General features: G+C 41.9%; 2 protein-coding genes across 7 annotated transcripts in view; one reads left to right on the forward strand and one right to left on the reverse strand.

Moving 5' to 3' along the window:
- The first annotated feature begins 1,906 nt into the window (after window positions 1–1,906).
- neurl1aa (neuralized E3 ubiquitin protein ligase 1Aa) lies at window positions 1,907–66,535 on the forward strand. 2 transcript variants are annotated; one of them, XM_061678798.1, is made up of 6 exons: window positions 1,907–2,100; window positions 14,765–15,015; window positions 18,985–19,306; window positions 42,951–43,673; window positions 55,718–55,867; window positions 61,882–66,535. In XM_061678798.1, the coding sequence occupies exons 1-6, from the start codon at window positions 2,067–2,069 to the stop codon at window positions 62,121–62,123; spliced, it is 1,722 nt and encodes a 573-aa protein (XP_061534782.1). In that variant the 5' UTR covers window positions 1,907–2,066; the 3' UTR covers window positions 62,124–66,535. The 2 variants fall into 2 exon arrangements, with proteins under 2 accessions (XP_061534782.1, XP_061534783.1); XM_061678799.1 differs by lacking the exon at window positions 1,907–2,100 and adding an exon at window positions 2,917–3,031.
- Window positions 66,536–73,040: 6,505 nt separating this feature from the next.
- Window positions 73,041–140,691, reverse strand: part of sh3pxd2aa (SH3 and PX domains 2Aa) — a 152,517-nt gene continuing 84,866 nt past the window's right edge. For 3 of the 5 annotated variants that reach the window (XM_061679037.1, XM_061679036.1, XM_061679040.1), the window contains 8 exons: window positions 127,466–127,594; window positions 99,929–100,042; window positions 96,378–96,461; window positions 86,094–86,211; window positions 83,172–83,578; window positions 82,802–82,851; window positions 82,126–82,245; window positions 73,041–81,140 (listed from right to left, as the gene is read on the reverse strand). In XM_061679037.1, coding sequence (XP_061535021.1) covers window positions 79,122–81,140; window positions 82,126–82,245; window positions 82,802–82,851; window positions 83,172–83,578; window positions 86,094–86,211; window positions 96,378–96,461; window positions 99,929–100,042; window positions 127,466–127,594 — 3,041 coding nt within the window. In that variant the 3' untranslated portion in view covers window positions 73,041–79,121. Of the gene's footprint in view, window positions 81,141–82,125; window positions 82,246–82,801; window positions 82,852–83,171; window positions 83,579–86,093; window positions 86,212–96,377; window positions 96,462–99,928; window positions 100,043–127,465; window positions 127,595–131,275; window positions 131,342–134,492; window positions 134,714–140,691 lie in introns of those variants that run through there. The other 2 variants (XM_061679038.1, XM_061679039.1) reach the window with 2 other exon arrangements.

Here is a 140,691-nt window from a genome sequence, read left to right on the forward strand (position 1 = left end):
GTGTGGAGAAAACCAGGCACTGCTCATCACCTGTCCAATACAGTCCCAACAGTGAAGCATGGTGGTGGCAGCATCATGCTTTGGGGGTGTTTTTCAGCTGCAGGGACAGGACGACTGGTTGCAATCGGAGAAAAGAAGAATGCGGCCAAGTACAGGGATATCCTGGACGAAAACCTCCAGAGTGCTCAGGACCTCAGACTGGGCCTTGAAAAAAGACAATGACTCGAAGTACACAGCTAAAATACCAAAGGAGTGGCTTCAGAACAACTCCGTGACTGTTTCTGAATGGCCCAGTCTGAGTCCTGACTTAAACCCAATTGAGCATCTCTGGAAAGACCTTAAAATGGCTGCCCACCAACGTTCACCATCCAACTTGACAGAACTGGAGAGGATCTGCAAGGAGGAATTGCAGGTCCCCAAATCCAGGTGTGAAAAACTTGTTGCATCATTCCCAAAAAGACTCATGGCTGTATTAGCTCAAAAGGCTGCTTCTACTAAATACTGAGCAAAGGGTCTGAATACTTAGGGCTGTGTGATATTTCAGTTTTTCTTTTTTAATAAAGCTGCAAATATTTCAAAATTGTTTTTCCTGTCAATATGGGGTGCTGTGTGTACATTAATGAGGAAAAAATGAACTTAAATCATTTTAACAAATGGCTGCAATATAAAAGAGTGAAAAATGTAAGGGGGTCTGAACTGTATATATATATATATATATATATATATATATATATATATATATATATATATATATATATATATATATATATATATATATATTCCTATTTACTATAGTTTAAAGTGCAATTAAATGTTTAGTCAGCACATCAAATAGTAAATTATTGAAACATTCACTGATGCATTCAATTGCTTTTATTTCCTTCGCTGCTGCAGCATTGTTACTTTTTTTTTTTTTTACTTTTATGAAATATACTTACATATCACGAACAATATAGCCATATTAACGCATGATTTTTCGCCCCCCCCCATGGTGACTCAATACATCAGGAATCCACTGATGTCTTTTGGTTGTGGTCGTGCACACATTAGCGCAAGGTGAACATACTCAGACTTGATTGGATTTTAGTACAGGGGAAGTCTACACGGCACGGTGGGCGACTGGTTAGAGCGTCTGCCTCACAGTTTTGAGAACCGGGGTTCAATCCCCTGGACTATGGAAATCAGAAAGTCTTCCCATTTGAGAATTTGGAATTTGAGTTTTAAAAATATTAATTAACACTGTGGTCCAAAAATCTTTTCATAGGTTTGCTGGCAAGAATATTTTCCTGAATTTGTTTTCTGCGACGCCATTGCTTATTTAATCATTTGGCTTTTTTATGCTCGACTATTATTGTGTTTTCACTCAACCAGAGTTTGATAGTTGGGTTATTCAATGTAGTGATGTGGACACTGCAGAGAGAGAGAGATAGAGAGAGAGAGAGAGAGAGAGAGAGAGAGAGAGAAAGAGAGAGAGAGAGAGAAAGAGAGAGAGAGACAGCTGAATGCGAGAAGATGATAATTTGTTCTGGAAGACTGTTCCAAGTGTGTTCTCCCACAGACTTCTGAAATGACGCCCCCGCTTAGAGGAGTGGCTGGAGAACACTCGTGTCATTAAGACTACTAAAAAAAAAAAAAAACAATAATAATAAAACACATTTGATGATGCACAATAACAGAAACAAACCACTTGACACGTAATCGTATTCGCGAGCCCGAATTCGCGTCACGGTCGCGGCAATGAGAGCGTTAAAAGCCGGAGTCTCCACCTTTTTTATGTAAATCCGTGTGACAGAGTGCGACTCGAGGTCTCACTGAATGAGGGGAGTGGGGGGCGGGGGCGTATCGGGGGGGGGGGGGGGGGGGGGGGGGTTGTCGTTATGGACGTGTAGCTACGCTCAGGAGGAGGAGGAGGTGGTGTGGGTCGCCCTCCGCCGTGTTTGCATCTGGTCGAGTGAGGGAGGCGACAAGGCTACCTTTGGATGGAATCATGTCACGGGCGGCCGGCCTTGCGACCACAGCATCAGTGTAACACACGGTGGCCATAGGCGGTTCCAAGGCACACAGAAATGGGTGGGCAGATAACGCGAAATGCTTTGTACGGTAAGGAATCATTGTTTAATGCCGGTTTTAGGATAACGTGCTATATTTGAAGCGGTATTACAATGGTGTTGTCCTGTACATTGTCACGATAATGCTAAAAATGGCACTCCCGCAGTTGAGATTCATGTCTACCTTTCGTGGCTACATTGGAGGTGATTTGAACTGTAAACTGTTTACCTCGTGGGGCCACAAGGAAGATGTGGTGTTTCCCCTTGCCTTGTGATGGCTTGTGTGTTTCCCCTCATGAATAAACAAAGGGCAGCTATGCTTTGCGACGTCAATATATGGAGTTGGTATACAGTATGTGACATTATCCATGGCTAACAGCGAGGTGGGAACATCCATCTTTACCATAAAACTGTGAAGTGATCTATTTGCCTTTGCTATTGCAAAACACTAGGTGGGTGTAAAAGCAGAAGTATCCCCCCCCCCCCCCCACCCCCCACGCACACACACACAGAATAATGTATCTTGTGTTATATAGTGTCGTTTTTTTTCTCCAGGGATCACTTCCCCAAAAGTATATTTGTGACTCCACTGTCAATGTAGAAGTCATCAAAGTAGCCCTGTGTCTAAAACAAGAACGTTTAATATTTGTTTTGCAATAAACATGGAAGCTCCCGGCCATCACCTCCCCCTTATCATTTGACCATAAGCCTATCAGTAGAAGCAATGGGATAAGAAAGGCCACATGCTATTCTAATCATGCTCCATATTTTTCAATAATTACAGTGACAATAAACAACTCTATTTTAGCGAGCCTTGATAAAGCCTCTTGCACCTTGAATACGTTTATACCACCTGATCATTCTAATTAAAGCGCCAACATTAATCCAATTAGTAAAAGAAGGACAGACTAAGACAGAGGAGGATATCGCTCCTTCTAACCGAGATCAAGGTCGAGCACCTGAGTGAAATGCTGTCTTAGTATGTGAGTGCTGACTTACTTGTTTATATTGTAAACAGTTTTTCCGTTTGTTTCAGGGCAGAATGTAACTTCAGTCATGTGTTTAAAATGAGTGAAAGTGGGTTCTTTCTAAATTACTCTGATGATATTTGTATTCAGCTATATCAGCGGTGTCAAACTCGTAGCCCGGTGGCAAGTTCCGGCCTGCCACATTCATGTGCGTCTATAACTATGTTTCTTGCTAAAATCTGTACCAAATTGGCAAATTGTCTTCACTTTAAACAACGCTGAGATGTTGCAAGCAGACTCTAAATTGCCCATAGGTGTGACTGTGAGTGCGAATGGTTGTTTGTTTGTATGTGCTCTGTGATTGGCTGGCAACCAGTTCAGGGTGTACCCCGCCTCCTGCCCGATGATAGCTGGGTAGGCTCCAGCACGCCCGCGACCCTAGTGAGGAGAAGCGGTTCAGAAAATGGATGGATGGATGGATGTTGCAAGAATTTTGTATGCTACCAGTAATTGAGTAAATAATTTTCCTTGATTTAAAAAAAAGTAGTTATCAATCAATTGTAATAATAATTTAATAATACTAATAATTATTCATTTTTATGGTTTCATAGTCAGAACGGCCCTCTGCCTTCAACAACAATGAGGCCCGCCACAAAGCTGAATTTGACACTCGTGTACTTTAAAAGCCCTTAACCAGAATCGGAATCAGACATTGACAAAAAACAGTCACTGAGCAATAAAGGGTTAATAGTTATCTGGTAATGCTGGTAAATTATGATTTTTTTTTTTTGACAATTGTGCAAAAGATGCAGAGTCCTCTAGCACTTAGAGCAGTTCGAATGATTAATATTGCAATAGTCCGGTGCAATGACCATTGTGCAAAGGGCACCGAGACTTCAAGGAGTGTGTGCAGTTTAAAGTGACGAGGAGCGCGATAATCTGGGACAATGTTGATTGTGCAAATGTTGCAGATACTCCTCATTCAGTTAACATTGTTGATTCAATTCAATTTCTTTTCATTATATAAAGACTTTCTTCATCTAATTAATTTAAAGACTAATAATGGTCTAGTCACACACAAAAAAAAATCACATGACTATATAAAATAATAGCAGTACAATAAGCCCCCATTTATGGAAGATAGGTTCCAGACCCATTTGCATTAGGTGAAAATCCACGAAATGGAGACTATATCAGAAACCTTTTATAAATAGTTTTAACCATCCCACATACTGTAAACGCATTGAAACTTATTAAAACACACTTTTTAAACACATTGTAAAACTACTTGAACGCAGAGTTTGCAAGCATACAATGTATACAAAATACTGTTCTTGATAAGGTTGCCAGTAATGCCTAAGGTATGTTGCTTCAGTGAGTCGACACTGACATTCTTGTCTCGCATTCTCAATACAACGGCAGCGTCACTCCGTCCTTCCCGAAGCATATCCAGGATTTTTATCTTCTCCTGAATAGTCAGGATCTTCCTCTGGCACTTAGGCAAAGGCTCATCTTCGAAGCACTTAGGCTTCGAAGATGCAGGACACTTGGGGGCCGTCGTAGGGCTTAAAACACAACTAAAAGTGTTCTGTATGAGAATGTATGATGTTACCAGCAACCAATCAAAGCCCAAGCGAATGAAAATTCCTACAAGACAGCTTCAACGTTCATTATATGTATACATATGGACTTTTTACTGCATTTACACTTTGACATTTTCACACTGGTCTCCATTGGGCGGAACAGTAGAGCTGGGATTCACTTGGGGGGGACAGAACTCAGACGCAGGATATTACTTTGCCCAAAGTGTACATTCACACAGCTGATGTAGCCTGGTGCGTTGAGATAAATTCAGTGTATGGCAACGGTGAACAATTTCTTTCAACATAAAAGGGTGAGGCCAGTGAGTTTCGGGTGTTTAAACCTTATGATGCCTTCCACACTGATGGTGCTACATCTCTGATACTACTTGAGTAGAGGCCAAATTTGAAATTTTAGGTTAAAATTGACAACGGCAGAGAATGGATGGATAGATTATAATTGCTCAAGGGAAAATTTTATTTTTCCATTTACACTGTTTTAGGTGGTGTTTCAAAGCATGGCTTCCCTCTGATAGCATCCCAATCTCAAAGTTAGTTTGACCTATTCACCTCACCCTATGCTCACATTGTTGCTATTTTTTGACTGAACTCTTTCCAGAAGAAGACAAAAACATTTTCACAAATTAAAACAGTCCCCAGGTATCTTAAAAAATGATATTCGTCTGTCGTAATACACCAGGTATCAGGGATCCATCCATCCAGCCATTTTCTGAGCCGCTTCTCCTCACTAGGGTCGCAGGCGTGCTGGAGCCTATCCCAGCTGTCATCGGGCAGGAGGCGGGGTACACCCTGAACTGGTTGCCAGCCAATCGCAGGGCACATACAAACAAACAACCATTCGCACTCACAGTCACACCTACGGGTAATTTAGAGTCTCCAATTAATGCATGTTTTTGGGATGTGGGAGGAAACCGGAGTGCCCGGAGAAAACCCACACAGGCACGGGGAGAACATGCAAACTCCACCCAGGCGGGACCGGGGATTGAACCCGGGTCCTCAGAACTGTGAGGCTTACGCTCTAACCAGTCGGCCACCGTATCAGGGATCATTTTTTAATAAAAGAAATTCCTGTTAAATGCAAATGAATTTATTTCTAAATAATCATAAAGACAATCAAAGAAACGACTATTTTCACCAAGTCTCCAACTTACACTTGTCAATTTGTGTGCAGATACAGAACAATCAACTGAGTGCCAGTTATTAGAAGGTACCGCTGATAACGGTGGTAGCTCACACTAACCTGTGCAGGAGCATTTCAACTCTTAACTTTTTGCTTTGACATAGTCTTTCCGTTTACTTCGGCTGGTGTTTACAAATAGGGGGTCTTTGCTCAGCCCATCTGTCAAGTTACGTTTGGAGAAACTATGTGTGGTCGGTATAATTTAAAGTAGCCTGTCTGTGATGATTTTTGGAACTAGGCTGTTCTTAATAATAACATGAAAAAAAAAATACACTTAATATGTGGATATGCGCTACAGAAACCCAACTTTTTGTGTACAAGCAAGAAGCAAAAATGTCAGTTTTACATAATAATTCCCCTTTTGAGATATGTTTAGCACTCTCACTGGTTTTGCTTGGTAAATGTAATAGCAACAGTGTATTGACCAGATATTTGTGAACAAATGACTTGGATTCAGATTTTGTGACAGATCTTAAGAATTTTAGTCCCATCTGTTTGTCCACTTTGACAAGACGTGAGTCCTATATTAGCTAGCTGCCTACAGGCTTGGTGCCATATGCTCGTCTCTGGTGATAAAAATAATGTAATCCAAACCTGTTGTGAATGTCATGTTTTTTTTTGCCTGTAAGAATATTGTATTTTTGTCTTTTGCTGCCTTACTTGGCCAGAGCGCTCTTGTAAAAGAGGTTTTAATCTCAATAATGTTCAAGTGGTTAAATCAAGGATTTGATTGATTCATTGATTGATTTAAAAAGGTATGCCATGGATTTTGGAAAGGGAGGGGTCACGGTTGTTTGAGAGATGCAAAGTCTGCTTCTTGACTGCCCAGGTGCCCTTGAGCAAGGCACCAAAAACCACCCACCCCCTAGACTCAGTTTATGGGTCATCGTTTTCACACCAGATTTCTCCTTGCATGGCTGTATTTGTATGTGTGTGGTGAGTCCAAAAAATAAACAGCAGAGTGGATTTCCCTTAAAGGATTATATGTTTAATACATTATATTAGTTCAACAGCTTTTATTCCAAATTTATCTCAATGCTACTGCAAATTTGGCCTTGAAATGCAAACAAACTACATAGCGAGTAATAACAGAATAGCAGAAAAACAAATTATACAAGTACATTGTAGATTAAGAAGAGTTGCGGGGAAGAATATAAATTTAATTTATTGCTATGGCGGCTTGACTCAATTGAAAGAAAATATCCAAAGTCATGTCTATTGCTGGTGGCACGGTAACCGACTGGTTAGCACATCTGCCTCACAGTTCTGAGGACCGGGGTTCAAATCCCGGTCCCGCCTGTGTGGAGTTAGCATGTTCTCCCGTGCCTGCGTGGGTCCTCCCACATCCCAAAAGATGTATGGTAGGTTAATTGACAACTCTAAATTGCCCTTAGTGTGAATGTGCGCGCGAATGGTTGTTTGTTTATATGTGCCCCGCGATTGGCTGCCGGCCAGTTCAGGGTGTACCTCGTCTCTTGCCCGAAGATTGCTGGGACAGGCTCCAGCATGCCCGCGACCCTAGTGAGGATGAGCGTAACGGAAAATGAATGAATGAATGTATATTGCTGTTGGGTGATTAAAAGAGCAATAAAAAATAGGATGTATAATTTTGATTAACTTCACTGGACAAAGGTAGCAACAACCCTTCCTTGCGTCTGTTAATTATGTACAGTACTTCCTGGTGTGTATAGGACTGGTTTTGATTCCCAAAGTTGCACCCCTTCAGGTGGTTCTCAGGTGTGAGGTACCAGAACATAATCAAACCATGTTTGTTGAATCGGTTACATAATCATGTCTGCTAGGGTGTGTTGGCTAGCGTCTGAGGCTGCTGAGAGTGTCTGAGTTCTATTCAAAATCAACAACATTCAATATGTTCTGTAAATACCTAGTAAAATCACAAAGTCATGGGATGCATCTTAACTTAGTGCTAAATGCATTTTTCACCCCCATCCATTTCCTTGCATATATGTGAGCAAGAGTAAGGAATACAGAACTTCATACAGCAGTTGCTAGGGTGTGACAGAAACATATGTCTCAAGGTCAGATGACACTGGGAAAAGCATGTGTCACTGTCATACAAATGTGACTTCTGGCTTAGAGCAGCATGTCAACTTTATCAATGTGTAAATGGAGGATCCCCTCACAGGACATGCATACAGTAAAGTATTTATTGATGCACAATCAAAAATAGCACAGACACTTGCATGTTACTCTTGTTTGTTAGACATCTGTGCAAAGTTGTCTTTCATTCTGAACCTCAGGTCACATTTATGGCAACACCCACATTATCTCTCGCCAGCATGTTAGTGGCACTCAGTCAATACACACCACACATACACACCTCTCCACCAGCTTGTATTCTCGATTGCAAAAGAAACATCACTGGGTTACATTGAGATACACTGTTTAGCACAGAGAACGGATTACTTATTGATTACTGTTGCATAATCCAAGTGATGAGAATATTGGAACAGGAGAAGAGATATAGCATTGCACTTGGTACCATCAAGCAGGCTCTTCAACTCCGCTGACTCATCTGTCCCTGCCACATCATCATGGTGTGAATTATTTAAGTCACTTTCAAGTAGGATAATCACAAAGTAGTGCACAAAAGCAAATACCTATGCTAACAATAATGATTTATGTTCCGTATTGATAGTCCGCATTAGGGTTGCAGGTGAGCTGGATCCCGATCGCAGTTGACTTTGGGTGAGAGGCCAACACATCCAGGACTGTAACAGTCAATACGGTTTTCATGATTAATCAGTACCAAAATGTCTGACTAAAACTAAACCATACAAAAACGTAACGGTTTTTCGGTAGCATAATATAAATCCAACAAGTGGCAGGACCCTGCACGATAGGTCAGTGGTTCTTGCACAAATACCGTATACTGTATATTTGAGTGTACTGTAAATATTAGGTTGCTGTGAAATAGGAGACATTTTAAAGCCTTTTGCATCAGTGAATCCCATCTTTACCTTTGTGAACATGAGTTTACTGCATATATCGTGTTGAGTTAACTAGCCTTTGCCTGCCTTGTTTTGCTAAAGGTCTCAAAGCTACATCAAATTAGTTATGAAAGAAAATGTTTTTCAATTAAAATATTTTTACTTCGATATTTTCTCACATTCGAGACATCCTGAGACAGATGTTTGTAACACCAATTGATGTTTTTGGTTTATTCCTATGTCCCAGTAAGAAGAAAAAAATATTTTAACCAGTTTAGCACAAAAATATTCAGACAATGCATACAATCTGCCTTCCTCATAGTACCACCCTCTACATACCTACAGTACAATCAATCATAAAGATAATGAAAAACAATGTAAATGTCAGGCTTTACTACCAGAAGACAGGTGTGACTGTGCTTAGGCAAGGCCATATAATTTAACATTCTCAAATTGACAGCATTTCAAAGTTTTCCAGCTGTCACTATTAATTGCCCCAAATGAGCAGTATCATTTCTCATATCTAAGTTGGATACTGACAAAAATGTCTACCACGCTGTCAATGTGGCTTTAGACTGTGATGTTTTTTTTGAAATATTGAGCTGACTAATCTATTTAATGTGGTAGCTTTCATCTACAACCCCAGTACAACTAAAGGTACAGCCCCAATTCCAATGTAGTTGGGACGTTGTGTTAAACATAAATAAAAACAGAATACAATGATTTGCAAATCATGTTCAACCTATATTAAATCGAATACACTACAAAGACAAGATATTTAATGATGAAACTGATAAACTTTATTGTTTTTAGCAAATAATCATTAACTTAGAATTTAATGGCTGTTCCAAAAAAAGATGGGACAGGGTCATGTTTACCACTGTGTTACATCACCTTTTTTTTTTTTTAACAATATTCAATAAACGCTTGGGAAATGAAGACACTAATTGTAGAAGCTTTGTAGGTAGAATTCTTTCCCATTCTTGCTTGATTTGCCTCTTCAGCTGTTCAACAGTCCGGGTTTCTCCGTTGTCGTATTTTACGCTTCATAATGCGCCACACATTTCCAATGGGAGACAGGTCTAGACTGCAGCCAGGCCAGTCTTGTACCCGCACTCTTTTACTACGAAGCCACACTGTTGTAACACATGCAGAATGCGGTTTGGCATTGTCTTGCTGAAATAAGCAGGGTCCATGAAAAAGACGTTGCTTGGATGGCAGCATATGTTTTTCCAAAACCTGTATGTACCTTTCAGCATTAATGGTGCCTTCACAGATGTGTAAATTACCCATTGGCACTAACACAGCCCCATACCATCACAGATGCTGGGTTTTGAACTTTGCGTCCATAACAGTCCGGATGATTCGTTTTCTCTTTGGCCCGGAGGACACGACGTCCACAATTTTCAGAAACAATTTGAAATGTGGACTCGTCGGACCACAGATCACTTTTTCACTTTGCATCAGTCCATCTTGGATGACCTCGGTCCCAGAGACGCCGGCGGCGTTTCTGGGTGTTGTTGATAAATGGCTTTTGCTTTGCTTAGTAGAATTTCAAGCCGTGGCCCAACGGTTAATCAGAATCAGAATCAGAATCAGAATCATCTTTATTTGCCAAGTATGTCCAAAAAACACACAAGGAATTTGTCCCCGGTAGTTGGAGCCGCTCTAGTACGACAACAGACAGTCAATTGACAGAGAACACTTTTGAGACATAAAGACATTGACAAAAAAAAACAGTCACTGAGCAGTAAAGGGTTGCTAGTTATCTGGTAACTAGGTCCTAAGGGGACCTAGGTTCAAGACCCCGACTGGACCATCCGCCAACATCCCCCGGACTCACGGCTGTGGTGTCCTTGAGCAAGACACTGATACCCTGAAATGCTCCCCGAGCCCTTCAGCAGCCCCCTGCTCCAGTGTCTTCCACTAACACGTGTATGTGTTCACTGTGATGGGTTAAATGCAGAGAACAAATTTCGTGTGCATGCATGCGTGTTCATGACAATAAAAATGTGATTCTTCTTCTTCTTCAAGTTGCATTTACGGATGTAGCGCCGAACCGTATTTACTGACATTGGTTTTCTGAAGTGTTCCTGAGCCCATGTGGTGATATCCTTTACACATTGATGTCAGTTTTTGTTGCAGTGCCGCCTGAGGGATCGAAGATTCAATGTTGGTTTTCGGCCTCGCATGCAGTGATTTTTCCAGATTCTCTGAACCTTTTGATGATATTATGGACCGTAGATGATGAAATCCCTAAATTCCTTGCAATTGTACGTTGAGGAACATTGTCCTTAAACTGCTCGACTATTTTCTCACGCACTTGTTCACAAAGAGGTGAACCTCGCCCCATCTTTGCTTGTGAATGACTGAGCAATTTATGGAAGCTCCTTTTATACCCAATCATGGCACCCTCCTGTTCCCAATTAGCCTGTTCACCTGTGGGTTGTTCCAAACAGGTGTTTGATGAGCATTCCTCAACTTTCTCAGTCTATTTTGCCACCTGTCCCAGCTTTTTTGGAACGTGTTGCAGCCATAAAATTCTAAGTTCATGATTATTTGCTAAAAACAATAAAGTTTATCAGTTTGAACATTAAATATCTTGTCTTTGTAGTGTATTCAATTAAATATAGGTTGAACATGATTTGCAAATCATTGTATTCTGTTTTTATTTGTTTAACACAATGTCCCAACTTCATTGGAATTGGTGTTGTATATTTAAAAGAGTTGATATTCAATATGCAAGTATGTATGAAATGAGATGTGTAAATTAAGTTTCTGTGATGATAAAACAGCACCAAGATTTTAAAATTAAAAATTAATATTGTTTGTGTCTTGAAAACCAAAAGTCATGTTTTGACTGAATCTAATTGCTGTAGAATGCAGTGCAAGACCTCGAGATACAAGGGGTTGCTAAGGAACATGAATTCACACATAGCAGCTGCGCCTCTTTAGAACTCAGTAATGCATTCAGCTCAATTTGCCTTGGACCATGTGCCCCAAATTCAATTGCTCTCCTGTGGTTGTGCCTAAGACAAAAGGCTATGTCAGTGCTTTTAGTGGATAACCGTGCAGGATGAAATAGTGCAGTCATTACTTGATACATACAAATGGTAGGAGAAATTGGGACTCAAAGAAAGTGAACGAATGGCAAGCAATTTAATGGTGACCGGGCTACTACTAACAGACTTAGAAGAGGTAGTTAGAGTAAGCTTAACCCCTCCCCTCACTGATACACACACACGCACACAAACACAAACATACGCATGCCTCCCACTTTATGACACAATGATGCACTGCTAACTCTGGAAAAGGTTGGGGGTTCAAAATCAATAACTGACCTCTACCCACATTAAAATTGTAATCCTGCAAAATGATCCCAGTTTTTAATAAATGTACCTGTAACCTGATTACTTTTTTTTTTTTTTTTTTAATCTCTAACTGTAATGTAAAACAGTTAATTTTCTACCGTAACATGTATTCCGTTACTCCCTAAGCCTGGTTATCCATAAAACAGTGGGGGAACAAAATGATTTTGATGGCATGGGACCTTAAGCACAACATGATGCAGAGACCTTCAAATAAAGATTTGTAGGAAATAACCCACAGAACAGAGTTCTTTGTGAATTGGAATGCGGTTGCTACAGTTGCTTGTTGTATAAAGCGGTTATACAGTAGATGAAAGAGAAGGTGTGGTATCTCTCTTCACCAGTTGATCATAAATAAAAATAAAGATCACAGCAGGGGTGTCAAACTAATTTTAGTTCTCGGGCCACATTCATCCCATCTTGATCTCAAATGTATCCGTGGCTTTATATGCTATAAATAATGACAATTGAAAATTCTTTGGGTCCACATAATTAGAACTGCATTTGGGAAAATATTCACACTTATTGACTACTATCTTGTGGCAAATCTTGTTTCAAATCATGTGAGGTATTTCAAATGTCCTTTGTCCTGTGGGATGTTCCAAACAGGTGTTTGATGAGCATTCCTCAACTTTCTCAATCTTTTTTGCCACCTGTCCCAGCTTTTTTGGAACGTGTTGCAGCCATAAAATTCTAAGTTAATGATTATTTGCTAAAAACAATCAAGTGTATCAGTTTTAACATTAAATATCTTGTCTTTGTAGTGTATTCAATTAAATATAGGTTGAACATGATTTGCAAATCGTTGTATTCTGTCCCAAAAGTCTTGGGAATTACCGTAATTTCTTGTTTATAATGCGCACCCCCCCCCCCAAAAAATGTCAAAAACCAATGCTGCACATTATACATAGGTATAGGAGAACATGAAAGGAAAAAAAAACAACATTCCCATTTTATAAATGTAAGCCACCATCTAGAGGTTAAGCGTTACACGTTCAGCCAGCGCCACCTAGAGGCTAGGAAAAAGGTGTAGCCTACACTTTCATTCCAATATAACAGGGGTACGTATGGCTGCATATGTACAGTTGTGCTAAGTTTACATACCCTGGCAGAATTTGTGATTTTTTTTTTTTTTTTTTTTATAAATCCGACTGATTACTGAACAACAACCATCATTAATTTCTTTATGGTGAATTTTTTTGTTTGATGATAATGCTTTTCTGAACTGCTTGACAGTTTAATTTGAATCCTATTTACATAAAACAAAATGTGTTTCGCCTGGCCGTTCATGTTTTCTTTTAAAGAATTGGACCCATCTTACAAATTCTGCCCAGGTAATCAAACATATGAGCACACCTGTGTGTTTTCTCATTTACTAAATAAAAGTAGGGCTGTGAATTTCAAAATAAGAGCAAGTAAATAGTAGGTATATAACGCCAGTCAAGCCAGCCGCCCCAAATTTTGTTCATACTAGGCATTACGGTAATAGGTCACCAACTTGCGGCGAAAGCCACCTTCAAAATAAAAGCTTCCCCATAATACGGACGTCAGTGGTCTTCGGTTAAGGAATGCAACTAGCAAAGTTAATTTGAATCTTGAGATACATTAAAAAATGTAGTTTATTTGATATCTTAGGAAAAATAAATGGTAAATGGACTGCACTTATATTGCACATTATCTACATCGTCAACGGGTCCTCCGCTGATCGCTACTCTTACCCGGTCGCCGTCACTACACTTGCCACTGTACCCACCCGCACCTGCGGCCACTCCTTCCTCCTTTGCAGTCCCATCTCACTCACACATCGACGCACACGGCCACACACACTGAGCTTGCTGTCCCAATCACGTGGGACAGTACCCGTAACAGAAGTATTTCGCTGTAATTTTCGACTTTAACGGTGAAATCCGACTTACGCAGAAATTCGTGTTACGTCGCCAGCGTAGGAACGGAACTCGTTCGTTAATCGAGGACTTCCTGTATTAAACATTAAAGTGGGGAAACTGTGCAAAAAACAAAAATATGAATTTGAGAAGGGGGCAATCACTTTTTCACAGCATTGTAGCACCGCCTCACTCCTCAACTGGTCTGGGCCACTTTGCCGATGCTCCTCACTGTCTTGAGCCCGCCCACCATTGATCCAATCGTAGGGCCCCATCACAGGCAATCCTCCAGCTCTGACATTTCCGCGGCTGTTGCAAGTGTGCTGCCTATCAAGGGGCAAAATCAACAAGCGGCGACAATCGAACAGCGCTGACATTCCCCTCCTCAGAAACAGTGCTGCTGCAAGCCTGCTGCCGATAGGGCGCAACTGGGCGCAAGCACCGACATTCTCTTTCAATGAATGTCCCGCTGCCGGTGTAAACAGTCCATCACGGAGCCACATGAGGGACAATGAACACCAAATGACAAAAAATGACAAAATACAATGAACAAACAGAGCTCTTGAATCAAACTTAAATGCTTTAGTTCACAACATACTACACACTTTTTTTCCATCTGTATTTACTCAGTTGCTCACATTATGATATGAAAAGTGCCATAATATATATATATATATATATATATATATATATATATATATATGAATACATGCAATATAAATTATGTGAATTGATTTCTATGTTTGTTTTGTATTTTGCTTCTAGACTCCCTCGGTGGCCCCTTCCCATCCACATCCCACCGCTGTCATCACAAACACAAGAGATGCCTGCCTATCCAGTGTGCCAGTGTTGGTGGTCCCTTTCCAGTCAGCCCACTTCTCTTCCATCCTAATGCTAAGGGTTCCCAAATTGTCATGGACCTTTCCCAGAAGATAGTCAAGAGGCAGGGTAGTTTCTGCAATGCCATCACCTTCAGCAACAGGCCCATAGCCCTGTATGAGCAAGTCCGCCTCAAGGTTGTTCAATTCATTCAATACTTGGCGTGATGATAAGTCTGTTATACAAAGTTTGATTTCACTGTACTGTTGATTCTGCTACACTGTCTACACTACAATGTAATGTAAAACAAATTAATTGTGGAATTAATCATCATGGGAAGCTGGTTCCTGAGTTTATTATTTTACAGAAACTTAACATTACATGAACTCTGGGGGTGTGTTCACATTTAATATTTAGTCAAGTATAACATGGTACATGGTTTTCTTTGACAATGATGTTCATTTGAAGTTATTTGAACGAACAAGTCTTACCGTAATTTCTCGTTTATAATGTGCCCCCCCAAAAATTGTCAAAAGTCAATCGTGCACATTATACATAGGTATTGAGGCAAATTGGAAAAAAACCTACACATTTTATAAATGTATGCCGCCATCTCGTGGTTATGAAAAAGCTTTACACTTTCATTCCAAAATGTCACCGCCATTTATATAAAAAAAGTGTAGCCTGCACTTTGATTTCAATATGACAGGGGCTACGTATGACTGCATGTATGTACATTTGTGCTCATAAGTTTACATATGCTGGCAGAATTGGTGAAATATTGTTTTGTTTTGTTTTTTAATATAACTGATGACTGAAAAACAACCATCATTAATTTCTTTATGGTTATGTTTTAATGATAATGGTTTTTTGAAATGCTTGACCGTTTAATTTGAATCCCATTCAAATAAAATTAAATGTGTTTCGCCTGGTCCTTCATGTTTTCTTTAAAGAATTGTACCCATCTTACAAATTCTGCCTGGATAATCAAACATATGAGCACAACTGTGTGTTTTCTAATTTACTAAATAGATAAAAATAAAATAAAATACTAAAATAATACTAAGTAGGGCTGTGAATTAAAAAATAAGAGCAAGTAAATAATAAAAAAAAAGGATTAGGTATTCAAATAAAGTGCTTACCTTCAGAATAATTCTTTGAAAAAAAACAACAAAATACAGATAAAACTATGTTTTGATCATATGGGTAGAAGCAAAATCATGCATTATAAAATAGGTAGAAGGGTTTTCCAGAATTTTGACGTCAACTTTGGGGGTGCGTATTATACATGGTTGTACATTATACACGAGAAATGATGGTAATTAAAAGTGAGAACCAAACAGTGCTTGTAAATGTATATTCGGATCAGTATATCTGAATAAAATGAAAGCTGCTTGGCCCATATTAAAGTGACTGCAGGAAAAATAGTCAATTACAGTGCCTTACTAGAGTATTCACCCCCTGGCTTTTTACCTCATATGTATAAAATTAAAATAAAAATCAAAACTTAAAATTTGCATGTGTCTAACTATTGATGCCCTAAAGTCAGTACTTTTTGTCACCTTTTTCAATCATGGCGACAAGGTTCTCTATGAGCTTGCCAAATCTTGCCAACCCTGGGATTTTTCTCATCCCTTAAAGGAAAACTGCTCCAGCTTCTCCAAGTTTGATGGTCACTTACAGATGGTACATGTTTGGCTCAAGAATATCACTGTATTTATCACCAACCATCTTTCCCTCGACTCGGATCAGGTTCCCATTGACTGCTATTGAAAAACATACCATCCATCCATCCATTTTCTACCGCTTATCCGAGGTCGGGTCGCGGCGGCAGTAGCTTGAAGCCGGGACGCCCAGACTTCCCTCTCCCTAGCCACTTCATCCAGCTCTTCCGGGGGGATGCCGAGGCGTTCCCAGGCCAGCCGAAGGACGTAGTCTCTCCAGCGTGTCCTGGGTTGTCCCCGGGGTCTCCTCCTGGTGGGACGTGCCCGGAACACCTCACCAGGGAGGCGTTCGGGAGGCATCCGAATCAGATGCCCCAGCCACCTCATCTGGCTCCTCTCGATGTGGAGGAGCAGCGGCTCTACTGTGAGATCCTCCCGGATGACCGAGCTTCTCACCCTATTTCTAAGGGAGAGCCCGGACACCCTGCGGAGGAAACTAATTTCGGCCGCTTTTATCCGGGATCTCGTTCTTTCGGTCACGACCCACAGCTCGTGACCATAGGTGAGGGTAGGAACGTAGATCGACCAGTAAATTGAGAGCTTTGCCTTTTGGCTAAGCTCCTTCTTTACCACAACGGCCCGATACAAAGTCAGCATCCCTGCGGACGCTGCACCGATCCGCCTGTCAATCTCCCGTTCCATTCCTCCCTCACTCGTGAACAAGACCCCAAGATACTTGAACTCCTCCACTTGGGGCAGGATCTCATCCCCGACCCGGAGAGGGCACGCCACCCTTTTCCGATTGAGGACCATGGTCTAAGATTTGGAGGTTGAACGCCTTCTCCAAGTCCACAAAACACAAACACTGGTTGGGCGAACTCCCATGCACCCTCGAGGACCCTGCTGAGGGTGTAGAGCTGGTCCACTGTTCCACGGCCAGGACGAAAAACACATTGCTCCTCCTGGATCTGAGATCTGACTTCCCGACGGACCCTCCTCTCCAGCACCCCTGAGTAGACCTTACCAGTGAGGCTGAGGAGTGTGAACCCCCTGTTGTTGGAACACACCCATCCCCACTATACACAGTGTTGATGGTGCACTGCTTCCCCCTCCTGAGACGCCGGATGGTGGGCCAGAATTTCCTCTAAGCCGTCCGGAAGTCTTTCTCCATGGCCTCACCGAACTCCTCCCATACCCGAGTTTTTGCTTCAGCGACCACCAAAGTTGCATTCCGCTTGGCCAGCCGGTACCCATCAGCAGCCTCAGGCATCCCACAGACCAAAAAGGCCCGATAGGATTCCTTCTTCAGCTTGACGGCATCGGATTCCCCCCCGCCTCCCCCGGAACATGAGCAAAGTTCTGTCGGAGGACAGGGGATTCTGCCAGACGTTCCCAGCAGACCCTCACAATACATTTGGGCCTGCCACGTCCGACCGGCATCTTCCCCCACAATCGGAGCCAACTCACAAACAGGTGGTGATCAGTTGACACCCCTTCCAAGGACTCCAAAAAGGGTGGGTACTCTGAACTGCTGTTTGATGTATAGGCAACAACAACAATCAGGACCCGTCCCCCCCACCCGAAGGCGGAGGGAGGCTACCGTCTCGTCCACTGGGTTGAACCCCAACATACAGGCGCCGAGCTGGGGGGCAATAAGTACACCCACACCCGCTCGGCGCCTCTCACCGTGGGCAACTTCAGAGTGGTAGAGAGTCCTAACCCTCTCAAGAGGACTGATACCAGAGCCCAAGATGTGTGTGCAGGCGAGTCCGACTCTATCTAGTCGGCACTTCTCGAACTCACACACCAGCTTGGGCTCCTTCCCTGCCAGAAGGGTGATATTCCACATGCCTAGAGCCAGCTTCTGTAGCCGGGGATCGTGCGAGTGCGAATGGTTGTTTGTTTGTATGTGCCCTGCGATTGGCTGGGAACCAGTTCAGGGTGTACCCCGCCTCCTGCCCGATGATAGGTGGGATAGGCTCCAGCACGCCCGCGACCCTAGTGAGGAGAAGCGGCTCAGAAAATGGATGGATGGATGGATGGATGGAGTAAATTCGCAGAATACGTAACACAAAAACTGTGTCAAATCAGTTAGCTACTCAATCAGGCAAACAAGACGTTTCGATTCATTGTTATTCGTTATTTATCGTGATCCCATTTTTAACTTGGACCACGTGTGATGCAACATGCACAATATTCAGGACAAAGTCATAATAATAATAATAATAATAATACATACATATAGTAGGATGGAGTGATTAGTTGGTGTCTTTTTTTCTTTTTTTTAACACACCAGTTTAACTCAGACCCCTCTGAAGCAAACTGTACCAAGATCACCCCAGGATATGGTCTCAGCTCTATTTTCTTCATGGACAAAGTCATCCCAAACTGTTAATGTTCAATTTTTCTTGTATCATCCTCAGTACGTACTGACTGAATCTGTTGGTTCACTTTTTGGTCCACTGAGAAATCATTGACTTCAAAACACATTTCTCCCCCCAGATTACAAAAAAGCAGTGTTGTTGGAGTGGAGCGCTGCGTCTGGGGTTCACCTCCAAAGATCCCTGCAGGATAAACCCAGACAACTTGCCAAAGTATGCCTGCCCAGACTTGGTGTCCCAGAGTGGCTTCTGGGCAAAGGCTCTACCTGAAGAGTTTGCTAACGAGGGGAATGTTATTGCCTTCTGGGTTGACAAGAAGGGCCGTGTTTTCTACCGCATAAACGAGTCCAGCCCCATGCTGTTTTTCAGCGGAGTCCGAACCACCGAGCCCCTCTGGGCTCTAATTGATGTTTATGGTCTGACCCGTGGAGTGCAGCTGCTAGGTAAGATTGTTGACGGCTCAACTAAGACAAATCTAGCCTCCAAAAGGCCACATTTTAACCGTTTATTTTTACCAGTCAAAACCTTGTATTGTATGTTACTCATCCTTGGTGTATTTTGATGGATCTACAATTTTTAATTATCAATTTTGTGCTTTTTTTCTGCATAGATTCAAATTGGAAGATAGTAAAACACTCCCGACAACTTTTAAGTGATACTAACAAATTTAAAAAAAATACTGTACATCGATTTTATTGTAGAAATTAGTCTTTAAAGCGGCACGGTGGACGACTGGTTAGAGCGTCTGTCTCCCAGTTTTGCGGACCGGGGCTCAATCCCCGGCCCCGCCTGTGTGGAGTTTGCATGTTCTCCCCGTGCCTGCGTGGGTTTTCTCCGGGCACTCCGGTTTCCTCCCACATCCCAAAAACATGCATGGTAGGTTAATTGACAACTCTAAATTGCCCGTAGGTGTGAATGTGAGTGCAAATGGTTGTTTGTTTCTATGTGCCCTGCGATTGGCTGGCAACCAGTTCAGGGTGTACCCCGCTTCCTGCCCGACCCTAGTGAGGAGAAGCGGCTCCGAAAATGAATGGATGGATGGATGAAATTAGTCATTAATATTTGTCAATATCAAGGACCTGTCACTTTTACACACAAACATGAGTGATGTTCATATGCTTGAGTTATGCACTTCTGTTGTCTCATGTGAGGAATGGAGGTGGGGAGGAGGTGTGTTAAGTGATGTGTGTGCTGCACCTCCCCTGTCTTCATATACAGATTTGTGCAGTTAGGGGCATATTCTCCCATTGGCGCGTAATGTGGCTTTCACACTGCACTTGTTTTGCGTGGCATTTACTGCGGGTAGGCCGCAGGGATAACGGTGACCCTGGTGTTACTGGTTGCTGAGCGACCAAAACAGGAAGTGGCCCGATACCTTTGTCCCCTTGTATGGACGAGAAGTAAGCTGCAGTTCAGCTGTATGGTTTTGTCACCTTTACAACAAAAAGCCTTCGCTTTACTTTTACTGGAGAGGACGACGAGATTAAGAGCGGCAAGCAAGAAAGAGAGTTCAGGCTCCTCTGTAAGTTACAGCTATTTTAAGACAATTTTTAGGTGTACCTTGGGCTACTTTAAGTTTCTCTGTGCTTTTTTCACATATATTTAATGTCTGCAGTGTGTGGGGAGCCTTTAATCAATGATGTGGCATACGGTAGTGTAGTCGCCATAGTTCACTGTAATGTTTATTAGGATAACCACCTTCAGATGAATCATCTCACTTTCAAGGGGTTAACAGCATCTTAATTATTAAAGGAGGTTGAAAACAAGGAGTACCTCATCAGATAATGAGTTCCAGTACAGTACAGTAAAAGTATTTCACCAACTCAAGGTTTTGTCTGACAGAAATCTATCGAGTGCGTCTGTGGAAGGAAGACACAGTTGTAAGAACTACTTCCATCCAAGCAAACATTGGGTTACTCTTTAGCACAACAGAAGTCTCTTCTTCTGCTGTCTATTTTACATTTGGGTCATATGCGGGGCAGCCTTGAAAGCACAGTCTCATGTTTCATTGGGGACTGACTGACATCACTTCCTACAAACAGGGGTCTGTTTTGTGTGGTTGTGACACTGCTGATTGCTGATAGAAATACATCACTACAGGACTTGTTTTTATTTTTTTGACATTGTGGTCATTTTTTCTTCAGTTCTGTGGATCCCTTTTCTATCTTCAATCTTCTAAAAGCCCTCCCCATCTGCTGATAAGCCCTTGGGCTTTAATCTAAAGTGCTTTCACATCTGAGACCTTTTCTTTTTGGAATTCTTTTTTTTTTCTTTTTTCTTGTATTCTGTCTAGCATGAGAAGTGGTTGTGTGTCCTTTGTTACATTGTCAGATTGCAACAGATAAACCAGTAGCTTCTTTACCACACTTGATAGGGATAATTTACATTTTTTTGGCTACCTTTTTATGATTGTGCTGACCAAATATTCTTGCACGATTATTACTTATATTCATCCATCCATCAATTTTCAATACCGCTTATCCTCACGCTGTGCTGGAGCCTATCCCAACTGACCCTGGGCGAGAGGCGGCGTGTATCCTGAACTGGTTGCCAGCCAATCGCGGGGCACATAGAAACAAACAACCATTCGCACTCACATTCACACCTACGGGCAATTTAGAGTCTTCAATTAACCCACCATGCATGTTTTTGGGATGTGGGAGGAAACCGGAGTACCCGGAGAAAACATGCAAACTCCACACAGGCGAGGCTGGATTTGAACCCCGGTCCCCAGAACTGTGAAGCAGATGTGCTAACCAGTCGTCCACCGTGCCACCCATTACTTAAATCCTTTTTTTTTTTTTTTATTCTTAAATCCTTTTTTAAAAAAAAAATTATACTTTATTTATTTAACCTTTATTTATCCAGGTAAGGCAATTGAGAACAGATTCTCATTTTCAATGTCCGCCTTCCAGGCATTATTACGACTCTAAAAACTATAATCCTAAATGCATAGACTAAATTAACATCCTTTGTGATTACATTTTGGTCTCAGATCTAATTTGTCCAGCTCATAAAACAGCCCTATCATATTATAAATACTGTAATCAGAGGGCCTTGATAGTGGCTCCATTTAGTAAACATACTGCAGTCATACACATACAGTACACTCAAAGCTTTCAAATGTTTCTTTCACTACTTCTAAATCAGCATTTATTGACATTAACATTAATAAAGGCAGCACGGAGGGATTAGTGGTTAGCATGTCTGCCTCACAGTCAAGAGGCTCTGCGTTCAAATCTTGACTCAGGCCCTCATGTGTAGAGTTTGCGCGTTCTCATGCTAGCATGGGTTTTCTACGGCTTCCTTCCACTTTACAAAAACTCCATGAGGAATTGAAAGCTCTAATACAGTAAACTATTGTGTTTTTGAGGAGGGCTAAAAATAGCTCTTGGCCAGGCAAGATAAATTTCACCCTTTTGTAGATTTTAACGAAATTGCATTCCCACATCCATCCATCCATTTTCGGTATCGCTTATCCTCACTAGGGTCGCGGGTGTGGTGGAGCCTATCCCATCTATCTTTGGACGAGAGGTGGTGTATACCCTGAACTGGTCACCAGCCAATCACAGGGCACATATAAAAAAACAACTATTTGCACTCACATTCATACCTACAGGTAATTTAGAGTCTTCAGTAAACCTACCATGCTTGTTTTTGGGATGTGGGAGGAAACTGGACTACATGGAGAAAACCTGCAAACTACACACAGGCAAGGCTGGATTTGAACTCCAGTCCCCAGAACTGTGAGGCAGATGTGCTAACCAGTCCTCCATCGTACCTCCCATTCCCACATCCATACCAACAAAAAATTTTAATCTGTTGTTAAAATATTACATTTCAACCAAGTACTGTATGGTAATGCACTTTTCTAGCTTGTTTAAAAAGGACATAAAGTAAGAAAAAGTTATAATCTCTCAAATTTTAAGGTTGCTTGAGCACCCCAAAAATGGGATAGAAATGCCTATACATTGAGCCTTTGTAAACTGATTTATTTGCTCTCTGAGAGCAGGGGTGTCAACTCATTTTTGCTGTGAGCTGCATTGTTGTTGTGGCTTCCCTTGTTGGGCTGTTGTGTCTATGAGACCATACAAATGCATAAACGCCTCATCATATTACATGCACCACAAAATGATGTATGACTAGTTTTGAAATCCGAAGTGAAGGAAAACTATTTTTTAAACGATTCAATTTATTTAAAAAAGTGGTATGGTAAAAAAAAATGCTTGTAATCTCATTGTTATAAAAAGTAAATACAGTTTACAATTCAAAACAGATAAAAGAAGTAAAACCACACAATTTGCTTTCGCCAGCCACACAAAATGATGTGGCGGACCAGATCTGGTCTCCGGGCCTTGAGTTTGACACCTGTGTTTTAGCTGAAAAAAACTTTAGCAGTGCTGACAGACTTGTAAGCAAGTGGTTGCCTATTCATTTGGTGTCTTATTTGTGTCCACCTGATAATTGATAGCCCACTTTAATAATTGCTTTTGTTTAGTTTTTTTAACCACCACTATCTCCTTGAGAAAACGTTCAGCTCTTGAGATGATCAATGCTTCACAATGTTCACTTGCTCAATACAGGTAAAGTTTCTTATAATTGTGTGTTGCTGCTGATGAGTTGAAATCTCATCAATCTCATTGTTTTTTTTTGTTCCCCATAATGCTTTATCACCACTTTCCTGAGGATTGTGTTTGTGTTTGATAAAACTTGGTTGAAGAATTGAATGGATGAGTGTTCACGCTCAAGCTTTTATGAATGAATGACAAATTGGACTAGATTTAGATTATTTCCCCCTGAATCTTGATTAGTTTACGTTATCTTACCAAGATCTTTTTGACTTTTTTATGCTTCAAACTTTGTGGAAACAGTTTGGGGAAGAACCTTTTCTGTTCCAGCATACACTGTACATGTAGAAGTTGAAAAGTGTTTTTATTGGACAACACTTAAAAATTCACACTGCAAGGTGGAAAAGTATGTGAACCCCTAGGGCAGCGATTGGTAATTACTTCTTCCAAGGGTCCAAGTGACAAACTGGAAGGCTTGTTGGGGGCCACGTCACACCAAAATGCTAAAATGTGCTCAATTTAAATTTAAAGGGGATTTTTTATCAATTTTTTTCACAATTCAAAACAGTTCCCTTCATGTCTTAAAACAAGTCTGTGGTGTGCTTTAGTCAAAATACCCCTAAGATTAAGGATAACAGTACACTTTACAGTCAATATTTAAAAGCCTCCCAGAACTCTGTTTTAAGGGGGTAGGCCTGTAGAATGAAAATGAGTGATCTCTAACTACTGCAGGACAAATGGCGAGTATGACTTTTGTTCTCATGACAACCAGGGCTACAGTTAGCAACTCTGCTTAGCCTTTGGCTTTGACACTTTTGATAGTGTCAGTTTTAGTTCCTTGGGGGAAAAGGACTGAGAAACTCGGTCTGAGGGCACTTGCTCATGCTCGCTTGAACTACCTAGACACGTGCATGCACATGAACATATAAAGCAACCTTTGCATTAATTCCTATAGTGACACACGGTGAGACACCTTCAAAATAAAAGCAATGTGATGAAGTTGGAGGTATTAGGCCAGGGGTGTCCAAACCTTTTGCAAAGAGGGCCAGATTTGGTCAGATGAAAATGTATGGGGGCCTGACATTCTTCGAACCATTACCATTGTAAATTGACATGTAAATATGTAACTATATCACTTTGCTGTCTGCAGCAATTGCATTACCAGGATAGTTAAAGGTGAAATTAATAATAAATGAAATACAAATGAACTATTTTATGAAAGTTGACAGAATTTTTTTAGAAACATGTATTTATTGATTTTGTTTTAACAAATCACATCCCAGTGCATTTTGACAAAGAATAGTATTGTGATTATACTATAGTCAAATCATCCATCCATGCATTTTCTGAGCCGCTTTTCCTCACTAGGGTCGCAGGCGTGCTGGAGCCTATCCCAGCTGTCATCGGGCAGGAGGCGGGGTACACCCTGAACTGGTTGCCAGCCAATCGCAGGGCACATAGAAACAAACAACCATTCACACTCACAGTCATGCCTACGGGCAATTTAGAGTCTCCAATTTATGCATGTTTTGGGGATGTGGGAGGAAACCGGAGTGCCCGGAGAAAACCCACGCAGGCACGGGGAGAACATGCAAACTCCAGACAGGCGGGGCCCGGGATTGAACCCGGGTCCTCAGAACTGTGAGGCTGACGCTCTAACCAGTCGGCCACCGTGCCGCCCTAGTCAAATCAGAAATTTGAAAAAAACTGTGGGTTGATCATCACAAAAAATCAATAATTTGAGTCACAGGTTCTTGTGAAAAAGCGCTGCTGTGCTATCAAAAGAGCTTCCAGTGGCTTCAGTTTTTCTCCGCGTTTGTTCGCTGTTAGCTTGTCGTAGTTAGCATGTTTCGTCTGTGCCTCAACATTAAATTATTTGAAAACAGTCACAGTCTCTTGGCAAATTAGGCAGACACAGTTGTTCCATATGTCAGTGAAAAAATCCACTTGTCCTGGACACGGCGGCCCTCGTTGTCAACTTTCCTCTTTTTAGTTTCAGTTGCCATTTTAGAAATGGGCTAAAAACATACCACAGGGGTAAAAGTTCACACAGGGGTCATGCGACGAGAGTAAGGCCACAGGTCTACTGCCACCCTCTGGTGAAATATAAAATGGCATTTTTTTTTGCATCTGTGTATTATTTACTGTGGTAAACTGTGCTGGCGGGCCACATATTATTGATTTTATGACATGATGCTTCGGGCCGGAGGAAATTTGGACACGGGCCGGATTTGGCCCGCGGGCCGGACTTTGGGCATGTCTGTATTAGGCAAAGCTCCCCTACTCTAAAAAAATACCCACCTGTTTTGAGTTTTCTGTTCTCTAGAAGCATTGCCTGATGTGAACCATGCCTTGCACAAGTGAGCTCTCGGAACACCTACAACTAAGAATTGGTAACTTGCATGAAGCTTGAAAGGGTTACGAATGTATCTCTACAAGTCTTGACGTTCTCCATGGTGAGACGAATAAATGGAAAAAGCTAAGCACTGTTGCTACACTGCCTATAAGATGCTGTCCTTGAAAGACGACTGCAACAGCACAGCACAGAATGCTCAATGAGGTGATTAATTAATAAAACTCCTCACGTGTCGGCCAGGCGGCACAGTGGGCGACTGGTTAGCACATCTGCCTCACAGTTCTGAGGACCTGGGTATAAATCCAGCCTCGCCTGTGTGGAGTTTGCATTTTCTCCCTGTGCTTGTGTGGGTTTTCGCTGGGTACTCTGGTTTCCTCTCACATTCCAAAAATGACTCTAAATTGTCCTTACGTGTGAACGTTTGTTTGTCCATATGTGTCCTGCATTTGGCAGGGGGCCAGTGCAGGCTGTATCCCGCCTCTCGACCAAAGTCAGCTTTGATAGGTTCCAGCACACCCCGACCCTAATGAGCATAAGCGGCATAGAAAATGGATGGGTAAAAAAACATTGCAGACAGAAAACTGAGATTTTGGCTAAAGTTTGATATGGATGAACTTGACTGGCCTGTACAATCCTGACCTCAACTCTATAGAACACTTTTGGATGAATTAGAGCGTATACTGAGAGCCATACCTTCTCGTCCAACATCAGTGTGTTACCTCACAAATGCACTTCTGGAATTATTATTATTTTTTTTTTTTAATAAATTCCCATAAACACACTCCTAAACCCTGTGGAAAGCCTTTCCAGAAGAGTTTAAGATGTTCAATTTGCAGAGGGTGGACCAATGTCATGTTGAAGCCAATGGATAAACAATGGGATGATTCAAGGCAGGTGAGCGAATCCTTTTGGCAAGATAGTGTCTGTTCCTTTTTTTATTTTTTTATATCTACCATCCTTGAAAAGGATTGCTTGCAACGATACCTTGTAACAAACAGCATGAGTATCTCAAAGGCTTTCTACCATTTGATGACGCCGAAGGGCTGAGAGCATTGTTGTTCTGAAGAGTTGTCACGAATCATACGAGTTGGGTGAGTGGAACCCCCACAGCCCCCCCACACAGTGTGTGTTTCTTGACCTGTGCTGAACCCCTAAGACTGACTCACCTAACCCCTGGGGTTTGATCAAACCCAGGTTAAGAGCCACTGCCCTGGTGGAAAAAACAACAAAACAAAACTGACATTGCTGAGCAAGGATGAAATCACAGTCCGGCCAGGAGACAAGGGAATATACACAGTAATTCCAAGGCTCGAAAATAAGCGGATTCACATCGCTACTTCGCTACGAGTCAAAACTCACATTTTGCGCCTCATATAAACACATTGAAAAGGAAAACTGAAAATCACAGATTTTTAACTTTTTCTGCTGAGTGCTAGCAGGGCGCAGTGGAGCAGGAGCAGGCTCGAGGAACTTGTTGCTCGCCAGGCCGAAGCTGGGCTTGTCTCAACCGTGTACTTCATTACCGGCTGTATCCACAAGATACCACCCCTGGCATTTATGGTCTTCCAAAAATACAGAAAGAAGTGGCTCCTCGCAGACTCATTGTCAGTAGCATAAACTATGTGACTTACAATATTGCTAAATTTGTGGCCAATATTTTAGCGCCTTTGGTTGTCAAAAAAACACATCACGTTCAAAATTCAATTGACTTTGTTGATAAGGTCAAAATAGGGCTGTGAAAAAATTTTGGTTAACTCGGCGAAGTCGACCACAAAAATTGGTCGACACAAAGATTTCTGCCTCAAGGCAATACAAAATATTAATAAATGTGTATTTGCGCCGTCCCGAAACAATTTGCGTCCACCGGAACCTTTTGACCATTGTCCATGTTTACCACTTGGACTTTTGTTGCAGATTGACACTCAGTTGGACAAGTGAAGGCGGCACGGTGGCCGACTGGTTAGAGCTTCAGCCTCACAGTTCAAACCTCGGCCCCGCCTGTGTGGAGTTTGCATGTTCTCCCCGTGCCTGCGTGGGTTTTCTCCGGGCACTCCAGTTTCCTCCCACATTCCTAAAAAACATGCATGAATTGGAGACTCTAAATTGCCCGTAGGTGTGAATGTGAGTGCAAATGGTTGTTTGTTTGTATGTGCCCTGCAATTGGCTGGCAACCAGTTCAGGGTGTACCCCACCTCCTGCCGGTTGATAGCTGGGATAGGTTCCAGCACCCCCGCGACCCTAGTGAGGAGAAGCGGCTCAGAAAATGGATGGATGGATGGATGGACAAGTGAAAAACTTTCCCAAAAACAACAGAGGAGCGTCTGTAAGTAATTTTTAAGACACTATTAGATGTGTAAAATACATAAAATATGAGTGAGCTGAATTGTAGTTAATGTTTTTTTTAAACTAAAACGGTAATTGCTAGCACACAAATGAGAATAAAATGCATTTTAGTCGTAAAAAAAAAAAAAAAAGGTGGTGTGGGGTGATGACTCAACGAAATATCTATAGGTTAACCAATTTAAAAAAAAAAATAAAAAAAAAATTTATAGTGACAGTCCTCGTCAGAAACCTAAAACTGGAAATTTAAAAACATACTTGGCTTTCAGGTGCCACCATGATCATTGTTACAGTTGCAACTGAGTGGAATACTGTATCTTAATGTCTGTCGTTTCTCATCCCAAAAGAGTGAAACTATTCTTGGTTGGGAAGTGCCTGTCCCTTAGTGGATAAATACTTGGGTCCTACACAATCCCCTCAGACTATCCAGTCATCCATCCATTTTCTGAGACACTTATCCTCACAAGGGTCGTGGGAGTGCAGGAGCCTATCCAAGCTATCTTCGGGCAGGAGGCGGGGTACACCCTGAACTGGTTGCCAGCCAATCGCAGGACACATTTAAACAAACAACCATTCGCACTCACATTCACACCTACGGGCAATTGAGAGTCTTCAATTAACCTACCATGCATGTTTTTGGGATGTGGAAGGAAACCGGAGTATCTGGAGAAAACCCACGCAGGCACGGGGAGCACAAAAACTTTCAGTCAATGATGATTTGGATATTATGAACATTGATATTGATGTTTAACTTGGCTGGACACTGCCTTCCAGATGATAACACTTGGGGGATCCTTTATTTATTTATTTATTTTTCAATCTCAGACATTTATGTTCATCCATCCATTTTCCGTACCGCTTATCCTCACGAGGGTCGCGGGCGTGTTGGAGCCGATCCCAGCTATCTTCGGGTGAGAAGTCACCAACCACTCGCAAGGCACATATAAACAAAAACCCATTCGCACTCACGTTCACACCTACGGGCAATTTTAGAGTCTTCAATTAACCTACCATGCATGTTTTGGGGATGTGGGAGGAAACCGGAGTACAGTATACACGAGAAATTACGGTATCTATTTTTTATCATTCTTGCTCAGCCCTCAGATGAGTCTGTTGGGTTCATGCATTGCCTGGGTTTCTCAATCTCTTGTTGTTGTTGCTGGTTTTATACAATATTAGCACGACGATTAGTATCTTACTGTGTTTTATGCACTTTGTAAACATGTTTTTAATGGCGTTATACAAAATAGTTTTTGTTATATTTTTGACATGTATGTAAATGTGATGCTCCAGCCTATATCACAGTCAGTCAGACAAATGTCTGACACAAAGAGCTGAACTTGACGAATCAGACAGAAAGAACAGTCGAACACAACCTTTATCACTGGGATAATACTGTTCACTTATCCCCCACCACGTCCTTGGAGGTCTTCTTTTGCCCAGGCCACAAGACTGTAACAATAATTCTTCTGACTGATGTAGCAGTGGAAGCCCGCAGACATTTAATACATTTCAGTATCTGATGCGATCACAGAAAGAAACAAATTATGGTATGATATAAAGATTTTAATATTGAAATGGTGCTTGAACATCTGGTCTTGTAGTTTTGGCCATTGCCTGTGCATGGGCTTTTGAGCTACAGTATGCTCTGGCTTTAATCCAAAATGGCTCGAGTAGCATGAAATTATCTGGCATCACAGAAGTGTTTTCATTGTGTAATTTAGCTCTTAGAGGCTTCTGGGAAAAACTTTCAGTCAATGATGATTTGGATATTATGAACATTGATATTGATGTTTAACTTGGCTGGACACTGCCTTCCAGATGATAACACTTGGGGGATCCTTTATTTATTTATTTATTTTTCAATCTCAGGCAAGTATGTTCATCCATCCATCCATTTTCCGTACCGCTTATCCTCACTAGGGTTGCGGACGTGTTGGAGCCTATCCCAGCTATCTTCGGGCGAGAGGTCACCAACCACTCGCAGGGCACATATAAACAAAAACTCATTCGCACTCACGTTCACACCTACGGGCAATTTAGAGTCTTCAATTAACCTACCATGCATGTTTTTGGGATGTGGGAGGAAACCGGAGTACCTGGAGAAAACCCACGCAGGCAGTGGGAAAACATGCAAACTCCACACAGGTGAGGCCGGATTTGAACCCAGGTCCTCAGCACTGTGAGGCAGATGTGCTAACCAGTCAACCACTGTTCCACTAATGTTAGAATGTTATGAATGTTGGAATGTTAGGTTCCAAATTAAAAACTTAAATTGTTCTTTGGCGTTAATGCGAGTATAAATTGCTGTTTCTCAATATATGCCCTGTGATTGGCTGGTGACTTGTCCAGGCTGTATCCCGCTTCTCGCCCAAAGTCAGCTAGAATAGGTACACTTGCGAGAGTGCCTATTCCAGCTAATGAAGGTAAGTGGTATGGATTGATGTCCTCACTCAAATCAGTGATCGTTTAATGGGGAGTATACATTGTATAATAGAATACGGATTTTTGGGGCTGATACCATTATTGGTAGTTAAAGAATCTCCATCCAGAAAAAAAGGTTAATACATCGGTGACATATTGACCAATGTCAATTTATTGGTGATTCACTACAATAGCCCCGATAAATCGGTCGGGCTCTTAAATAATACTCATAGTATCTGATGCTTTAATGGTCATGTTCAAAAAACATTTTATAAGCATGAAATATTGTTTGAATTAAAATGCATTTTAGTATTTTTGAAGGATCACGATTGTATCAGTCATGTGCCTGTTTCTTGAGCTTAATCAGAAGTAAAATGCAGAGAGTATGACCCGAGGCATAATTTCCAGCTTCTTTGGTGTCATTGATGAGATAAGATTGAAATCAGAGACGTGAAAATCCACCCCACACGAATTGTACATTGTATCTCACATGGATATATGATCTGCGATTGATTTACTTACTCCATACTTCTGTAGGTATGATTGATGTGGAAAATAATAATGTAGCATGTAGAGTAAATTATTTTATTTTATTATAGCCTCGCAGCACAGTGGACTACTGGTTAGAGCGTCTGCCTCACAGTTCTGAGGACTGGGGTTCAATCCCGGTCCCGCCTGTGGGGAGTTTGCTTGTTCTCCCCGTGCCTGCGTGGGTTTTCTCCGGGCACTCCGGTTTCCAACCACATCCCAAAAACATGCATGGTAGGTTAATTGACAACTCTAAGCCATAGGTGTGAATGTGAGTGAAAATGGTTGTTTGTTTATATGTGCCCTGCGATTGGCTGGCAACCAGTTCAGGGTGTACCCCGCCTCCTGCCCGATGATAGCTGGGATAGGCTCCAGCACGCCCGTGACCTTAGTGAGGAGAAGTGGCTCAGAAAATGGATGAATGGATATTATAGCCTCTGTGTGTGGCAGGCCGGGGGGCTTTGGGGGAAGAGGAGCCAGCCCAGCCCAATGTGAAACCTACACCAGAACCTCATCCAAAATAAAAACAGTGCCACCGAATAGGGGGAGAAAAAATGAAGATACCCATTAATGAATTATGAAGTGTCCTAAATCCATATTATTCACACTATAGGTGACAGAGAAGAAACACAGACAGCCACTCATCATCAGAATTTGTCATTAATGCTGCTGCAAGACAGGCCACTGAGCAATACCCGATCATTAAAATAGCTTTTAAATGATCCCTCTGCTACAGAGAAAACATGGGATGACATTCTCGCTTCTGGGCCTCGGATAGCAGCTGTCTACACTGGGCTTTAAGCAGGCCCATTTCTGAAATTTGGCTGGAGAAAATCAGGGTGATGTGAAGCTGTCCAAACAAAATTTAAATGCAAGAAAAGTTAGACCCTTCTCCTGGATTCAAGGGTTAGCTGTTTTATATGGACTCACAACACATACCAGCGACATACATGGCAGGACTTGCCATTGGAAAAGTGGCTAAGTAACTGAGTATTCCCAGCTATTATCAAGCATCAGGACTCATGCAAAATCTATCCATCCATTCATCCATTTTCAGAGCCGCTTCTCCTCACTAGGGTCGTGGGCATGCTGGAGCCTATCCCAGCTATCATCACGCAGGGGGCGGGGTACACTCTGAACTGGTTGCCAGCCAATCGCAGGGCACATACAAACAAACAACCATCCGCACTCACATTCACACCTACGGGCAATTTAGAGTTGTCAATTAACCTACCATGCATGTTTTTGGAATGTGGGAGGAAACCGGAGTGCCCGGAGAAAACCCACGCCGGCACGGGGAGAACATGCAAACTCCACACAGGCAGGGCCGGGGATTGAACCCCTGTCCTTAGAACTGTGAGGCAGACACTCTAACCTGTCGTCCACCGTGCCGCTAGTTGAAACAGCATGAAACATTAATCACATGATATGCTTTAATAATAATGCTTTGCAGTGTTAGTTGAAACAGCACGAGAGAATATTTAATAAAATGAAGCGCAGCAGGTGGACGCCTCCGGGAAGGTGGTTCTCTTCAACATTATAACAATGCGTGAAGATTTGATGGATCAAGGTGCAGCTGTCCCTGACTGTTTGTTTATACTTGTCACAAAGGTGACAGAAGAGCAACCTTATCTCTGACAGCTTGCAAGCCAGGCAAAGGACAACGCTGCTTTCAAAGCAAATGGCATTTGTCTTGTTTTATTACGGTTCTTTCCTTGTTTCCATTTAAGAATGGGATCATTGACATTTGGACTAAACAAGTTGATCTGCTGCTGGCCTGTATGGAAATGTGATGCTCCAGCCTATATCACAGCCAGTCAGACAAATGTCTGACACAAAGAGCTGAACTTGACGAATCAGACAGAAAGAACAGTCGAACACAACCTTTATCACTGGGATAATACTGTTCACTTATCCCCCACCACGTCCTTGGAGGTCTTCTTTTGCCCAAGCCACAAGACTGTAACAATAATTCTTCTGACTGATGTAGCAGTGGAAGTCCGCAGACATTTAATACATTTCAGTATCTGATGCGATCGCAGAAAGAAACAAATTATGGTATGATATAAAGATTTTAATATTGAAATGGTGCTTGAACATCTGGTCTTGTAGTTTTGGCCATTGCCTGTGCATGGGCTTTTGAGCTACAGTATGCTCTGGCTTTAATCCAAAATGGCTCGAGTAGCATGAAATTATCTGGCATCACAGAAGTGTTTTCATTGTGTAATTTAGCTCTTAGAGGCTTCTGGGAAAAACTTTCAGTCAATGATGATTTGGATATTATGAATATTGATGTTTAACTTGGCTGGACACCGCCTTCCAGATAATAACACATAAGGGATCCTTTTTTTTTTTTTTTTTTTTTTTCTTCCCCCAATCTCAGACTAGTATGTTCATCCATCCATTTTCCGTACCGCTTATCCTCACTAGGGTCGCGGGCGGGTTGGAGACCTTGATATTGATGTTTAACTTGGCTTTCAGATACCAACACTTGGGGGATCCTTTATTTATTTATTTATTTTTCAATCTCAGACAAGTATGATCATCCATCCATTTTCCATACCGCTTATCCTCACTAGGGTCGCGGGCGTGTTGGAGCCTATCCCAGCTATCTTTGGGCGAGAGGTCACCAACCACTCGCAGGGCACATATAAACAAAAACCCATTCGCACTCACGTTCACACCTACGGGCAATTTAGAGTCTTCAATTAATCTACCATGCATGTTTTTGGAATTAGGAAGACAAAGGCAGAACAGAGAACCATCTGATGGAAGCTGAGACAGGACGAGTGTTGTTCAGCTTTTCTGGAAGAGGTGAGACAGGCGCTCGGTGGACAGGAGGAGCTTCCAGAAGACTGGACAACTGAAGCCAAGGTGATCCGAGAGGCAGGCAGGAGAGTACTTGGTGTATCTTCTGGCAGGAAAGGAGAGGAGGAGACTTGGTGGTGGAACCTCGCAGTACAGGAAATCATACAAGGAAAAAGGATAGCTCAGAAGAAGTGGGACACTGAGAGGACCGAGGAGAGGCGAAAGGAATATATTGAGATGCAACATACGGCAAAGGTCGAGGTGGCAAATGCCAAACAAGAGGCACATGATGACATGTATGGCAGGTTGGACACTAAAGAAGGAGAAAAGGATCTATCCAGGCTGGCCAGACAGAGGGACAGAGATGGGAAGGATGTGCAGCAGGTTAGGGCGATTAAGGATAGAGATGGAAATATGTTTACTGGTGCCAGTTGTGTGCTAGATAGATGGAAAGAATACTTCGAGGAGTTGATGAATGAGGAAAATGAGAGAGAGAAGAGAGAGTAGAAGAGGCAAGTGTGGTGGACCAGGAAGTGGCAATGATTAGTAAGGGGGAAATTAGAAAGGTATTAAAGAGGATGAAAAATGGAAAGGCAGTTGGTCCTGATGACATTCCTGTGGAGGTATGGAAGCATCTAGGAGAGGTGGCTGTGGAGCTTTTGACCAACTTGTTCAATAGAATTGTAACGCATTAGAAGATGCCTGAGGAATGGAGAAAAAGTGTGCTGTTGCCCATTTTTATGAACAACGGTGATGTGCAGAGCTGTGGGAACTATAGAGGAATAAAGTTGATGAGCCACACATTGAAGTTATGGGAAAGAGTAGTGGAGGCTACACTCAGGACAGAAGTGAGTATTTGCGAGCAACAGTATGGTTTCATGCCTAGAAAGAGTACCACAGATGCATTATTTGCCTTGAGGATGTTGATGGAAAAGTACAGAGAAGGTCAGAAGGAGCTACATTGTGTCTTTGTAGATCTAGAGAAAGCCTATGACAGAGTGGCCAGAGAGGAACTGTGGTACTGCATGCGGAAGTCTGGAGTGGCAGAGAAGTATGTTAGAATAATACAGGACATGTACGAGGGCAGCAGAACAGTGGTGAGGTGGACTGTAGGTGTGAGAGACGAATTTAAGATGGAGGTGGGACTGCATCAGGGATCACCCCTGACCCCCTTCCTGTTTGCAGTGGTGATGGATAGGACCATAATGTTTGCAGATGACATTGTGATCTTCAGTGAAAGCAGGGAGCAGGTGGAGGAACAGTTAGAAAGATGGAGGCATGCACCGGAAAGCAGAGGAATGTGGAATAGTGCGCAGTATACAGTATGACAGTTCTGGATCGGGTGATTCGAAAGTAAAATAATTGTTTTATGTGTTTTGGCATCTCAATTGAGTACACATTTCTGTATATTTTCCTGGATACTCCAGAATGCTAATTTCCTATTCAAATTAACATCTTCAATAAACATTTGCAAATGCCTCACACAGAGTCGCTGACTCTATGCATGATGGTGATTAGGGATGCACCAATACCAGTATTGGTATCAGTGCTGATACTATACTTCTGTACTCATACTTGGACTGGAAAAAATGGTCACATACTACACACAGAATAGTACCGACTGCAAATTATGCTTCACAAACTCGATAATGAACCACACTCGGGCGCATCAAGCACCAGGTTCCTCGAGTTCCGTCGCCTACGCAGCTCCTCGCTGCTCTGCTCCAGCCGAGCCCGCAGCATTCAACTCACGAAGCCAAGGCAGAGAAAGCCAGGCAGGCGACATGCTGCAGCGTGGCACGTAGAGTAAAGAGAAGAGAGAGTGTGATAAAGTATCACTTCAATCTGGTCTCACAGTTTAATGTAATAACTTGTGATATTCTCACGAGGCAGGCTTTAATTTCTTTTTACTCACATTGTAGTTAACACACAGAGGTAACATGGATTTGTACCATACTCTACAGGCCTCTTTGTAAAGTTAAATCCCTAATCTTTATATCACTTTAACCTTTGGAGAAAACATCTTTGGGTCAAGGCGAGAGGAAAAGGTGCTCCTTTTCTAACATAGCAAAAGAGCGTGGTTTCAAATAAATTCAACCTCACTTTCCCGAACAGACACCGCTACAGTATCACCGGTGGCCTTTTGCTTTAAATATCACTGCCATTTAGGATAATAGACATATCTATTTTCTCTGTCTTCCTTTTCTAAAGGTTGGTCAGGAGGAACCTATGCTAAAAAGCTGGGTTCAAGGTTGCATTGAGGCACCTTTCCTAAGCATTTTTAGATTTCAAACAATGTTTCCTCCAAGCACTTCCGCGTCATCTCGCTTGCATAGGAAAGGAAATTTCCTGAGCAAAAAACAGAATCTGTAGAATTCTGTCTCTTATTTCTTCTATTTACTATTTGTATTCGTTATTTTTCTTGCAAACTGTAATACTGTAATAAAACTGAGACACCATATAACTGAAATACCTTGTGACAGGCAACATTTAAGAACCTTAAAAGAAACATGTTAAAATGTGAGTAATGGCAACTTGTTACTCTAGATTCTATTTGAGTGAAGTTTATGCCATAGTCAAGAAAAGCTTGTTTTGTGCTTTTGAACAATATTTGATTAAAATACATTTAATCAGTTACAACATGTAATGGCATTATAAAGACAGTATTGGTTCTTGGTTTCAGCGAGTGGCCTACTCAAATGTAGGGACTCTCTCTCTGAAAAAGTGGTATCGGCGCATCGTCTCTTTTTTGTTTTCTTTCTGTGCTTCCGCACAAAAATAAAACAAGGGGGCTTTCATCTAAGTACCCAATGATGGAGGTTATTTTTGCTAAGGTCTTAACATTAAATTGGCAAAGAAGTATGAGCATGCTCAATTCTGCTGATGACCAAAGGGACCGAGAATTTTGTCATGCGCTTCGTTATGCCCATGTGTCAGGAGCCTGATGCTCAAAAGCCTACGGTTCAAAGCCTTCTAGCCTGATGATGGAATGGGGACTTGGCCTTTGCCAAGAATAAAGAACATTGCAAGCATCGAGGACAAATCCCCCTCTGACTATATCCCTCTCTCTGAGTTCCTCTCCTCTGTCATTTTATATCACAGTCACTCATTTGTGGGTCATTACAGTATTTGGGAGCTTAATGCCTAGCCTGGTACATGGACTAAATGTACTTCTGTCACCTTCCCATGAAATACTGCGGAGAGCCAAAAACTTCATTCTGATCTATATTGCCCGTCGTCTCTTAGCTGAAAAAATCTGGGGCATTTCCTTCACATTTGCTCTCTGTTTTTGTATAACATGTCCTTACCTTTTTTAACATATCCCAATATCCCACTTTGCATTTTAACTTCTCCAGCTCATTCTTCACCTTTGCGGACATCAGATGATACCCTCCTGAGATTCTGGATAAAGATAACCCCATTGTCTATGTGTGCATATGTGCGTGCGCGCATGACCCAGTAAATCCTCTCTCCCACCCAGCTTCAATACTGGCTCACACTCCTGGCACGTTTCGTCTGCCCTGGCTCGCAGATCTACTAAGCCAACCTCCCTCTCTCCACCTCCCCATGCACTGCATTTGCTTGCCATTCCCTAATCAAAAACATTTACTGTGTGAGCCAAAATCAGTGTGGGCCAAAATAGACATGCTGCATTTCTCCTTCATCAACCACGGACGGCCCTTGTCTGTGTCGTGCTTACAATGGATTAGCCTGCCAGGTGGGTTATTATTCTAATCAAAAAGGCTCCGCTGAAAAAAATCACAAGCCAAATGGGTATTAATGTTTTTTCCAAAGACAGGGTTTACTTGTTGCTAAAAAAATCCCCTGCTTCAATCAATGAGTAATTCAGTTTAATTCATTCCATAGTGATGAATTAGGTGGTAGCGTTCCACTTTCACCCCAAATCCATCATGGTACTTACAAGTTGCACAATTCTGGCTTGAGTTCCAATCGGAACTCTGTGATTGGTGGATATAAAATGCGCCAATGGGACAAAGTGATTGTACCAGCTAAAAACGCAGGTGCACCACCATTGATGGGCAGCAGCTGGTGAACCCACAAAAGAACAAAACTAACACACATACAGTTGTGCTCACCATTATTGGCAAGTTCTAAGTACTAAATGTGGAATACCTCCTGAAGAAAATGAATCAAGTGAAATAACATTTTCTATAAATAACTTGCATTTGATACAAAAGAGCAAATGATAAATAACATTTTATGGACAATGGCATAGGCACGGTGGATGACTGGTTAGCACATCTGCCTCACAGTTCTGAGGACCGGGCTTCAAATCCCAGCCCCGCCTGTGTCTTACCCAGTACAAGACAACTTTGAGGCAAAGATTATGGGACCCGCAGCTAGACAAAGACCCAAAGCACACGTCTACAAGGACACAGGAATGGTAGTAAAGGGAAAAAATGCAGCAACGGCCAGCCATGAGTCCTGATCTTAATCCAAATGAAAATCTTTGGGGGAGCTGAAATCTTCCATTGGGGAAAAGAACCCTGCAAATATTCAATAACTTGAACAAATTGCAAGGGAAAAATGGGGGAAAATACCACCTGAGAAGTGCAAAAATCTTATGGATGGATACAAGAAACGTTTGGAGGCTGTAATCGCTGCCAAAGTGTGTGCAACCAAATATTAAGGAGGGCTGCCAATTTTGCTGCACAGGCTGTTTTCAGTTTTTTTTCCCCTTTGAAATTACAATATCTAAGTTGAAAATAATTTTCTTGGTTAAATTATTTTGGACCTCCAATTAAAAGACCGCTCCATCCATCCATGCATCCATCCATCTATCCATGTTCCGTACTGCTTATCTTCACTAGCGTCGTGGGCTTTGGAAGTGGAGGGTCACGTTCTGAGTACTGCTGTGGACTAATGTAAAATAGCAACTAAAAATGCTAGGCTGCTTCCTGACTACACTGTACTGTCGTGGTACCCTTGTGCAAGCCGCTGCCCCTAGCTCAAGAGGTGCAGCACACTTTATTGCACTCCTTTCACTCTGACATCTCTTCATGCCTTCCTGCATGTGTGTGATGTGGTTCCGTGTGTGGTGTGGAATACAAATATACAGCAGAGCGTGAGTTAAATTTCCCCTCGAGGGATCACAATCAGTATCATAAAATGACAATAAAATGAAAATGAAATGAACATAACCAAAATAGTTTCTTCCTTCAAGATGCTTTGCCAAGACTTTCACTGCAGCCACATTCAGTTGTGCTTGAATGTGGGTTTTTGTGCCTTCAGTTTGGTCTTAACTCAAAAGTGAGTTGAGTTCAGACTGTCTAAAGATGTCTTTGCCTTCAAAAACTCTTGAGTTGCTTTTCACAGTAAAATGAAGTGGATGTGGTAGCACCCTTTCCTTAAATATAGTAATCGTTAACAACATCTAAATATTAACAACAACTAGTCATAATAATTATCATTTAAGTACAGGAAAGCAAGATAAAACTAATCAGATTGAAGCCAAAGCCAACTTGTACCAAGATGATTGGATGAGATAAACGTGTGGGTAAAGGAACAGCTCATGCCACATCATGTATCAAATATGAAGACAGGGTTATGGGTATGTATAGCAATGGAACATTGGGGTTTATTGTTGTTTCCTATTGTCTACTATTCTCTACTGTGACTGCAGACAGAAATAACAATCTGCTCACATTCATCCAAATGGCATAAAACTAATCGAATGGAACGTCACAGTGCAGATGGATACTGATAACAATTGTGTGGAAACTCAAGATTTTCCGAAGGCAAATAAATTTAATATTCTTCAAGTGCCAAGTAAAAGCTGCTTCCTAATTTCAAATCAATTTAAAAAATGATCAGACAAAATACGGGCGTTGTCCAAATACTGCAATTGATAGAGACGGTTCTTTTTTAATGGGAATCAATTCGCTATGTGAGCGTGAGTTCACAGATGGTTATTTGAGTTTTGTCAGTGGTAGATGCACTCAAGAGTGAGATGATTTGCAGCTCTTCGGAAAGCTTTCTCTCAACAATTTTCAACATGAATCCACATGTAGACATCTTATTCTGCCTGGCTTTCACGCCTCTTTATGTTCTCTTTTCATCCACTACCTATCCTGGAAGAAAAGTGTGTAATCCAATTCAGAATGTGGTAATGGTCAACCAAGAAGTGTCAGCAGAAAATGTCTTGGAATTTAAATCCTCTACTTGTTTTGATGACATCCACTGACGTGCTGAAAATCTGGATTAAAGGGGGGTTTGCAGTGTTAAAACTGTGAGCAAGATTTGAATCTAGCCTCACTTCACTAACCGCCTGTCCCTCCCCCTTTAAACCGCTGTCCATACATACTCTGTAAACAAGCCAATGTTAGCCACGGCTGCTAGGTTGGTAGCATGACTTATACATAATGGAGCATTACTATAACACGAAATGCTAGCAGTTTGATGTTTTATTTTTTTGGAATATACAAGCAATTACAAATCAAAAAGTGGATAAACTTACCTGTCGAGCAGAAATGTTTCTAATTTCGCATTGCTTATGAATCCTCTCAGCTGCCTGAGTTCCCTCCTAAATGGCAACTCCCACGTCCAACCTTGATTTGTCTCAGGATCTCTCCAATTCGTTTTTCTTTTTTTTTTTTTTTTGCTGCTTCGTCACTGTGCTTCTGTATGCGAATATCATGCTCAGTTGTTGGTAAACGAGGAATGTGATTTTTTTCATTTTCCGGAGGTGGATATTCAACCATGGATTCAGCAAAGGTCCTATGGCCTAAGGTAACAGGTCAGCGCCAGGCTGTGGGGGTGTGCTCACGATGAGCGTGTCCGCGAGTGCACAGTAACGGAAAGCTGGTTGGTTACCCCTTCTGTCTGTGATTGGTTGTTTTTTTTCGCAGGTGCAGTGGTTTCTTAAAAATCAAATTAAAGGCACAAGATGGAGCCAGAGATTTTGTCAGATTATTTTACTAACGTACTACTGTCAGTTCATACTGACAGTAGTACATTAGTAAAATAGTGACAATGGAAAAAAAAGTTATTTTTATTTGAAAATTGCAAGTTTCCCTTTAAGTTGAAGTCGAAACCTTATTCTTTTACCTTTTAAAGAGCCTGATTGGCTTTGTGAATGCTGAAATGGAACATCTAAAACTGAGAGATTCAGCATTTCATTTTCATCTTGGTCGCCCTATGTTTTCTGGTTGTCTTAATTCATAGTTTGCGCTCTTTGTGACATATTTTGCAGATGCCGCCTACACCTATGGGGTGAAAAGGATAGCAGAAAACAATAAAACACTAGATAAAATGTGACCTGCCTGAGCAGTAGCGTGGTTGATTAATAGTCAACCAACCAAATCATAGTCCTCTAAAAGTCCTCTCTAAAAATTTAATGAACACTCTTGTAAGGTTTTTCTTTATTAAACATTAATCACAAGGGAGTGTGCATGGGATTAGGAGATGTTCTGCCAGAGCAATTGGAAGCAGCATCTGCAATCACTGGACCATTTATTAGGCACACCTAAGTCAAATGAGCTCCAATGCAAGAGTTGTATGAAGAACAAAACAGACTTCAGACAAATGTATTATTGTTCACATTTGGTATTGTCAATTCCCTTTGTTATACTGGCCTTTAATATTGGTGGTATTTAGTCCTGTCACGAGAACAATTTAAGACAATATATTTGTCCAAAAAATATCATGATAAACGATAATAGTTGTTTTTTTAATGCCTCTAAAATCATGAAAAATAAGGCCCACCCTTATTATTATTTATTTTCTTGCTTTTAAATCAGTGTTGTTGTTATTGTTATGATGATTTTCTTTCTTGTTCCTCTATTAAATTGTTCTTTTTTACTCTGTGATATGGGTCGCCCTGGGTCTGAAATAAAGAGCTGCAAGACTAGCCTGGTTTACATCGAGGTTTCTATTCCGATTATGAATCGGTTTAGAAGCCCAAACTGAATGAAAATGCTCCATGTGAAAACCTCAATCGGAATAAACAGGCTGAATCTGAATGGAGTGTCATTCGGTTTCACAGGGGTGCAATATTCCTTTTGCAAAACTGTTCAGAAGTAAATTTTTGCCATTCGGTATAGACCGGGAAAAGCTCTGTCTGCGCATGCTTCATCTCGACATAAGTGAGAGGTGAAGTCATTGTTTATGCGCGGTGTAAATAAACATGCCACTTGTATCTTTTCCAGCTAAAATATTTCCATTCAGCAATTACATTCCATATTATTTCAATGTCCCATACGGCTGTGGCATTATTGGGTTGGTGTGTTTTCCTGACTGCTGTGTACAGGCGAGTGGCGTGCCCCACAATTCTGGTAATTGAGGCCAAGAGCTTTATCTGGAGTCAGACTCTTAGGTTCGGGTCAGATAAAGGCACCCAGACCCGACCAGTACTGAGAGACTCTCCAGAGACAGACATAGGCCTTCTGCCTTCTTTTCTTCCCTCAATTGCTCTCAAAATCTTCTGCTTAGGGTGGAAGAAGAGCTCAGCCCTTTCGGCACATAAACCAGTCTTACTCTGTATAATAGGCTAATTTTAACTCCACCCCTGGGCAGGAGGTAGAGAAGGGCACATACAGAGTTGTTATTTTGAGCAATCATGTCACGTTATAGGATGAGCAACTTTATCAGTGCTGGAGTCGTGCTTGCGTGTGCCTATGTTCTTTGCCACACCATTTGATAAAGAATTGGGCTTTGTATTTTGACTAGTACACGCATGTATACCCACTCACAAGAATGGCATGGCTATATATTTTATATAACAGCAGAAGATATAATGAGTTAGCACTACTAAAGCTGAATCTTATTTATACAAGTGTCCATTTTCTATGCCGCTTGTAATCAGTAGGGTCGCTGGTGAGTTATCCCAGCTGACTGTGGGCAAGAGAAGGGGTACACCTTGAACTGGTTGCCTGTCAACCGCAGTGCACTTATTGACAAATTTTAACTATGTTCAAAGGTACTTGTGACACTAGTGTTGCACTCTTTATAATCTTGGATTTAGCTAACCATAAACTCAATTGCTGAACAAAAACATTACAAGACTGCAATTTTTATAATTTGCTTTTTCACATCTTTTTTCAGACAGTGAGATTGTTCCTCCTGACTGCCTGCGCCCACGCTCTTTCACAACAGTGCGCTCCTCCTCTCTCCGCCGTGAGGCAGATGACTCCCGTCTCTCTGTTAGCCTGTGTGACCTCAACCTTCAGCAGGAGGATGGAGGCAACTCCCACAATCACTCACACCATCAAACGCTCCACCTGGCCTCAGCCTCCTCTGTCTGTCCCATACCCCAGAACTCCCTCAACTCACAGCAATCATCTCTTCTGCCGTCAGTCCTGGAGAATGATCTCCACTTCCACCAGTTGCGTGGGGCCCATATTAAGACACTAGATGAACAGACTGTGGCGAGATCGGCGCATTCACGTGAGGAGCGCACTTTGGTTTTTACCAGCCGACCCTTACGAACTGGAGAGTGTGTGTTTATCAAAGTCACCAAGTCCAGTCCAGCCCGCTCTGGCTCCTTGTCCTATGGAGTGACATCATGTGACCCGGCTGTGCTGCGCCCCAGTGACCTGCCATATAATCCAGAGGCTCTAGTCGACAGAAAGGAGTTTTGGGCAGTGTGTCGAGTGCCCACGCCTCTACAATGCAGTGATATCCTAGGTTTCTTGGTCAACCAAGAAGGGGAGATCATCTTAAGCCACAATGGCACCAATGTTGGCATGCAAGTATGTGTGGACAACTCGCGCCCACTCTGGATGTTCTTTGGCCTGCATGGTGCTGTCACTCAGCTGAGAATTCTGGGTAAGCAGGAACCTCATGCAATCACATTCAACACAAACATGGGTAGACAGTGATTATAATGTTCTGCACAGTCGTAGTTCACGATTCACAAATTCACTGATTTACATTTTTTTCCCCTCCTGTTGAACCTATCAGCAATTATTGTCTGAATAACTCAGCTATTCATGTTTACTGTATTTATAAAGCCCAACCTAAGGGCTGGAGGGCATATGTGTTCTTTAGCTTCATGCTTTAACTTACGAAAAATGCTCCACTTAAATTAAGAGCGATCTGTGTTGGAGAAAACATTACCCTTTGTCCATGATGTGCCCGGGGATAGAATATTGATATTTATTTGGCCATGCTTTCCATTTGTTTGAGCTCCAAACTTATGCATCTTTTATTTACTCCCCTAAGTTTGCATTGATTTGGTCCTAAGTGTAACAGTGACAGTATACCAATACAGACAAACTTAATGACCAGCACCTATGGGGAAAATACTTTGTAATTTGGAAGAGAAGACAGAACTTCTCTGCACACATTTATGTATTTGGGGAGAAGGTATATGCTTTGTCAAGGCTCACAAAGATGTAAAACAGGAAGCAAGCGCGCAAAGGTGACAAGCAGCTGTTGAAGGGAGGGCTGTAACCTGCATACAGCCACGGAATGATGTCTCAACTTTGCCTGTGGAGACAACAAATTGATGGATAACTAGTTTTGAAATCAGAAATCAAGGATAATAATTTGTTCAACTATTGTTCAAATAACTGTAAAAGGGACTTTGAGGCAAAACATGCTTACAATAGTTAATTACTATTTATTACTTATGAATATTATACAAAAATTTGGAACAGATTTTAGCAAGAATCATGGAAGTTGAAACACATGATTTGCTTTTGCGGGCCACATAAAATGATGTGGCGGGCCGGATCTGGTCCCTGGGCCTTGAGTTTGACACAGGTGCCCTATAGTATTGGCTATCGTAAAAGCAAACAAATACAATGGACGGACATTGAGAAGTTCTGTTGTGGTGTAATGCTGACTATTGTGTCTTCTACTGTAAAGAAGCAATTAGTTAAAAATCAAGATAAATATCGCTGGACATTTAAAAGTATTTGTTTAAGTGTTTATCTCTTAAAAAAAAAGATATTGAATACATAGTGTGTAACAGCAGTGGAAAGGGGAGTTGACCAGTTATAACACCCGATAAGGATTTCAGAATAAATGAATAGTCGGCCGATTCATTCAAAAATATATATCTTCTTTTCCTTCCGGATTGTCCCATTAGGGGTTGCCACAGCGTGTCGTCCTTTTCCATGGAAGCCTATCACCTGCATCCTCTTCTCGAAAACCAACTTCCCTCATTACATCTACCAACCTTCTCTTTGTTCTTCCTCGAGTTCTCTTGCCCGGCAATTCCATCCTCATCATCCTTCTACCAATCTACTCACTATCTTGCCTCTGGATGTGTCCAAACCATTGAAGACTGCTCTCTCTAACTTTTGTATCCAAAACATCTAACCTTGGCCGTCCCTCTGATGAGCTCATTTCTAATCGTATGCAACCTGGTCACTCCTAGAGAGTACCTCAACATCTTTATTTCTGCCACCTCCAGCTCTGCTTACTGTTGTCTCTTCAGCGCCACTGTCTCTAATCCGTACATCATGGCTGGCATCACCACTGTCTGATAAACTGTGCCCTTCATCCTAGCAGAGACTCTTCTGTCACATAATACACCTGACACCTTCATCCACCTGTTTCAACCTGCTTGGACCTGTTTCTTCACTTCCTTACCACACTCACCATTGCTCTGGACTGTTGACCCCAAGTATTTAAAGTCCTCCACCCTTGATATTTCTTCTCCCTGTTGCCGCACTCTTCCCCCTCCACCTCTCATTCATGCACATATACAGTATTCTTACTTCCGCTAATCTTCATTCCCCTCCTTTCCAGTGCATGCCTCCACCTTTCTAACAGTTCCTCCACCAGCTCCATGGTCTCACTGCTGATCACAATGTTATCTGCGACCATCATGGTCCATGGGGATTCCAGCCTCACCTGTCAGCCTTTCCATCACCACTGCAAACAGGAAGGGGCTTTGGGCTCATCCCTGATGCAGTCCCACCTCCACTCTAAACTCCTCTGTCATACGTACAGCATACCTCACTGCTGTTCTCCTGCCCTCATACATGTCCTGGACTATTCTAACATATTTCTCTGCCCCTCCAGACTTCCACATGCAGTACCACAGTTCCTCTCTGGCTCCTCTGTCATAGGCTTTCGCTAGATCTACAAAGACACAATGTAGCTCCTTCTGACCTTCTCTGTACTTATCCAACAACCTCAAGGCAAATTATGTATGTGGTACTCTTTCTAGGAATGAAACCATATTGTTGATCACAAATACTCACTTCTGTCCTGAGTCTAGCTTCCACTACTCTTTGCCATAATTTTATTTTGTGACTCATTAACTTTATTCCTCTATAGTTCCCACAGCTCTGCACGTCACCCTTGTTAAACCCTTAAAAATGGGTACCAGTACACTTTTCCTCCATTCCTCAGGCATCTTCTCACCCGCAAGCATTCTGTTGAATAAACTGGTCAAAAATTCCATAGCCCTCTCCTCCTAGATGCTTCCATACGTATATCATCAGGACCAACTGCTTTTCCATTTTTCATCCTCTTTAGTGTCTAACCTTACGAATCATTGCTACTTCCTGTTCCACCACACTTGCCTCTTCTACTCTTCTTTCTCTCATATTACCTCATTCATCAACTCCTCAAAGTATTCTTTCCATCTACCCAGCACACTACTTGCACCAGTCAACACATTTCCATCTCTATCCTTAATCACCCTAAACCGCTGCACATGCTTCCCATCTTGACCCTCTGGCTGGCCGACCTGTATAGATCTTTTTCTCCTTCTTTAGTGTCCAACCTTGGATACATGCCATCATATGCCTATGTCACATCTCCATGTATTCCTTTCGCCTCTCTCTGTTAAATGCAGAGAACAAATTTCGTGTGCATGCATGCATGTTCATGACGATAAAAGGTGATTCTTCTTCTTCTTCTCTCCTCAGTCGTCTCAGTGTCCCACTTCTTCTTAGCTAAACTCTTGTATGATTTCCTCTCCTTTGAGGTTCCACCACCAAGTCTCCTTCTTCCCTTTCTACTCGAACATACACCAAGTACTCTCCTGCCTGTCTCTCTGATCACTTCGTCTGTAGTGGTCAGTCTTCTGGAAGCTCCTCCTGTCCACCGAGAACCTGTCTCAGCTCTTCTCGAAAAGCCACACAACACTGTTCCTTTCTCATTTTCCACCACGTCTCTCTGCTCGTCCTTTGTCTTCTTAATCTTCCTCTCCACCACCAGAGTCATTTTACACACCACCATCCTATGCTGTCTAGCCACTCTCTCCCCTACCACTACCGTAGAGCCAGTAACCTGCTTCAGATTACATCGTCTGCACAAGATGTAATCCACCCGTGTGCTTCTACCTCCGCTCTTGTTGGTCACCCTATGTTACTGCCTCTTCTGGAAGAAAGTGTACACTACAGACATTTCTATCCTTTTTGCAAAGTCTACCACCATCTGTCCCTCCAAGTTTCCTTCCTGGATGCCAAACTTATCCATCACTTCACATCACCCCTGTTTCCTTCACCATGTCCATTACAATCTGCACCAATCACGACTCTCTGTCTCTCTCTCTCTGTCTGGGATTCTCAGAACTACGTTGTCAAGCTCCTTCCAGAATTTCTCTTTCACCTCTCGGTCACATCCTACCTGTGGGCCACGAATCACATTGTACATAACAGCCTCAATTTCAAGTTTCAGCCTCATCACTCGATCTGATACTCTTTACACCTCCAAGACATTCTGAGCTAACGCTTCCTTTCAAATAATCCCTACTCCATTTCTCTTCCCATCTCCACCATGGTAAAATAATTTGAACCCTGCCCCTAAACCTCGAGCCTTACTGCCTTTCCACCTGCTCTCCTGGATGATCAACCTTAATCATAATCATCATGTCAACCAACTCCCAAGCTTTTCCTGTCATAGTTCCAACATTCAAAGTCCCCACATTCAGTTCTAAGCTCTGCTTCCCTCTTCTCATTCTGCCTCAGAACCCGCTTTCCATCTCTCCTTTGTCTTCGACCCACAGTAGCGGAATTTCCACCGCCGCCCTGTAGGTTAACGTTGCTGGTGGCGGACTTTGTGAATCAAATTACTTGTTTTTTGATCATTTAATGCTTACAACAATAAAGATATGAATTACAGGCACAACATTTGACTGTTTTTTAATACTTTGTTCATCAGTATTTAACAACGTCGAGAGAAATCGGAAATCAAAATTGTTTTGCTGATTTTATTCCAATTTCTATCTTTGTCTGATGTTGTAATGTGTTTATGTTTTAAAAAAAGAAAATAATCGGAAAAAAATCAGATGAGTTTTACCAATTTCAAGAGCTATGGGTCAGGCCCTAGTTATAACTTCCTCTTATAAAACATCTCATGATCTTTCACCAGTCCATCTAACTATCCACTGCATGATGTAAAATGATATTCACCCCAAGCTAATATTCTCCATAGTTGAGAAAGAAAAAATGTTGGCACAACACCAAATCAGAAACAGAAGAATAATAGAACAGGTCTCCTTACCAGCTTTCAAAATCAAGTCATGTACTGTAATCTTTCTACATTCTTTACATTCCAGCATGTAACTTATCTCATCTGATGCTGATTTATTGTCTTGTGTTGACAGGAGAGCAATCAAGATTTCAATTTGAATTTAAGTTAGAGTGAGGTCTGTCAAAACATGCAAGCTTGGGTCCCTCTTTGGGTTTCTGCAACATAAAATGTTTATTACAAAGACAAAGTAAAGTCATGTACCGTATTTTCACGACCATAAGGTGCACCATATTAAAAGGCGCAGTCTCAGTTACGGGGTCTATTTCTGTATTTAACACATACATAAGGCACACCGTATTATTGGGCGTAGGCATGGTAAAACATACGCTCGCTTAAAACATACGGTAGCATGCATGCACGCTAAAAAAATTTTTTTAAAAAGGCAGCGGGAGTAAAACTGAGTTCGGTTGTACTTTATTGAAATATTTAACAATGTACTCACGTTATTTTTTGATCAATCCTCATCCACAAATCCACCAAAGTCCTCATCTTCTGTATCCGAAATGAACAGCTGGGCAAGTTCTCCATCAAACACAGCAGGTTCGAGACAGTCTTGTTGCCGTGCGAAAGCTCGAACAACAGTGCAAGCAGACACGTAAGTCCCAGCATCCACAATGCATTCACAAATTGTGGCGTAACCCACCCGGCTTTGCCTCCTAGTCTTAGTAAAACTGTGTTCGCTGTCATCCATGGCTCCCACGCTTCTCACTTCACTTTGAACGCCCTGTGTACAAGGATGTCCAGCGGTTCGTCAAGCCTCCCGGAATGATAGCAAGCCCTGAGTTATTGCACTCAGTCGAATGGTGACTTGAGACGCTTCTCCCGGCTGTTCTTTGCGCATTAATCCATTGCTCGAGTTGGTTTTCCAACTGGGCCACCTCACCTTGTTTCCGCGTTTTTTGTTTCTTTTTTTTTTTTTTTTTTCCTCAGCTTCATCTTCTTGACTTGGCGAAGCTCATTTTCCTGCTTCCTCCACTTGCGAACCATGGAGTCATTGATCTTGAATTCTCTCGCGGCTGCTCGATTCCCATGTTCTTCTGCGTAACTGATAGCTTGCAGTTTAAATTGTTCTTCGTAAGCGTGTCACATCTTAGGTGACTTTTTTGGGGGTCCTTAGCCAAACCGATGTTGTTTTGCACAATGCACACCCTGGAAATGCTCCCAGTCAGTCAAGCGGTAAAAAATAAATAAATAATTAAAACACCCTGGCACTATAACCTACTGGGGGCGTGGCCTTCCCGTGTCCTCAGCCACGTCCGCTTTTCCTCTGTGTAAGCAGCGTGTCGGCAGGAAATGCAAAAAAAATTAAAATACTAAAAAAAAAAATTTAAAAAAAAGGCAACACTCTTCCATTTTGGAGAAAATTCAAGACTTTTAAGTGCGCCTTATGGTCGTGAATATACGGTACTCTGTTAAAGATGTGTCTGGCCACTGTGATGAAAACAAACTCATGAGACAGGCCTGAACAAAAAATATGCTACCCTTAATTTAATATTTTGTTGCACAACTTTTTGAGACAAATCACTGCAATCAAACATTTTTTATAACTTTTTTTTATAACTTTCAATGAGCGCTCTGTGTTTTGGTTCATTATCCTGTTGCAAGACCCATGACCTGCGACTGAGACCAAGCTTTCTGATACTGGGCAACACATTTCTCTTTGGAATACCTTTACAGTCTTGAGATTTTATTGTATCCTGGACCGATTCAAGACACCTTATGCCAGATGTAGCGAAGCAGCCCCAGAACATAATAGAGCCTCCTCCATGTTTCACGGGAGGGACAGTGTTCTTTTTTTGGTATGCTTCATTTTTGCTGTGAACATAAAGATGTTGTGCCTCGTCTGTCCATAGGATATTCTCCCAGAAGATTTGTGGCTTGTCAACATGCAGTTTGGTAAATTCCAATCTAAGTTTTTTATTATTTATTTTCAATCGTGGTGTCTTCCTTGGTCATCTCCCATGAAGTCCACTTTGGCTCAAACAATGACGGAGGGTGCAATATGACACTGATGTACCTTGATTTTGGAGTTCCCCTCTAATTTCTTTGGAAGTTGTTCTGGGCCCTTTTGTCACCATTCACAAGGTTCGTGCTGCCCAATTGAAACAGGATGTGGCGAAGTGAATATTGCCCATGTTAGCCATGCTGGCGATTCAAAAATGGATGCGTCAACAGCCTTTCCTGATAAAAGTTATAGGGAGTGTGCTCATTCTGCCATGTGTGAGCGGTGTAAGTGGTTTAGTGTTTCTGCTGCTTGGTAAAATGCTTCAATCTGCCGTCCAGCTGCTGCCGGCGATAAGCAGTCAGGCTCACGGGCTTTCCCGGTTGCGGGGAGCATCGCATAGGGAAGACAAGACGTGATGCCACTTGGCGCCAAATTGAAGCTTGCAAATGACCGCAACGTATGTTTGAAGTGTCGATGGTCAACGTGTCTTGCAATTCACCTTAGTTCTCAGGGCTACCGAGCTGCCTTCTTCATCAATTCACGAGCCGCTAATCACAGCTTGGTTGCCATGCCGAGCAGCGGCGACACTGGATCGAACCAGGGCCGCAGCTAGTTATTTTGGGGCCCAAGGCAAACATAGTGACTGTAGCGTATATTAGTTGAATAAAAATTTAATTCATTTAGGAGAAAAGAATAAGCCGGAAGTAACGAAGGCGTTCGTTACTTTCGCGTAATTGTAAGTTTAATTGTTCAAATCAAACTAATTTTATCGAGTAAAGGGGAACCACGTCACTTTTTATGTGGATAAAATTTAGGGAGTGACGAGAAACTTATCAGTCTCGTAATCTGAAGGTTGCGACATATGAAATTTTGAGTTCGAGATGACAGAGGTTTACTTAAACTCAGAACACACACAAAATATGACCAAGAGTGGAATTTTATCATATATATAATGACATCTACAAGGGATCTAGAGGGAAATACACAAGGGGTCTAACGAAATAAAGAAAATAACACTAATAAAGATAAAAAGAAGGAAAATAGGCGTACGAAAACGGAAATAGAACATCGTGTGCTGCACTAAAGTTGCTAACGTGTGCGTTTGTTGCATCCAGTGCGGATGCGAGAGAGTGAGGACAAAGTTGAGATTTTGTCTGAAGCTAGTAATTTCCCCGAAATTATTAGGCAATAATATTGTAACATCTGGCAAAAGTTTTGCTGTGTCTACTCACGACCGTACTAAGCTGGTCTCTGGGGGTGGTCCATCTCTCTCCCCGCCTCCTTTCCGGGATCCACTCGCAAGTTCGGAGGACTGACGGTTGGCTGGAAGCCGAACAGCAACTGTTCGGGAGGCTGAGCAGCGAGATTCCACGGAGGCTAGGGAGCCGAATCTCCATCTCCAAGGCCTGCGGTTACCGAGCCGTGTGCCCGAACAAAGAAAGGGCAAAAGGGGGAGGGGTGGCCCATTGCCAGCCCGGCTGGCGAGCTGCCAGCAAGAGGAGAGAAAAAACACTAGAGAGAGAAAACACACGAGCGCCAGGGTTAAGTACCCCAGGGGCGTGTCGAAGAGGGACGGAGAAGACCGCACCCATCACCTTGAATCTTGTCTACAAATTTGATAAAATGGGTTTAAAATCATATATTAATATAAAATAACCTCAACTTGGTACTCTCTTTACTCACAGGTCAAGCACATACAATGTTTATACATTAGTTTTGGCAAATCAACTGCTTATGATTCATATCACATTTCATGCTGCTTGAAGTCAAATCAAGACAAACAATTCACAAAATCTCACAGTTGCGTTTGTAAATTTGACACACTTTACAAACAGACACCACGGCATACATTTAGAATATTTCTGCAGAGTTCATCAAATATTAAGACAGACATTGATCCTTGGTGAAACATCAGATGAGAGTTCACGGGTTGCCGTCCTCTCAAACGCCAGTGTGTGGTACCTTGCGTGCACGTTTGGATATAAAGCAAATAGTTTGTTGCTGTATTTGCATCCCATCGTCGATCGGTCCCTTTTGGGCCGTTGCGAGTTCAAATGAAGACAGGACTCTTTGATGACTGTAAACCAACATTTCGAGGGTCCAAAGCATCTTGTTGTGGGAGTCTCACAGCAGGGCAGCTTTGGAGGATGCAGTTTATCAAACCGTGGGGAGTCACTGTGTCACCTCCGTTTGCGGGGAGCATGTCCGTTACAGTGAGAGTCCTCCCTGATCCCCCCCCCTTCCCCCCCAATGTAATTTTGAACACTTTGTCCTGCTTTTGAAATATGTTACACTTTTTTGACAGATAAAGTTAGCCTACTAATATTTACCATACAAAGTCACTGATGGTGTAGTGGTAGATTCGCCTGACTTCAGTGCAGGCAGCGTTGGTTCAGTTCACACTCAGGGACGGTGTGACACAGTGCTTGGGCTCTGGTACCATGCTTGGGCTCTGGTACCAGTCCTCTTGAGAGGGTTGGACTCTTTTCCACTCTGGAGTTGCCCATGGTGAGAAGCGCCGCGCTGGTGTGGGTATACTTATTGCACCCCGGCTCGGCGCCTGTACGTTGGGGTTCACCCCGGTGTACGAGAGGGTAGCCACCCTCCGCCTTCAGGTGGGGGGGACGGGTCCCGATTGTTGTTTGTGCCTATGCACCAAACAGCAGTTCAGAGTACCCACCCTTTTTGGAGTCCTTGGAGTGGGCGCTGGAGAGTGCTCCTGCTGGGAAGTCATCGTTCTGCTGGGAATCTCAATGCTCACGTGGGCAATGACAGTGAGACCTGGAAGGGCATGATTGGGAGGAGCAGCCCCCCTGATCAGAACCCGAGTGGTGTTCTGTTATTGGACTTCTGTGCTCACCATGGATTGTCCATAACGAACACCATGTTCAAGCATAAAGGTGTCCACACGTGCACTTGGCACCAGGACACCTTACATCGCCGTTCGATGATCGATTTTGTGGTCAGTTCATCGGACTTGCGGCCGCATGTCTTGGACACTCGCGTGAAAAGAGGGGCGGAGCTGTCAACTGATCACCACCTGGTGGTGAGTTGGCTCCGATTGTGGGGGAAGATGCCGGTCCAACCTGGCAGGCCCAAACGTATTGTGAGGGTCTGCTGGGAACGTCTGGCAGAATCCCCTGTCAGAAGGTGTTTCAACTCTCACCTCCGGTAGAACTTGCCGAGGTGTCAGCCGCCTCGGCCGCCTTACCGAGGCGGCTGGTTGGTTGCATCTCTCAGTGTGCAGTGGACCTAACATACATATCATAATGTTTAGGCCTGTAAGACTTGAAGTTCCACCCTCTGTCTTTGTAGACTGTGTGTACTTAAAAGCATGAGACAGCACCCCACCCATTTCACTTTGCAAACAATGCACACCAAGGGAACGTCTCACTCGGTCTTCCCCAAAACTAAAACTATGAACAATGAATTCAGCAGGACAAGTCATGACCCCAGGGTACTGCCTGCTGAGCCCTTGTGCTCTCATCCAATCTAAACTTGCTAATAGACAACAGTTGAACATTTTGTTTTTGTTGCCTGAGATAGTTTGCTGCAGTTATATTAAGAACTGCCCATTGTTAAGCAGAGCTATCATTTGAAAAATAAATGAAAATGTTATCCCCTCTTTTTTTCCTGTTACCAACAAAATTGAACAACAAAAAGTGAAGAAAGGCTATTGACGTCCTCAAGAGGTCTGCAAGCGGTATCCCTGAATGTGTGCACTTATTATTAAGTCCCAAACTGACCAAAGACCCGTCATGTCAAACTCCACCCTCCTAACTTGTTGGCTACTCTGCATGCTTCAGATGCTTTGAAGGAGGATGCTCTTCTTACCACACTGTATTTGTAGCACTAAAGATTGATAGTTGGATGGAATGAAGAATAGCTGTGGAGGAAGTCAGTGCTTTGGCCTCCAGTAAGCTTTTCTTTGTTGTTTACATAGGTCAGTTTAATCTTGTGCTTATCAGGCTGGATCACACACACCAGATCCTCGGAGCTCAGCCCAGGGGGATTTATAGGGGGATGGACAGAAGGTGTTACGGCCCAAATAGAGAATTCCGGACAAGGCTTGCATGTTACAAGGTCTTAAAATGTTGTTGTTGTTTATGTGAAAGTGTCTCGCAATTGGTGTACTAATCACCTGTGTCAAACTTTTTTATTTTTTTTTATTTTGGTCCGTTCGTCACATCGCACATGATGGAAAATGAGAGCCACCTTTTCTGTTATGATGGAGGTTAAAGCCAACTGTAACCTGCTGTGGTTTTGAACAAATCTCTTGGAAAAGAAGCCGCCTCTTAGCATCTGTCGGTACCAACAATGTTAAGTCCTAAGTTTAATATTTGTACATGCAATACGAGAATGGGGCTGTAGCAGTTTGGATTTTTTAACTCTTAACACTTTCAATTTGAAAAATGTAAGGGGCTAATGACATGTTGTGCCTCATGTTCACGTGGTGACGTAGATAATAGGGTTTCAGACAGCTGTTATTCAGATCCTCGCAGTGCACCACATGCTGCTACACCAGCTCATTTTCCTCTCCAGGTCCACCACGCCTTTCCCTTACAGTTGCTTCTGATTCTTCACTCTTTATCTCTTTTGTGACTCATAAAATGAACTTTATGTGTCCCATCTATGAATTTACCTTTTTTCAGCCAGTTCTGCAGCTACATGGTTCTTCCCATGATACCACAGCATCATGAGCAATGTTCATAATCTTGTTCAAGGATACTTTTAGGTGAAGGAATGTGAGACAACTACTCAATTTTGAGCCATTCCAACCTGGTTTGTCCTGGTCGAGTCTCACTGGGTAAATTAGGATCATATATTCCCTATTCCCATGTCTACTGACCATTTACCAGGAAAGAAAGAACATAGGGGCATTGTATATCCCCCAACTATTAAATCAGTCCTCCGTCATTTTAGCTAAGTGCAAATTTATTAAGCGCATGTGTTACGATAGCAACATAACTTGGATAATTGTTTTATTATCTGGGCAGTGTGTCTGGACTTGCAACTTCCTCCTTTTTCTAAACCAACTATTACAGTATTAAATGCTGGCATGCTTTTTGACGTAGTTTGTCTCTGGTTGCCTCACAATATTGTTTGTCATTCGTCTGTTGACACGTGTGGGAGTGCACTAATGATATGTCAGGGATTGACTCAGGGTTTCGTGTCATGCACAAGGACAATTTTGACACACTGGAGGAGGAGATGGAGATCAATTCTCCTGCCTAAGTCATCAAGGCTCTCCTTTGTATTGCATCATACATTTTGCCAACAGCAACATGTCAGTGCGTAGGCTGAAATGGAAGGAAGATAATACCTTTTCTAATTCTACCAGGAACTGGAAAGTTGGCTGACAGGTTTTGTGAGTGCAGTTCTTATAGAGATTGACACTGTCTAATCCTGTTACTTTTATCTTCTGTAGGCTCTACTTATGTTGGAGATAGACGGGCCGGGTCGAACCCCAGTTCGCCGTCCTCATCTCCGCACACTCCAATTGCCCTGGGCAGCGGCAGCTCAGATCCTGTCCTCAACGGAGGCTTGTGCTCGGCAGCTTACTGCAGCTCAGCAGGGGGTAGGTCCACCCATACGGCCACTACAGAAGCAGGGAATCAGTTAGTTAGAAACAAAGGCATGCACTTCACAGGCCCTCTGCTGCGTCATCTGCTGCCAGATGTAGCAATATGTTGGGTGTGTTGTAGGGCTGAGTGATTATGGAAAAAATAAGGATCACTAATTTTGATTACTATTGAAATCACGATTAATAAACATGATTATTCGTTGGTTTAAAAACAGTATTTATTCAAATACCAAAACTCAACTTTAAATATAAATTAAAAGATCATCCAGATTAGTAACAAGTAAAATAATAATTATTATCATCTTAAAATAATAGCAAAAGATAAAAATAAACATCTGCTTACTATGTGTGCCTTGGCCTTTTAGGCGCAGTGTGGTACATGCACGTGGTAACGCAGCCCTATGGGGGGCACAAGCCAGTGCAAACTGTGGGCCGGTCCCAAGAACGGATAAATGCAGAGGGTTGCGTCAGGAAAGGCATCCGACTTAAAACTTTGACAAACAAATATGAGCGTTCATCCAAAAAATTCCATACCGGATCGGTCGTGGACCGGGTTAAAAAGTCCGCCACCAGCGCCATCAACCTGCAGGGCGCCGGTGGAAATTCAGCTACTGTGGGTCGAAGTTGAAGAAGAAGAAGAAGAGGTGGAAAGCGGGTTCTTCGGCAGAAAGAGAAGAGGAAAGCACAACGCCTAGAACTGAATGTGGGGACTTTGAATGTTGGGACTATGACAGGAAAATCCCGGGAGTTGGTTGACTTGATGATTAGGAGAAAAGTGGACAGTGTGTATCCAGGAGACCAGGTGGAAAGGCAGTAAGGCTAGAAGTTTAGGGGCAGGGTTTAAATTATTTTACCATGGTGTAGAACAGAAGAGAAGTAGAATCGGGGTTATTTTAAAAGAAGAGTTGGCAAAGAATTTCTTGGAGGTGAAAAAAAGAATCAGTTCGAGTGATGAGGCTGAAACTTGAAATTGAGGGTGTTATGTACAACCCCAATTCCAGTGAAGTTGGGACGTTGTGTTAAACATAAATTAAAACAGAATAAAATGATTTGCAAATCAGGTTCGCCCTATATTTAATTGAATACACTACAAAGACAAAATATTTCATGTTCAAACTGATAAACTTTATTGTTTTTAGCAAATAATCATTAACTTAGAATTTTATGGCTGCAACACGTTCCAAAAAAGCTGGGACAGGTGGAAAAAAAGGCTGAGAAAGTTGAGGAATGCTCATCAAAAACCTGTTTGGAACATCCCACAGGTGAACAGGCTAATTGGGAACAGATGGTGCCATCTATTGGGTATAAAAAGGAGCTTCCCTCAATTGCTCAGTCATTCACAAGCAAAGATGGGGCGAAGTTCACCTCTTTGTGAACAAGTGCGTGAGAAAATAGTCGAACAGTTTAAGGACAATGTTCCTCAACGTACAATTACAAGGAATTTAGGGATTTCATCATCTACGGTCCATAATATCATCAAAAGGTTCAGAGAATCTGGAGAAATCACTGCATGTAAGCGGCAAGGCCGAAAACCAACATTGAATGCCCGTGACCTTCGATCCCTCAGGCGGCACTGCATCAAAAACCACATAAAGGATATCACCACATGGGCTTAGGAACACTTCAGAAAACCAATGTCAGTAAATACAGTTCGGTGCAACATCCGTAAGTGCAACTTGAAACTCTACTATGTAAAGTAAAAGCCATTTATCAACAACATTCAGAAACCCCGCCGGCTTCACTGGGCCCGAGCTCATCTAAGATGGACTGATGCAGAGTGGAAAAGTGTTCTGTGGTCCAACGAGTCCACATTTAAAATTGTTTTTGGAAATTGTGAACATCGTGTCCTCTGGGCCGAAGAGGAAAAGAACCATCCGGACTGTTATGGTCGCAAATTTCAAAAGCCACCATCTGTGATGGTATGGGGCTGTGTTAGTGCCAATGGCATGGCTAACTTACACATCTGTGAAGGCACCATTAATGCTGAAAGGTGTCAGGTGTGGGAAGTAGCTGAACCCAAGAGCAGGCGGAGGCTGATGTAAAATGATGAACAGTTTATTGAGCAAAGGTTATGGAAGTGGTCCTGGATGTGTTGACAGGCGGCGGCGTGGACAGGTGGCAGGCAGTGGACAGAACAGGCGGTTGGCAGGAATGACGTGGGTCAGGAACACTGGGAACAAGGAGTTGAGTAGCTTACGTGAGTAGGGTGGGCAGTGGTACCGCTAGGAGAGGCTGCAATACTTTGGCGAGGATTTCTGGGAACATGCAGGCTTAAATGTAGGTGGTGTTGAGGGTTGATTGGGGACAGGTGCGTAGCTTGAGGAGAAGCTGAAACAGAGAGGGGAGGGGAGAGAGAGGACGAGAGGGCGGAAAGCGCCATCCAGGCTCCAAAACGGTACTGCAGGGCAGTACATGACAGAAAGGTACATACAGGATTTGGAGAAACATATGCTGCCATCCAAGCGACGTCTTTTTCACGGACGCCCCTGCTTATTTCAGCAAGACAATGCCAAACCACATTCTGCACGTGTTACAACAGCGTGGCTTTGTAGTAAAAGACTGCGGGTAATAGACTGGCCTGCCTGCAGTGCAGACCTGTCTCCCATTGAAAATGTGTGGCGCATTGTGACGCGTAAAATACGACAACGGAGACCCCGGACTGTTGAACAGCTGATGCTGTACATCAAGCAAGAATGGAAAATAATTCCACCTACAAGGCTTCAGCAATTTATTAATTTATTTATTATTTATTTATTAATTTTAACGTTTATTGAATGCTGTTAAAAGAAAATGTGATGTGACACAGTGGTAAACATGACCCTGTCCCAGCTTTTTTGGAACGTGTTGCAGTCACAAAATTTTAAGTTCATGATTATTTGCTAAAACCAATCAAGTTTATCTGTTTGAACATTAAATATCTGGTCTTTGTAGTGTATTCAATTAAATATCGGCCATACATGATTTGCAAATCATTGTATTCTGTTTTTATTTATGTTTAACACAACGTCCCAACTTAATTGGAATTGGGGTTGTATAATGTGATTAGTGGCTATGCCCCACAGGTAGGATGTGACCTAGAGGTGAAAGACGAAGTTGTTCTGAGCATACCAGACAGAGAGAGAGTCGTGATTGGTGCAGATTGTAATGGACATGTTGGTGAAGGGAAAATAGGGGTGATGAAGAAGTGTTGGGTCAGTACGGCATCCAGGAAAGGAACTTGGAGGGACAGATGGGGGTAGACTTTGCAAAACGGATGAAAATGGCGGTAGTGAACACTTTTTTCCAGAAGAGGAAGGAACATAGGGTGACCTACAAGAGCAGAGGTAGAAGCACGCAGGTGGATTACATCTTCTGCAGATGGTGCAATCTGAAGGAGGTCACCGACTGTAAGGTAGTGGTAGGGGAGAGTCTGGCTAGACAGCATAGGATGGTGGTGTGTAAGATGACTCTGGTGGTGGGGAGGAAGATTAGGAAGACAAAGGCAGAGCAGAGAACCATGTGGTGGAAGCTGAGACAGGACGAGTGTTGTGCAGCTTTTTGGGAAGAGGTGAGACGGGCTCTCGGTGGACAGGAGGAGCTTCCAGAAGACTGGACCACACTTCAGCCTAGGTGATCAGAGAGACAGGCAGGAGAGTATTTGGCGTATCTTCTCGCATGAAAGGAAAGAAGGAGACTTGGTGGTGGAACCTCATAGTACAGGAAATCATACAAGGAAAAATATTAGCTAAGAAGTAGTGGGACACTGAGAGGACAGAGGAGAGGCGAAAGGAATACATTGAGATGCGACATAGGGCAAAGGTAGAGGTGGCAAAGGCCAAACAATAGACATATGATGACATGCATGCCAGGTTGGACACTAAAGAAAGAGAAATTGATCTATACAGGTTGGCCAGACAGAGGGGATAGAGATGGGAAGGATGTGCAGCAGGTTATGGTGATTAAGGATAGAGATGGAAATATGTTGACTGGTGCCAGTAGTGTGCTAGATAAATGGAAAGAATACTTCGATGAGTTGATGAATGAGGAAAATGAGAAAGAAGGGAGAGTAGAAGAGGCAAGTGTGGTGGACCAGGAAGTGGCAATAATTAGTAAGGGGGAAGTTAGAAAGGCATTAACGAGGATGAAAAATGGAAAGGCAGTTGGTCCTGATGACAAAGAGTAGTGGAGGCTACACTCAAGACAGAAGTGAGTATTTGCAACAGTATGGTTTCATGCCTAGAAAGAGTACCACAGATGAATTATTTGCCTTGAGGATGTTGATGGAAAAGTACAGAGAAGGTCAGAAGGAGCTACATTGTGTTGTTGTAGATCTAGAGAAAGCCTATGACAGAGTGGCCAGAGAGGAACTGTGGTACTGCATGCGGAAGTCTGGAGTGGCAGAGAAGTATGTTAGAATAATACAGGACATGTACGAGGGCAGCAGAACAGTGGTGAGGTGTCTTGAAGGTGTGACAGAGGAATTTAAGGTGGAGGTGGGACTGCATCAGGGATCAGCCCTGAGCCCCTTCCTGTTTGCAGTGGTGATGGATAGGCTGACAGATGTGGTTAGACTGGAATCCCCGTGGATGATGTTTGCAGATGACATTGTATTCTGCAGTGAAAGCAGGGAGCAGGGGGAGGAACAGTTAGAAAGATGGAGGCATGCACTGGAAAGAAGAGGAATGAAGATTAGCCGAAGTAAGACAGAATATATGTGCACGAATGAGAGGGGTGATGGGGGAAGAGTGAGGCTAGAGGGAGAAGAGATAGCAAGGGTGGAGCACTTTAAATATTTGGGTCAACCGTCCAGACCAATGGTGAGTGTGGTCAGGAAATGAAGAAACTGGTCCAAGCAGGTTGGAACTGGTGGAGGAAGGTGTCAGGTATATTATGTGACAAGAGAAGTCTCTGCTCGGATGAAGTTTATAAAGCAGGGGTAAGGCCAGCTATGATGTATGGATTAAAGACAGTGGCACTGAAGAGACAACAGGAAGCACAGCTGGAGGTGGTGGAAATGAAGATGTTGAGGTTCTCTCTAGAAGTGACTAGGTTGCATATGATTAGAAATGAGCTCATCAGAGGGACAGCCAAGGAAGGTCAGATGTTTTGGAGACAAAGTTAGAGAGAGCAGACTTCGATGGTTTGGACACGTCCAGAAGAGAAATGGTGAGTATATTGGTAGAAGGATGATGAGGATGGAGCTGCCAGGCAAGAGAGCTCGAGGAAGACCAAAGAGAAGGTTGATGGATGTCGTGAGGGAAGACATGAGGGCAGTTGGTGTTCGAGAGGAGGATGCAGGGGATAGGCTTTCATGGAAAAGGATGACACGCTGTGGAGACCCCTAAAGGGACAAGCCGAAAGGAAAAGAAGAAGTGGTACATGCATGGAGTTGCTATTGAGGAGAAGAAAGGTGCTATTGAACTTCAGTGATATAACTTGATTTTCACAGATTAGGAAGAATATGCATATGAGTATTGTTATATTATTTGACTGAATGTGTTACTACAGCGTTTTTGTGTGAATATTCATTATTTGAAGGTAAATACCTCCCGTCACTTCTCATGCTAATTTTAGCTAGCCCGACATTAATGTTTTCGATTGGGTATTAGCTTCGTGTAACCTACAGACTCCAGTCATATACCAAATACTTTTGACCCCCAAAAATGGAAATAACCTGTATAAAATGGCAGTGATGAATAAATGCTAAAATACATATTTTATTGTCAAACATCGTAAAACTGCAATTATACGCTTAAAATCCTTTTTTGTGTGTGTGTATAAACGTCGCTGTGGTAACCCCTGACGGGACACGCCGAAAGGAAAACAATAATAATAATATGATTATGTGTCATGTGTCATTGTCCAAATACTTCTGGATATGACTTCGTGTAACTGTAAATCGGTTAAATTTTTGAATCTCTAGTCACCTGCTGTTTGTTCTTTCACAGCATTTTGTGAGGATTATATCTACAACTATACTGGAATTGAGCCTGTTGTGCGTCTTAAAATCATATTTCTACTTTTTTCAGGAACAACCCCAAATTCTCCGGTCAACTTTCCTAAGTCGCCTACCTTCCCATCAGGCCGTGGGCCTCGGTCTGATGAGTGCTCCATCTGTTACGAGAACCCAGTGGACACAGTCATCTATGCCTGTGGACACATGTGTCTTTGCTATACCTGTGGCCTGAAGCTCAAGAAAATGTCCAACGCCTGCTGTCCCATCTGCAGAAGGCAGATTAAAGACATTATCAAAACTTACCGAAGTACATAAGAGCACATAATGGGACTGCCAACTCCCAGATATGAGGGGAATGTAAGGAAAAATCTTGATATTTTGATAATGTAATACAGTTTTTGCTGGTTGAGTCTGAATCTTAATCAATTCAGGTACAGTACTGCTCATACATGGTCTCATACAGAGGCAACACTTGAAGTGAAACAGATACAGTACATGCCACATGTGTTTCCTCCCCAATGAGCACTTCGAAGACTTTATAGTAGAGGAGAAGAGCTAAAACAATTTTCATCAAAGATCTTATTTGATGAGCCATGCTGCTACAATGCAGGGACTGTGCTGAAACACAGAGTCTCCTCTGGGCTGAATGTTTCAATAATTCTTTCAGGACTCAGTCAACCGGATGTGTGCAGTATGTCTGACTGGGCAAGTGAAAACAAGCACACTCACAGCACGTAAGTCATCTCAGTATCTCACAACGTGCGTCGATGTATTTCTGAGCTCTACTTGGAAATAGTTGAGTCAGGCTCGAAACACCATGACATGAGGAATCATTTGTCATCGTGGTGGTAATCAGTGACTGTTTAGAAACGATGCTGACTGTAAGTAGTATCTAACACCTTGTGTACTCATTTTATCTACTGTACCTTTATGTTAGTTCTACTTCAAATGTTGGTGGTAGGTATGTTGTGCTAGCTAGCTGCTTGGCCTACAATGTGATGTGTTGCACTGAAATCGGCATCTTCATGGAAATGCCCCATTACTGTGAGACAGTTGGAAAGATATTCATGGGTTTAAACGATCAGCAGACTCGCAGCTCACAATTCCAAAAAATATAACAGGGAGTGGATTCTCAGGGCCATTATTTTCTTTGGTTTTATTTTTGAAACATAAAGACTATTTTCCCAAACTCAAGTCATAACCACGGCCTGATACACTGTGAATAATCCTGACATTCACAGCTCCTCAAAAATAGCTCCGTAAGAATACGTGAAGTCAAGGGATTGTTGCCATGGTATCAGAAAGCAGTACAGTTATGACACAGCTTCCTGCCTTAACCCGCATTTGTAACAAGCAGATGTATCTACTAGAAGGAAACTCACCAAAAATGCCGTTGCGTGACACAAAGCGGTCAAATTTTTTTTCACTCAGTGGAGAACAAAAGTACACAAATGCTTAATTATTTTTGTACATCCACAGAACTTCCCATATTATATAAACATGTCTTCTAATCTTTGTGACAGGTTTTCAGCAGCAGCAAAGAGCCTTTATAGAAATTAAGTTTCCAGACAGGGCTATAAAAGCTCATTTGAAATATATGAACGATCGCTCTCCCACGCTTTTGATTCCAATTCATCCTTATCAAATCATCCATCCATCCATCATCCGTTTATTCTGTTCAGGGTCACGTGAGTTTGAGCAACCCCAGCTTTCTTTATGCCTGGATCAGACCACGAGATTTTATCCTCGTTCTTGGCCCCATTTGGTATCGCAGCCAATTGTCCAGATCGGGCGTGACATATTTTGTCAGGAACAACAAAATTCCTTGTCGTGTAACATAATCCACAAGAAGCGATTTGGCATCAGAGAATCCCTGCGATGCCGCAATGAAAAGTGTAGAATGTTTGATTTTGTTTGGGGGGTGGGGGGATATCCTCCATACAGTGTGACATAATGAGAACCCTGCGACATACCACATTGACATCTATAGCATTGCGTCTTACAATTACTTCTTTTTGATCTTTTTTTTTTCCCAACACAAATCTTTGCCACAATTAAAATTAGCACCTCTTCCTCCATGGTTGTCGTTTCCGCAATGGTAACGGTTATATCCGGTAGCATTGACACGTTTTCCGATCCCGCCTCCCCCGACAATTTGATTTGACGAGATTAGCCCAGTGAACGTAATACAGTAAACCCTCGTTTATTGCGGCGTTTACGTTCCAGAAAACCACCGCAATAAATCAAAACCGCTAAGTAGTGATTATTATCATGTGTGTATTTATAAGTTTCAAATGGCAGTTTGTGATATTCTGGGGGTGCGGGTATTTTATTTGTTCACTTGAGGTCACCAACCACAGACTCGACACAAGCGCATGCCGAATAAATGCGAGTGCTCTACTTGAATGACGTGAACGACAGCCCTTGCATGAGGCTAAGGTTGATATTTGTGAAGTTTTTTTTCATAAATCTCTTTTGACTGTGGCTTGTGTTTTAAACAGGCTTTCCGGTCATGTTCTTAATGAGTCATTAAGGTTACTTTTTCTGTTAAGAATAGGGGCCCAAATTGACCTCATGTGAGTCATTGCTGCCACATGAAACTCGTATAGCCAATAAAGCAAACTATCAAATGCGCAACTGAGTAACTGAACTACACTGAATTCACAATATGTAAACGGCAATCGAGGGCGGGATTACTCTGTTGTGTAGTGCTCCCAGTGTTTTGATCGAGACATGGCAGGATTTTATGGCAGTAGTCAGACATTGAGTCATTGTGAGAGACCAGATCTGTGCTCATCTAGTCTGATCCAGGCATTCGGAGAGGTGGACTGGGCCCGTCAAATCACATGTAGACAACCATTCACCCCGAGGGTACCGTCCTTGTCTTTATGATTCCCTGTACAGTAATTCCATCCCATTGTATCACGTGTAAATGATCCGTTCAACAATGAAACATAACCCAATCAAATACAGCAGCCCATATAATACGTTAAGGAGACGTTTTGTACGTTTGTACTTATTTTGTAGATAAACAAATGGGTCTCAAAGCTTTGCTGCTATTGTGTTTGCCAGCTGTCCTTTACGGTAAATGCTGACAATGGTTAGCATGGTCCACATATCCTGCCACAGGTTTTATTATGCTACTGCTTGAAGAGTTGAATCACATTTGAATGTTAATTTATGTGTTTACAAAAAAATATATATTATTTTTGATTGTTGTGCTTCAATTTAACATATACAACCCCAATTCCAATGAAGTTGAGACGTTGTGTTAAACATAAATAAAAACAGAATACAAGGATTTGCAAATCATGTTCAACCTATATTTACTTGAATACACTACAAAGACAAGATATTTCATGTTCAAACTGATAAACTTTATTGTTTTTAGCAAATAAGCATTAACTTAGAATTTTATGGCTGCAAGACGTTCCAAAAAAGCTGGGACAGGTGGCAAAAAAAAGACCGAGAAAGTTGAGGAATGCTCATCAAACTGTTTGGAACATCCCACAGGTGAACAGGCTAATTGGGAACAGGTGGGTGCCATGATTGGGTAGAAAAGCAAAAACAATAAAGTTCATCAGTTTGAACATTAAATATCTTGTCTTTGTTGTAGTGTAGTCAATTAAATATAGGTCGAACATGATTTGCAAATCATTGTATTCTGTTTTTGTTTAACACAACATCCCACTTTCCTTGGAATTCGGATTGTAAATAGTCTGCTTTTTCTAGGATTATTTGGTTTGAGGTTTTTTTTTTTTTTTTTTTCCTATCACTGTTTAATGGTCAAGTATGAGTATTATTATTATTTTTTTTAAATCTCAACATGAAAATCTAAACGTATTCTAGTTTTGTAATAGTGCAAATGTTTTATTGTACGTCGCAGCCTTGTAGTACACAATCTGAGTTGCAGGATATCTCTGAATTCCATGTGTTGTTTTTTTGCTGTGATATATATTGTGTGTAAACCCATGTTACATTAGAGAACTCTACATCCCCACATAGAGCTTTTATAATACTGTGTGAAAGCCATCACTGCATCACTCGTTTGGTGGTGATAAATGTCACTTTAATTAAGCAACTGATTGTAAATTTGGAAATGTTTAGGCCCGTGTTTGAGTCATGGCATGTTTTGTAATTTGCACTCTGACCAAATATACACTTTAACCCTTTTGAAGTTCATTTGCATTACATTCATTTTTAAAAATCAATGCATTGAAACAATTGAATATTTTTTGGTACCATTTTGACTCACTGTTCATTTGTTTCTCAATTTATACTCATTTGCTTTTGCATTCAAAATATTCAAATGGCTCCTTGAATGTGACTGACCCTGTAATGTGGTTATAATCCATCATTGATGGGAGGACTAAATCCTCTTAACTTACGTTTTTTCCATTCTGTTTTTGTGTGTTTGCCGTATTTTATATTGCTACTTTATGACACGCGTGTGTGTACTCATATATTACAACACAACAGTTAGATGGTCACGATAGATTTTTTGTCATGTATGACTGATCTGTTTACCTTATGTGAAGTTTGGGACCAACTGTGGACGAGCACCATTAAGTGTGCATCTCCAGTCTTCTCAGTTTTGCCATAGCGGTGATACAGGAGCATTATGAAGTATTTGGTAAACTTCTATTTTCTTTCGATTCAATTCAAACATTGTAAGCTGTATTCAATGAGTCAGATAATTGTGGTAAATAAACTTTCCATGTGTTTGTGAAAAATGTGTTTTGTGTTTGTCAGAGACGCAGTGGTGTTGAATTGCATTGTATGCTAGACTTTGTAATATTTTGACATTGCAACATTCCTACAACAATGCAAAATACAGTAAAACCGAGAGCTCTATTTCTGCAGACAGCGCATCTGCCGCAGACCACAAATCCTGGTGTATCCTGACTTTAGTGCAAGGCTCGCTGCGTGTGTTTGCACATTTTTTAAAACAGCTCTTGTAATGGCTATCATTAGATTTCAAAAGCTTACCTTTAGGGTCACGGGTGAGCTGGAGCCTATTTGGGCGAAAGAGTCCATTGCAAGCCACAAAGAAAAAATCATTCCCATTCATATTCACACTAAGTGGGAACTGAACTGAGGAGTTAGGCACTGACTACACCATCAGCAGGGCTGGACTGGCAATCTGGCATACTGGGCTTTTTCCCAGTGGGCCGAGAGTCCTCTGGGGTCAATGGCGATTCTGTTGGCTATTGTTTTCCCTAAAGATCGGCCCACAATTTCGAGGGGGCGGCACATTCTGCAGCTTATGGGCCCTTTAGTTCCAGTGAAAGGTATTCTGAATGCTTCAGCAAACCAAAAGATATTGGACAATTCCATATTCCCAACTTTGTGGGCAGAATTTGGGAATGGCCCCATTGTGTTACAGCATGACTGTGCACCAGTGCACAAAGCAAGCTCCACTAAGAGTTTGCTGTGGATGAGTTGGACTGGTCAGCATAGAGTCCTGACCTCAACCTGACTGAAAACCTTTGGGATGAATTAGAGAGAATGTGGAGACTGAGAGCCAGGCCTTTTCATTCAACATCAGTGTGTGACCCAAATGCACTTCTGGAAGAATGGTCCTAAAGTCTCATAAACACACTTTTAAACTTTCCCAGAAAAGATTACGATGTTATATCTGCAAAGGGTGCACTGACGTCATATTAAACCCTATGAATTAAGAATGGGACGTCACTTAATGTGCAACCAAACTCATTTTCGTGTTTTGTTTCTTCATGCATTAGATATGTTGGAAGATAAGTGCTGAAAACGTGCAAAGACTGCAAACAATATAGTACTGAACGGCTGAAACTCTTTTTGCATCTATCCGTCCATTTTCTACACCGCTTATCCTCCTCACTAGGGTTGCGGGTATGCTGGAGCCTATCCCAGCTAACGGGGGGTTTAAATCCAATGGCTCGTGTAGCGTGAAATTATCTGACATCACAGAATTGTTTTCACTGTGATATTTAGCTCTAAGAGGCTTCTGGGAGAGATTTTCAGTCAATGATGATTTGGATATTATGAACATTGATATTGATGTTTAATTTGGCTGGACACTGCTCTCCAGACAATAACACTTTGGGGATAATTTATTATTATTATTTGTAATCTCAGACAATTATGTCCATCCATCCATCCATTTTCCATACCGCTTCTCCTCACTAGGGTCACGGGCGTGGTGGAGCCTAACGTAGCTATCTTCGGGCGAGAGACGGGGTACACCCTGAACTGGTTACCGGACAATCACATGGCACATATAAACAATAATTCACATTCACACCTATGGGCAATTTCGAGTCTTCAGTTAACCTACCATGCATGTTTTTGGGATGTGGGAGGAAACCGGAGTACCAGGAGAAACCCACGCAGGCATGTTGTTTGATTGATAGCAGTCATGCAAAGTCATGGAGAACATGCAAACTCCACACAGGGGAGGCCGGATTTAAACCCTGGTCCTCAGAACTGTGCTAACCAGTCGGTCACCGTGCCGCCCAACTTAACTCTTTTTCACCTTCCAGAAGTTCCTGATTTTGTGAACGGGGCTAAAAACTAGCCCCGTGACATCAGACATTGCAAGGCAGCGGTAAGAAGGATGATATCTGCCGCCCCGCGGCCCATTTCTAGCGGCTCCAGAAACCGCTGGAGGTCCAGCACAACAGCGTTAGTACCGTTAGGCTCACAGCCTCCTTCCCTGAGGTGAGGAAGAAGGGGAAAATTCATCCGGGGGGCCAGAGTGCGGTTTTGACGGTTTTGGCGGCCACAAAAGCCCGTTGCCTGCTCAATTTCAAAGGATGGAAAATTGTCCTGGCGGCGCGGTTTATGGTCATTATACCGGCACAGAGGCTGCTTCTCTGCAGCCCGTGAAAGCGTGCGATATCTCTTGTCACTGGAAAGGAGGCGTGAGAGGAGGAAGGTGGTACGTATATTTGATTGACAGGAAAGACGGCATTTTCAGTGCTTTCAGCGTCTGCAAGCTGAAAGAATGTCTCAATTCTTGACAGTGTCGAAGCCCGACTTCACATTCTTTGCAATTGTTTAATTCAATCGTTCATTGTCAGGCTTGTTAACAAGACTCTTCTCTGTAATGTGTCAAATTTACAAGAATCTTTTTTCTCGCTTGGTTGCACTTAAGCTCATACGTGAGTCAAGGCAGGTGATCAATCCTTACATCCAGGTAGATTAGTATCCTGAAAGTAATATTTTAGTCATCTACTGCATTTGTTAATATTCATTTTCAAAGTGCCAAATGAGAAACTTTCTCATCCTGTCACTGATGGTGTAGTGCTGCACTTGCCTGACTTTGGTGCAGGTAGCGTGGGTTCAGTTCCCACTCAGTGACGGTGTGAATGTGAGTCCGAATGGTAGTCCGTGTCTATATGTGCCCTGTGACTGACTGGCGACCAGTTCAGGGTGTAGTCCGCCTTTCGCCCGAAGTCAGCTGGGATAGGCTCCAGCGCCCCGTGACCCTAACCAGGATAAGCGGTGTTGACAATGGATGGAACTTTCTCATCCTAATGAGATTTTTTTGTGCCCATTTCCCTTTTGGGGCTCCGTAGCATATTAGGAAAAGGTACTTCAGTTTAAAAAAACTATTGTAATGTACTACAATTGTTTTCTGGAATTACATTTTACAATTTCCAAGTACAATTTGAATGACTGCTATCAATCAAACAATTTACCCCTGATAATAAGTGATGGAACCTGTACATATAGCAGCTTGCCGAAGTATGCCAAGGTCTCACATGAAGTGAAAAGTTGATGTTCTGTATAATGTTTGCGCCTGGTGGCGCTTCAACTTGAAAGAGTTTGTACAGGTATATTTGTTCCAGAGATGTTTTTCCGATTGAATTTGAGGTTTTGATTTATTTTTTTGTTGACTGCAATGTCGACATCACTGAACACCTGATTAGGTCAACCCAAAAAGCCACCAATTTAATGTTTTAAAGCTTGCACAGAGAATACATTGGTCACAGATTTAAATGTAAAAGATCCAAATTCTTTCTGTTCAATATTTCCCCCTAAAATTAAAAAAACAAGCATTTACTTACCTGATGCAACGTCAAGGCTCAAAATAGTTTTGCTTCTTTTGAGGAGCAGCTGTGGGCGGCACGGTGGACGACTGGTTAGCACATCTGTCTCACAGTTCTGAGGCCCCGGGTTCAGCGTCTGCAAGCTGAAAGAATCCTGTGTGGAGTTTGCATGTTCTCCCCGTGCCTGCGTGGGATGGGGGAGTACTCCGGTTTCCACCCACATCCCAAAAACATGCATGGTAGGAGAAAACCCACGCAGGCACGGGGAGAACACGCAAACTCCACATAGGCGGGGCCGGGGATTGAACCCCGCTCCTCAGAACTGTGAGGCAGACGCTCTAACCAGTCGCACACCGTGCCGCTAGGTCAAATGTGATTTTCAAATCATTGAATCCTGTTTTTATTTACATTTTACAGAACATCCCAACTTCATTAGAATTGGGGTTTGTAATACATCACCAAGCCAATTAATTACACACGTGTTTCATTCCATATCCTCGGTCTCACCGATATCTGCTGAAATGGCTTCGTAGTGATCGGTTAGGAAGAAGCCACAGTATGCACATCGGATATGCTCAGAAGTACAACTGACCTACTTCAAAAACCTAACACTCAATATGAGGAATTGATTTTTGAGGGTCTTATATGAGGGGAACTAAGTAATATGATTAATAATCCTGTGAAAATAATCAAGCAGTGTTAAAAGGGTCCTAGAAAATTCAATTTTTAAACCGTATAAATTTAGAATATACAGCTCTACTCATAAAAAGCAAAGGCGATGTGAGTGGGAGGGTTGTGAAATTTAGACCGGTTCAAGAGAGACATCTACAGGACAGGACAACAGTTGACATGGTTGCTTAGTTCTGAATGATACGGAACAAAAATATAGATGCAGCACTTATTTTTGCTCCCATTTTTCACAAGATCAATCTCAAGAGACCCAAGACTTTTGAGGCGGATGGTAGACAAAAAAAATGAAAAGTAACAGACTTGGCAGCAAAAGTGTTATGAGCCGCACTTGCCGAGGAGAAGCATTCCTGAGCTTATCTCAGAAAGGCGACAGCATAAGTGAAATTATTCGCAGTAAATATCTATTGAGTTGGGAGTGAAATTCAGGATTTCTTGGTTTTGTTATTTTTGTGCACTGATACATGTACATAGGCTATGTTTTGATTTTGGGGGGGGAAAAAAATAAAATAAAAATAATGATATTGTCCAATTACAAAGAGTTCGGTGAATGCAAATAGAAAACGTATGGAGTTCAGTACCCCTAACAAGGTTAAGGACCCACTGATCAAAATGTCTCATGGTTGGTGGCAAGCGATGAAAACAATCAAAAACAAGACTTATGCCACTCTCGTGGAATGCAATAACTGCTGAATGTTTGTTGGACATCGAAGATAAATGTTTTCATAACAGAAGCCACATGGGGACTGACCAATAGTGTAGATTTGTGATAAGATGTGGAATTTACCAAATTTGGACAAAGGACGAATCCGCCAGACAGTGCCGGTATAGAAATCCAAATTACAAGTTAATACCAACCATCCATTTTCTGTACCGCTCGCTGGGGTCGCGGGCCGGGATTTGAACCAGGGTCCTCCGAACTGTGAGGCAGATGTGCTAACCAGTCGCCCACTGTGCCGCCAAGTTAATACCAAAGTCGCCAAATATTCTAAACTTGCATATTTATTACAGTCCCATGGAAATGTACCATTTTGCATCCCCACTGTTACCTCACCATGTTTTCAAAAAAATACTACAGGACTTACTGTGTACCTTTGTTCTTCTAGAACTGCGCGTGGCAACACTTGGCGTTGGTTGATTAGCGCGCGTCACCGCAATTCGTTCACACAATGCAGGCGCACTGACGCTCATGTTTTGGAAAGAGATTCTTGACTGAATATATAGTTTGAATCTTTTCGTTGTGAATGCATTACTACCGTTAGAAGCATGAATGACAACGTAAACGGCGATACGCCTTGAGTATTAAAAATGGGAACGTTTTTGTGCACATTGTTGTAACTCCGGGAGTTCATCAGGCGGCATTTTCGAGCGGTTTCGGCTCAAATGGTAGAGTGGGTCGTCCGCTCATCCGAAGGGTCGGTAGTTAAAATCCCGGCTCTGGCTGTCCTCTGTCAAAGCATCTTTGGGCAAGACACTGAACCCCAAATTGCCTCAAGGTCAGTATTTTAAATATGAAACTGTTCTCCTGGTTAAACAAAGTAACTAAAAAACAAAAAGGGGAATTCAATCAAGTGACTCTTTTGTTATTTCTTACCGACAGTATTTCTGAAAAAGTGGCTTTGTGCATGTCCCCTTCTTTTGCGGTGTGGGTGCAGACAGGTGAAACACTATACATCAAACCCAAAAGGTAAGCAGAGCTGCACATTCTGATGAATGGCAATCATTTGATTGCTTGGTGAAGTTGTCAACATGGCAATAGCCTCGGGTTAGTTTAAAAGGAGCTGTTTTCGATCAAATACCAAAACCGCATACAATTTCTCCTTTTTAATGGTGCTGTCGCTTTAAAACATATGGTAGATGAATTCATACTGTATTTTCCATTCTCTTCTTCTTCTCTTCGATACTGTACATCTCCACATTTACATGCAGTAGCGCGACAATCCTGAATCTCCTCCATATGGACTCATTCATTGATCACCATCTTAACACTTTTGTCATACTGCTCTACGTAGACAATTTGAACCTATTTTTTTGGGGTGCTTAAATGAACCCAAGCGCTTTTAATTTGAGATACAAAAAATAAAAAAAATAAAAATTAACTGTTTTTAAACAACCTAGACAAGTGTAAAAGCATCCAATACTTGATTGAAAGCTTATAATTTTTTTTTGCAACAAAAATACGGCACCCCGCCATTGCCTCAAAAATGGTTTGCTCCATCCATTCCCTCCCACCTCTCCCGGGCTGGGCTCGGAGCGCTCGACCTGCACAGAATTCCTTTCGTTCCTTTCCACTGATGTACCTGGCTTCAACCAGGTTATTTGGCACATTCATCATCTTCAACCACTCAATGGCAACACAATATTATCAACTCACTCAAGCTCGCTACAATAAAGACAAATCTGCCGCTGTGCATTCACATAGGGTATGGATATAACACGCAGGCAAGGCTGCTGTCCATATCTGTTCAGAACATGTGGCTGGAGGCGTGAGACAAAACGACAACAACAAATGAACAAAACAACCAAGATAGCACATTTAATATTGTTTTTCTTTTGGGCAATGCGAGATACAATGTAAACATTTACAAGATACAAAAAAAGGCAAAGGACTTGTCTGAAACGGGAGATAAGAAAATGGCATTTCCAAAAGGAATGCACCAGTGCAGAATGTTACCAATCATAAGGGGCCACTATTTGCTTCGGTTTTATTTTCCTCATCGAAGGGTTAGAAGATATAAAACGGAGCGTTTGTTGCTTTGTCGCCAGATGACTCGCCACTGGATGATTCGTTGACATTTACAAATACATCGAGCCTTCAGCCAAAGTTGGAGGCGTTTCCAAATCGTTGGGTGATTATGTTTAAAAATGGAATAAAATGAGAATTCAGAAGTCCAGGTACTTTTTGTGTTAACACTGATGCTTGATCATGTTATCAGAATGAATAACCAAAGCTCTGTGCCATCCGTTAAGATAAAAATGCAATAGTATCCACTTTCCGACTGTCACTCAATATCGGACACATTTGACAGCTCACTACTTCCACCCAAATATTGCTGAGCTCTTCATGGTACCAGAGGCAGAAGATCACCACACTATCCTTTGATGAAACACGCAGACCGTTCTTGCTGCTGGCCGCTGGCACAGCAAACCAGTGAAGACTGGGACTGGATGTTCTCACATTGACATGAATCACGCGAGCCGGGGGAATCTCTTTTCAAAGGCGCCATGCTTGATAATTTACCCTAAAGCTTTACTTGCACCTTTTTCCGACAAACAAAAAATGTGCATTTGTTAAAAACTTACAAAACACCCCCTCCTATATATTTCCTAGTCTACACTGCTGCACACGTAGCTTCTTATGACACTTTTCCTCCGACTAACGTACTGTACCATCAACAATTACCGACACTCCATTCAACAGACTTAAATCCATTTCAGTCTCTTTGGATGACATCTAAAAATGTGACTTTTGCGTTCAACGTTGTCTCAACATTCCCACACCCTTAGGGCTACTGTATACACGCGACAATACAAGCTATTCACATGCACGAATCGGTCGTCCAATTGTCCTGTGTTTTTCAAAATCAACTACTAAAATCTTATTATCTACACCGCCTCGTTTCTACCTAAGTCCTGCTCTCGACTTCAGTCTTCAAGTCACACCTTCAGCTAATCCATCTTATCAGACAAAATGTACACTCCCCCAAATATCTTGATCATTCTGCACCAGGCGGTGTCAAGGGAGGAGGATGAGACACAAAGAGGGGAAACTTGCCAGCAGGGGGTAACTGTAGTCAAACCCTTAACGTTTGTGATAGTTATCGCAGCATACACGGGGAGTCCGCTAACCTGTTTTTCAGATTTGGTCACGTGTTGTTGGCAGGGGAAGTCAAGCACGAGAGCAATTTGTGATGTTCATTTTGGTCGACAGCAGAAGCCGATATTGCCCAACGTGTTTGCTCCAACAGATCGATGAAAACTGATGAATTCATCTCTTTCTTATTCCACAAACAAAATATGAATCGGAATACCGTGTTTAGACTAGAAGTGGCACATACATCTTTTTTTTGGGGGGGGGGGTTTAGTTCTCCTGTATATTCACCAGGTTAGGACCTAGGTTGGTCTTAAAGGTGGAATTCAACTCCAGTAGCCCCCTTTGCATTCACCCTAAAATTTAAACTACTGATCTTAAGGTGCATTTCTTTGCGGGCGTCCCTTCGTAGTATCCAAAGTTAATATGATTGGTTAGGAACAAAACTGTTAAAAAGAGCAAATGTCAATGGACACATCCATGAAGGCGAGGAGCTGGAAGAAGGGGGGGGGGGGGGGGACTACACAAATATCGACATTCCGTTCAGGCACAAAAGTGACAGCTCAGCGGCGGCCCCTGGTGCCACGACTCTCCCTCTGCGAAGAAGACCAAGATGGCAACCAAGTCTGCAGCAAAAGCAGCCAATGCGTTTCCGTCTCGTCTTTCTGTCCATTGATAGTTCCAGGACGAGCAAAGTCCACCAAACGTACGGGAATACAAGGTGTCACATACGCTCGCTTCGGTCCAATGAGAACGTGATGGTTCGTCACGTTTGCTCTTTGAGACAAATACAGGTGTGTCATTCTTGAAACCGGTGGTAAAGTCCATCAATGGTTGTTTGGCAGGGGGATACCCACACACAACAATGTAATGACCTTCATATTGTTACTATTTATTATTATTTTCAAGACCTGCAATCATTTCCTCTTATTGATGCACCACACATTGCTATTGCACATTTTCTCTTGGGCAGTTACTTGGGGGAGGGGGAGATAAATAAAAAATAAAAAAAATAAAAACACTGCCATAAAACAGTTCCCTTGCAATCCCCCAAATAAATCCAGCTTGATTAAGCAGACAAAACATGATATATAATGTATAATAATACTTGCAGGGCAAAAACTTTAAGAGTGACGCACATTTACATAATACCTTCGTCTTGTTTTAGCTAAAAAAGAGAGAATCTGTTTTGAATCGTTGGACCACGAGTTACTTTTTTTCCCATCCATTAATGGCAATGTTTCCATGCCACAATCTCGTCATTGTTTTACAATCACTTTGATTGCAGCGCGTCATTTTCAAAGACTTTTGTATTTTCCCCCAATTATATGCGCGATTCCTTATTTTCGTGCGCGTAATGAAGCCGATTGTCAAACTGATAAGATATGAAACTGTTTAAAATAAATATAGCTCAATCAGGCATTATGTAAAGTACAGCAAGGATGAAGGAAGTGTCCATGCTTTTGTTTTAAGTCGCAGCACACAGCATAAAAAAGAAAATCTACTTTTAAAAGACTAAATAAGCCAAATAGCAAATGCTATGAATCCATTTTAGCTGCACCCCAGTTTACAAAAAAAAAAAAAGATTAATACAAATATTCAATTGTGTCCAGTTTTTGTTGTTGTTGTTACTCACTGACCAGCAGTGCATTTCTCATTGAACTGAGGTAGACTGGCTGGTAAGTGTGTAGATAGAATAAATAATAATAAAATCCTATTGTAGTGGCTTTTCATTGCCACAGGGGGTCTCTGGTCTACAATTTTAACCCAACTGCATGTGGACTGTGCATTTATCGTCACACGGGGAAGCTTGAGCTCAGGATTTAATTCGAGATGAAAAAAAAAACAATATTACAAATCCTAACTAGTATGCTGAGTGTTCACTGCATCTTAAATTAATGCCCAATAAAAACATGTTTTAAAGTGCACCAATCAACAGAACCACTTCATTCCTCATTACTGTAATTGAGCAATCACATTTAAATTAAAATAAAACATACATGGTCTTGCCAAAACAGATTACTGCGATCTAGCAGATAGGGTACTTAATATATAATATATATATATATATATATAATATATATATATATATATATATATATATATATATTATATATATATATAATATATATTACTGTCCAGCAGAAAACAAATAATAAAGTTTGAACTTTTCATTAGAACATGTATTTCAGCAGTCTTGAACATCAGCCGTTTGAGTTGTAAAAACTGTGTAAAATGTATAAAATCTTATTTGCTATTGTTTTTTAAAAAAAAAAACTTAATATAATTTCTAATGGTACCACATGCTAGGATTCATGTAGAGTGCTTAACACATTATGTTGTAATATTATACACATATTAGACATGGTGCAGTTGCTCAATTTTTTTTTGTGTGTTTCTGTAGTAGTTAAAACCAGTATGTAGAAGCTCTTTATCCGAAATTATATTTCAATGAGTTAATGCTTTTAATTGTTCGCGTTATCCCTTATTTTTCAGGCAGAATAGTAACGCAAATTACAATTTCTGATTATGATATGAATTTGGTATTACATGACTGAACAGGGGGAAAAAAAATTGGAGCTCAATACTTGATTCATTTCTGACTTCCCCAGCTACAATTTGGCTGTGAAAAAGTGAACTAAGTTTGAAATTCCTCATTCCTGTTCAAAATTGTAAAACAACAAGTTGGTTTCAAACGCGGTTTGAGGCAAAGATCGTGGGTCTTCCAGCATGACAAGACCCAAAGCGCACATCCGAAAGCACAGAGGAATGGTTGAAAAGGAAAACATTGACAGTTTTAAAATGGCCAGCAATGAGTCCTGATCTCAATCCAATTGGAAATCTTTGGGTGCAGCTGAAATCTGCCATTAGGGAAAAGAACCCTGGAACTGTTCAAGAGCTTAAACAAATTGCAAAAGAAGAGCGGGAGAAAATAGCATCTAAGAATGCAACCTAATATTCAGGGAGGGGTGCCAATATTGCTGCAAATGCTGTTTTTTTTTCTTTTAAATTGCAATATCTAAGTTGGTAAATATTTAATTTGTTTTACATTACTTTGGAATCCCATATGTTTGGTACATTTCCATTTATTTCTGAGCATATTATACAGTTTATGCAAAAAATGAAACGGTGACAATAAAGGTAAGCACGGCTCTAGATGGGTTTAAGCACCGTTTACGACTGAGTGGTATTTCAGTATTTGCCCTCCATCGCAGACTACTACACATTCTACTTTTATTATTAAGTTGTTCCAGGTTTTCATGTTTTTCAGTTCAGGAAATTTCATGTATTTTGTGGAAAAAAACATGATTACTTGTACCATTAATACCTAAAACGTGGTGCTATCACATTTTGGGTGAAATGTAATGAAAGGGCATACCTTATATGCATATATCACTATTCCATTTTCTGTACCGCTTCTCCTCACTTGGGTCGCGGGCGTGCCGGAGCCTATCCCAGCTATCTTCGGGCTGGAGGCGGGGTTCACCCTGAACTGGTTGCCAGCCAATCGCAGGGCACATACAAACAAAACAACCATTCACACTCACACCTACGGGCAATTTAGAGATTTCAATTAACCCACCATGCATGTTTTGGGGATGTGGGAGGAAACCCATGCAGGCACGGGGGGGGGACATGTAACACTGGCGGGGCCGTGATTTGAACCCCAGTCCTCAGAACTGTAGGCAGATGTGCTAACCAGTCGCCCACCATTCAATTATTTCAATGCCATTTCCAGTCCTTTTTTAATGCATTCGCACAACAGTACTATAATGGGAGCGACATCGTAAAACAAACGTAACTGTAGTATTTATGAAAAAAAATTTTTTCTTTAGGATATGCACTACCCCAAACAAAGTTGGCTCTATTCTGCAAAGTAATAATCGGGTTTGAGTCTTTACAGTCCATTTATTACTCATTGATTCATTCGTAATTTTATATATTAGATTTTAAAATAAATATATTTATTTTACCTGGACCAAAACATTTGGAACAAAAACATATTATTGACTTCACACTTTGTGACTAATTATACTATTATGTGTTTTCCAATTGTCAAAAATTGAAGAATGTTGAATGAGCTTTTTTTACTTTTATACGCTGTTGGTAGATAAGAGATGTCACAAGAAAGCAGAAATAATTATCTAAGGAAGTCATCAACCCAAGACATTAAACATAAACAAAACAACACCAACAACAACAAAGAGATTTTTCTTTGCTTGATCAATGGAACTTGAAGCGACAAACATTCTCCGCCAATCTAACGTGTCTGTCTTCATTATGAGCCTTAACCATTTAGCACTCTCGATTCAAACAATTGTTTCACCTTTATGTTGGAGCCACTAAATGGTGGTGTTCACAGATTTATGGCACATTTGAAAGATTTGGTTGGCGTTAACAGTTTTCTCTCCACCAATTCGTACTTCCATTCAGATGAAATACAAAAAGGCACTTATCACCCATCACAGCCTGTGATGGAAATATAGAAAACCGCCTTTCATACCATGTTTGAAGAAGGTGGTCCTCGTCAAATATGGCCAATCCTTCGTTTTCACTTTCTCTCCCAGGTAAAACACTCCTCTTTGTAAATATATCAGTATACCAGAACTTCATGTGTCCTTCTGTCTCAGATTGCAGTCATTCCTCAATAACAGGCTATATTCAAGGCTGTATTGTATTGCTTGTGGCAGACTGTGGGTAACATTCTTAAGGTATGATGTCACCCAATTCCTCAAGGAGATCAAAAAGAAAAGGTGTTAGTGAAGTGATTATGTGTGGCTTTTATTTTTTCCGCTCAAGGTAGTTAGATGGCACCCAGCCTTTACGGGGCAGCAGGCTGTCCTGCACCTGGCAGTACCACCAACCGTTGGGGTTTCTCTCTAAGACCTCCAGACAGGTGCCCTCAGTGAAACCCATAGTTTCTTCATCACCTCGGTAATCAGCGATGGACACATACACATCCCTGCCAAGGTTATTTTTGATCAGCTGGCTTTTCTCTATGGGTTTAGGACGCACCGTGGACACGGGGATACCATTGCGCTGGCTAAATCTGCCAAGGGGATCCTGGACATTGCTTGAGCTGAATCCGCTCACCGATGAACCCAGGTTAGAGCATTCGACAGGTCTTGTCTGACTTTCGACGACCACGTGTGGCCGCACAGTGCTGAAGGAGGCGTTTCGGCGGACACCGAGCGTGGCAGAACCAGAGCCATAGTGATCACTCCTGCCAAGTGAGTCATTTCGTCTCAGAGATCCTGTCATGTAATGTGTATCCTTAGCTGGCTGTGTTGATGTTACAAATACAGACTGGGGCCTCACTGCCACTTGGCGTACCCCATTCCTCATCCGCACACTTCCATTAACCATCCCAGATGGCTTTGAGAAGCCACCAGGAGGCTTGGAAGGAATTGGTGGAGTGCTCCTTCTCAATCCTTGATGCTGCTGGGTCAGACTCTGAATATTGATATTATTTAGAGCCATAACATGCTTTTCATTTTTCTCAAGGCTATTGGACTTACTACCAGCACTCCCATGTCCATCTGATTCCCATCTTGCAGCATCACCCACACGCTTGACAGGTTCCAGAAAGTATGAGGGAGCCCAACCCTCCTCAGAGCCCCAGCGCACATACCACCAGCCGCTCTCTTGCTTGTCCAGAACCTCAACCTCCACCCCTGCTGGAAAGCTGATCTCACACTCTTGGACTTTCTTGTAGGCATCAAGGGAGTGGAAGAGACAGGATCCTTCTACGTCAGAGTCTCCGTAACTACTTTTGGAGTAAACAGATGAAAGATCTGATGTACTGCGTGAACACACAGATTCCTCGGATGATATAACAGAGGCTGTTTCCGAGTCTTCTCCTCGAGAAGGCTTGGGTCCAAGTCGCAAGTGACTTGTGGGCCTCAGCTGGCGTCTCAGGGAGCTGATGTCCATCCTCTCAGGACTCTGGGGTTCTGATTTAGTCAGGAGTGGTTTAGGTCTGACAGAGGGCTTTGGTCTAGTAGAAGGGCTCTGACCTATTCTCTGCTCCACAGCCCCGCTAACGCCTGTGCATTTCTTGGCGCCTCGATTCAAATCATCTGATGAGGAATAGGGACTGTTCTCCTGGGACCGAAAGTGGATGTCTATATGTCTACCGAGAGTCTGGCTTCTCTTATTCATCTCTGGGGTCATTGTTTTTGTGGGCTGACCAGGCAACGGTGAAGATCCAGAGGGTTTGCGAGGAACTGTAGAGGAATGGTAGGTCCTTGGAGAGTTGGGTTCATTGGACACTTCAACTGTTTTTCCTTCAATCCCACTATTAGAGCAAAAGCTATCATTTTCATAGATACATTCCTCTTTAGTAACTTCTTTGACAGATCTAAATGAAGCCCTTCGATGGGTGAAAACTGGTGATTCTTTGCAGACAGGAGGGGAAGCTTTACTTGAAGGTGGGGAACTGCAATACTTGTTGCTGACTACATTGTTAATCTTAACATCCAGGGAATGCTCATCTTTGAGAGGATCTGTATCCAATTCACCTTCACAGCCAATTGCAGGAACATCATATTCAGGTTCCTCATACACAGATCTTTTTAGTGAATCTGTTACTTTAGGAGTGGATGTGGTAGGAGGGGGACCCTCCTCAGAATCATGCTTTTTCACAGGTGGGGCTGGGGGTGGGACTTTGGGCCTGGTCAGAGTGGTGGTTCGACGGCTGAGGTTTGGCTTCTTGCGTTTGTCGATGTAGGAGCATGGTGCCCAGCCCTCCATCTCTCCAATCTGCACATACCACCAACCTCCAGGGTTCTTCTCTATTACCTACACAACAAAGAAGACACACTTTAAAGCTATACAATTAGATTTCCTTTATCTATCTAGATGTCATGCTATGGTACGGTATGGATTCATTTCCGTTTCACCGTTGAACACGACGACGAGAGATTGAAAACCTTTGACAGACATTTTACTGTCTAAAAGCTTTGCAGAAAATTATGTCCCGTACTTAAGGAAACACAAACAATAGAAACACAAACAACATGACCAAACTTTTCCTGTGCTCGTATCCTGATATACTGCTTGATGAATACACCGTACAGTGGGAGCAGTAATTGCTAAAGATTTGCAGCCCTTTCTGTGGTCGAAGATGAGGGGGTTTGGTTACTACACGAAAATGCTCGACCCACGTTATGTGAAGCTTGGCTCGATTGGCCATGCTTGTAGAATGGAGTGCAAGCATGAACAATCGACGCATGCTGAATCCAACTGTCACAAGTTTTTTTGTTTACATTTTTGTACATTTCAATTTGTTGTACATATTTTATACGACTGCATTGTCATGTGTAGAAAATTAGTCGACACTAATCAACTCATCCGAAAGTGTTCACACTGCAAAATGCATTATTTATTTTGACAAGCAAAATGAGGAGAGAGAAAAAAAAGTTGTCTTTATGCATAAAACGCGCCGAAAATGTACCGAACTGTGGCCCAAAAACCGAGGTACGGACCGCAACGTGGGTTACCGCATTATCGGGGGTAATATGAAAAGCAGGAAGACATCAGACATAAACATGTACATATTTAGACATTTTAGGACACCCTGGCTTAAATTAAGTAATCGTCGTCTTTCAATATGTGTCTCTGGATATAGACTGTTGTCCGCAACAACGCCAAACAAAAAGACGAATGTTGTTTTTCTACTGGTTCAACTATTCTGTCCATCAGTGCAATATCCAGCAATTATGCATAATCAGTGAGCACTGGCTGACTCATTTCAGTGGTAAGTCGTGCATTTATGGCCCCTCACATCAGCCTTTTGTCCTCCGCGGAAGCTGATACCATCCGAAATGGAGGACTGGAAATCTGCAATGGTGTAATATTCTGCTTCCACAGCAGGCGGCTCTGGTGGCTTAGGCAACTGCAACCCCTTAAAAGCAAAGAAAACAAAGTAAAACATTCTGTTCTATCTTCTTTGATCATGCATTCAGAGTGAATAAAAGCAAATGCAAAAAAAGATAGCCACATTTCTCAAGACAATTCATTATTTAGATTCATAAAGACGATGCATTTTTTATATTATATTTCATGGTTCCTTTCAGTGCTAGCTAATGTGCTAGTACCCATGAACACTGCTATGATTATTATTACGGGGAAGCATCCATACATCTGTCCTCTATCCAGCCATCCATTTTCTCCCGCTGATCTTGTTCAGGTTCATGGCTGAGCTAGAGCCTATCCCATCTGATGTTGGGTGAGAGGCAGAGTAAACCCTTGACAGGTCATAAGTTAATCAGAGGTCATATGTTTACACTCACATTCACACCTATGGGCAAGTATTACTCTTCAGTTAACCTAATGTTTGTGACGGCAATAGGCCTGACCTAACATTCAAAACCCGGAACGTCTGACTGTGAGGCAGATGTGCTCGCGAGTACATGCTACAATTCCACACTGCAGGAAAGCTATCTTGTGAAATGTCTTACCAAATTGGTCTCTCTCCTTGGAGGAGGTTTTTGTCTCAGATTGGGAGACCCTAAAAAAATGTCATCATGATTAAAATGTCTCAAAGTTCTGAAACAACATTCAATGCAAAAAGCAAATTATTAACATGAGTCTTTTTTAGTACGTGAGCAGAATGGAAATACAGACGGAAAAAAAAAACGTTATATTCTCACAGGTTAGGTTTCATTCGGTAGAGAACCTATAAAGCTTGCCTACAGTGTCAAAGCCTATACAGATGGAAAATGACTTAATTTAAGGTAAATGCTCATATTCAAAAATATAATCTACACGAAATTAAATGCCACACATGAAGGGTTTTCTTGATAAAGAAACAATAACACAAATACTCACCAATTTCAACTCTATGTGGTGCTACTCTGGCAACAGCTGGGGACCCTGGTTCGCCTCTCGCTTTGGTTTCGTTTCGGGCAGAGCTTGCTGCTGCTATTCCCAGACATGGACTGTTTGTATCACGGCCTGCGCTCAGCCTCCTGCCTGTCTCAGCATTTATCTCAGAGCTAAAGGGCATGGGCAAGCTGATTTCACTCTTGGAGATGTGGCGCTCCGGTGTTGTGCTACCCTCGCCATCTGTCTGGATGTCCTTTTCACTGACCGATTTCTTTTGTAAAAGACTGCTGATCTCCATGATGTTGCCAATGATTTCCACGGGGCCTGACAGCGTCTTCTTACGAGAGGAGAAGTCTTCTTTTAGCTTTTTTAAGTAGGAGGCCGGGGCCCAGCCTTCTTTCTCTAAATATCTGAGGGCAAAAGGATAGCATTAGTACAAAGGAGTATCTGATCAGGGATATGGGAAATTAATTGCAAAAATACAACCCCAATTCCAATGAAGTTGCGATGTTGTGTTAAACATAAATAAAAATGGAATACAATGATTGGCAAATCATGTTTAACCTATATTTAATTTAATACACTACAAAGACAAGATATCATCATTAACTTAGAATTTTATGGCTGCAACACGTTCCAAAAAAGCTGGTACAGGTGGCAAAAAAAACAGAGAGTTGAGGAATGCTCTGTTTGGAACATCCCACAGGTGAACAGGCTAATTGGGAACAGGTGGGTGCCATGATTGGGTACAAAAGGAGCTTCCCTAAATTGCTCGGTCATTCACAAGAAAAGATGGGGCGAGGTTCACCGCTGTGAACAAGTGCGTGAGAAAATAGTCCAACAGTTTAAGGACAATGTTCCTCAACGTACAATTGCAAGGAATTTAGGGATTTCATCATCTACGGTCCATAAAATCATAAAAAGGTTCAGAGAATCTGGAGATTCACTGCATGTAAGCGGCAAGGACGAAAAACAACATTGAATGCCCGTGACCTTCGATCCCTCAGGCGGCACTGCATCAAAAAACGACATCAATGTGTAAAAGATATCACCACATGGGCTCGGAACACTGCAGAAAACCAATGTCAGTAAATACAGTTCGGCGCCACATTGCGTAAGTGCAACTTGAAACTCTACTATGCAAAGCAAAAGCCATTTATGAAAAACGCCACCGGCTTCTCTGGGCCCGAGCTCATCTAAGATGGACTGATGCAAAGTGGAAAAGTGTTCTGTGGTCCGACGAGTCCGCATTTCAAATTGTTTTTGGAAATTGTGGACATCGTGTCCTCTGGGCCAAAGAGGAAAAGAACCATCCGAACTATTATGGACAGCATCTGTGATGGTATGGGGCTGTGTTAGTGCCAATGGCATGGCTAACTTACACATCTGTGAAGGCACCATTAATGCTGAAAGATACATACAGGTTTTGGAGAAACATATGCTGCCATCCAAGCAACGTCTTTTTGGACGCCCCTGCTTATTTCAGCAAGACAATGCCAAACCACATTCTGCACGTCTAACAACAGTGTGGCTTCGTAGTAAAAGACTGCGGGCACTAGACTGGCCTGCCTGCAGTCCAGACCTGCCTCCCATTGAAAATGTGTGGCGAAAATGTGTGGCGTAAAATACAACAAATTAGACCCCGGACTGTTGAAGCAAGAATGGGAAAGAATTCCACCTACAAGCTTCAACAATTAGTGTCCTCAGTTCCCAAACGTTTATTGAATGTCGTTAAAAGAAAAGGTGATGTAACACAGTGGTAAACATAACCCTGTCCCAGCTTTTTTGGAACGTGTTGCAGCCATAAAATTCTAAGTTAATGATTATTTGCTAAACACAATCAAGTTTATCAGTTTGAACATTAAATATCTTGTCTTTGTAGTGTATTCAATTAAATATAGGTTGACCATGATTTTCCAATCATTGTATTCTGTTTAAATGTATGTTTAACATAATGTCCCAACTTCATTGAAATTGGGGTTGTCCAACCCAATGACCACCAACACAGACGTACAATTGAACATTTGACCTCAGCCGTCTTGTTTTGTGTCATCCACTGTAAATGACAAAAATCTGAATTTTTATTGTCATTATAAATTTTATTGTCATTAAAACAAGTACAGTGTTCCTTCTATTTACTCATCAAAACTTCACACCTACACTTGATGCTTATTGCACATTATTTATTTTATTTTATTATTAGTCTTTATATTGCATGCCCTTATAGCATTATTACAGTTTCATTACCTGAAATAATGTTTTCAATTTTAATTACATTTTTCATAATTATTATTACCATCTATGTTTCATGTTGCACCATTGGATCGGAAAAAGAAAAATCCTAGTTGTAAATGTACATTTCACTGACAAACGATTTGTTGTTGCATTTTAGGGCGGTGTCAGTTATTTGCAGTTTATATAGCCAGGGATTACTGTAAAATGACATTATGTGCAGTTCAGTTCACTACAAAAAAAATAAAAAATAAAATAAAATTTCAATCCATCTTTCTAACGTGCACATTATTTCTTATTAATAAAACTAATATATTTAAGTTTGAAGATGATGAGTTTAGAATTGTGACAGGTAGCGTGCTGACAAGCATCCTCTACGGATGTTCAGTTCCTATGTAGGTAGGCCTGTCGCAGACTATAATGCAGACAGCTGACAGCATCTTGACTAAGCTACACTGTAGCTAAATTGCATCCACAGTGCATTCCGGTAAGAGATGAGGGGAAAACAAGCTGTCTGAGTAAGAGTAGCACTGGCACACCATAACTATGTTGAGTTGCCATATATGCAACCAGCATTATAAAACTTTGTGAATATTATTGTGATGTATAACTATTGTATTGCACACAAGAACATACATTTTTAATGTGAACCCATACATGTTAACATTTTTCTTATTGCAGGCAGGCACTCACCTGATGTACCACCAGCCTTCTAGGTTCTTTTGAAGAACCTCCACTGTGACTCCTTTCTCAAAACTGACTTCATCCTTTCCTTGACTGGTATATGGCTGTATTGTTACATATTTCTCCTCTGAAAGTAAATAAGTATTGAGGAAGAAGGGGGGAAAAGGAAAAAGTGAAATCAAATTTAGCATTTTATTTTCATTGGATAATTTAAATAGTCACGTCCAACATTATTTCATGGAGGTAACATGTACAGTTCGCCCACACACACAAAGTTAACGAACAGCCCCTCTCCCAGTAATCAGTGATGTCTTATACTTGAGAGGTATCGAGACCTTGATGCAGCATGCAAATTATAGAGTCTCTCTAAAGATGTAAAGACCATAAATGTCTACCTTCCGACAATGCATGCTCTTTTAAGGGAACTGTAAACCTTTTTTTTCCCCACAGTGTAAGTTTTTCATTTATCGCGGAACAGTAAATGACGACCATGTGTATTCAGTACTTTATGGTGAAAGCAGAGGAAGAGGCAAGACAAAGATAGATTGGACTTCCAGGCAGTGGGGCAGTTAGATGATTGGTAGCGGCACATTAGATTTTTACTGTGGATAATAAAATATTATAGTAGGTGGGGGGGGGGGGGGGGACATCCTTTAAATATGCGATGAGATGACTTCAGTGATAAATATCTGCAATATAGTGAGTGATTTAAAAGGGAAGAACCTGATGAGATAGAGGAGCCTTATATTTACTTGAAGGGTGGGCCGTTTTTTTTTTGTGTTTTTTTTTTTTACGTAATCTGAGATGGCTGATGGAATAAGATTTCTCAAGGAAATAGGAGTCATATCTGAAAGGTGTTTTCCTTGGGTAAAGAACGTAAAGTAGAAGAGTTTGATATTCTTCACCGCCATGTTAATATTGTGGAGCAGATTAGACTGTGGCCATGAAGCTGGGTTCTCAAAGAAAAGCAAGTAGATGAGAATGATGAGGGGGGTGCGCAGTATTTGCAGATGAACATAGAAGGATAACATAGGTGCTGTAGCATCTACCAAGTCACTATGTAAGCATGTTGTGTTTAAATTGTGCTTTATATGGGCGTGAATGTACTGTAGTTATATTTAGGGCATGGCAGTTACTCATTTTCTCTTCCAAAGGTGAGGTTGAGAGGCATTGTTTTCATTTTTATTTGTTAAACGAATAAGCAAAAACTACAGTTTCCATGAAATTTTGAGGAACCACAACATATGTGCCAGTCAAGAACCCATTAAATATTGACACATAGCTGAATAGAGGAAATGTTCTTTCTTTTTTTTTTCAGAATAGATTTTAGGCCAATCACCAGGAATATGAAATTAATCTGCTACTTAACTAAAATATGGACAAAAACCAAAAATATGGTGATCCACATTTTTATTTTTGTTCTGAGAAATTATTTACCGTTTGTTGTTTGAGCCAATGGAGGCGTTAACCCATCTCAGGATTTAAAACAAATATATCAGTCTCATTGTCTCACATCCTCCGTACGGGACGTTATGATTTGTGTTCTTGAGCTGCCTATGTTGACTATGTTTAAAATTGCACAAGGAGTTAATTGGTTGAAGAAAGACAGAGATCCTTGTCTTGTGACGTCGTACTATAACTATTTGATGGCCAATAAAGTTTTTTTTTTCAATATTGTTGGTTGAAAAACATGTTGGCGGTGTGGGACTTTTTTGCGGCGTCTCAGACAGACAACACGTAAGTCATTTGCAATCTGTGCAAAACTGAAGTACCTCGTGGGGGCACATCTGCTAAATCCATCCATCCATTTTCTACACCGCTTATCCTCACACACAACGAATTGAAGAATGTACACACGGAGGAGTATGGCACGTTCAAGCAACACAGCATGGAAAAGGAAACCATGTGGACGCTGACGCAAACTCTGGACAACACCCGTCCATATAGCCAGCCAGGACAGTGAGAAAGTTAGATTTAGCATGTCATTAACTGTATTAAAAATCTACTTTGTGGTGTAATAAGTGTCATGAATCCTGGCTCAATCACAGATGCAATTAAAAACAGACAAAAGGGGCTTTTCCACCAACCAGCCCAGGAAGTTCCTGGAAGCAAAAGGTTCCTGCGGCCCATGTGCTTTGTGTTTCCATCGCACTTATTAGTTTAATCTAGTTTAAGCAAATAAAGCTGATTTTGCTCATTACTAACACCTACTGCATCTAAAAAATGCTGGTATTTTAAGCTTTCAATCTCTTATTTGATATCCTAATCTTCGATACCTTTAAACCCTAACCCTTTATCCAAGGGAGGTAATTGTGAACTGATTCCCATTTGCAATGCCAACCTGGCTGCAGACAGCCTTCGAGGGAGGGAGTTTTATTATATGCAGGTATATTAGTTATTCGTGATTTATCAGCTGGAAAAAGAAATAGCGACATGAGCCTGAAGCCTTACACAGTTGCACTACAAATTTGAGAGCAATAAATCTCTCGTCATCTGCAGGCTTCTACATTTATTTAAATATTTATTTATTCAAAAATATATTTTTAAAATGTTTTTCTCCATGCAAGTTCTCCAGCTTTAGAGAACATTCGCTCATATGACTTTTATGGACCTTTTATTCACCATGTGCTATGATGTAATATTTAACTTGTTACTATATCACATTGTATAGTTTGTATATGTATTTGCTTCTATTTTGCTATGTTTTACTCTGCTGTCTGCAGCCAGGTTGGCATTGCAAATACCCTTGTGTATAATGCGCACCAATGTAAAATACGCACCCCCAAAGTTGAAATCTGGAAAACCCTTCTATATACAATGTATTTTTACAATGCATGATTTTGCTTCTACCCATATGATCAAACATGAAGTATCTGTATTTTGTTAGTTTTTTTTCCAAATAATTATTCTAAAGTTAACGACTTTATTTGAACACAAAACTTTCTTTTTTGTTTACTTGGTCTTATTTTGAAATTCACAGCCCTACTTTTATTGAGTAAATTAGAAAACTCCACGGTTGTGCTCATATGTTTGATTACCCAGGCAAAATTGGTAACATGATTCTGATGAGTCACTCTTAGTATGGGGCAACACGTTGAACAAAGGTGGTACATTGGCCAAAAACCAGCATTTATCGTGGCTGAAATAAGTATTTAACATGTCACCATTTTTCTCATTAAATATATTTCCAAAGGTGCTATTGACATGAAAATTTCACCAGATGTTGGGAACAACCCAAGTAATCCATACATACAAACTACAACAAATAAGATCAGAAATTAAGTTGTGTGTAATAATGTGAAATGTGTAATAATGTGAAATGATACATTGAACACGCCAACTGGTATTTATTTAATACTTTGTACAAAAGCCTTTGTTTGAAATGTTAGTTTCAAGACGCCTCCTGTATGGAGAAACTAGTCTCATTCTTTGCTGTGATCTGATTTTGCCCCATTCCTTCACACCAGCAGTCTTCAAATCTTGAAGGTTCCTTGGCCTTCTTTTACGGACCTTGAGTTTCAGTTGTTTCCATACATTTCCGATTGGATTCAAGTCAGGTGATTGGCTGGGCCATTCTAGCAGCTTCATTGTTTTTCTTTGAAACCAATTGAGAGTTTCCTTGGCAGTATGTTTTGGATCATTATCCTGCTGAAATGTCCACCCTCGTTTAATTTTCATCATCCTCGAAGATGGCAGATTTTTTCAAGAATGTCTCGGTCCATTTGTCCATTCATCCTTCCTTCAATAATATGGTTTACCAGTACCATTTCCTGAAAAGCAGCTCCACACCATTACGGTCCCACCTCTGCACTTCACTGTAGGTATGGTGTTTTTAGAGTGATGTGCAGTGCCATTTCTACTCCAAACGTGGTGTGCATTATGACATCCAAACAGTTCAATTTTGCTCTCATCCGACCAGACTGTATTCTCCGAGTATTTAACTGGCTTTGGCTCTCTCCTGATTATTGTTTGCACTCTTCTGTCAGAAATCAGGAGCACCTGATTGAAGCCAATTTATGATGGTATGATTGGCTTTCCACTTACATATTATGGCCCCAACAATGCTCACTGGAACGTTCAGAACCTGAGATATGCGCCAGTAAACAAAGCAATTGTTATGTTTTGCAACAATTAGTTTGTGATGGTCTTGAGACAGCTCTTTGCTCTTCCCCATCATGAGATGTGTCTTGACTCTCACCTTGGCAATGAAACCTTTTTGTAGGCCATCAATTAGGACTGAACCAGCTGATATTCATTTGCACTGACAAGAGGCTGGTTGCTGTTTCATTATTGATAGATTTTAGGTGTTGTCTTGGCTTTCCATGCCTTTTTGCACCTCCCTTTCTTCATGTCTTCAATACTTTTTCCCTGTGTCATTTCACATTTTTACACACAACTTAATTTCTGAGTTTATTTGTTCTACTTTTGGATTACTTGGGTTGTTCCCAACATCTTGTGAAATTTTCAGGTCAATAGCACCTTTGGAAGTTTATTTAGTGAGAAAAATGGTGACATGTTAAATAATTCAGCCGCTGTACATGAGAGCCAAGTCACACGAGTTGAGTAGGCTGATTTTAAACTAAAGTATGGAAGCCCTCACAGACCCATACAAGTACTGTACATGGAGGTGAGTCTCTCTCCGGTCCCAGGAAAAACTGTAGGTGGTCTCGGAGTAGCAGTGGGCCCCAAACGATGTGGTGTATGTGTCCACACCCTGACAGGCGTCAGGGTGTGGACACACCCTGACGCCTGTCAACCCTGTGTCAACTATATAAATAACCCCACTGTCTTGTGGGTCAGCCTATTTTGTCAAAGACTAAGCCTGTCGCACACCGAGCGAAGCAGCCAAATGTGACTGAACTGGACAGTCGCTAACAAATTATAGTCGACGAGTCACACCAACACAGCTGCCAATTGACCCTCGCTCACATAGTAGCTCGGTCCAACAGAAAAACTCCGGCCCCTGGTGTTCTTATTATGAACAATGTTTTGCGGCACCACATGTAATGTACTGGATTATTTTTCATTGACAAATAAAACATGCCGCAATTTTCTAAAGAGAAGCAGATCACCCTTCTGCTCTAGCTATATTATGATAATACAAAGAGAGGAAACAGGCGAGAAATAAAAGGAGAAATGGGTATTATTTGAGTGCCTGTTGGCAAAATTCGGCCCTTTCATTGACTGCCTCATGCATTTCGTTGGCAGAGCCTCTTCACGCTTCGCTTTACTACAGGGTACATTAAATTATAAATATAGTTTAAATACTGTAGTTGCGTGGTTTTTTTATGTTTACTCCGGATTCCTCTCACATTCCAAAAACATGCTTCTTCTGTTAATTGAAAAGCCGAAATTGTTTGTAGGTGTGAAGGTAGGCGTGGATGGTTATTTATCTATATGTACCCTACACGATTGGCTGGCGAGCAGTTCAGGGTCTACTCCAGCTCACCCACGAGACCAGCCCCATAGATTCGGGCTCTCTTAACAGAGGAGGGTATGGGCTATATGTTCATCTGGAGAGGTTACCCTTCAGTAGGCCAACATCTTCATGGTGTGGGACTGGCCATCAAAAACATACTTCTACCAAGGCTCACCGAAACACCCGTTGGCATTAGTGAGAGACTAATGACCCACCGTATTCCCCTGATTAAGAATAGACTTTACACCGATCTGATCGGCTTGATCGGTATCGGCTGATAATTAGCATATTATTAATATATATCGGCTTTAATGTCATAATTCACCCATCATTGATCGGCTCCGCAAAAGACAATTACTCCGCGTCGCCATCGTGTCCAGTATATTTGAATCCAAAAGCTAGTTTATAGAAGAGAAGGAGGAGGAGGACAAAAAAGAAGTAGTAGTAGGACTTCTCCTTGCCTGGCCAAAACTACTCTATTAATCACTGTGTGCTTGTGTGTTTTTGTGTGGGTGTATTTTGTGTTTACTTGTGTTTATATGTGGACATGGCATGCGTGAGTTTAAACAATGAAGTGGGGAAACTATGCAAAAAAAATATTTGAGATAGGGGCAAATATTTTTTCATGGCACTGTAATTGAGCAGCCCATTCACATATTTCCTTTTGCTTCCCAAATTCCCACTTCCCTTTGTGTTTGGACCCCCTTAAACTATAACACCTCAAGATTATGTTGCCTATTCGACCACAGCAGCCACAATGGAGCCCTTTTCAATCCCTTTCCAGGCAGTTTAGCAAGAATTCCCTCGAATCCATGTGACTCGAATGTCACATCAAGCGGAAAAACTGACCATATGTGACCTCAATCACACGGAGGGCATGCATGTATGTTGTATTTCAGACGTTAATGGCCTGAACTCACCACCATCACCTGTAATAATGCTCTTTAACAATACAGTCCCATGACAGCAAGGTAGTATTAATGTGTATAGCAGGCATCTACCTAAGATCTAGTTTGTGTCTAAGTCTGAACTGAAACCCATCACAATGTTCAAATAATCAATCAATCAGGAGTTGGCCAATTCTTCCTGAATCTTATTTACCATATTTATGCTAGCAAGACATGTTTGATCATTCTATGCTCCAAACTTAGTGGAACTACTTTGGAGAAGGCCCAACGATACCAAAATCAAGGCCCATAAAGATATGGTATAGTTTGGTGTGAAATAACACAACTGGCCCACAAAAAGCTCTGACCTTAACCCCGTTAAGCACTTTGGGATGAACTCGTCTACAAATTCTGGGATGAACTCGTCTAGAAATTGATCTCAGAAATTCTATTTATTAATATTTACTTTTTTGTACATTTAGCATTTTTCATTCATATTTGTTGGATTGTTAATAGAATATAGTATTCAGTTGCTGCATAAATTACACAATGGAGTTGGGAAATTCAGTTCAAACAATCTAGAATCAAATCTGACAATTTCTTGCAGTACTGCAAATTTGCACATCAAATCTGAAGCATGACTGTACTAAAAATGTGTCAAAGCTGGATATTTGTTACGTTCTGAAGTCCGAATGCCATTTAAATTGCAATTTACCAGTGGAGAAGGGGGACTGATAAATTTATGCTTCTTCCTACTCCTTTTCAAACATTAGTATGTTTTTGTTTCTTATTATTTCAGACAATTATTTGAGTTTAACAAGAGCTAGTCACCATAACACATTTACTGTATAAGGCAGTAGGACACACTGAAAGTCATTAGTAGTCTGCAAAAACAACATGCAATGGTACTACTGTATGCACCATGCTATGCAAATGGAAGTGGACTGAATTAGTATATACATTGTATGAAACTTAGAAAATGTGGGAGAACAATCAAAATTCAAGACATTGACCTCAATAAGTATTTGTCCTACTTTTAGTGGTGATTGCTAGCAGAAAGACTTACTATACTCCTTAAAGGTTGAGTGAAGTCTGTGTGATTTAATCCAGTCTACAAGTTGAGTTCCTAAGTCGCCGTGACATTTATGATTTACTCTTTCAGGCCTGGTTTCATATACATACTCAAACCTCCCCGTTAGAACTGTTTTTCCAAGGGTGTTTACAGAGAAACCACCAAATGCAGCCCTATGGGGGGCACAAGCCAGTGCAAACTGTAGGCCAGTCCCAAACCCGGATAAATGCAGAGGGTTGCATCAGGAAGGGCATCCGGCTTAAAACGTTGCCGAACAAATATGAGCGTTCATCTAAAGAATTCCATACCGAATCGGTCGTAGCCCAGGTTAACAATGTAATCTGAAGGAGGTTATCGACTGTAAAGTAGTGGTCGGGGAGAGTGTGGTTACACAGCATAGGATGGTGGTGTGTAAAATGACTCTGGTGGTGGGGAGGAAGATTAAAATGGCAAAAGCAGAGCAGAGAACCATGTGGTGGAAGCTGAGACAGGAAGTGTGTGTGCGGCTTTTTGGGAAGAGATGAGACAGGCTCTCGGTGGACACGAGGAGCTTCCAGAAGACTGGACCACTACAGTCAAGGTGATCAGAGAGACAGGCAGGAGAGTACGCCTCACCCCCACAGTACAGGAAATCATACAAGGAAAGGGCTTAGCTAAGAAGAAGTGGGACGCTGAGAGGACCAACGAGAGGTGAAAGGAATACATTGAGATGCGACGTAGGGCAAAGGTAGAGGTGGCAAAGGTGGCATATGATCACATGTATGCCAGGTTGGACACTAAAGAAGGAGAAAATGATCTCTACAGGTTGGCCAGACAGAGGGATAGAGATGGGAAGGTATGTGCAGCAGGTTAGGGTGATTAAGGATGGAGATGGAAATGTGTTGCCTGGTGCCAGTAGTGTGCTGGATAGATGGAAGGAATACTTTGAAGAGTTCATGAATGAGGAAAATGAGAGAGAGAAGGAAGAATAGAAGAGGCAAGTGTAGTGGACCAGGAAGTGGCATTGATTAGTCAGGGGGACATCAGAAAGGAATTCAAGAGGATGAAAAATGGAAAGGCAGTTGGTCGTGATGACATTCCTGTGGAGATATGGAAGCATCTAGGAGAGTTGGCTGGGGGGTTTTTGACCAGCTTGTTCAACAGAATTCTAGCAGGTGAGAAGATGCCTGATGAATGGAGGAAAAGTGTGCTGGTGGCCATTTTTAAGAACAAGGGTGACGTGCAGAGCTGTGGGAACTATAGAGGAATAAAGTTGATGAGCCACACAATGAAGTTATGGGAAAAAGAGTAGTGGAGGCTAGACTCAGGACAGAAATTAGTATTTGTGAGCAACAGTATGGTTTCATGCCTAGAAAGAGTACCACAGATGCATTATTTGCCTTGAGGATGTTGATGGAAGAGTACAGAGTAGGTCAGAAGGAGCTACATTGTGTCTTTGTGGATCTAGAGAAAGCCTACGACATAGTACCCAGAGAGGAACTGTGGTACTGCATGCGGTCGTCTGGTGTGGCAGAGAAGTACGTTAGAATAATACAGGACATGTACGAACAGTGGTGGTGTGTGCTGAAGGTGTGACAATGGAATTTAAGGTGGAGCTGGGACTGCATCAGGCATCAGCACTGAGGCCCTTCCTGTTTGCAGTGGTGATAGATAGGCTGACAGATGAGGTTAGACTGCAATCCCTGTGGACCATGATGTTTGCAGATGACATTGTGATCAGCAGTGAAAGCAGGGAGCAGATGGAGGAACAGTTAGAAAGATGGAGGCATGCACTGGAAAGGAGAAGAATGAAGATTAGCCAAGTAAGACAATATGTGCATGAATGAGAGGGGTGGAGGGGGAAGAGTGAGGCTACAGGGAGAAGAGATAGCAAGGGTGGAGGACTTTAAATACTTGGGGTCACCCGTCCAGAGCAATGGTGAGTGTGGTCAGGAAGTGAAGAAACGGGTCCAAGCCGGTTGGAACGGGTGGAGGAAGGTGTCAGGTGTGTTATGTGACAGAAATGTCTCTGCTAGGATGAACGGCAAAGTTTATAAGACAGTGGTGAGGCCAGCCATGATGTACGGATTAGAGACAGTGGCACAGAAGGGACAAGAGGAAGCAGAGCTCGAGGTGGCGGAAATGAAGATGTTGAGGTTTGCTCTCGGAGTGACCAGGTTGGATACAATTAGAAATAATCTTATCAGAGGGACAGCCAAGGTTAGATGTTTTGGAGAAAAATTTAGAGAGAGCAGACTTCGATGGTTTGGAGAGAGAGTGAGTATTTTGGTAGAAGGATGATGAGGATGGAGCTGCCAGGCAAGAGAGCTCGAGGAAGACCAAAGAGAAGGTTGATGGATGTCGTGAGGGAAAACATGAGGGCAGTTGGTGTTCGAGATGAGGATGCAGGAGATTAGGTTTGGGATTAGGATGCAGTTTTACATGGAAAAGGATGACACCCTGTGGTGACCCCTAACGGGACAAGCCGGAAGGAAAATAAATTTACATTGAAACCACCAAGAAAAAATTTGATTTTTTTTGTTTTGTTTCTATGACCCTAAGAACGTCATCCCTACCTCAAAGTATAGAGACTGAAACATGCTATTTCTCTGCTTAGGGTAAAGCACAACTTCAACATTCCAAAAACGTGCATGTTAGGTTAATTGAAGACTCTTAATTGTCCATGGGTGTGAATGTGAGTGTGAACGGTTATCTGTCAATATCTGCCCTAGGAGTGATTGGGGATGTGGTGATGATTCCAGGGGGAATCCTGCTTCTCGCCCAAAGTCATTTGGCACACCCGCAATCCTAATGAAAAGTTGATGGATAGATGTCTTAGAAGTGACAGTTGGGTATTCCATGGATTTACACAGTTCAGAGTAGCAGTTAATGTGAAGTATTTGCATGTGAGAGGTCAGCTGTGTCTTTAAATTCACCTCTACTCTGTTGGCGGTTGACAATACCCCCGAGTGTCCAGCGTCGATCCAGCCTCTTCAGATGGGCCTTGCGTCTTTTAGTTACTGATGATGATGATGATGAGCAACCAAAAGGTGTGGGTAAGAAAAAACAAGAAATGTGTGGTTAGTAGGAAGGCAAATAAACATCTTATACAAGCCAAGGAAGAAGTCAACTGATCCATTTCAAAAGGCAAATTATGTCCCAGCCAATCATGAGGTTATCAACAGAAATGTGCAACTAGTTTAAATTTAGTCAGAAAATTAAAATAGCCCCTTTGTTGTTGGTTAGATTTAATTAAAGTTACTGTATATGTCAATATAAATAAATGGAAACAGCATTTTTTTTTTTTTATACAATGTATTGTATTGCTCTAACCAGTCGGCACGGTGGGCGACTGGTTAGAGCGTCAGCCTCACAGTTCTGAGGACCCGGGTTCAATCCCCAGCCCCGCCTGTGTGGAGTTTGCATGTTCTCCCCGTGCCTGCGTGGGTTTTCTCCGGGCACTCCGGTTTCCTCCCACATCCCAAAAGCATGCATTAATTGGAGACTCTAAATTGCCCGTAGGTGTGAATGTGAGTACGGATGGTTGTTTGTTTCTGTGCGCCTTGCGATTGGCTGGCAACCAGTTCAGGATGTACCCCGCCTCCTGCCCGATGACAGCTGGGATAGGCTCCAGCACGCCTGCGACCCTAGTGAGGAGAAGCGGCTCAGAAAATGGATGGATGGATGGATGGATGTATTGTGTGTTCCCAATATCACATTCCACCCTGTTAGTCTGTGGCAGTTTTACCGTCAACAAAGAAAACACAAAAAAAACTAGTCCCAATGCAAACATTTTGACAGTTAAAAAAAAAAAGACAATCAAGTTTGCTCATCCTGTCTCTCAAGTGTTGTCTCGTGTTCATCCTGCCAGGAACATAGTGTAAATGGAGCCTCAGAGTCACATAGAATGGCAAACAAGTTGACCATCGGAAACAGATTCTATTCACAGGATTAAGAGTGGGTCTGATTTAGCTGGTTTGGACCATATTTCAATATTGGCTGCAAATAAAAACATGAGAAAGCATCAATAATGACTGACTCAACCCAATCTCAAAAAAGGTATTCCAGCAGAATACTGAAGATACTGCCTTCCATCCGCCCACCCCGGGGAGGGGGCTGGTGCTTCGCTGTGGCGGCTTTGTGTCGCAGTGGGTTGTGACGGGGTTCGCAGGAGTTTGTCTCGCACACTCGTCTTGTGCCTCATTTGGAGGGGGTCGGTGAGGGGAGTCTGTGTTTTGTGGCGTTTGGTTCCGTCCATTGAAGGGGAATGGAGGAAGGTCACTGGTGCCGTGTGTGGTTGCTTTTCGTGTCGGGGTGCTGGGTTGGATGTGTGTGGGCTTGGAGCGGGGGGTCGGGTTGAAGCTTGCACATGTGGACCATTTGGCGTGGTGGGGCAGTACCGGTTGGCTGTTTTAACAATGCTGTATTTAGCTTTTGGCTGGGACATTAATTGTTGGGTGTTGGGTCGGTTGGGTTGTTTCCGCACGCATTGCCTTTTGGTTAGTGCATTTGATGTTGGTGCTGGTTGTGGGGTGCCCAGAGTCGAATGTTCATTTTTGTCTGTGCTGCAGGCTGCTGGGAGGGTGGATGTACGTAGTTTGAGGGCCCTTTATTTGAGCCATGCAGGCTTTTTTGGGCCGGCCCCCTGGGGGAGTTGGGGTCGTTTGGGGCCGGGGTGGGGAGTCGGTGCCCGGCCCGAGTTCCCTCCTCTTCTCTGTGGTCTGCCGACCAGTCGGGCCGGGCCGGACCCGCATGAGTCTAGCCTATTACTTCACACACTGTACACACACTCTGCACTGTACATACTCCGCACATTGGGCATACTCGTATCTCATTCAGGGTCCCCTGGGGGACTGGCACCAGTTATGGCTGGGTGGGCTGTGACCTTCTCGCCTCATCCCCACCAGTTTCTCCAATTTTAATGCAATGTAATGTTCCTTTGTGTTCAAATATCTAGACTGTCTCACTATTTTTTTGCTGTGGTTTTCACCCCTAGTCCCCTTGTCCACTATATTTCAAACTCTTCTGTTCCACAGCAAAACTGTTCCAGCACAAAGGCATTCTGCAAGGCCAGGACAGGTTGGGGGGAAAATTAAAAAAAAACAAAAAATAATAATAATTATAAAAAAAATAAAAAGAATACCGAAGTTATCAAACAACATTGCTCAGTCATGTGATTTTGTTCCATATGAGTCATATGTCATTGAAAATGATTTCCTATTGTTTCTCAATCATCCAAATTATCAACCCAAATGCTAAAGGTAATTAATTTAATTATTACTTTCATTTCACTATAGCAAAATGAAGAAATATGATTACAATTGTTCTGCGAATAAAACAATACTTGAAGATTTTAACACCAAAAATGTTTGCCTGCATATAGTGTATACACATACATACGACACAATGTATGAAAATCTATGTACGTTTCACATTCACCATCGCACATACAGGTGTGCCTACTTATGTGTTTGAATGTCATTTATGAAGAATGATTTTCCTTAGTTTTAGAGCAAGAGGTGGGATATGACTAGGGTTGGGCATCGAGAATCGATAACCGATTGGAACCGGGACTAACGTTCCGGTTCTCCCGGAACTGTTCAAATTTTAAAATTTCGGTTCCTAGTTTCAATGCCTAGTCCTCCAGCCGCGAAGAAGTGGCATAAACCAACGAAGAAGAACGGGCACGATGACGTGTTTTTGCCCAACGGCAGCGAACTAAAGTGTGTCTTAACTTTGTTAAAATGAATGACTAGTCACCTCAGTGCAACACTTCCAAGATTATATTCTGCAAAGGAGTTTTTGCCCGATATGTAGTATCTGATGCACTCCGAGCCTCAGTTGGGTTAGTTCCACACACATTGCCTTTTAGTTTGATATTGATACTGGTTATAAAGAACCTCGAGTCAAATGTTCATTTTAGTCTATGCTGCGGGCTGCTAAGGAAATGGATGTTCATAATTTGGAAACCCTTTATTTAAACCATGCAAACTTTTTTGACCCGGCCCCCGAAAATAATCGAGAATCGTTTGGAACCAGAATATAAACGAAGGAACCGGAATCGCTCCAATTCAAACGATGCCCAACCCTAGACATGACACAGTGATGCAAAGCACCATCCCAGCAGTCAGACTGAACATTAAAGAGGAAAAGGTCACACAAAAATGAGGCTCCTGCAAGAGGTGCTGCCTCCCCAGGGGAGTTGAAAGGCATTTGCTACGGTGCCAAAAACTGTGCAAAGCATTTTGGTGGAGGTCTGGAGTCATTTCACTATGATGCAACTGTTGTAGTTTGCAAGGTTCCTAATGTGCAACTGGAAGTGTGGCTGCGATTGCACATTAGGATTTAGTAATATCTTGCTCTGTGTTTATATCTCGCTCTCAGTCAGAGCTTGTGAAATAATGTCATGCATTTCTCACAATGCTGACAGAATGATTGTTGTCTGGCTGTTGGACTAATAGTATTGCGTTTGTTTTTCTGCACATACCCTCTCCTGTCCTGGAGGTACCTAAATCCAAATCGTCTCTGGTTCCACTTTGGGAGTCAAGGTATGTGGCGGGAACCCAGCCCTGCTCCTCTGCTGTGCTGACAAACCACCAACCTTGAAAGAAATGAAGCAACAACAACAAAAAATGAATGAGCATCTAAATTTAAACTTGTTCATCAAACTTGGGCATAAATTACACATCATTGTTTCTTCGTTTAACCATAACAGTGATGGGTTTTTTTTCCGTATGAGCCAGCATGGGCTGTTTTGCCCATGCGGCTCACAGGATGTACAGTAAGTCTCTGAGCAGCAGATCTCCTGCAGCCTGACAGAGATACAGCATCAAGCAGAATCATGGTGAATGGAAATTTGGCCTACAGTATTTGAGTTATTTTCATACACATAATTTGATCAATAATGGTGAAGACATGGCCCACGGAATTTCCTTTGGAAAGGTTTTTACTCACATGAGTATTTGAATTATTGGCAGTTGTTAACCATCAAAAGGTCATAATTGTATCTAAGAAAAAAAAAATCTGAAGTAATACTTTTCAAACTTTGAATGTCAAAATGTCCTAAATGAAGTTTCATGATTTTGCAACATGCTAATTACATTTCTGGATCTGTAGGATTTTTCCTCTTATCGCTTAATATCCCTTTTTCATGAAATCTAACACAAATGCTTTTCTTTTTTTTAGTTCTTTCACAAACCGTCCTTCTTGGTCACTCAAGCTGTGTTTCCCCTTAATGCTACTGGAGAAAGCTTCATTAGGCTGTTGCAATACACCAGCGGGATCTGTGAGCTGAAGTGCTAAAATGAGGCGGCCATTTTGCATTCACACAATAGCGGACAGCAAAATAAATGGGGGTTATTTCTGACATACCTGTGAATGAAAATGTATGAATGTGAAAATGTCAGAACTATTGCATGTCTTAACTGTTATTACGATTGCATAAATACAAGAGTGTAATGGGTTTAAAGAGTAGTTTGGATAATTTATGCACTTGTGTCCGCAGAGTTTGATGGGCAACACGTCAATTGTGCAACAATGTCATTTCACCATCGTTCCTGTCATACCGCGTTGCATGTAGTTGTTTGCACATTAAGGAATACAGTCCTGTTTTTGTTTTAATTCCTCATTTAAAAAAAATGCTATTCAAGCAACATGTTTTTGAGATTGTAGGGTGAAGCTGGCTACTAGTGTGGACTGAATGGGTGGCAACAACAGGAAAATGGGACTGGTGAACTTAGTTCAACATTTTTAATTATGAACTATGAATTGAACTAGTTCATTTTTGGAACGGTAAACTGAACTTTGCCAACACTGATCCTGTATTATTTCACATTGCAATATATCACAGGTTTGAAAAAACATCGCAGTCATTTTTTCCAATTTCATGCGGCCCTTGGGTGAATAAATTAAAAAGAGCCCGCTGGTGATAGCGTTAGCATTATGCAATACCGATCGACTGTATATAGCCGCGATATTTTGAAAAGGCTGAGACGTTGCTCAGTGGTTTGCTAGCAAACCCACTTATTTCTTCAAATTCAAGTGTAAACTTGTTTCCATATTGTACTGTATTTTGTTTTAACCACACACCGATTAAAAACATCACAATGGCAGTGCAAGATTATGATCCTAAAACTAAAAACATGAATATCTGTAATGGTGAACTAACTGAATGAAATACATCACTTATTGCACGACTACACTAACTGGGGGGAAAAAAAGAATGCTAATGGGTGTCCGCGATGGGTAAAAAACACCAATCCATCCATTTTCTGTACCGTTTATCCTCACTAGGGTCGCGGGCGTGCTGGAGCCTATCCCAGCTATCTTCGGGCAAGAGGCGGGGTACACTCTGAACTGGTTGCCAGCCAATCGCAGGGCACATAGAAACAAACAACCATTCGCACTCACAACATGTGACAAGCAAATGCAGCAACGTTATGCAAAATGGTTACAGAACTGTCATTGGTTTTACACCTCACTGTACACTGGTCAGTTGCGCAGATGTGTACAATATTTTTTTTTATTCTTACTGCAGAGTCATTTTTAATTGCCATTTCTATGTTTGTATAATTATTGTTTTTTTAACATCTTAATCAGACTTTGCTCCTCAGCTTGTTTTAATATAAACTATGTATTCACAAACCTTAATTCTGTGAAAAACACTCAAAAATCCAATGTACAAGGACTGCTCAGTACTTAGAAAAATGGTAACATATATTTTTGTCACCAAGTCTAAGTCTGGAAGGGTTAACAGACTTGTCATTGGCTGAAGTCTGTTGCTAACCGAATGTGAACCGCCTTGGGATCTCCCCGGAAGAGCGGAATGAACCTGGGGTCCCTGCTTAAGTTGCTGTCCCCGCAACCCTCCCCCGTGACCCAACCCCGGATAGGCAGAAGAAAATGGATGGATGGATAGCCGGGAGACAGAAGAAAGGGAATGGAGTTATGTAGTTCAATTTCTAGACTCTGGGTGCTTTGAGGTTAATATTCACCACCATATGTTTGCGACAGAAGGCCCCTTCCAATGACTGACGGGGAATCAAACTAGCAATCACTTAGTCCACAGTTTAATTTTACAAGTCAGTACTATTTAATGCATTTGCAGAAGGAGCGATTGAGATGTTTGAAAGGCAGTAAATAATCTGGGGGGAAAAAATGTAATACATGCTACGATTTTCTTTCTTTAAAAAGCAATTACATAATTGAGACACTCTAATGTATTTAAAGCCATATGGCTCAGTTCATCATGGCTCATCTTATGTGGTTGGGTAACGTTTAGTGAATCAGCCCTTTATTTCATGTTTTATTACAAGGCATGGCATCAGCTGCATTACGAAATTCAATAATTAATGTGGAAAAATATCCCACAACTAAAAGATGGGTAATGTAAAAGTCATGGAAACAGAGGAAGTGTGTTCCCACTGTAAAAAGGGATCCCGATACCCCTGATCTCGACCTAAATGGTACCAGGATGTGCCAGGTAATGATTATTTGACAATTCAACGATGTTTTCATTCAAAATAACAGAAAACAAAAACACAAAAATCATTAACTTTAATTATTTGTGAAGCTGGTCCGGGATTTCTTTATTGCCTCGTTTAAGTTTTTATGTTTTAACTAGCATAAAATGACTTGTTAAAATGCTCGCCTACAGCAGCCACACCTGTGCGGTTCTTCATATTTCAGCCCGTGATATTCCTGATAATTATTGCCAGCATAGCATGTTTACCAGCATGTGTAATAACTTTAGCAATGGTAGCACTGGTGCGACCAACTTATTTCAGTTCTTCTGGAGGTATAGCATGACCATGAATCATGCATGCACACAGTTCTGAGGTCCCAGGTTCAAATCTGGCCTTCCTGTGTGGAGTTTGCATGTTCTCCCTAAAGTATGCCTGCATTAGGTTTCTCTGGGTAATCGGGTTTCCTCACAGATCCCAAAAACATGCATGGTAGGTTGATTGTAGTGTCAGAATTGTCCGTAGGTGCAACTAGTGTCTTCTTCTTCTATTCCTTTCGGCTTGTCCCTTTAGGGGTTGCCACAGCGCGTCATCCGTTTCCATGTAAGCCTATCTCCTGCATCCACCTCTCGAACACCAACTGCCCTCATGTCTTCCCTCACGACATCCATCAACCTTCACTTTGGTCTTCCTCTAGCTCTCTTGCCTGGCAGCTCCATCCTCATCATCCTTCTACCAATATACTCACTATTTCTCCTCTGGACGTGACCAAACCATCGAAGTCTGCTCTCTCTAACTATGTCTCCAAAACATCAAACCTTGGCTGTCCCTCTTATGAGCTCATTTCTAATTTTATCCAACCTGGTCACTCCGAGAGCGAACCTCAACATCTTCATTTCAGCCACCTCCAGCTCTGCTTCCTGTTGTCTCTTCAGTGCCACTGTCTCTAATCTGTACATCACCACTGTTTTATAAATTTTGCCCTTCATCCAAGCAGAGACTATTCTGTCACATAACACACCTGACACCTCCCTCCACCCGTTCCAACCTGCTTGGACCCGTTTCTTCACTTCCTGACCACACTCACCATTGCTCTGGACGGTTGATCCCAAGTATCTAAAGTCCTCCACCCTTGCTATCTCTTCTCCCTGTAGCCTCACTCTTCCCCCACCAACCCTCTCATTCATGCACGTGTATAATGTCTTATTTCGGCTAATCTTCATTCCTCTGCTTTCCAGTGCATGCCTCCATCTTTCTAACTGTTCCTCCACCTGCTCCCTGCTTTCACTGCAGATCACAATGTCATCTGCAAACATCATGGTCCACGGGGATTCCAGTCTAACCTCATCTGTCAGCCTATCCATCACCACTGCAAACAGGTCAGGGCTCAGGGCTGATCCCTGATGCAGTCCCACCTCCACCTTAAATTTGTCTGTCACACCTACGGCACACCTCACCGCTGTTCTGCTGCCCTCGTACATGTCCTGTATTATTCTGACACACTTCTCTGCCATTCCAGAGCAGGAGTAGGTGCAACTACTGTGGCTACAACAAAGTTACACTCCAGTCAAGTGTGATGGTCTTGTAAATGTAAACAACAACAACTTGCTTGTTTATAAGTGCCTTGCGATTGGCAGGTGACCAGTTCAGGGGCTTCCCCGCCTCTCGCTAAGAGTCAGCTCGGATAGGCGCCAGCATACCCGCAAACCTAATGAGGATAAGCAGTTCAAAAAAAAAAAAAAAAAAAAACACACACACACACACAGATAATTTTAAAATTGAGACAATGCGAGTCCCCGGATGCACATGGAAACAATGAATCCTAACCCGGGAACAATGAGTCCCTGCAATTCATCATCATGGAATACAGATACAGTAATCATCCGCTATATCACAGTTCTTGCTTCGTGGTCCCACTCTTTTGCAGATTTTTATTCCAGTTGTTACTCTATTTTTGATACTGTTTGCACAATATTTTTGTTATCCATGGCTTTTGCTTTCTCTCAATATATTGTGTGTGTTTAGGCCTGTCATGATAGCAAAATTCTTTAGGACAATATATTTTCCCAAAGCCTACCACGACAAACGATATTATCGATGTTTTTTTTATGGCACTGATAATGATAGTGGAGCATAATAATTCAAGGCCATCCTTTTTAAGAACAATTCACTTTTAATTCTAAGAATAATGAACATTGACATTGTAATGTAGAACAATAAATACATACAATATTTTCTTATATATCAAATATTGATTCCGATGATAGCTGGGATAGGCTCCAGCGCGCCCGCGACCCAAGTGAGGAGAAGCGGCTCAGAAAATGGATGGATGGATAAAATATAAATAAAAGAGACTCAGGCTCTGTTCACAAAAATTGCACTTCAACAAATATTAAAATTTGGCACAGAGGTATACACAGTCCTTAATGCCTTAAGTTTCCAGTTGGTTAAGAAAAAGGGTCAAGTACAGTTGCAACATTAATAACATCACAACAAGTAGATGAAAGCAACCTGTTTTGAGTTAAGATCTGTCCTCCTTTTTAAAAGCCTGCAGCATTTCTTTGGCATTGCTTTGTCAACATGGTCAGTGGCTACATCTCTTACAATAGTAACGCTATGCTGTATATAATATGGGCATACATGTGCCATATTCACATTTGTATTTGCATTGCTGGGCAAAGGGTTCCATAACTGCAAGCTGCCAGGAAACAGGAAATGTCCCACTGTGTATTTTTATTCCCAGCAGAAAAGAAATTGGATGGGATGGTTGTGTTTAAAATGGATTTAGTCACCTTGAGGAGTTGTGTTGTCTCTGTTTCGACTTCATACAAATTTGACATACCAGCTCATTGGTGTTGGCAGTATGGCCATGTTCATCTGGCTTGAATCAAAATGTTCTCACATCGTCGCCGACTTTCCAGCACCTCGCCAGAGTACGAAGCTATAGGCGAAGCCATAGCTCTGTACTCTGTGCTAATTTTTGTGCATCTCAGACGCGGGACGCACATCAAATGAGATCACTACATACAGTGTGTGTGTGTGTGTGTATATATATATATATATATATATATATATATATATATATATATATATATTACTGTATTTGAAACAACAATACATTTACATAAAATAAATGCTCCGTGAGCACAGAGTTCCAGCCTGCAACGTCTGCGCCACGCGAGGCTCGCGCTCGTCGTGGCTAGGGGGCCATGCAGACCTGTTGGCCATTCATTACAACAAGGCTGCAAGCTTGAGTAAAGCAGAGAAAAAGACGGCGACTTTTAACTACCATGTCTCATATAGTGAGACTGTGTAAAGGGAGCATTAAAACATGCACTCGCGTAAGCGCAACCAGATGAGATTTCTACTCATGCACGCTGAAAAAAATGGTCGTATAAAGCAACCATTTTGGTTGTAGTCTCCAGCCCTGTGTAATGTAGACCCTAAAATCTATTATAATATACCACAACATTATGACGACTTGCACAATATAGTTACAGGATATCAAATACAAGAATTATATCAACTGCTTTGCTTTCACAGCGATTTTGTTGATACCATCAGAGGTATTCATAACAATACACTATGTTCATCATTGGATTGCAGTTTTCATGAGTGTCGTACTGCACTTGCATTCTGCTGAGAACTGTTTAGCATAAGTGATAGCATCAGCAGCTAACAGGATGAAGCAAGGTGTTAATGATATGCTCAAACCACGCTTGAAAATCATCATGGAGGTGCAACTACTGTAGCTACAACGAAGTTACGCAACAGTCAAGTGTGACGGTCTTGTAAATGCAAAACAACAACATACTGTGGGCTGGGGAGGAAGAAAAAAAAACAATAACACGGCTAAGTCGACTTCAAAAAGACACAAAACGATGACACAGAATTTGTGCCTTAAAGCTCGGCCGTTAGCCCCCCCCCCCAAAAAAAGTCCCGACCAGAACCATGTTTGTGCTGCCGGAACCAATGTTTCACATGGACATTTATTGTACAAGGACTCAGTTTGGGCCACTGATAAACATTGCCAAGACCGACAAAGGAGCATCTGTAAGTGATTTTTAAGCAAAGGTGGGTAGAGTAGCCAAATATTGTACTCAAGTAAGAGTACTGTTACTTTAGAATAATATGACTCAAGTAAAAAGTAGTCATCCAAATATTTACTTAAGAGTAAGAAAGTACTCAATGAAAAAAACTACCCACTTGTGAGTAACTTCAGATTTGTTTTCTTTTTTTTTTTTAACTCAATGCATGAACATCAAATAAAATAAAAACAAATAATAATATATGGGAATGTCATGGTCTGTGTTTTGGTTTGGGTTGTGTTTAGTTTTGTACCATGTTTTCCTGTGTTCCATGTTTGTCGTGTGCTCATTAGGTTGTTGTGTCCACCTGTTCTCGTCTACTTTGTGTTGACCAATCAGGCTCTCTCCAGCCACTCGTGTCTTGTCCAGGTGTTCCTCGTTGTCTCGTCAATCTGTTTGTATTTAGTTCCCTGGTTTCTTTCAGTTCTTGTCGGTTCATTGTCGTTGTCACGTCTTTGCCATGTCATAGTCGCCAGTTGTCGTTGTCACATGTCATTGTCAGGTGTCATTGTCCCTATCTGTTCCACGTCTTACTCACAGGTCATAGTTTGTTTCCAGTTTTAGATATTCAAGTGTTTCTTTGTTACTTTTGTTTGGTTGTTATCTGTTGTGGGACTTTGTTTAGTTTTGCTTTATCCAATATCCTTGTTTGCCCTTTTTGAAGATTAAATATTATTTTGAGACTCCAGCACCCCTGCCTTGCCTCCTTGCTTCCCTGCAATTGGGTCCACCATGTTCTTGCCTTGCGTTACTCGCCCTCGCCCTAACCACGTACGTGACAGGGAGTCGACACACACCTGCCACCATTTAAAGTTTTAACAGACCAAAAACCAGAAACACATACATTGGGCCCTACAGAAACATGATTTGCTTTTTTCGCTTAAATGACTTCATGAAGAAGCTGTTTGCTGACCAGACTGAGTGATTGTGTGTGCATGTGCGACACCATAGGGATAGTGCTAATTTTGCCATATCCACTGCCAAAACAACAATAGAAACATCTGCTACTCACCGCAACGTGTTTTCTCAAGTTAGGAGTGGGCTGAAATAGCCAAGTTTGGGCAGTCACGATTTAAGAATGCATGATAAAGCTGTTGTTTTTGGGAGTCTGTAAAATAAATACAGTCGTGCGGAATCAAATAACATTAGTGATCACATTTGATAGGCGCAACAAGCACCCTATGCGGAAGTCGATGATTGAGTCTAAAAATAGACGCGCACGTGCAAGAATGAATAAATAAAAGTAGCGAATGGCATGTCGATCATTGTAACGGAGTATAAGTATCGATCCTTCTCCATAAATACTCAAGTAAAATGTACAGTGCATTGAAAGTACTCTGACAATTACAGTTAATGGAAAATGTTAGTTGAGTAAATGTAACGGAGTAAATATAGCGCGTTACTACCCACCTCTGTTTTTAAGACACTATAACGTGTAATGTATTGTACATATAAGATGTATGAGTGAGCTGAATGGTAATGAGCAGTTTTTTGTTTTACCTAAAATGGTAATCGCTAGCGGGCTAATGCTAATTTCGAATGTTAACCATTTAGCAAAGACTGATTTTGTGGTTTGTTGTCTGAGTTTATACCATAACCTCAGTACCAACATATGCAGTTTAAGGATAGAAGTCCAGCCCTCAGACATTAGAATAAAATGCCATGTTAGTAGTCTGCAGTACTATATATAGTGACATAGATAAGGCCTCTGGAACTCAGGAATGCGTGGACAATTTGAATTCATATTTACTGAGGCACCATAGAGCCAGTGTTACATCCCAAATACTAGAAAAAGTTTACTTGGTAAAATATGGGACCTGTATTACAAGGACTATAGATTTTAACAGTGTAGCTGCTTTCAAAATTAATTATCAAATTACTACTAAATACATTAGTTGGAGCAGTTTTTTTGTTTTTTTTAAATTAAGGCATTAACTTGTGAATTTATCCGTCCCATTAATCCTGTATGGCAATATGAAATAAAGTGGGATGCTGTTAATTGTGGCGGGCACATGGGAGTTATGTGAGAGACATGACTATTCAGGAAATATTGTGGCCGTAAATTATATAGCTGTATATAAATACCGAATATATACATTTTAGGGCCGTGCATTTACATAAAATAAGTTGTTACCAATTACTATTCGTTCACAGACACCCCAAATACTTTAGGTTTTATGTTCTATTGTCTAATGTTCATGTTTCCAGCTGGTAACCGAAAGCATCACTCATGAACTGATTTTCTTGTTTGTTTCTGGAATGTGCAACAGTTAAGATCCATTTACAGTATTGTTATGTTACAAAGACTTACAACTTACACAACTTTGAAATGATTAAAATATTGCCATGCACATGTTCTATTGTGTCTTGCCAGGCAATTGCTGCATGATTTCACCCCTTTTGGGTAACTGAGCACACATAGAAGACGACACTGAGCATACTTTCTCACAATTATATGTCATATCCGTGGGCCCTCTCTAATAAATGTCGGCCATGCTAAATAAGTGTGGAAGGCATTTGTTTTGTACAAAGCCAAGCCAAGGGAAGACAGAAGGGAACGTTGCGCTGGAGCATTACACTGACTTCCCTTGCTCCCCTTCCCTGACTTCCCTTTTGGGGATCCTCAGATTGATCCTTGCTGATCTTTTGTCAATGAGAGTTGACAGAATTATGTCATAAGGGAAGAGCCACAAGTTACTATTTCACCATCTACAACTAGGACGAAACTCTCTCAAGAGCAGCAAGCATTGTAATGCAGGACCGCTTTTCAGGGCAACAATGAATTTCTGCAAAGCAAGCAGAACATCCATCCATCCATCCATTTCCTACCGCTTATCCGAGGTCGGGTCGCGGGGGCAGTAGCTTTAGCAGGGATGCCCAGACTTCCCTCTACCCAGCCACTTCCGGGGGGATCCCGAAGCGTTCTCGGGTCAGCCGAAAGACGTAGTCTCTCCAGCATGTCCTGGGTCGTCCCCGGGATCTCCTCCCGGTGGGACGTGCCCGGAACACCTCACCGGGGAGGTGTTCGGGAGGCATCCAAATCAGATGCCCCAGCCACCTAATCTGGCTCCTCTCAATGCGGAGGAGCAGCGGCTGTACTCTGACATCCTCCCGGATGACCGAGCTTCTCACCCCATCTCTAAGGGAGAGCCCGGACACCCTGCGGAGGAAACTAATTTCGGCTGCTTGTATCTGGGATCTCGTTCTTTCAGTCACGACCCACAGCTCATTGGAACAGCAGGGTTGGAACGTAGATCAACCGGTAAATTGAGAGCGTCACCTTTCGGCTTAGCTACCTTCTTTACCACAACGGACCGATACAAAGTCCGCATCACTGCAGAAGCTGCACCGATCTGCCTGTCGATCTCCCGTTCCATTCTTCCCTCAGTCGTGAACAAGACCCCAAGATACTTGAACTCCTTCACTTGGGGATGGATCTCATCCCTGACCCAGAGAGGGCACGCCACCTTTTTCTGACTGAGGACCATCATCTCAGATTTGGAGGTGCTGATTCTCATCCCAGCAGCAGAACAGTGAAATAAAATGAAGAGAACATAAACACAATTTATCTTTAATGTCAAACAAGACATGTACTGTAATATACAATATACAATGTACTGTACTACGACTGCAACAAATCAGGGATGAAACAGGAGTCAGATAGCAAAAAATAAGATGTCAGACACGTTTGTTACTATGCTATACTGTGCTATAAAACATGACAAAGCGATCTCAGATGAATGACTATTTGTTCACGTAACAACTGCAGGCATATTTTGGTTTTCATTAAATTGCAGATGGAAAATTAATCCAAGTATGCACAGAGAATGTAGATGAGAAAACAAAGTCAGGAAAGGGGACAGCATGCCAAATATTTTGAGTCAACTCCATGAGCACCAGCCAAAATTGCACACCAATGCAAGGCAAATTTACTGTTAGTTAAATACATCACTGTTGCCGTTAAATACATTTTACAGAGCCTTGCATGCATGAAATTTATTTTGGTTGTTTCTCTTTGCGTTTTGTCATGTTAGCAGTATGTAGTAGTAGTAGTATAGTTTACATGCATCATATCCCACCAGTTTTATTTGTATGTACACTGGCTACACATACAGCTGAAATGAAAACCAAAGACTCATTAGGGTAAAGTTTGTGTAGCTTCCTGTAGAAGTCGATAACATAATAACAGAACATATTCAATTTGCCCTTTTTAAAACGTAATAGCCCATAATGTAATAACTGGCAAATACCGCAATAGAAGTCCTGAACCTATAACATAACTTTTGACCAACAACATTGGCTTATTATTACATTATTGGCCTGGTAAAAATAATCTTTGCAAATAATTATTGAATGTAAAAGAAAACTTGTGTAGAACTGCTCATCTCCCAGCAGGTCTAGTGGTTAGGCAGTTGAAAAGGCTGCATTTCTCCACTTGAATGTGCTGCACTTTTGCTAATTGTTTGTTACAGTAGATTGCGTACAAGCATTGTAACTTACATTTAAATGATTGCACTTGTGACAACGTCCATTGTCACCATACTGTATCTGTCGCCCCTCGTCCCCCTCCAGGTATGAATCAAACGAAGAATAACCAAACTTTTACCATGGCAATGAATGCTGGCATGCTATGTTAGCGTAGCAAGTCAGCAACAGAGCTAACCCAATACCGGCCTCCACCCACACGTACAGTTACATAAACACTATATGATTAAATGGCACAATAGACATTTTTGTCGTGAATCACAACATAAAACACTGCTAAAAAATAAATAAAAACAATACAATGGAACTCCAAGTCAGTCACCATTCTGTGAAATCAACCTCTCCAATTAGGAAGCAACACTAATTGTGAATCAGTTTCCCCTGCTGTTGTGCAAATTGAACAGACATCAGGTGGAAATAAGAGGTAATTAGCAAGACAACCCATATAAAGGAGTGGTTGTGCAGGTGGTGACCACAGACCATATCCTTGTTTTCATTCTTTCCGGATGATTTTTCTTGGTCAGGTTTGCATTTTGTCAGTGTTCTCACACCTAGAGGTAGCAGGAGGCGGTGTCTACAAACCACAGATGTTGCTTAAGTAGTGCAGCTCATCCAGGATGGAACATCAATGCGAGCTGTGGCAAGGTTTGCTGTGTCTGTCAGCACAGTGTATAGAGCATGGAGGAGGTATCAGACAGGCCAGTACACCAGAGTACAAAAGGAGATGTGGAGGGGGCCATAGGAGGGCAACAACCCAGCAGCAGGACTGTTACTCGCTCCTTTGTGCAAGGAGGAACAGGAGCTGCACTGCCAGACCCCTGCAAAATGACCTCCAGCGGGCCACGAATGTGCATGTTTCTGCTCAAACTGTCAGAAACAGACTCCTTGAGTGTGGTATGAAGGCCCGACATCCACAAGCGAGGTCTGTGCTTACAGCCCAACACCGCGCAGGTCGAGTGGCATTTTCCAGAGAACACTAAGATTGGCAGTTCGCCGTTTGCGCCCTGTGCTCTTCATGGATGAGCGCAGATTCACACTGATACTGTGTGACAGGCTTGACAGAGTCTGGAGACACCGTGGGGAACGTTCTGCTGCCTGCAACATCTTCCTGCATGACCGGTTTGGCGGTGGGTCAGTAATGGTGTGGGGAGGCATTTCTTTGGTGGGCTGCACAGCTTGCCATGTGCTAGCCAGAGGTGCCCTGACTGCCATTAGGTACTGAGTTGAGATTCTCAGATCCTCTGGGTTCTTTCTGATACATGACAATGCTCGGCCTCATGTGGCTGGAGTGTGTCAGCAGTTCCTGCATGATGAAGGCACTGATGCTATGGACCGGCCTGCCCGTTCCCCAGTCCTGAATCCAATCGCGCAGATTTGGGACATCATGTCTCGTTCTATCCACTGACAACATGTTGTACCACAGTGTCCAGGAGCTGACTGATGCTTCATTCCAGATCTGGGAGGAGATCCCTCAAGAGAACATCCGCCGCCTCATTGAGAAGGATGCCCAGGTCTTGTACTGGGTCATAGAGGTACGTACAAGCCACACACACACTACTGAGCCTCATTTTGACTTGTCTTGAGAAATTTCCACTTAAGTCACAGCCTGTGATGTGATTTTCCACCTTTATTTTGCAAATGAGTGATTTTCCACCTTTATTTTGCAAATGATTCTAAATCCAGATCTCTGTGTGATAATTTTGATTTACGTTGATCATTTTTATGTTATCTTGTTCTCAATGCATTCCACTGGTAATGAATAAAGATTATCAACTGGAAATTTTCATTTATTGACAGTTAGGATGTGTTATTTTAGTGTTCCCTTTATATAATCACACAGCACTTGGACTTCCCGTGAGTGAGTGGCACAGCTGGGTCTGGCTGGCGAGGTGTCTCACCGCTGCAATGGGGTGAGATGCAATTTAATTTCTGTTTTATCACGACATGGTCTTTTCATTGAGTAACGAGAATTAAACAGCTCAATCTTTGTTTTGAGCGTTGCTGACTGCAGAGAAAAATGTTTTATATACTGTACACTTTAAAAAACATGGATCACATACAGTATGCTTTATATGAAATGATAGATACAGTCGGTGGATGGATGGATGATGGATGCATAGATGGAAGGATGGATGGACCAATGGATGGATGTGGATGCCTGGCTAGACAAACTTATCCTCAGTTATACAAGTTAAAGACTGAGAAATTGCTTTTGGCATCAAAACACAGGGTGGAATTCTGTCTTGATTGTTTGGCATTTAAGAGCAAGCGTGCCCAACCTTTACATCATGTCTCTCAGCTAAATTGGATTTCAACTATTTGATGTATCTTTACTTCTTTCTTTACAGAACTATTTGTGATGGACCAGAACAACCTAAATACAACGCCAATTCCAATGAAGTTGGGACATTGTGTTAAACATAAATAAAAACTGAATACAATGATTTGCAAATCATCTTCAACCTATATTTAATTGAATACACTACAAAGACAAATGATTTAATGTTCAAACTGAAAAACTATTGTTTTTAGAAAATAACCATTAACTTAGAATTTTATGGCTGCAACACGTTCCAAAAAAGCTGGGACAGGGTCATGTTTACCACTGTGTTACATCACCTTTTCTTTTAACAACATTCAATAAACATTTGGGAACTGAGGACACTAATTGTTGAAGCTTTGTAGGTGGAATTATTTCCCATTCTTGCTTGATGCACAGCTTCAGCTGTTCAACAGTCCGGAGTCTCCGTTGTCATATTTTACGCTTCATAATGCGCCGCAGATTTTAATTGGGAGACAGGTGAGGACTACAGGCAGGCCAGTCTAGTACCTGCACTCTTTTACAACGAAGCCACACTGTTGTAACACGTGCAGAGTGTGGTTTCGCATTGTCTTGCTGAAATAAGCAGGGGCATCCATGAAAAAGACGTTGCTTGGATGGCAGCATATGTTTCTCCAAAACCTGTGTGTACCTTTCAGCATTAATGGTGCCTTCACAGATGTGTAAGTTACCCATGCCATTGGCACTAACACAGCCCCATACCATCACAGATGCTGGCTTTTGAACTTTGCGTCCATAACAGTCCGGATGGTTCTTTTCCTCTTTGGCCCGGAGGACACGACGTCCACAATTTCCAAAAACAATTTGAAATGTGGACTTGTGGGACCACAGAACACTATTCCACTTTTCATCAGTCCATCTTAGATGAGCTTGGGACCAGAGAAGCCGGCGGTGTTTTTGGATGTTGTTGATCAATGGCTTTTGCTTTGCATAGTAGAGTTTTAAGTTGCCCTTACGGATGTAGCGCCGAACTGTACTTACTGACATTGTTTTTCTGAAGTGTTCCTGAGCCAATGTGGTGATATTCTTTACACATTGATGTCGGTTTTTGATGCAGTGCCGCCTGCGGGATCGAAGGTCACGGGCATTCAATGTTCGTTTTCGGCCTTGCCGCTTACATGCAGTGATTTGTCCAGATTCTCTGAACCTTTTGATGATATTATGGACCGTAGATGATGAAATCCCTAAATTCCTTGCAATTGTACATTGAAGAACATTGTCCTTAAACTGTTCGACTATTTTCTCTCGCCCCATCTTGATTTGTGAATGACTGAGCAATTCAGGGAAGCTCCTTTTTGTACCCAATCATGGCACCCACCTCTTCCCAATTAGCCTGATCACCTGTGGGATGTTCCAAACAGGTGTTTGATGAGCATTCCTCAACTTTCTCAGTCTTTTTTGCCATCTGTCCCAGCTTTTTTGGAACGTGTTGCGGCCATAAAATTCTAAGTTAATGATTATTTGCTAAAAACAAATAACAAATAGTATATCAGTTTGAACATTAAATATCTTGCCTTTGTAGTGTATTTAATTAAATATAGGTCGAACGTGATTTGCAAATCATTGTATTCTGTTTTTATTTATGTTTAACACAACGTCCCAACTTTATTGGAATTGGGGTTGTAAGTCAAAAGTAAATTGTTTCACAAACATATGGTAGGGGACATCTGTCAGGCTGACTGTAGCCGACTGAGGAATTGATCAAATAAAATGTGTGGTTATGACATCTGACCTGCCATTAATCATCCCCATGTACTTGCAAAAGTGCCTTAATGAGCAATTTATGAGTGAACGTCTTCAAAATTAAACACTGATGGAGATTAGCTGGATAATGACTAAACAAATGCCTCAAAAAAAGTGGTTGCAAGGAAGTTCAAGATATTTGGCCAAATGGCTTCTGCATCACTGTGATTGACTGGTACTTTAACTCAAGGGGGTGCCACAGTGACCGACTGCTCCGCACATCTGAGTCACAGTTCCAAGGAGCCGGTTCACAATATGGCTTTCCTGTGTGGAGTTTGTATGTTCTCCCCGTGCCAGCATGGGTTTTCTCCGGATACTCGCGGTTTCCTCCCACATGACAAAAATATGCATGGCAGGTTAATTGAAGACTACCGTAATTTCTCGTGTAAAATGCGCACACATGTATAATGCGCACGCCCAAAGTTGACCTCAAACTTCTGGAAAACCCTACTACCTATGTATAATGCATTGCTTCTACCCATATGATCAAAACATGAAGTACTATCCATATTTTTTTAGTTTTTTCAAAGAATTATTCTGAAGTTAAATACCTTATTTGAACACACAATACTTTCTTTTTATTTACTTGCTCATATTTTGAAATTCACACCCCTAGTTATATTTCGTGAATGGGAAAACACACAGTTGTGCTCATATGTTTGATTACCCAGGCAGGATTTGTAAGATGTGTACAATTCTTTTAAGAAAACATGAAGGACCAGGCAAAACACATTGAATTTTATTTTAGTGGGATTCAAATTAAACTGTCAAGCATTTCTGAAAATAATTATTATTGAACAAAACATAACCATAAATAAATTAATGATGGTTGTTGTTTAGTCATCAGTCGTATTAAAAAAACAAATACAAAACAATATTTCACAAATTCTCTCCGAGTATGAAAACTTATGAGCACAACTGTACATATATGCAGTCATATGTACCCCTGTCATATTGGAATGAAAGTGTAGTCTCCAGCTTTTTCATAACTTCAAAGTGGCATACTAGAATGAAAGTGTACAACTTTTTCATAACCTCTAGGGGGCGCTGGCATAGTGGAATGAAAGTGTAGAGCTTCCTCATAACCTCTAGATGGTGGCATACATTGATAAAATGTGAAAAGTCTCTTTCCTTTTCTCCTATACCTATGTATAATGCGCACGATTGATATGATTGATATGTGCCCTGCAAATGGTAGTCAACCAAGTTTAGGCCTCTCGCCCGAAGTCATCTGAAATAGCTGTCAGCACACCTGCGACCCGAGTGAGGAGAAGCTGTTAAAAGAAACGATGGATGGATGGAAAAAAAAAATAACTCATACTTGCAGTTTAGGACTCAGGCTCTACTAGCAGGTTCATTATTCTTGGCAGATGAAACAAGTGGGTAAAAAACAATTTTTTTTAAATCTGCACATCCAGTCCAGTTACAAGTGTGTCAATTTCCTGTATTTCTACTTAAATTGGTCATAAAATGTGCTCTGGTTTTCATCTGAGTCACACAGAGTGACTGAGTCAGTTTTCTGAAAGTAATACCACAAATATATATATATATATATGATTCACTGTGCGGGGTGGAACAAGTATGTGAACCTTTGGATCTAAAAACTGGTTGAGCCTCCTTTGCCAAGGCAAGGCAAATTCATTTGACACTTGGGACTGATTTCACTTCTGTTGCCAATTTATTCCATTTGTGTGCAGCATAACAGCTAAATGCTGCTTCACCATGTTTGTTTTGCTCCACTATTGCCCCTTTTCCATTGTGCCAATTCTACCCCAACCAGCCTCGCTCTGCCCCTTGCGGTCGCTTCGCCATTCCACTTTTTCGAAGCCGAGCGGTAACAATGGCACCGCTTTTCAGAACCTCCTCCGACCTGGTTCTAAAATGCAGTCTGAGGAGGGCCGTGACGTAACTGTCATCTGATTGACCAACAGATTTATTTCAAAGGAGTGACTTGTCACTTTCACAATCATGGCGTCTCAAGGCTGCTGCACACCGAGCGACGCCACCGAAACTGACTGAAGGCCAAAATCTAACCGCTACTCTTTTACATTTACGTACACGTGCTTCATGGACTCGCACACAATTGGAAAGCACAGAACTCGAATATGCAGAGTATAAATGAATTTAAATGGTGAGCTTGTTTACATGTTTAGATACTGTATTTGGCATGTCAAGTCTGCACAAAATACTGTAGCTCATTTAATGTGGCTTCAACTACACTCATATTAAAGTTATTGGTTCATGTTGATGATGTCATTCTCTAACCTGTGTGGCGTATATTACCAAGTAACCGGTACGATAAAGCTAATACTCTTTTTGTACTGTGGTTAAGAGAGTAAGCTTTCTCTCACGGTGAAAACACATTTCTGGGTTTAGTGAGCTGTGCTGCCGCGTCGCATCAAGCCATATAAATAGTATATAAAGCATTAAATATTGTGTTTTACATCAATACTTAACTATATTCATAATGTATCATGTACAGCGGCTAAAATAAGTATTTAACAAGTCACCATTTTTCTAATTAAATATTATTTCCCAAAGTGCTATTGACATAAAAATTTCACCAGATGTTGGGAACAACCATCGTAATCCATGCATACAAAAAAAAGTGGAACAAATAAACTCACAAATTGAGTTGTGTGAAATGACACAGGGAAAAAGTATTGAACACATGAAGGGAGGTGCAAAAAGGCATGGAAAGCCAAGACAACACCTAAAATCTATCAATAAACAGCAATCCAGCCCCTTGTCAATACAAATGAATATCAGCTGGTTCAGTCTTAATTGATGGCCTACAAAAAGGTCTCATTGCCAAGGTGTGAATCAAGACACATGTCATGATGGGTAAGAGCAGAGAGCAAACTAATTGTGATGGTCTTAACAATGGCACTGATTCCAGGCGCATATCTAAACTTCTGAACGTTCCAGTGAGCACGGTTGGGGCCATAATATGTAACTTGATTTCTGATCTTATTTGTTCTACTTTCTTTGAATGTATGGACTACTTGGCGTGTTCCCAACATCTGTTGAAATTTTCAGGTCAATAGCACCTTTGGGAGTATACCTAGTAAGAAAAATGGTGACGTGTCAAATACTGATTTCAGCCGCTGTACCTATAGATGAAAAAACAAAGACTGTGACCAGAATGTATGCAAACATACGTAAACGCTGGGTACGTTCAAATGAATGGAGCCAGCGAGCTTCCTTTCAAATATCCACACTCTCGCTTTTATTCTCACCAACACCCTCTCTCGTTAACAACCTGCTTCTTCCTTAACTATTGTTCTATCTTTTTATGGTTTAAGGAACGTGATAAAGTACAAGATAATGAATACACAGCATCAACCGCATAAATGGGTTGGCCGGGCATCCACTTGTGAATCGTTCATGTACTGGGGGGGCGACGGCAACTCTACCCGATGGTCCGATCCAGTCGGGTTTGATCATGTCGCGCAGTGTCCGGCAGGCTAAAAGCAGCTTTTGTTCTGTTGTCGACTGAAAAGGTGTGGGCATTTTTGTCCATATTGGCACAAGATGAAATAGAGCAAAATGGAAGGTGTGACAAGAAACAAGCATGTTACCTTCTTCTGCAGTCCCTCCCATTTTTGATTGGTACCTGTTGTAATTGAAAAGCAACGGAGGCTTTTTTGTTCATTCATTTATTTACAGCATTTGTTTTAGACAGTGACACAAAACCTCAATTGAAGTGTAGTCTTCTGGAGACACCGCGACTATGATAATCAACAAAGTTCTGAAGAAACTGACTTAAGGGTGAACAGGAGGGGTCCAAAAACTGACCCTAGAGGGACCCCATATGTCATTGCCATTCAATGAGATTGAAAACTTCCAATGGATACAAAATAACTCCTTTCCTCCAGGTAGGACCTGAACCATTTAAGGACTGTTCCATATAGTCCTACCAACATTTATAACCTGTTCAGCAGTGTATTATGATCTACTGTGTCAAATGCTGCACTGAGATCCAACAAGAACTGACACCTTTCCCGATTCAGTGTTCAACCTTTTACCATTTAGTACTTTGATAAGAAGTCCATTTAAGTTCAACAAATTGCTGAGGTGATGAAAAAACAATTTCTTTACAATCTTGGCTATGAAGAGGAGGCTTAAGATGGGGCTATAGTTTTTTAACGTGGAAGCATCCAACGTTCTCTTTTTTTAGAATTGGCTTAATGGCAGCTATATTTTGACCGCAATAACCTCAAATAAATGTTTCCTGTAGTTGCAGATCAGACGATCAGGAGAAATGTATCGCTCTTCAGGTTATTCCACAGCATCTCAATTGGGTTGCGATCAGGACTCTGGCTAGCCAATTCCAAAACCTGTGCGTTCCTCTGTTAAAGTCATAAATTTATTGATTTACTTCTGCCCTTTTAAGTATTTGTCCTTGTAGCAATACCCATCTTCCGTTCAGCTTCATCTGTAGATAATAGCAATGCGTCCAGTTTCTTAGTAAGCAAAGCTGTTCCAAACCATCACTGTTACGATGAGGTTTTGATGGTAAATGCTGTGCCATTTTTTTTCCTCCACTCTAATCTGTAGCAATATTTTTTGGACAGTAGTGGCTTCCTCTGAAGTGTCCTCAGATGACAATGATGACCCTTTACCTCTCTACATCTCGTTTCGAACTTGCAATAAAACTTAAGATATTCCTCTAAGAAGCATTTTCACAATTAAGAGGCGAGCTATCTCACCCCACTCCAGCTTCAAGCGCGAGAGGCAAGGCTGTATCCTTCCCATGCCCGTGTTGTGCTGTGCAACAGGCATTACGATACGCGGTGCTCTAGAGTGCGACTAATTTGGTCACTCGTGTGCCCTAGTTTCTCAACGGTGCTCCTAAAGAAGAAGAAAAAAAGAAAAAAAAAACAGGCTACCTCGAAAACATTTCGGGTTTTTCTTTTCAAAAATATTCTGATAGGTTTTATATTTTCCATTAATTTAATCAAAAGACAAGGCAAGAATGAATATGCCTTCAACAAAACATCAGGTTTAACAATTTGACAATTCAGAATGATTTACCAGTAAGTCTGAAAATCAGTTGATCTAAATCAGTTAATTAAGCTCAAACTATGCTCCATTGTCATCATAACAGCTAATCTATAGCACAATTGTCTAGCAAAAGCAGACTATACAAAATTGTGAGCTTTGTTACTTCAATGTGGCAGAAATGTCATAAAACATTACAGCATTATTTTCATAACATTTACTTTTAAATTAATTATAGTTCTACCAAGTGACTTAAAGGATAATGACTTAAGAGACAAACATAGGAGGGAACCATTTTATGATGATTCCTTGACCCTAGTGAGGATAAACAGCACGGAAAATTAATAAATGAACGTAGCATATCCCTTTAGCATATCCCTATGATGTTGATATGAAAGTGTAGTTGCATCACAGCAAAAGTTTAGTTTACATAAGATTGGCTGTAATTTAATATACAACAATGCTTCTTCAATAACATTCTTAACATGCAGCTGGGATTTGAAAACTCCAGTAATTATACTGACGATGATATCAGCCAGCCACAGCGACAGCCACAGCCACAAAGGCAGGTCAATCCACAAACTAATTTAACTATTCTTCTACATTCCTCCCACCAGATGTTTTTCTATATTTCACTCACCGAGAGAGGGGAAAGTGAGACAACCTCTCTCCAGGAAATGTCTAGCCAGTCAAAAACTTACTCTCAGGATGATTCATAAATTATTACTTTTTTTGTACGGCAGCTCATAAACTGTACAATGCAATTCACCCACTCAGAAGTAATCAGCTATTTAAACTATCTGCACAATCAGACTTTACTTCTAACCCACAGCTTCAGGTTAATATTTTCACTATGTTGCTGGCGCTTGTTGACATTGTGGGATGAACCAGCTGGGACTTCTTGTCACAAAACCGAGCAGTAAAAATATGGATTTAAAAATGTATTTCAGCATTGCCTCAAGATGTTTCAAACACGACATTTTACTCCTGATAATAACTATTAAAGAAAATATGCTCTCATTAACAGCAAGACTGTCAACATTTATGCAAAAACTGCCAAAGGAAGTAAGCATGTACAGATGAGGAGACTGCTGAACAGCCTAGAAAAACGAAAATGCCTGTAATGCAAGCTCTAAAGTGTTTGTTTTGACATTGTCATCCACTCGTCATCGTCATGACTGTTACTCAAATTCCCAGAAAATCACCAAAGCACACAGATCCAGTTCTTGGGCAACACTGAGCTCAGTGGTGAGTTGTGATGCCTCTTAAGTCAATGCTCACTTGTAGGATTTCAAATGAGGCTCTTAATGTTTGCATCTATGAAAACAAAAAGTTTATAATTTGGGCACCCAAATTTGAACGAGGACATTAATGTTGCCAGAGATCAGACTGACAAGGATACTTCACATTTAAAAACTCTGATAGAAGGAAATTAAAGGAGAGAAAGAAATATGATGCCGACATCCTTCAGGTAGAAAACCAAGATGGCGCCGACCAGTGTGGTCGCCTCGGTAACGCGCTCTCTAGTATTGTTTTTTTTTTTCGTCCGTCTTTGGAGACCTTACACGACTCACTTACACAAGGGGAGACCTGCTAACCATCAAGGAGGCTACTCCGGACTTTCTGTCACCAACTTTCGCAAATCCGCTCAGTTTATTCCCCGAGTTACTCACCAGAACGGCGTCCGCGGTTTTCGGCGCATGGAGACGGAAGCGGCGCCACAGAGGGAAGCGTAGTGGCATTCAGGTGAAACTCCGCAAGAGAGGACACAGAATGCCTTTCCCGTCGATCCACCTCACGAATGTACGCTCCCTACCCAACAAAATGGACGAGCTTCATCTCCTGTTAAAGACCAGTAAAGACTTCGGACGTTCCGCGGCCATGTGCTTCACGGAGACCTGGCTTTGCGAAGCTGTACCCGATGGCGGCGTCATGCTTCCCGGCTTCCACATTCATCGAGCGGACCGCGACACGGAATCATCGGGGAAAACAAAGGGCGGCGGGATATGCCTCCATATCAACGGAAAATGGTGTACGGACGTCACGGTGCTCACCACACACTGCAGCCCGCATTTGGAGTCGCTGTTTTTGAACTGTAAACCGTTCTACTCGCCACGTGAGTTCGCATCATTCATACTGGCTGGATACTACATTCCGCCTCAAGCTAACACGAACACCGCATTGCTAACGCTCACCGAACAAGTCAACGAAATTGAAAAAAAAACACCAGGACTCACCCCTCATTATTCTCGGGGACTTTAACAAAGCTAAACTCAACCACGAACTCCCTAAATACAAGCAGCACATTGACTGTCCTACCAGGGAAAATAATACTTTAGACCACTGCTACACTACGGTAAAAAACGCATACCGTGCTATACCTCGTGCAGCCCTGGGCTTGTCTGATCACTGCTTAATTCACTTAATACTGACATACAGGCAAGAACTTCAATGCGCGAAGCCTACAGTGAAAACAGTGAAAAGGTGGACCAATGAAGCCTAGATGGAACTTCAAAGCTGTTTAGACTGCACAGATTGGAGTGTCTTTGAAGATTCAGCTGGCAGCCTGGATAAATATACGGACACTGTTACATCCTATATCAGTTTCTGTGAATCATTTCACACATTCAAGAACAACAAGCCATGGTTCACTGCTAAACTTAAGCAGCTTCGCCAAGCTAAGGAGGATGCATATCAGAGCGGGGACAAGTGCTAGAGGACTCTGCATTTTTTTGCACAATTGTCAAAACAAAAACAAAAAATGTACCGGCATTACTAGATAACGAGCAACCCTTTACTGCTCAGTGACTGGTTTTTTTTTTTTGTCAATGTCTTTCTGTCTCCAAGTGTTCTGTAAATTGACTGTCTGTTGTCGTACTAGAGCGGCTCCAACTACCGGAGACAAATTCCTTGTGTGTTTTTTGGACATACTTGGCAAATAAAGATGATTCTGATTCTGATTCTTGAGAATACAATCACTTCTCCAACAATGCCACATCACTGCAGAAATTGCTCTGTGCAGCTGCTTTCCTCGGCCAAGTTTGTATGAGATTATTCCAATGAGACAGAAACATTAGATACTGGTCAGTGAAAGATAACGCTCAGAATCCGAGATATTATATACATACGTTCAGTGTTACTAGTTATCTTTCGGCTACAATACTTGCTGAATCAAATGTCATGGAATCTTTCGGAAGTATGACAAACAACACAAAAAGCACATATATAGTCACTGTAATTTTGTGCATTTACTTTAAGCTTTATTTATTACATTTTGACTGCTGTCATCTAAACACTACATTAAGGTGGTGCCAAGCCCAAGCAGAAAAAATAAATAATAAAAATAGAAAATGCCAAAGACAAATTTTTGAGCAGCAGACTTTAAGCTTTATTTATTACATTTTGACTGCTGTCATCTAAACACTACATTAAGGTGGTGCCAAGCCCAAGCAGAAAAAATAAATAATACAAATAGAAAATGCCAAAGACAAATTTTTAAAGCAGCAGGAAAAAAAAAAAAGAAAATGGGGGTAATTCTAATCAGGAAATGATGTGAAACTAAACCTGTGGTTCTCAAACTTTTTTGACCAAGTACCACCCAAAAAACACTTTGGTCTCCAAGTACCGCCAAAAAGAACAACATTAAAATGTGGTAACGTAGTTGGCCTAAGTGTAAACAGACTAACAAACCAAGATAAAAAGGAAATACTCATGATTTATTTTTCAAAGCCACTGGAAGCCGCAACAGAGGGATTAAAGTGCCATGTGGTTCACAGTTGTACTATAAACTATGTACATTTTATTCTATGTAATATGTGTTTTAATGATTTTTTTTTTTTTACGGTTTTAATGTTTGAGGCTGTGAAGTTTTTATTTTACCACAACAAAATTCCAGCATACATTCAAAATCCCGCACCGCAACATGGTAAATTATGCGCAATGTGAATATGACAAAAAAAAATATATATATATATCCATGCACTGAATCTGCTATAGGTGAAGCACAATATAGCGAGGGAACACTGTACACTGTGAAAAGCTGCATGACAAGCGCTATATTCCATCTCACAGTCACCATGACAACAAACTGAGGTGGACGCACACTGGTGAAGCATTGACACTATGTTTAAAGCCTGCAATTTAAATGAATAATCTCCTCATTTCATGTCATCCAGTGTGGCTTTAAATCAAATTACTGCTATACATTACTGCTGTACAACTATATAGCCACATAGCTCTGCTTCCTCTTACTCAGAGAGCATTGTCTTTTGGAAGTCTAATTTGTTCCAGTGCCAACTTGGTAGAACCGGTGCATTTGGCGGGAAAATAAAACAGCTGTTTGGAAATATTTTTCATTTGAGTCAAAAGACCAAGCCCAGGGCGAGTGTGTATCTACACCAAAGAGATTTTAGTCTAACTCTGCTGCAGTCACTATCAGAGCAAACTCGTCTGAGAAATCTTCAAATAAACCTAAACCTAACCCTACACGACAAGGGGAAAAGAAATAATAGAAGCACTTACACTTTTTCATCTTGACAAAAAATTGCAGAAGCTAAGTGTATATACACTACATGCATGGACCGACCACCACATACAACCCCAATTCCAATGAAGTTGGGATGTTGAGTTAAACAATTAAAAACAGAACACAATGATTTGCAAATCGTGTTCAACCTACATTTAATTGAATACACTACAAAGACAAGATATTTAATGTTCAAACAGATAAACTTTATTGTTTTTAGCAAATAATCATGAAATTAGAATTTTATGCCTGCAACACGTTCCAAAAAAGCTTGGACAGGTGGCAAAAAAGACAGAGAAAGTTGAGGAATGCTCATCAAACATCTGTTTGGAACATCCCACAGGTGAACAGGCTAATTGGGAACAGGTGGGTGCCATGATTGGGTATAAAAGGAGCTTCCCTGAATTGCTCAGTCATTCATAAGTAAAGATGGGGCGAGGTTCACCTCTTTGTGAACAAGTGCGTGAGAAAATAGTCGAACAGTTTAAGGACAATGTTCCTCAACGTACAATTGCAAAGAATTTAGGGATTTCATCATCTACGGTCCATAATATCATCAAAAGGTTCAGAGAATCTGGAGAAATCACTGCATGTAAGCGGCAAGGCCGAAAACCAACATCGAATGCCCGTGACCTTCGATGCCTCAGGCGGCACTGCATCAAAAATCGACATCAATTTGTAAAGGATATCACCACATGGGCTCAGGAACACTTCAGAAAACCAATGTAAGTAAATACAGTTTGGCGCTAAATCCGTCAGTCCAACTTGAAACTTCCATCCATCCATCCATTTTCTGAGCCGCTTCTCCTCACTAGGGTCGCGGGGGTGCTGGAGCCTATCCCAGCTGTCATCGGGCAGGAGGCGGGGTACACCCTGAACTGGTTGCCAGCCAATCGCAGGGCACATAGAAACAAACAACCATTCGCACTCACAGTCATGCCTACGGGCAATTTAGAGTCTCCAATTAATGCATGTTTTTGGGATGTGGGAGGAAACCGGAGTGCCCGGAGAAAACCCACACAGGCACGGGGAGAACATGCAAACTCCATACAGGTAGGGCCGGGGATTGAACCCGGGTCCTCAGAACTGTGAGGCTGACACTCTAACCAGTCTCCACCGTGCCATCAACTTGAAACTTGAAACTTGACTATGCAATGCAAAAGCCATTTATCAACAACACCCAGAAACGCCGCTGGCTTCTCTGGGCCCGAGCTCATCTAAGATGGACTGATGAAAAGTGGAAAAGTGTTCTGTGGTCCGACGAGTCCACATTTCAAATTGTTTTTGGAAATTGTGGACGTCGTGTCCTCCGGGCCAAAGAGGAAAAGAACCATCCAGACTGTTATGGACGCAAAGTTCAAAAGCCAGCATCTGTGATGGTATGGGGCTGTGTTAGTGCCAATGGCATGGGTAACTTACACATCTGTGAAGGCACCATTAATGCTGAAAGGTACATACTGGTTTTGGAGAAACATGCTGCCATCCAAGCAATGTCTTTTTCATGGACGTCCCTGCTTATTTCAGCAAGACAATGGCAAACAACATTTTGCACGTGTTACAACAGCGTGGCTTCATAGTAAAAGAGTGGAGGTACTAGACTGGCCTGCCTGCAGTTCACACTTGTCTCCCATTGAAACGGAGACCCCGGACTGTTGAACAGCTGAAGCTGTACATCATGCAAGAATGGGAAAGAATTCCATCCACAAAGTTTCAACAACTCGTGTCCTCAGTTCCCAAACGTTTATCGAATGTTAAAAGAAAAGTTAATGTAAAACAGTGGAAAACATGATCCTGTCCCAGCCTTTTTGGAACGTGTTGCAGCCATAAAATTCTAAGTTAATGATTATTTGCTAAAAACAATAAAGTTGATCAGTTTGAACATTAAATATTTTGTCTTTGTAGTGTATTCAATATATATAAATATATATATATCATATATACATATAAATATAGGTCGAACATGATTTGCAAATCATTGTATTCTGTTTTTATTTGTTTAACACAACATCCCAACTTCATTGGAATTGGGGTTGTATATCATTAAGAAATCTTTAAGAATCATTAAGAAAACAAAAATGTCACTCACCCTATCTTTTAATAACGTGGAGAAAGTAACTTCATGAATGGCTGTGTCAAGGTTTTTTGTCATTTAATACCAATATGATTTGCAAAAATATGTTAACAAGTATAAAACGTATTGTGTAGTGACAACATGATCAGCCGAGTACTGCCAAAATAGCTGGTTGGTTGTTTTAGAGTACACAAAGAAGGAAACTTTATTACTAAATTCTAATACTACTGTCAAACACTTAACATTAAACATGTAACACTAGACACAAAAATAGCCAAACATAGTACGTATAAAAACAGTACTCACCACTTTCGCTCTTCTCAATCACGTCCACTGTCTCACCAGCCTTGAGGCTGATCTCAGAGTTCTCCTGTCTCTCGTAGTTGGCCACAGCTACATACTGCTCCAGTACCATGGGCTCCAAACTATCAATCCCTGGGTGGAAGAAACACGCCGTCAACCACCTGCCTGCTTTGACACACCGCGAACACCCGCTGCTTCCAACTACACTCCTGTTTCTGTGCACCCCCAATGTTGCCATCAGCCGACCCCTGCACTCTGTCACCACGTTTCTTCCTTGGACGAGCACAACATGAGCTGTCGATTGGACTGCATAGTTCCAAACTTTTAGCCATATGGCTGACACGAACCCCGGCCAACTGCCAAGTTCTGAGGTGGATCAGAAGAGATCAAAACAATAGGAGCAAACCCAGCGAGGTCGTTTGTAGAAGTTGCATCTTGCACCTAAAGTGGACCCATGAACCGAATCCAACTTAAGACTAAAATACGAGAAAATAAAATGGAACGGGAAGCCACAAAAACAGTCTGAGGGGAACGCTGGGTAGTGAATGGAAAATGTGGCTGAGAGGAAAGGCCTCCCCTCTTTTGCTGTCAGGAGCCAGTCCCAGACAGGGAGGGGGGCGAACACACCAATCATAGTTGTCGGCAATGCTGGCCTTAAATAGAAACATATGAGAGGACTGTAGGAGAAGCACAGGGAAAGAGGCTGGGTCTGAGTATATGTGTAACAAAATAAGTGTTTCTTTTTTAGAATTTTCTTCCTTCTCTCTGATGTTCAACCTTTTCACTGCGAGTGTATATATGATGCTTGTAATCCACTAAAGCGTGTCAATGACAATCTAAATTTTCATAAGATTAAACATCAAAATCAATTACTGTAGCTGTTTTTTTTTTTTTTTTTTTTTTTTGTAAAAATATTCTGGTTGGTCTGTTGTAGTGAAGGGGATTATATTCGAAAAAAGCCATGTTTGTTTTCAATGTGTCCAAAATATCACAATCCTTCACAAACTAAAACCATGCAACTCACACAGGGCTATTTTGCGTATTTGTCAAGCAACTCACTCAGATGTGGAGTAGCTGATCATCCATCCATCCATTTTCTGTACCACTTCTCCTCACTAGGGTCGCGGGCGTGCTGGAGCCTAGCCCAGCTATGTTCGGGCGAGAGATGGGGTACACCCTGAACTGGTCGCCAGCCAATCACAGGGCACATATGAACAAACAACCATTCGCACTCATTCACACCTACGGGAAATTTAGTCTTCAATCAACCTACCACACATGTTTTGGGGATGTGGGAGGAAACTGGAGTGCCCGGAGAAAACCCACGCAGGCACGGGGAGAACATGCAAACTCCACACAGGCGGAGCCGAGATTTGAACCCCAGTCCTCAGAACTGTGAGGCTGATGTGCTTACCAGTCGTCCGCCGTGCCTGAGTAGCTGATCAGTTCAGTGGAATTGGAATAGTTTTTGTATTCAGGGCAGTATAAATCAGTATATATTCCCAAGGATCATGGTTAAGGTAAACAACAAAACTGTGGCCAATTAAGACTTCTTGGCAAGTACCACAATTTATCCTAAATGCTTCTTTGTCATGAAAGAAGAGAAGTGTACTTCTTGTTTTCCTTTGATATGACCTTTATTAAGATGTATATGCCGTGCAAATTGCCGGCGACGAATTCAGGGTATACATCGCATCTCGCCCAAAATTAGCTGGGACAGTCTCCAGCTCACCCACGACCCTAATGAGGACATGTGTTCTCAAAAATGGATGGAAGGAAGACCTGAACTGTATGAACTGATCAGGAAGCTTAGTAGTAGTTCAAAGTATGCTTAGACGCATTAGCAGGAAAGGAAGGCGAAAACAATACAGACAAGGACCATACAGTTAAACAAGACATTCTTACATTTCTTACATACGTGAAAATAAAATGTCCGGTCAGGATGAGCAACCACAAAACAGGTCCTGGCAATGCCAGCGACTATGAAAATGAGAAAATAACATCTGTCCCTGTCTATGCAGACACAAACAATTTCATAATCTGATCTCTTTCTCTATAAGGTTAAACGATTAACGATGAAGTCTGATCTTTATTGTGCCGACCATAACAATGATAGAAAACAGGCAGAAAATACCAATGAGGGCTTGGAACCATAAAATCGCTCCTTACAGGGTTTAGACTCTTGTCTTTTGTCAGCGGGCAAAGAAAGAAGAAATAACATGAAATAGCTAGTCTATGTATACAGAGTAATCAAAGCCAGCCACAAAGACAGCCCTGTTTTGAAACAAACGGCATGAAATTGGAGGACTGTTGATCTAGCTCTGCCGACTGAGGGTCATGTGAGAAATGAGTCCTGAGTGCCGTCCGTGGAAAGGGCCAGTCCCTATTACAAGCTCACTGTGGAGCTGCGAATGGGCCCGGGGACGCTTAGTGGGTTGGGTGGCTCTATAGAGGCAGCGAAAATGTGTGCCATTTGTGGACGGGGATGTCAGTGAAGGCCTGGCAATTGCAGTCCAGTCTGAGAGACCTAGGCGGTGTGCTGCAACGGCTGAATTGCTGCCGCACTAATAAGTTTCCCAGGACCCACAGGCAATCCCCTCGATGACCTCCTACAAGCCTCTAAGTCAATGGCGATTGAGCCAACCAGACCTGCACTTGCATCAGTGTGGACAGGACTTAGCCAAGTTCCCGTGATATGAAAGCAAATGTCCAAAGACAGGTGTCAACTAGACCTTGTGTAGGAGTGTTTGCTAGGAGCGTCTCTTGGAGAGACGCAAGGCTCAGTAACAAGTGTGAAAGGGAATTTCCAAGATGCCCCACGCGTGCAGCGGCATCATTTACAAGCCACCATGTAAAGGGCGTCGTCCTCACTAAAACAGGCCGCTGAACAGTGTATTGGTTTTAAAGCTTGGCAGACAAGGAGTCAAAGAGAGAACGCAACTGAACAAGCTCGGCAGTCATGCCTCCAGCTTCAAGGACAAACTGACACGCTTAGGCAGAACCGAGGAAGAGCCACCAACAGCAGAACGTTCCTGCAGCCCACTCTGACCCTTTGGCAGCTGGTGCGACTGCGAACCATGACCAGGCTTCTCCAGCATGGCGAGGAAGGCATACTGAGGAAAGCATACTGATGGAGTTAATGCAAGTATCTTCAGACTTCCTTCAGGTGGTCGACCCCCAAATATATGGGACATAAATCATGGCCATCATCCGGCTGAAGCAGAGCTGTACAAGCTCTACAGAATCAGAATCATCTTTATTTGCCAAGTATGTCCAAAACACACAAGGAATTTGTCTCCGGTAGTTGGAGCCGCTCTAGTACAACAGACAGTCAATTTATAGAACACTTTGGAGACAAAGACATTGACAAAAAACAATTGTGCAAAAAGATGCAGAGTCCTCTAGTTCGAATGACTAATATTGCAATAGTCCGGTGCAATGACCATTGTGCAAAGGGCGCTGAGACTTCAAAGAGTGTATGCGGTTTAAAGTGACGAGTAGTGCGATCATCTGGGACAATGTTGGTTGTGCAAATGTTACAGATACTCCTCAATCAGTGTGCAAATGGAGCAGATGCTACTCTGGCATGAGTGGCCAGTATATGCAAATAGTGCAGCATGGCGAGACAACTACAGTGAGTGCACGAGTAATACATAATTGGCCCCACAGAAATGTGACAACGAACTCAAGTCAAAAAATTGCCAGCTTATTGTAGTGGAATTATAGGTTAGGTGTTTAAGAAGTTGATCGCAAGAGGGAAGAAGCTGTTGGAATGTCTACTAGTTCTAGTTTGCATTGATCGGTAGCGCCTACCTGAGGGAAGGAGCTGGAAGAGCTGGTGACCGGGGTGTGGAGGGTCCGAGAGGATTTTGCACGCCCTTGTCTTAGTTCTGGCAGCGTGCAAGTCCTCAATGGTGGGTAGTGGGGTACAGACAATCCTTTCAGCAGTTTTGATTGTCCGTTGCAGTCGGAGTTTGTCCTTTTTTTTAGCAGCACCAAACCAGACTGTGATGGAAGAACACAGGACTGATTCGATGACCGCTGTGTAGAACTGTCTCAGCAGCTCCGGTGGCAGGCCGTGCTTTCTCAGAAGCCGCAGGAAGTACATCCTCTGCTGGGCCTTTTTGAGGATGGAGTTGATGTTGGTCGCCCACTTCAGGTCCTGAGAGATTGTAATTCCCAGGAACCTGAAGGTCTCGACGGTTGACACAAGGCAGCTGGACAACATGAGGGGCAGCTGTGGCGAAGGATGCCTCCTGAAGTCCACGATCATCTCTACAGTCTTGAGCGTGTTCAGCTCCAGGTTGTGTCGGCCGCACCACAGCTCCAGCTTCCTGTCGATATGTAGACTCGTCAACGTCCTTGATGAGGCCGATGACAGTGGTGTCATCTGCAAACTTCAGGAGTTTGACAGTCGGGTTCGCTGAGGTGCAGTCGTTCGTGTAGAGAGAGAAGAGCAGCGGAGAGAGGACACAACCTTGGGGCGCCCCAGTGCTGATGCTGCGTGTGGATGAGGTGGCCTCCCCCAACCTGACCTGCTGTGTCCTGCCCGTCAGAAAGCTGTAAATCCACTGCCAGATGGCAGGTGAGACGCTGAGCTGGAGAAGCTTGGTTGAAAGGAGTTCAGGGATGATGGTGTTGAACGCTGAGCTGAAGTCCACGAACAGGATCCTCGCATAGGTCCCTGCACTGTCGAGGTGTTCTAGGATGAAGTGCAGTCCCATGTTGACTGCATCATCCGCAGACCTGTCCGCTTGGTAGGCAAACTGCAGGGGGTCCAGCAGGGGACCTGTGACACTCTTGAGGTGGTCCAGCACGAGACGTTAAAAGGAATTCCTGACCCCAGATGTCAAAGCGACAGGCCTGTAGTCATTTAGACCCGAGATTGCAGGTTTCTTGGGGACTGGAATGATGGTGGAGCATTTGAAACAGGATGGAACTTCGCACATTTCCAAAGATCTGTTGAAGATCTGAGTGAAGACTGGAGCGAGCTGGTCCGCGCAGACTTTGAGGCAGGATGGGGACACATGGTCCGGGCCTGCCGCTTTGTTAATCTTCTGTTGTTTGAAGATGCGTCTCACATCCTGTTCATGGATGGTTAACGCAGAAGTCAGAGGTGTGGTTGTGGTCGCGGGTGCGGCCGGGTGGGTGTGTGGTGTGAAACTGTCCTTTTCAAATCTGCAGTAGAAGGTATTCAAGTCGTTGGCTAGTGTGCTATTGTTCTCAGCTTGGGGGGATCGTCGCTTGTAATCAGTCAGCGATTGGAATGCATGCCAGACTGATTTAGAGTCGGTTGCGCTAGACTGTTTTTCCAACTTTGCTGCATAGATCCTCTTTGCAATGTTAATTTCTTTAGTAAGCTGGTTTCTAGCTCGATTATAAAGGGCCCTGTCCCCGCTCTGATATGCGTCCTCCTTAGCTTGGCGGAGCTGCTTAAGTTTAGCACTGAACCACGGCTTGTTGTTGTTGAATGTGCGAAATGATTTTGTTGGTACACAAACCTCTTCACAGAAACTGATATAGGATGTGACAGTGTCCGTATATTCATCCAGGCTCCCAGCTGAATTTTCAAAGACACTCCAGTCTGTGCAGTCTAAACAGCTTTGAAGTTCCATCTTGGCTTCATTGGTCCACTTTTTGACTGTTTTCACTGTAGGCTTCGCACATTTAAGTTCTTGCCTGTACGTCGGTATAAAGTGAATTAAGCAGTGATCAGACGAGCCCAGGGCTGCACGAGGTATAGCATGGTATGCGTTTTTTACCGTAGTGTAGCAGTGGTCTAAAGTATTATTTTCCCTGGTAGGACAGTCGATGTGCTGCTTGTATTTAGGGAGTTCGTGGTTGAGTTTAGCTTTGTTTAATGAGGGGTGAGTCCGGGTGTTTTTTTTCAATTTCGTTGACTTGTTCGGCGAGCGTTAGCAATGCGGCGTTCGTGTTAGCTTGAGGCGTAATATAGACTCCAGCCAGTATGAACGATGCAAACTCACGTGGCGAGTAGAATGGTTTACAGTTTAAGAATAGCGACTCCAAATGCGGGCTGCAGTGTGTGCTGAGCATCGTGACGTCCGTACACCATTTTTCGTTGATATGGAGGCATATCCCGCCGCCCTTTGTTTTCCCCGACTATTCCATGTCGCGGTCCGCTCGATGAATGTTGAAGCCGGGAAGCATGAGGGCGCCATCGGGTACAGCGTCGCAAAGCCAGGTCTCCGTGAAGCACATGGCCGCGGAACGTCCGAAGTCTTTACTGGTCTTTAACAGAAGATGAAGCTCGTCCATTTTGTTGGGTAGGGAGCGTACATTCGCGAGGTGGATCGACGGGAATGCCAATCTGTGTGCTCTCTTGCGGAGTTTCACCTGAATGCCGGCTCGTTTCCCTCTGTGGCGCCGCTTCCGTCTCCATGCGCCGAAAACCGCGGACGCCGCTCCGGTGAGTAACTCGGGGAAAAAACTGAGCAGATATTCGAAAGTTGGTGACAGAAAGTCCGGAGTAGCCTCCTTGATGGTTAGCAGGTCTCCCCTTGTGTAAGTGAGTCGTGTAAGGTCTCCAAAGACGGACGAAAAACACAAAAACAAAGACAATACTAGAGAGCGCGTTACCGAGGCGACCACACTGGTAGGCGCCATCTTGTTAAAGCAGCACAACAACTCCATCATGGCACCAATAAGGAACTGTTGGATCAATGGAACTCCACTATTGATTCAGCCAATTCCACAGCCATTAGACACGTGAGCTGAAAACACCACTCGTGATCGAATTAGCATAAGACCGAGTCGAGTTGAAAACACCACTGGTGATCTGAATATGAGACACAATCTACCCCGTCGAGCATGAAATGAGACCGAAAGCGATCTTTGGCTATGCCAAACAGCCGAAACCATCAACACAGGCAGCCCCATCAAGATGGTAGTAGCTTTGAAGTACGATGAAACAAAGTAACAAACAGTGTGTGTCACCTTTGAAGTGAATCCAAGTACTGCTGAACCGAAACGGACGCTGTATGAGTAAATGAGAATAAAGACAGCCTACCTAATGTGACAAACAACAGGAGTCAGACCTCATCGGGGACCGGACTGACTAGGCAATCCAGGTAGAGTCCACCTTGAATAAGAGCAGCTTGGCCACTGAGGGGTGAGACAGGCTCACTACCTCAACCGTGATATAAACAAATCCACAAAGCAAAAGCAGTAAGCAGCAGGGAGTGAACGAGTTGTGGACTGAGGCAGCAAACACAACAAGCAACAAGTACATTAAACCAACGCACAAGAACAAAAGGACTTGAAAAAAAAAAAAAAAGGAAGTTATATATATATATATATATATATATATATATATATATATATATATATATATATATATATATATATATATATATATATATATATATATATATGCTCAGGGGCGGCACCGGGAGGTCACGTGACTTTGTTGTTATTCAAATCTCGACCTGCGCATGCGCTAGAGGGATCATCCAGTGCTTGAAGCACTAGCTTTGGCGGTCAGGAGGGATGAAATGGAACTAAAATGTACACCATATTTTGTGATGCATGGCAGGTTGCTATTCTAACATTTATATTATAATATGGTTTTATTCAAAAGATTTGACCGATATGAATAATTAACCCACAATGCATTGCACGCAGGCGGCACGGTGAATGATTAGTAAGCACATCTGCCTCACAGTTCTGGGGGCACGGGTTAAAATCCGGCCTCGCCTGCGTGGAGTTTGCATGTTCTGCCTGTGCCTGCGTGGGTTTCCTCCCACATCCCAAAACGCATAGTAGGTTAACTGAAGACTATAAATTGCACGTAGGTGTGATTGTGAGTGCAAATGTTTGTTTATATGTGCCCTGCAATTGGCTGGCAACCAATTCATGGTGTACCCCGCATCTCGCCCGGAATCGGCTGGGATCGGCTCCAGCTCGCCCACAACCCTAGTGAGGATAAGCGGTATGGAAAATTAATGAATGAATATTTTAGAAGTGATATTGTTTAGCAATATCTGAATTTGCACATTAATATTTTATGTAGTTATTTTTATTTTATTTCACGTTCATACTGATTTAAGTTACAATTTACTCAGTACTGTATTTTTTTTCACTGAGTACTTTCTTACTCCATCCATCCATCCATAATATATACACCGTATTTTCGCGACCATAAGGCGCACCGTATTAAAAGGTGCAGTCTCAGTTACGGGTCTATTTCTGTATTGAACACATACATAAGGCGCACTTGTATTATTGGGCACAGGCATGGTAAAACATAGGCTCGCTTAATACATACGGTAGGATGCATGCACGCCAAAACAAACGCCAGCATGCAAGGCAGCGGGAGCAAAACTGAGTTCGGTTGTACTTTATTGAAGTATTTAACAATGTAAACAGTGAGTTTGGTTGTACTTTATTGAAGTATTTGTAAGTACAATGTACACACGTTATTTTATGATCAATCCTCATCCACAAATCCATCAAAGTCCTCAGCTGGGCAAGTTCTCCATCAAACATGCCGGGTTCCCTCTCGTCATTGTCGGAGTCAGTCTCGTTGCCGGGGGCTGTTCAGCAATGATGGCGCCTTTTTCCTGCTTCATTGATCTTGAATTCTCTCGCGGCTGCTCGATTCCCATGTTCCTCCGCATAACTGATAGCTTGCAGTTTAAATTGTGCTTCGTAGGCGTGTCTCTTCGTAGGTGCCATTTTCGGGGGTCCTTAGCCAAACCGATGTTGTTTTGCACAATGCACATACCAGCGCTATATACCTACTGGAGCGTGCCATTAGCGTCCTCTTTCACACGCACCCTTCCCCCTTTAACGTCCGCATGCTATCCTCAGTCACGTCCGCCTTTCCTCTATATAAGCAGCGGGTCGGCAGGAAATGCTCCCAGTCAGTCAAGGAGCGCGCTCATCGAAGTCACACAACATTTACAGATGTTGGAACTCGCTGCACACATAAGGCGCCCCGTCTATTTTGAATAAAATTTAAGACTTTTAAGTGCGCCTTATGGTCGTGAAAAAACGGTATATATAGAGCTTGTACAGCTCTGCTTCAACCGGATTTTACTTACTTACTCAACTAATCATTTGTAGGACTACTTTTTCCTTTTCTTGAGTCTTATTTGAAAGTAGCATTACTCCGACTTGAGTACAATATTTGGCTACTCTACCCACCTCTGTTGATGAGAAAGTATACTGTAATTGTGATTCATTTGTATGTGCCAGGAAACGCGTCCTTTTCTTGATCACTCCTTCATATGACCAGAGATGCCAATCCCTAGCATCACCTCTGAGGAACATTCTGAAATATTTTGTCAGGAACCTTATGATTTTGTGAGCAACATGTGCTTCTCGAAAGAAACTTGCGGCACCAGAAAAACTCAGAACAACGCTTATGTTTTCTTTATATTGTTATTATATTTTCTTTCTTGGAATTGTTTTGAGTGACAGCTTGTATTTTGTTAAAGTTGTGATTTATTCAATATGATGTCACTAAATTGCTAAATATACAATAATTTGGTGACAGTTTTATTTATAGAATGGCATAAGAAGTATCTGGTAATATGCTTGTTTAGCAAAGCTAAATTAATTTAAAAAAAATATATAATGTAGTTTTATGAAAACTCAGCATTCTCGGAACACAGGCGATAAAATACTGTTATGTATTCATGTACATGGTGGTTGTGATTATGTGGGTTTAAATAAATATGGACAGGTAAGTGATCATGTAGGTTCTCATTAAGGTGAATAAATTTACTTATGTACAGACTCTTTCCAAAATATTTTAATATATTGGAAAAGTTTATTTCCATAATTCCATTCAAAATGTTAAACTTCAATAAATTATAGATCCAGGGCCCACAATTTAAAGTACCGGCATTTATTTATGTGTTTATTTTCACATAATTTGGGCTTTCTGCTCACAACTGACACCACTGTCATCTGCCTCATCAAAGACAGTGACGAGTCTGCATATTGACAGGAAGTGGAGTGGCTGGAGCTGTGGTGTGGCCGACACAACCTGGAGCTGAACACGCTCAAGACTGTAGAGATGATCGTGGACTTCAGGACGCATCCTTTGCCACAGCTGCCCCTCATGTTGTCCAGCTGCCTTGTGTCAACCGTCGAGACCTTCAAGTTCCTGGGAATTACAGTCTCTCAGGACCTGAAGTGGGCGATCAACATCAACTCCATCCTCAAAAAGGCCCAGCAGAGGATGTACTTCCTGTTGCTTCTGAGAAAGCATGGCCTGCCACAGGAGCTGCTGAGGCAGTTCTACATAGCGGTCATCGAATCAGTCCTGTGTTCTTCCATCACAGTCTGGTTTGGTGCTGCTACAAAAAAGGACAAACTCCGAATGCAACGGACAATCAAAACTGCTGAAAGGATTGTCGGTACCCCCCGACCGACCCTTGAGGAATTGCACGCTGCCAGAACTAAGACAAGAGCATGCAAAATCCTCTTGGACCATACACATCCCGGTCACTACCTCTTCCAGCTCCTTCCCTCAGGTAGGCGCTACCAATCAATGCAAACTAGAACTAGCAGACATTCCAATAGCTTCTTCCCTCTTGCAATCAACTTCTTAAACACCTAACCTACAATTCCATAGCAGCATGCTGGCAATTGTCTGTCTTTTTGTCTTGAGGTTGTTGTTACATTTCTGTCGGGCCAATTATATATTACTCGTGCACTCACTGTAGTAGTCTCACCACGCGACACTATTTGCATATCTGTTGTTGACCAATACTGGCGACTCATGCCAGAGTAGCATCTGCTCCATTTGCACACTGACTGAGGAGTATCTACAACATTTGCACAATCAACATTGTCCCAGACTACTACGTACTACTCGCTTGAAGTCTCGGCGCTCTTTGCACAATGGTCATTGCACAGGACTATTGCAATATTTGTCATTCGAACTGCTCTAACTGTCTGTTGTCGTACTAGAACGGCTCCAATTACCGGAGACAAATTCCTAGTGTGTTTTTTGGACATACTTGGCAAATAAAGATGATTCTGATTCTGATTTTTTTGGAAAGGCTCTGTATCTCTTTTGTGGCATGGTGTCTGACTGGTTAGCACATCTGCCTCACAGTTCTGAGGACCCGGGTTTAAATGGGTTTTCTTTGGGTACTCCGGTTTCCTCCCACATCCCCAAAATAATGCATGGTAGGTTAATTGAAGACTGTAAATTGCCCGTTGGTGTGAATGTGAGTGCAAATGGTTGTTTGTTTATATGTGCCCTGCGATTGGCTGCCAATCAGTTAAGGGTGTATCCCGTCTCTTGTCGAGAGCATCCAGCTCTCCTGTGACCCCTGTGAAGATAAGCAGAAAATGGATGGATGTATGTCTAGTGATGTAAATATGTATTATGTATGTATTAATTTATATTGGAGCATGTGTAAAACAAATTGACTTACAATATTTTGTATTGTACAAATACTACCCTAAATAATTTGGACAAAACTCAATGCAAAAACAAATAAAAACAATAAAAAAAATACCTTATCAAAACAAAACCTCAGCACTCTTTTGTGCAAACAAACAAATAATGCTGGTATAAAATATTTTATATACCGGAATTTCTTGTACATAATGCGCACCCATGTATAATACGCACCCCCAAAGTTGACCTCAAATTCTGGAAAACCCTTCTACCTATGTATAATGCATTTTTTCCAATGTGTGATTGTGCTTCTACCCATATGATCAAAACATTAAGTATTATCTGTATTCTGTTCGTTTTTTTTCTTTCAAATAATTATTCTGAATCTAAGCAATTTAATTTAATTTACTTGTTCTTATTTTGAAATTCACAGCCCTACTTGTATTTAGTAAAATAGAAAACACACGTTTGATTACACAGGCAGAATTTGTAAGAGGATACAGGACCTGTGTGCAGTTGTCACTGCAAATACGTGTACATCGGGCTCTGGGGAGCATTTTTGAGCAATAAAAACTGCAATGGTTTCTCAAAGTCCTACCAAAGGCTCGGGATTCAAACCACCACCTGTAACTAGTGCAAAGGCGCCTGTTCTAGCCTGGCTTCTCTGTCTTTCTCCTGTTTATTACTCTTTGTCCTCCTTTTGTGAATATTATACTTTTTTGGGGGGGGGGACATGCAATTGCATCATCAATAAACATTGCGACTGGTTGGTAGAGTCCAAGTGTTTGTCAGCCAATCACCTGCCACGATAATTAGATATCAAGCACATGATTCACAGTCCACAGTCTCTGCTTCGCCCTCACAGTGCTCGTGAAGTCCAAATAAAGCAAAAATTATGCTGTGCTTTTATTTTGAAAATGTTGCTTTTATTTTGATGTCCACACATATGCAGATTCAAGTGAGCAAGAGCTACAGTCCAACTTGTCTGAAATTTTTGCAATATTTAGTGAGTTTTCTGACCCCTCTTGCAACTATTTTTTAAAAAGAAACTAGCGACAATGCCAATAGTGGTTTTCATGTTAGCAACATTCTTATTTCCTGCACGGTGTAGGGCCAGAGGGATAATGCAGCTTCATAGACTACGTGTTGGTTGTATTATAAATCATCATTGTAACATTATATCTGTCAGTGTCAATACCATTACAGTTCCAATTTCATTGCATCTACCTACCTACCTACCTACCTACCTGTGTATCTTTATTATGATTTTGAAGTCCCAACTACGAATGGGTAATATGAGTTTGGTTGGCTCAAAATGTCAGCATATTTTTTTTAAAAAGTAGAAAAAAAAGATGCACATTATAGACATGAGCTTTGTGAATATTGAGTAAATTGTAAATAATTTGGATGATTGTTTATAATTTTGTTGACAAATGTATTGCCTAATAATAATAATAGCATATCTACACAAGTAGCACCTAAAATGAGAATTCAATGCTTTATATAAACACTTTAAATTACGATGGAATACAGTTGAAGTTAACATGGTGGCATGGTCTTATGATGACCGTTCCGGTTTCTCGTGTGGCCCCTTTTGAAAATTTGTTGCCCACCCTTCTCCGCGACGAATGTATGCTGGAGTAGCCAAACATTTTTGGAGAACCCAGTGCATCGGCAGGTATAATTTGACCAGATGGGTGAAACGAGAGGCTGATGACTGTGGAGAGAAGGCTGAAGTGCGAAAACAAAGTGGGATGCAGCCAACAGGGCACACTCACATAAACACAGTTGAGCATGCATTCAACAGTTAGTACGTTCACATGCGTACATTAGTGGAGCTACCCCC

This window comes from Phycodurus eques, chromosome 6 (assembly GCF_024500275.1).
Source record: "Phycodurus eques isolate BA_2022a chromosome 6, UOR_Pequ_1.1, whole genome shotgun sequence".
NCBI lineage: Eukaryota > Metazoa > Chordata > Actinopteri > Syngnathiformes > Syngnathidae > Phycodurus > Phycodurus eques.

Coding starts and splice junctions, on each gene's coding strand:
- neurl1aa (XM_061678798.1), top strand. CDS start 2,067: ATGGGTGGGCAGATAACGCGAAATGCTTTGTACG. Junction 2,101..14,764: donor AACGCGAAATGCTTTGTACG/GTAAGGAATCAT, acceptor TTTTGCTTCTAG/ACTCCCTCGGTGGCCCCTTC. Junction 19,307..42,950: donor CCGTGGAGTGCAGCTGCTAG/GTAAGATTGTTG, acceptor ATCTTTTTTCAG/ACAGTGAGATTGTTCCTCCT.